This window comes from Anser brachyrhynchus (assembly GCF_964034855.1).
Source record: "Anser brachyrhynchus genome assembly, chromosome: 5".
Lineage (NCBI taxonomy): Eukaryota > Metazoa > Chordata > Aves > Anseriformes > Anatidae > Anser > Anser brachyrhynchus.
The window spans coordinates 24,441,063-24,585,241 of record NC_137699.1 but is presented as its reverse complement, the minus strand read 5'-3'; the positions used below and the strand labels follow the sequence as shown (position 1 = coordinate 24,585,241).

At 37.5% G+C, this 144,179-nt stretch overlaps 4 protein-coding genes across 20 annotated transcripts; all 4 read left to right on the top strand.

Moving 5' to 3' along the window:
• The first annotated feature begins 11,986 nt into the window (after positions 1–11,986).
• ZNF770 (zinc finger protein 770) lies at positions 11,987–22,273 on the top strand. Of its 17 annotated transcripts, none has more exons than XM_080596155.1 (5): positions 11,987–13,566; positions 14,149–14,230; positions 14,506–14,575; positions 15,683–15,789; positions 18,277–22,273. In XM_080596155.1, the coding sequence occupies exon 5, from the start codon at positions 18,421–18,423 to the stop codon at positions 20,605–20,607; it is 2,187 nt and encodes a 728-aa protein (XP_080452281.1). In that variant the 5' UTR covers positions 11,987–13,566; positions 14,149–14,230; positions 14,506–14,575; positions 15,683–15,789; positions 18,277–18,420; the 3' UTR covers positions 20,608–22,273. The 17 variants fall into 17 exon arrangements, with proteins under 17 accessions (XP_080452281.1, XP_080452292.1, XP_080452291.1 ...); XM_080596166.1 differs by having other exon boundaries at positions 14,503–14,575; XM_080596168.1 differs by lacking the exon at positions 11,987–13,566 and adding an exon at positions 13,646–13,808.
• Positions 22,274–30,865: 8,592 nt separating this feature from the next.
• AQR (aquarius intron-binding spliceosomal factor) lies at positions 30,866–86,221 on the top strand. Its single transcript, XM_080596150.1, has 35 exons — positions 30,866–32,144; positions 33,001–33,057; positions 34,177–34,217; positions 35,225–35,260; positions 36,971–37,091; positions 38,419–38,559; positions 40,579–40,647; positions 41,179–41,279; positions 41,978–42,054; positions 43,406–43,470; positions 44,547–44,663; positions 45,620–45,733; positions 46,523–46,626; positions 47,096–47,198; positions 48,229–48,349; positions 50,397–50,538; positions 51,258–51,436; positions 53,147–53,314; positions 53,744–53,913; positions 54,565–54,806; positions 56,069–56,215; positions 57,799–57,868; positions 60,268–60,378; positions 61,767–61,876; positions 64,253–64,388; positions 66,191–66,400; positions 67,276–67,413; positions 68,022–68,093; positions 71,557–71,744; positions 74,505–74,676; positions 77,266–77,436; positions 78,164–78,249; positions 79,068–79,242; positions 80,324–80,437; positions 83,430–86,221. The coding sequence occupies exons 1-35, from the start codon at positions 31,731–31,733 to the stop codon at positions 83,667–83,669; spliced, it is 4,722 nt and encodes a 1,573-aa protein (XP_080452276.1). The 5' UTR covers positions 30,866–31,730; the 3' UTR covers positions 83,670–86,221.
• Positions 86,222–112,254: 26,033 nt separating this feature from the next.
• On the top strand, positions 112,255–117,405 carry ACTC1 (actin alpha cardiac muscle 1). Its single transcript, XM_080593568.1, has 7 exons — positions 112,255–112,392; positions 112,740–112,888; positions 113,980–114,304; positions 114,927–115,088; positions 115,202–115,393; positions 116,544–116,725; positions 117,085–117,405. The coding sequence occupies exons 2-7, from the start codon at positions 112,760–112,762 to the stop codon at positions 117,226–117,228; spliced, it is 1,134 nt and encodes a 377-aa protein (XP_080449694.1). The 5' UTR covers positions 112,255–112,392; positions 112,740–112,759; the 3' UTR covers positions 117,229–117,405.
• An 18,504-nt stretch (positions 117,406–135,909) lies between these two features.
• On the top strand, positions 135,910–141,541 carry GJD2 (gap junction protein delta 2). Its single transcript, XM_080593562.1, has 2 exons — positions 135,910–136,979; positions 137,305–141,541. Exons 1-2 carry the CDS (start codon positions 136,909–136,911, stop codon positions 138,146–138,148), a joined length of 915 nt encoding a protein of 304 aa, XP_080449688.1. The 5' UTR covers positions 135,910–136,908; the 3' UTR covers positions 138,149–141,541.
• The last annotated feature ends 2,638 nt before the right edge of the window (positions 141,542–144,179 follow it).

Below are 144,179 nucleotides of genomic sequence, written 5' to 3'. Positions count from 1 at the left end.
AGATCCAGTCACTAATCTACTTTTATATGTAAATCACACGAATCATTGATTTATCTGAAATTGAGGGAAGAAGATGCCTGTGATTTTGCTAGGTGAAGAATCAAGGACTTAATGATTGTCAGTTCTCAGAGTTAAAACATGAAAAGAAAAACAAAACCCTGCAGAACAGCAAGACTATCTAGTTCCTCATCATTCTAAAAAGTGGTACTCTATGGTTTTTGCTCTTTTTCCTTTTCCATCCCTACTGTTCTTAATAATTCAGTACCTTTTTTCTTTAATCATATTATTAAAGGCAATGGAGTGATGATTCATTTTGCTTTCTTTGCTCTTTCAGTGATGTCCATTAATGAAGACTTGCTTTTCAGCACCATTGACTCACTTACCTAAATTATTTATTTGGTTGAGCAGTTCAGTGTATCAAACTTTTTTTGTTCAGTGTAGCAACTACTTATAGCTCAGATTAGAGTTTCATATTGATTTTCTCCTGGAAGATGTGTAAGAAATGGATTGTGCTTTAAAGTGCCAAAAAGTGGTAAATGCAGAGCAGAAGAAGGTATAGCATAATAGAGCTACATAGATGACAATAATTTCTCTTTCTGTAGCCATTTTTGGCATTTGCTCTCCTTTCCAATTGGAATGAATAAACTAGTTTTCAAAACTTTAATGGTGCTGAAATTCTCATAAAGAAGTCCATTTCCTGCTGACTAGGGTACTGGAAGTCAAATATAAGCTTTTTGTCTTTTTCATTCAGCACAGCTTTGTTCCCTCCAAATCAGACAGAACAGATGTGAATGTCTTCCCCATCCAAGGCCTATACACTAAATCATCACCTCCCGAAGACTTCATGTAAATCTTCATGGAAAGAACATGTATTAAGAAAATTTATTTAACAAAAGATTTTTGAGCTGTTTCTTGTGCAAGTGATTGCCCATTGCCTTGTTTTTCCTGTCTCGGAGGAAACCTAGGTTGTTTGTGGGATACGTTGGTGTGGCACAACTTCCTTTTTTCTTTATTGGATGTTTTGTTTGTTATTGGAATGATACAGAAAAAGCTTTGAATGCAGAAGTATTGGAAAATCATTGACTTGAAATTTAGTACTGCCACCTTTAGCCACATCTGTGTAGTGTGACTAGGAGAAACAATTGAAGGTCTTTCTCTGGGTAGCAGAAATGTTCATTCACAGGCATTACATTCCACTAGGTGTCATGGTGTTTCAGCACTTCACAAGTAATAATCAATTTTATTTTAAAGCATATTTTGATCAAGAAAATATTTGCTTTCTCCGTCTTGCAGAAGGTAACTGAAGCGCAGAGGAAATCTAAAAGTCACATTTTCCTCCATGCTTTACCATTTCTATGTGGAAGATGAGTATTTCCCATCAGAGTGAAAAGCATTTACCCTACACTTGTAATCAATTAAGTAATGGAGCGAGATCAATTTTTAAATGACTGATCCATAGTGAAAACAGAACATTTTGGTCAACAAACTCAGAAATGTTATCCAGATTCTTGGAGTCCATAATAGTCTAGTTCCTTAAAAAAAAAATACATTGGTAACACTGGGTTTTCAGTGTATCCCATTATTGCTCCTGAACTCCAGTAATGCAGAGCAGATCCATTCCCCAATACTGCAGGGATCAATTGTACAATAGGTATAACAACTTATTTTCCATTTGACTCTACAGCAAGTATTATCCATACTGTCAAAGCCATAATAGTCCATGCTTTCAAAACCTGAAATCTCCAGCACCATTCTCTACTGAAAGATAAACAAGTGAGAGGGAAAGAGTTTTGATAATGTTGTTCTGAGGGCTTTAAATGGCTTCTATTAAATACTTGTTCAACTTAAGTGCGCACTGAATACCTGGGAAAAGAGTGTCATTGTTAAAATATCAATGCCATAACTTTTGAATTAGTGAATAGCTCTCTAGATAAAATTCTAGGCACTATTTCGAGTGGACTGCTTCCCAGCCACCTCTCACACAGCACAGCAACCTTCCCTTTACAAATACTTTAACTCAAAATGAAAGACTAGACATAACATTCCTCATCTTGACTCTTAAGTGTTTCAGCAGAACAAGCTGATCAATATGAAAAAAAAAAAACAGTAACAAAAGCTGAGGTAGGGAAAAATTGCAGACATTTACCAGTACCCTGAGTGCAGCCCCATGCCTCTGCTCCAAGGGATTCATCTGTCTGTACTCAAGTCAATGCAGAAATGGTGCAGCTGCACAGGCTGGATTCAAACAGCTGAGAAAAGATTTGTGTGAGAAAGAACTGTAAGAAGGGGGGTGGTCACTCCCCCTTGCTCAGAAACTGCTTTCAAACCACTGTCCTTGCGTTTGGTCCCTGCCAAGGATCCCATGCCTGGCCATGGACCTTACTGATCCAGACCTGACCCCGACCCACTGACTTGACTTGGGCAAGTCTCGCTTAGGCTTTGACCTGTCTCACCACTACAGATTTGCCTAGCAATCCCTGGACTGTTGGCCGGCCCTTATTGCCATCACAGCCCTGCCTTGGGTCACCCTCAGCTCCTGCTCCCCCTCCCTTACAGAGCTCCCTGCTCCTGCTGCTCCCTGACAGCATCTTTATGTGCCAAAAAACCTAGGCTTCATATACATACACACCCTCAGTTAAATAAGAGAAAAAAATAGAAGACGAACACAGCAAAGGATAAAAATCTTTTGCAGGTCACCTTAGGCACTGCTTTTTGACAGAAACCAATTTGAGTATTTATTGCCAGGCTAAAACCCATGAAAGCATAGGTCAAAATGGAAACACTGACCCTTACCTGCTGCAGTGCTAGTGAACGCCACTGCAGTCAAAGCACTTGTAAGCTGCTTGCATTAAAAACTCGTAGTTTCAGCCCTCCAAGTGTCAGTCCTCTCTACTGGTTAATATTATCGAGGGAATCCTTGCCTGACAGAGAGTAATTTAGGATCCATTAAATATGATTACTTGGCCTTGAAAATGATGGATATTGAACAGAATTAAAGGATCACTTTACAAAAGAAAGGTCTCTTTTACATCCTTTCTTGTAGGGCATTAAATAAAGTCTGAGAAAAGTCCTAAGGGATTCCTGGCATTTACAGGTTACATTTATGAAAAGAAGGATTGATATTCATATTAAAAACTCTAAAAATTGAATGGGGTGATGTGGCAAGCACGTGGACAGCTGTGACATGTCTAAAAAGTGAGTGACATGTTCACCAACTGTTTTCCTTGCTTCAATTATACTAGAGATATGAAAAGTGCCTTTAATTTCAAACTAATCTTTCATGTTCTCTATAGTAATATTAACCCCAAGTGGTTTTCTATTTTCCCTGTACTTCAAACTATACGATCATTTGTAACTGAAGTTCTTATGTCAGAGGTTTTCGAAATCTCAGGACACTGTTTTCATCATAACCTTTACTAGCCATATGTTGAAAGTGAGCTTGTATAAAGACGTGATATGTTTAAGCTGCTTCAAACTATCTGAAATCTAATCATGAGACAACTAAATTTTAGGTAGAGGGGAACTTTGACTTGTTCATTGCTAAAGGATCTATCCTAAAGTTCAAACATACAGTACAAATAGATAGACAGTTTGATCTTCCTCACTTTTCTTCCACTTGAATGTCTGATCAAAACTGATAAACTGAAATCAAACTAATATTTTTTTATTCATTTTTCTACTGAGAGGGTGGGTTGGCTAACTTATCCTATGGAGACAGCTGAAAATATGGTCTGAGAAATTAGAGAAATAAAGTTTATGTGTGGCTCCCACTAAAAATACCTCATTCTCTGGAACAGAGGGAGAAAAATGAAAAATAAAAAGAATAATAATAATAAAAAATAGTCTTCTGCTTAGATCTTCCTCATTTCAGTATTTCCACATAACAAGCCACTCTAGAAACCACAGTGCCCTGAAACACCCATCTTCACTCTGATAGGTACATCTCTATAGATACAGGTTCACCTTACAGACAGAAATTTCTGTTGCACATCTGAAGCATGCAGAGACATGCTGCTGCTTAATATTACAAGCAATGCTTTGTAGCTGTGTAAACATGGGGCAGTATTTTATGAGACAACAGTACTTTAATTTACACTGATAAGAGCTGCTGTACACATCTAGAGATGTGCAGATTTCAGGAAATCTGATTCTACAGTAAACTAGGTTAACTCTGAATTGTCTTTTTTTAACAAGTGAAACAGCGACGCTCAGCAGCCTCATGCCTCAGGCACACATCACATACACATGGGTTTAAATTCCAGTTTCACCAGATTCAAAGCAGAGGTCTGAACTGGGATTTTCCACATCCTCTATCAATGCCTTAGCTATTTGTTTGTTCGGGTAGCAGGGGGGTTCACTTTCCAGTTTCAGTCACAGGAAGTAACTTCACCAAAAAATGTTGTGTTAAAACTGATAGGTAGCTCAAAAAAAAAAATCAGTTTTAGTGAATTAGCATTTCCTGATAAAAAGGTTGTTTCATCAAGCAGTTCTTGACAAGTTCCCCTAATGTGACCTATGCATTAGTTTTGGTGACTTCATAATATATAAGAAAATGAAGAATAAAGGCCCTGTATTACTAACTTAAAATATACTAAAATATTTCCTGATAGTTATCATTATAATTTTATAATCCTTAGCATGGAAACTAACGCAATATGAATTACATAAACTCTCCTTTTTTTCAAAGGAATCTATGATTCCATAGCTGGGAATATATAGCAACAGATGAAGATTCTTTTTGTCTAATTTTTCTTTTCAGTAAGTAACTGGAATTTTCTTGGAGATGGTGATAGCTGCAAAGTTCTGTCAGCTCAGTATAAAAGGACATGTAGAAGAAGATAGGTGGTTGTAAAGAAAGGAACACTAAGCATGCGCTGATGGATCCCTATCAGGAAACCATACAATTTCAGACCAGTGAAACTTTAGTGAAACTAAAGAATTTCTATGGCTTCTCTCACCTCATCCCATCATTATTTTTTTTATTATTTATTATTATTATTTTTAATTTTCCTTAGCAGTGTCATTTTCAAAAGGCTTGTAGGTGGCATGGAGAAAATATTGAAGACCTGTTATTCTTTACTGTGATTAACACAGACAAGCTGCTGAAAAAGAAAAAAAAATGTGACATTAAAACGAATCTTCTAAAGATATAAATGAAGACAGTTCAGAAAACACTGAGAAGGACTGAGAGGAATCCTATGGTCTGCTCATACAACAACACAGGGTAGTAGAGGACTGTGGAGAACAGCAGTAAAACTTCTGAATTGGCCACCTCTGACTATAGCTGATTAGTAGGTAACTATGGCAGTATATTCTCAGTTAATCACTCATTCATCTTGAAAATAAGATAGTTTCTGCTACTGAGTGCCTTGTCTCTAACTCATAAAGGAAACATAAGAGGTTCTGTTGACTTGTGGTTTTCGGGTTCCCACAATGTATTAAGGCAAGTAATGGGATACACTGAACTGTTTTCATTTCATTCCATTTGTCGGCATTCAATAAGGAGACCCTCTCTTTGGACTGGTGTTTCAGTGTCTGATCCTTCTATACACTGCACTGGTCTCTGCCAGGTGACTTTTAGATGTTGGGATTGTCTCCTTTGTTCATTGGCTGATCTTCAACAGTTTATGAATTCTGATTAGTTTTCTGAAATTATTAGTTTGTTATTACAGAAAATAGGGTGGCTTTACAACAAACGCCACACGTGAACTTGGAATTCATCAACAGATGGCAAAATTATGTCATGCTTTTGCTGGAACATAACCTGACCCTTTGGGGTAAAGCATCTTCAGTTTGGCTTACAGAAACAAGAGTTTGCACGGGAAGTTACCAAACAGACCATAAAGCCCAGGAAGGTGTTCATAATACTTTTTGCTTTCTTAATAAGAGATAAAGCAGAAGTTAAAAACCAAGGAATGCATCAAGGTTTTTAGAATTTTTGTGTAAATCCCAAACATACCTATATGGTAGTGACCACACTGCTGGGCAGGAGCAGCCTGTAACAAATCTTATACTGGTAAGATTTGAAGCCACATATGTTACATATCCATACTGTTTGACTATTGATAAGCTTTCAGGGTTAGTTCTGGGAAACCTATTCAGTACTACTAGCAAGAAAGCCTCTTCTTACAGCTAACGCGAAGATGTACTTTATGTGAAGACAAGCCCTGGAACATCATGTCTAAGCCTGGCAGCTTCCTTATGCCATCTGTCTGTGCAGTGATGTTAGCTGACTTAAGTCAAGCAAACAAGGTAGTTTGGACTTTGTCCTAGAAAAGCCCCAGTGTCCCCACCAGAGCAAGGTTGGAAAGGGTTTGTGAAGAGATGTAAATCAGATTGCCAAATAAAAAGAAGTACAGCTGGATGCTTCCAGATTTTAGGAAGATCCTGGGTCAGATGGAGCTTTTTGGATTGACCAGAGTTTCAAGCTTATATCCCTTTGCTTACAGGGCTTTAAGAATACTTAAATTACAAATAGAAAGCTACCAACTTCAATAACATATGGTAAAAGATAAGCTTATACTGTGGGAGAGCGATGAGACCCTGAAGAATCGACATTTTCTAGTTATCAATTGCAAAAGGAAATAGACAGCTGTGGGCTAGCATCTAAGTGGAAAGGTGTCATGCTCTCTAAGAGGTCTAGGCCTCAAAAACCAACCTCTGAAGATAAGAAGCTACACATGTCATGACTAGAAAGCAGGTTTAGAAATGAAATATTACAGCAAGTCCCTTACATAAACGTTAAACATGTCAACAACATCCAGAGAATTAGAGAACAGCTGAGGCTGGGAAGCACCTCTGGAGATTATCCAGCCCAAGCCTCTCCCCAAAGCAGGGGCAGGTGGCTTAGGGATGGACCCAGCCATGCCCTGAAAATCCCCAAATTTGGAGACTCCACAACCTCTTAGGCAATCTGTTCCAGTGTTTTACCACTCTCACAGAAAACAAACAATCAAAACTCACATTTAAATGAAATTCCTTATATTTCAGTCTGTGCCTATTGCCTCTTGTCCTCTCACTTGCCACTGAGAAGAGTCTGACTCCATTTTCTTTACTCCCTCCCACCATGTATTTTTACCCACTGATAAGATCCCTGCTAAGTCTTCTCTTCTTGAGGCTTAACAGCCCCAGCTCTCTCAGCCTCTCCTCATACAACAGATGCTCCTTAATCATCTGAGTGGCTCTGTGCTGGACTCAGTCCAGTATGCCCGTATCTCTCTCCTACTGGGGAGCCCAGTGCTAGACACAGTACTGGGGATGCTTGCTTGTTTTCTCAAGATCTTTTTTTGTTGTTTATGTTCATTTTACTGGTTGCACAAAAGAATTTAATTTCACTTTGACTTAACAGTCATTTTCACCTCCGCTCCTGTATACGTATACCTCGGCATGATATTGCATAGTAAGATGTTTCAATGTTGTAAGGAATGCTTTATCATCTAGAGGCTATCTAGGCTAGCAAATGGCACAGAATGTGCAAAGTCGGAAACAAAAACTTACGTATTATACACAGCATATGCAACTTTATACTCCATTTGATTTTTTCACTTCTAGATCATCAGAGATTCCTTTTAAACTGAAACAAATGAGTCGACAGGAAGGAGGTGAAGAGAAGGGAAACGTTCTATGGAGTATGTCAATCTGTAGATTAATTAATACATTGATTCCATTTGAGAGCCTGCATGTACCTGTCTTCCCACTGAGATACCCACTGTGCAATCAGTGGTAATTTAAAAATCAATTGCTCTTTTGTAGTAATTAAATTTGTCCATTTAAACAGATATAATTGATAGAGCCTGCAACTCATTTCAAAGCAGGGATTCTTAAGGGATTCTAGAGATTAAGGGCTGTGAGCCAGCAATTTTTTTTTTTAATTTATTTTTCTTTACCCAACAAATGAACATCCAAAGTAACTGTTTTCTGTATTGGTTTTAAATATAATATAGTAGATATGAAATTTATCTTGAAATATATTGCTAGGCAAAGCAAAATATATTGCTAGACAAAGACAAAAAGCTAATGGAAGTGATTGCATTTAGGCACAATTATACCTTAAAGTTATTGAAATACAACTGTATTTACATTTCACAGAACTAAACTGTTGCTTGTGAAATTTCATCTTATTCTTTTAAAACTGATTTTTTAAATTTATTTCATTACTTTTTTTTTTTTTGATATGATGCTCTATCTGCTTACAAGTCTGGTTGAATAAAGTTTACTCTTCTTAAAAAATTTTTGAGTTTACAAAGAGAATTTATAGAGCTGCTGCCACACATATTGCTTAATCAAATAAAATATGATGCTTGCACATGTAGAATACATATTTCTGAGATTCATTAAACAACTATTTCCCCTCAAGGCAATTCATTGTTATGCACCAGAGGGCTCTAAGATGGACTATTTAGGGGGAAAAAAAAAAAAGGGCAGAAAATAGGACAAGAGAAGAAGGAAGAAAGCTAAGACTAGCATGAAATGTGTATTCACAGATTTAAAAGTCTTTGCAATTTACTTCAGCCCTGAGGTGGCATTAATTGACACATTAGCAAGTTATATACTATGTTATGTGCCTTTTTAGTCTAAAATTCAATAAAAATAATACTAGGGAAATCACTGTAACACATTGCATATACAGGAAGTGTTTAAAGTATGGAACACCTTACAGAAGCAGCCACAATATTAATGATAATGCGTTGCAGTTAACTCACAGACTGTCTGTGCAACTCATGAAATTGAATTACCAGCTGTCAGTTTGCAGAGGCATTTTTACAATATTTTAAGATAAAATCTTAGACTTCTAAAATTAAAGAAAATTGAAAATTATTTGAACAAGATCTGTTTTTTCATATCAATTTACTGAAGTGTACACCCACAAAAGAAACAATCACTCATTTTGTATTAATATTAAAGCTGGGATGCTAATACCTGTTCCAAACATTGTGCATTCTGTTAGAAGGGGAGTAATATGCATTTAGGGTAGGGTAAAAGGATTACATTGTTTATGTTGTTGTAGTAAGTGGGAAATAAAGTTTTATTTCAGAAAAGAAGGGACAATTCAACATTTCAAGATCTTGAAGTTCAGTTTTAGATAACAAAATTAAAGTACCACCCAGTTTTTCTTTAAAGATAGCATAGGAAGTTTAGGAATTTTCTTTCTTTTTTTTTTCCCTTCTTTTTTTTCTTTTATTTGGAGAAAAAAAAAATAATAAATCTTCCATGTGACACTGCAGCTATCACCAGAGCCAGATTTGTTTAACTTCTTGAGTGCCAAGTCAGATAACAATCATACAGATTGTTTCAGTGTGCCCCTCGTATCTATTAATATATATTAAATAAAATCTTATGTAGTTAAATAAAACAGGGGTAGTAGGAGTATACTGAAACACACACATTCTGCATATTCTCAGTATGTAGATAATTGTTACAGAAATTTTAAGGTTTGTATGCATGGAGAATGGATATCAGTATCTGGGTATTGAAGCATCAGAAGGAAAAAAGCAGCTGAAGAATGGCATGTATTCATAGCACCTAGACTAGAAGGTCAAGAACCTGGACACCCAGACAAGGAGGCAAAGGACAGTGAATAAATTCCAATGACTTGCCAAAGTGGGACAGGATGGTGAAAATAACCACAGCCAGGTTACAAACAGGCATATCCAAAAACAGTATATAGGATGAGAGTGTAAGTGAACAACTGAAATCACTTTGGATTTAAAATAAAACCAATTTCTACTCCTAGAAGGTCTTGCATTGCTGCTACAATATTGCAACATCATTTCCTACCAACTGTGCATATTTCATTCTTTAGCACCATAAAAGCAAATAATTGATTCCCCGTGTTGACAGGTTCTTTACAAGAACATTTAAAATTAATTACTCTGTTTTGTACTAATTGGGCTCTGAGACTGAATCTAGTATTTTTGGATTACACTCTGTGCTAACTCCCAGAATTATACAAGTGGATCCTCAGCTGGTATACATTCCTACAGCTTCATTAAAATCAAGAGAATTACAACAATCTACACCAGCTGTGGATCTACTACATTAATTTGTTATGGGGAACAAGCAGAACTCAGCTGCTTGCATTCTTGCCTCAGATCAGCCCAGAGGTTTCGTGAAGAACAAACTGCTAAGACTGAGTATACTTTAAGACAAAAGCAATATTTTAAAAATATAAGATACATACTCAGGTGATCTACAATCATTAAATGATTAACTAATTTCCTGAATAGCCTTTTGAGATTCATGTGGCAAATATTAAGTACTTTTTATATCCAGGAAATTGACACCTAGAAGGCTAAATCACTCACTTCTGGTCATATAACATTTCCAAGCTTTCAAATATAGGCTGTCCAATCCCCATTTAACTGCAAGACGTGGTAGTCTTAATTGCATACTATTGAAGTGAACAGCGCTATTAAAGCTGTTGAGCATTTAAACTTTACTGCAAATAAATTTTGTCCTGTAGTGTTAAAATTTGGCTTATATATCGCAAACTAGGTCAGATATTATTTAGAACCACTGGTGATGAGGCTGATTTAATTTCTAATATCACTAACTATGAAGGAGAAATTGTTCTATAGGCAGTTATTTCTAGTTATCAAAAAATACATTTCAAGAACAGATCTGCAGTTACTGGGGCCTTAAAAAGTGCTTAAGCTTGTAAATGCTTCTAACTTCTCTTTCATTACTCTATACAGAATCGTGTAAACAATTATGATTTTTTTTAGCAACACGATATCTATCTGAATTCAACAACAGTGAGGGAGAGGTGATTGGGTTTGTCCTCTACCCAAAGAGAGAATTATAGTTATTAAATCCTGTGTTATGATGGTTTTGTCATCCTGACATCCTTATGATGTCTGTCATTCTTACGAGGTCTGTCATTCTGTCATCCATATGATGGTTTTGACATCCTGATCTCCAAATTGGAGAGATATGGATTTGAAGGGTGGACCATTCAGTGGATAAGGAACTGGCTTGACAGTCACACCCAGAGGGTGTTGGTCAATGGTTTGATATCCAGGTGGAGGCCGGTGATGAGTGGTATCCTTCAGCGGTCTGTCCTGGTACCAGTACTGTTTAATATCTTTATCAACAACATAGACAATGGGATCAAGTGTACCCTCAGCAAGTTTGCAGATGACACCAAGCTGAGTGGTACGGTTGATACAACAGAAGGAAGGGAAGCCATCCAAAGAGACTTGGACAAGCTTGAGAGTTGGAACCACGTGAGCCTAATAAGGTTCAACAAGTGCAAGTGCAAGGTGCTGTACCTGAGTCGGGGCAATCCCCGACATGAGTACAGACTGGGAGAAGAACTCATTTAGGGCAGCCCTGCAGAGACGGACTCGGGGGTTCTGGCGGACAAAAAGCTTGACATAAGCCAGCAGTGTGTGCTTGCAGCCCAGAAGGCCAACTGCGTCCTGGGCTGCATCAACAGAGGAGTGGCCAGCAGGGCAAGGGAGGGGATTGTACCCTTGTGAGACCCCACCTGGAGTACTGTGTCCAGATCTGGGGTGCCCAGCACAAGAAGGATGTTGATCTGTTAGAATAGGTCCAGAGGAGGGCCACAATGTTGATCATAGGGCTGGAGCACCTCTCCTGTCAAGACAGGCTGAGAGAGCTGGGGCTGTTCAGCCTGAAGAAGAGAAGGCTCCAGGGTGACTTTATTGTGGCCTTTCAACACTTTAAGGGGGCTTATAAAACAGATGGAGAGTGACTTTTTGATCATCCAGATGACAGGACAAGGGGGCATGGTTTTAAACTAAAAGAGGGGAGACTTTGGTTAGAGGTCAGGCGGAAATTCTTCACTCATAGAGTGGTGAAGCACTGTAACAGGCTGCCCAGAGAAGCTGTGTATGTCCCATTCCTGCAGGTGTTCAAGGCCAGACTGGACAATGCCCTGAGCAACCTGATCTGTTGGGTGGCATCCCTGCCCATGGCAGGGGGGTTGGAACTAGGTGTTCTTTGAAGTCCTTTCCAACCCAGGCCATTCTAAGACTTGATGATTCTATGATCTTTAAGGTCCCTTATAACCCAAGGCATTCTATGATTCTATGATTCCATTTCCTGAAGTGTATAAAAAGAAACTTAAAAATCATGTGTGAAGCAATCTGTCCATGAGGAAAACTTTTTCACAATGTCATTAGGCTAAGATATATATATATATATTTTTTTTTTCCCTGAAACTTGTATCTTTATGTCATTTCCCAAAGTCATTTTTATTTATTTATGTATTTATTGGCTGGATATTGCTGCTTTGCAGATAAATATTCAGTCATTTCTAGATAAATATCCAATAATTTACTGAGTTCTGCTCAGTGATGTACCACAGTAAGAAATCAGCAAAGATAAATGCTCATTGTGTGGAACTTTTTTTCATACTATATCAGGACACTTCTTGGTATCCGTTTATAATTACTCTATTAAGATGCTGTCAGGGCTCAGGACCCCACTACTCCAGGCACTGTACAAAAATGTCGATCCCCTCTTCTGTGAAGAGGAGTTGTGCAGTACTGCAGCACCATTCGGTCCTGCTATCTGAGTATGGGAGCTGTGTGAGTGGGAGCAACAGTGGCAGAACTGTGGAAACCCAGCCATATTTACTCTAAAGGTAAATATGTACCTGTGACTAGGAATGCTCTGTCCCAAAGCCGCTACGGTCTAAGCAGAGAGTTGGAGAAAGCAGATGGATTCAGATAAAGGGGAGCAGAGCAGAACAGTGCCCGTCAGCATAATAATCAGCAGTCTGAGCACAGTATCAGCCTCATCCATATTCTTGCGTTTTATTAATTATTAACTGACTTTTACGGTGAATCTCTTATTCTCTGCTGTACCATCTGCATGTTCCTTTCTGAAATAAAAAGCTTCTGCTTTTTTCTGGCTGTTCTGGCATTTGTCTGCAGACCTGAGGTCAGCCACAGCCCAGCAGCTGCAGCTGTGGGCCTAGGCCCCTCTGGCACCCCCAGTTTCTCCAGCTGCGTTCTTCCACCCATATCTCCTGAATTTCCTTGGTCCCTCTTTCAGAAGAAAGGCAAAACTCTGCGGAACTATTACTGCTCTGCGCAAAAGTTACTGGGTATCTTTTTGGAAAGTCTTCTTCCTTTCCCAGTGTCGCTTCCCAACGTCCTACACCTCAGGCTTTGGCCTTGTTGTAATTCCACCAGCGGGGTTCCGTCGAACAGCCTGCGGCCACTGGGAATCGGTTATTTTGTGATGCTTCAGCATAAAACGTGTCCTGCTTGTGGGGAACAACGTGTGTCATCAGGAACGCAGAACTCGTCACCCCACCAGCAGGGTTTCGGCGCGGCTGGGCGAGGACAAAACCCTCGCCCGCGGGAAGGGGCCCCGTGCCCGGCCCGGCCTCAAACCCCCCCGCCCCCTTGGGGTGCCCGGCGCCGGGGAGCCGCAGGAGGCGGCCGGCCAGGCCGGGTTTCGCGGGGGAACGGAAAGCCGCGGCCCGGGTTTCCCGGCGTCCCGGCGGCCGGGCGCCATCCGGGCGGAAGCGTTCAGGCGAGGGCCGCCGCGGGCAGGCTGAGGAAGGCGGCGGTGCGGTGGCTGCTTCTTCAGGTCGCTCCCTCCCCTGCGCCTTCCCCTCGGCCGGCATGCGAGCCCGGCGACCCGGGCCGGCCGGCGGCGCGGTGTGGCAGGGCAGGGCAGGGCAGAGCCGCCGGGCGGTGCCGCTGCCGGTACCGGTACCGCGCCCCCGGTAGGCGGGGGGCTGCTGGGGGCCGGGCCGGCGCGGCCCTTTAGCAGGGATCCCGTGTGCTGCCGTGGGGCAGCTGCCGGCCGCCGTTCGCTGTCTGCTTTCTGTAGGAGCCGCTTCGCTGGTTGCTTTTAACTGTATTTAGGAGACTTGTGTGAGCGGGGGGAGGAAGCTGTTGTGGCGTTTTGGGGTGGAAAGGGTCTGTGCCAGGTCCCAAGCCCCTTCTGCAGAACTTAGTTTTGCTGTTAAACCAGCCCCACTTCTCCCTCATCTGTGCTTTGGTTTCAGAGAATGATTTGAAAAAATACGTGGAGAATGGAGGGGGGGAGATGAGATGTGCTAGTCTCGAGGAGCTGTAATGCGTGATGTTGATTTCTGTATAAAGGTGACGATTACAGTGCTGGTAAACTGTGTGCCCCCAACATTGCAACCTAATTTTTCTGTAGGGAAGACTGGTGGGGAAATCCAGTGAGCAGTGCGCCTGTCTCAGTGCTCAGATGCTTGTTTCTCTTGCATGCTATGTGTCTGGTAGGTCAGCAGCTACATTTTTCACCTGTCTGTTTTTTACCTTTCTTCATACGTTTATTGTTAGAATTAAATTTTGTAATTGTCAGGAAGGCTACAGCCACTAGCTTTTCTGGAGGGTCTGGAGGACACACTAACAGTGCAGAACAATCCTTTAGTGGCAAATTGAAAACACTGAATTTTCAACTTGTAGGTGGTTTGTTTTGAATTATATTAATGAGCCATAGGAAAACAAGCCAGGATATTAATTTTTCATTTATTCCCATGCATCAAAGCAGGGTCTGCTACATGAGTGAGGGAACTGAGAGATCTTTATACAGCCTTTTTGGAAGACCTCCACTGCTGGAGGTAGGACAGTCTTCCCACACAACCTACTTGAAACCTTATTAAGAAAAATTGTGTAACTTTAAGGATAACATACTTGAATCCTCTCTCCAATAATTTGAATTTCTAGTCACAGCTATAAATGTCTTTGGGAGCGACTTCATTTTTGTTTTCAGCTTTTATGTTTGTTTGGTGCTTGTTTTGCTTTTTAATCAGTTGTTGTCTTTAACTTAAACATTCCCAGTTATTTTAATGTTTTATATTATGCATTTAAGCTCTGATCATTCTCGATCCTGTTCTCTGGACTCATTCCAATTAGTTTATGTACTTGACTCAGTTTGAAGGGCAGTACTCAAAACAGGATAGCGTACTCCAGCTGAATTCTAAGCAGTAGCATGGGAGACTTACGTGCCCTTCAAGCTTTATTTCCGTTTATACATACTGGTATAATAGCATGTTATTGGCATATCCAGCTTCTGTTCCAACTTAGTCTCCAGGTTTCTTCTGTACAACTGTTACTTACTGAGTTGTTCCCCTTCCAGTTGATTATTCCTTGTAAATAGAAAATCTTGTGTTTCCTTTTCTTAAAGTGCACTTCCTGTTTTTTTTTTGTTTTCTTTTTCCCTGAATCTTCTCTGATTAGTAAAGGCAAGATTAGAATTCAGATTTTTTTTCCATTGTGTTTTCAGCTTGTTGCAGCTTGCTGTCATCTGGAAGGTTAATAAACATAATATGTACTTTAGTAATACTTGACATAAGAAGGTCTGTGAACCTTCAGTTGCCTACATCTTCATCCTGTTTTTCTGCATGACCTTGCAACCAAGATGAAAAGTAGCGTCAATTTAGTATTAAATTGGGCCCAGTCCATAAATTAAATCTGTATCTATTAAATCTAAACTCTAATTAGGACGAGCCTATGTACTTCTAGGGCTGGCAGAAGAGAATATTCTGAGCTTGCCTTTTGTTCTTTGATCTGTAGCAGCAGTGTGTTTATTCCTTAGATGTGCAAGGCACAGATCACCCTGAAATAGGTACACAGAAATGTCCTTATTAAATAGGATTTGAAAATATATTTGGGCTGCACAGTAATGCCCATCTTAACACCTTTCTCCTTCTTTTGCGTTGCCTAAGTTTCCCTCATTTGAGCCTTCAGTCTTTCATTGGCAGAAGACCACAGTAAGAAGCTCTGCTCTGCTTTTGACACCTTGTACTACAGAACATTTTTCCTCATTCATCAGGTAGAATCTTTAATACATTTATAAGCTAAATACAAGATCCCTTGTGTAATATGCCACAGCTGTCTCTCACTTTGGACTTTTTTCTTTGCATGTCACTGTACTGCTTGAGTACTTTCCTGATGTGTAAATTAGATCTGTATGACAGCATGTTAGCTAAAATTCATCAGTCTTTACAGTTCTTTCTCAGGAGGTTTTCTTTCCCTGCTAATGGAGTCTGCCTTGAACCACAGCTGTACAGGAATTTCCAGCACAGCAGAGAAATACACTGCTTTTCTAAGCCTACCTGTCTGTAGCTTCACTGTAGCACAAACTAGAAAGCATTTGGTGTTACATACTCACTGCAACCTCCCTACCTTCACGTGACATGACAACTGGGAGGAAAAAGGGGTCTCCTAAGAATGTTGTATGGTATCGTGCATCTTCAAAAGACTGCAACTGAGTAGCTGTTAAAATTGTATAGGAAGAGTATAGGAAAGGAAAAGTTGACTTTCTCAGCTGCTCTGCGGTGTTGGCAAGTCCTATCAAAGTAGTGAGATTACATAATTCCTCAATGCAATGACAACTGCGTTGAAGGCATACATCCAAATGTTATTAATAAGGCCTACAATTATATAGGATCATATTGATGAGGGATGGAAGGATCCTACCAGATGACCAGGTTTCTTTCTATTAAGTGTAAGAAAAACTTTGATTTACCAGATATTTTCAGTCTTTTGTGCACATCTTGAATCTCATCATAACTTGCTTTACACTGCAGTAGGCTTTTATTCTTTGGAATTACATTAAATGGACTTTTCAGGTATTTCTGAATTTTTAAAAACTAGGGGTGTAGCCTCTTTGGGAAGAAGCAGTGCTTTTAGAGACACTGAAAAAAATGATTTATTTTTTTTTTATTCTGCTGGTATATAGAAAGAATACATGATTTGTGACTTGTATCAAAATACCACTTATGAGTTTGTAGTAGCAAAATTATAGTTAACAAAAATGTATTCTGCCACAGAGTTGTCACATGTTTTAGCTATTATGCTACTGCTTCAAAGTTTGCTCCCTACATCACTCTCCCTTTTTATATTAGGGAATATAGGTAATAACGCTAAGGTATTTTCATGCTGTTATTCATCCTGCTCTTGCGGACTGAAATATGTCGTCTGCCTTAGATGCTGCAATTTAGGATGGATGTGACCAATTGAAATTAGTCCAGAGATGATTAAAAAGACCAATCTTTTATTTCTTTAAAAAAGTAAGCATAAAAACAACACTTAGAAAAACAAAGGCTGTTCTATTTAAAAAAAAAAAAGGACAGAAAGAAGACTGTGAATACACAGTTGTCACAAAGAACAACCTTTAGTTGTTTTCCACGTTCAGTGGGGTGAAGGACAAGAGAAATAACTTCGTAGTAAAGCAGGGCTCAGCTGAGCACAAGGAGAAGCTTATTGAGAAGGGCAAGCATTGGAGAGGGAACCCTGCTGAGGCTAAAGAACCCCCTTAGTGGAAGTGCTTAAGACCCTGTTGGAGGTTGTCTCTCATATGAGTTCCTGTGAATATTTTAATAAAGATGCAAGTAATTGAGTGCATGAGAAGTTATTTTTTGTTTGCAAATCATTGTTGTTCAGCTGAGACACAGTAGGTTGCCCAAGTGTTGAAAATTTGAGGAAACTCAAAATTGACTGTTTTCATGATTTTGATTTATACTAATACATTCACTGATGATTTAAGATAATGCTTATATTTATGATGACAAAAGAGCATATGCATGGATAAGTATCACAACTCAGGCACTCTAGCTTGGTTGTGATACAGTGAATGTAGCCTGCGTTCCATCCTCATTCTGGTGATAGCTTATGGTTCCACTCTGCTACGCTTGGTGGCTGGCTCTGATGTTTGCCATTCTGAGATAAAGCAAAAACGATTACTGTTTGTTTTGCATTCAGTTGACAAAACAAAGCACACGAGTGTGAATAGTAACTGTGTTTTGTTTAGTTTCAATATGTTCTTAATATTCATTTCCCACAAACATGGCATTCATTTAATTTTTATTTTGAAGTGCAAGAATCCCTAGCTCCTACCTCTTTCTGTTATCTTTATAAAACTGCATGTGGGATTTAGAAGTAGTGTTGTAGGGGAGAAATTTATTACAATATGTTTTTTGTTCTTTTTTTTAAAGAATATCCTTTATTTGTAAATAGCCTAAACATCATAAGGTAGTTAAACTGTATATGACCTAGAAATAAGTGGCAGGATTGAGTAATACCTGCATTACAGCACAAATGACTTGACTACTTTTCAGATGAAGCAAGTTTCAGTTTTTCCATGTAACAGTTTTTCCATCATGTAACAGAACAAGTAAATACTCTGCTACGAGGAAAGCATTTTAAGCTAAATTAAGTCAGGAGTATTCTAATTCAGATGCTTTTGGTCTCTTATGTAGAAAACAAGGGACAAACTTGAGCAATTATGGCTAAAGTAATACTCTTTTTCTTATTTTAGGGACCTGTGGGATTTAAGAATATCTCTCCTCTAAGAAAATTTGCTGCTTCTACAGCCTTCCATCTTAGTGGGCAATTGATGATTTCACTTGAAATACTTATCTGAAGAAATTAACAGTAGGCAAGGTGTAATTGCTTTTTAAAAATGTTAAAAGTACAGCAGTGTGTAACAGCTAACAGGATACCCAAGAAAAAGCCATATATTTGTGACACTTGCTATAAACAGTTTGAAACTCCATCGAAATTAGCTAGGCATTATCTGATACATACTGGTCAAAAGCCATTTGAATGTCATGTGTGCCATAAAATGTTTAGGCAGTTAGTCCATCTGGAGAGGCATCAATTAACCCATAACCTGCCTTTTAAGTGTATTGTTTGTCACAGAAACTTCAAAAACTTAATTACTTTCTTGAAGCATCAGCAGCTTCACAATGCAAATTATCAGAATGATATCAAGCAAGCAGAAAAATCTGTGGATTCCGAGCAAGACAGGGTCGTTTGTGGCATATTTCGATGTTCTGTGTGCTGGAAGTCTTTTACAACTGAAGAGAGGTGGATGCTGCATCAGTGCCTCAAGGCAGATCATCTGCATGGTACCAGAAGGAGAAAGAAAACTCATGCTTGTGAATCGTGTAACAAGACATTTCCTTCAAGATCTAAGCTAGAAAGACACTTCCTTATTCACACTGGCCAGAAACCTTTTAAGTGTTCTTCATGTGGTAAATCTTTCAGACAGTCAACCCATTTGAAAATCCATCAGCTCACACACACAGAAGAAAGGCCTTTTCAGTGCTGCTTTTGTCAGAAGGGGTTTAAAATACAGAGCAAACTCATGAAGCACAAACAGCTCCATGCCAGAAATAAGACTGTCCCCAGTATCAAATACAAAGGAAAGACTCCTAAATATCTCAGACCACAGAAACTGTTGGAAGGAAAGATGGATAGTTTTGAGAATGACCCTTACAAGTCCCAGGAGAATGACCCACGTGATGTTCGTTCAATTTGTATTGTACCCTTTCAGTGTCCAATGTGCAACCAGTGTTTTGAAACAGAGCAGGTTCTAAAATTGCACAAATGTTGTTACCTGAGAGATGGCAAAAGTTCAAATAACTGCACAACAGCTTTCAGCCATGCAGTCAGCATGAAAAATAGGATCCTAATGAAGCTGAAGCATACTGGAGGAAAGGCATCAGATTTTTCTGTGACTGGCAGGAAAAAAATGAAATCAGGTTACTTTAAAAGTCCTGACCTGGTTGCAGTTAGAGATCAGCGTTCTGATAAGAATGCTTCCACTAAATTTTTCAAGGACTGCTGTAGCAAGCTTGACATGCACAAAGCAGTTAGTAATCGGACAAAAAGAATGTTTGCCATGCCATTATCTTGGCAAGAGCACCTACAACCTCTCGAAGTAGGAATTAATTTAAAAGGTATGCTTACCGGTGAGCACATGTTAAACATCAATAATTCAGTGCATAATAAGGATGATGCTTTTTATGGTTCATCAGATGATGGCTTCTTTGATAATCCAGAAGTACTTCGCTGTGCTTTTTCAGCTCCTACTAAAAATATACATAACAGACACAAAGTGTGTAAATGTGACAGATGTGAAAAAATCTTTCCATCTTCATCCAAACTTCAAAGACATTATCTTATACACACGGGACAGAAGCCCTTTGGCTGTAATGTTTGTGGGAAGACATTTAGACAGTCAGCTCACTTAAAAAGACATCAGCTCACCCATACTGAAAAGAACCCCTATAAAAGCTCTGTTTGCCAGGTAGAATTTGAAAATCTGAACAAACTTTTCAATCATCGGGGAGATCACATTGAATTTAAGTCTTCGCAGCCTGTGGGTTATTCGGGTTATTCTCAAACACCTTCACAGGCAGCTGGCTTTCAAGATTTTGAGCTGATTCAGTCAAACCAAGCAGCTGAAATCAAAGTTGAAATTGAGTCAGGGGACTTTGTTCTCGACACCAGCAGGAGAAACACACAGCCTTATTTGTGTAGTAAATTGTTGGAAACAGAGCAAAGCTGTTACAGTTATTGGCATGATTTTTCTGACGGGATTGAAAAAAGTCATGTTAAGAAAGTGTATCAGTGCAGTATCTGCTTTAAAACTTTCAAATCGCCTTCTAAGCTTGAAAGACATTACCTAATGCATGCTGGACAGAAGCCATTTGAATGTTCAGTTTGTGGTAAAAATTTCAGACAGTCCCCACATTTGAAGAGACACCACCTTACTCACTTTAAAGAGAGATTAAAGCTGAGTTCCACTGAGCAACATCAAGGGAACATATTGTTTTCATTGAAACTGGATGCTGTCCCGTGAAACTATACATTAACATTTTTGGTTGCATAATTATTAAAAGGCTTATATTACACTGAATAATTGACTGAAAGGATTATCTTTTTGTGTTATGGAGAAGACCTGATGAAGAGTTAATTTGCTGTCTTCAGAACTGTCTACTTGATTATAATATGTGATGACAGTGAGAAGATGGTTAAAAAAAAAAACAAAACAAAGCAAAAAAGCAATAAAAAAGCTACTTTGCATTTCTTTTCTTTAAATGTATTTATAAATTTACATTCTTACACTGTTGATGGTGTTGCAGCAATCTGCAGAGCTCCCTACCTTTTCCTGTATAGTATTATATGACAGTACGCTGCCCAACGATAACTATCCAAAAGTAAAGATGAACAAGGTAATTTCCAGAATACAGGAAATGGTCCCTTTACTTCCTTCTAGCTCCCTGTACGTTGCAAACAAATATGCAAGTGTTGCATGTGCTTGCTGTATTTAGTTCGTGCTTTAAAAACAAAAAACAGTTAAATTTAGATGAAGAAGATGCAAAAAAAAAGAACAAATTTGTGGAAGAGGGAAAGAATGTTTAATGAGAAAAACTTGATTAGCGTTATAGAACAGTTAATAAAGAGAAAAATGAACTGGATAATGCTTGGAGATCTGTGGGTGAGGAATTACATTTTTAACTTATTTATGGTAAAATATGAGTAGACAATGCTAAAGTAGCAGGGTTGATAATCATTTAATCCTTTTTACCACTTCATTGTTTCCACTTCTTGCAATATCTCTTGCTTTTTCAACTTTTTTTTTTTCTTGTCAATTCATGCTATGCTGAATTTTCTACAGGAAAAGAAGGCAAGAAATTATCATTAATATTTATTACACATGCAGTTACTATCTGTTCCTTCTGACATGCGTATTGCACCAGTAAAAGAAGTGTTCTCTAAGTTGTGATAATAGCTCAGACAAGCAGTTTTGTTGGGAAATCATGTTCTTGTTACATTAAATATTAGAGACTGAAAATGACTTTTAGCTCAAATTCTGGTTTTGTGTTAATAGAGTCTGTAGTTTTTACTTCTGGTAAGTAGAGAGCTTTGCCCATTGTACATGTGGGGCTGGCAAAAAGTGTAAGTGCAGTGGAGCTTTATTCATCAAGAACAAGAATGAAGTTTGTTTGTTTTTCCTCTGAAGAAACTACCTTTTACGGTATTTTCCTTTGTTACACAGCTTCTGAATAGTTGAAACATGATTTTTTTTATACTATATCTAAATTAATATAACTGTAAGATACACGGCATTCTTTTCACTATTTAAATAGATACGTATTTATTTAAGTAAACTTTTTGATTTTTTTTATTTCTTGAAGCAACTTATGTAGGTCTTGCTGTGGCATAAGCTTTATAGTAGTTGGTATAAATGAAGGATGAAGGGAGTTTTTATTTTATTTTTGTGTGTTATTCTTTCCTATTTTGAGAGAGAATACAACTAAGAAAGATACTCAAACATTTAGTTACTATGATTTTTGTATGACAGGCTAATTCAGTGTCTTAAGAATGACTATAGTTATATATTGAGATTTTTTTCTCCCCATGTGAATTGTTTCATATTGAAAGAGAATACTGTATAAAATGTTTTGAAAGCGTATTGTAGAGCTCTTGAAATACTTGTAATAAACTATTTTATTTATATTGCACTTTTGTTGTATACTTTATGTGCAAACTAGAGTATTGAAATTATAATATTCAGTATGCAGAGAAGTCTAAAACTAGGAATCAAAATAGCACTTTGTGTGTTAGAATAAATAGGCTTCGTTTCTTTCTTCCCTTTTTTTTTTTTTTTTGCCATAGAAGTAAAGTATAAACACGTTTAAAGAGAGTAAGATCTGGTTTTAAGAAGTGAAGTCAGTCATTTTATAAAATTTGAGTGTAATGTTTTGAGAACAATAAGCTTGGTATATTTTGAAAAATACCAATTTGAGTAAAACGGAGGAAGATAATACACAAAGGTAACTTTGAAGGATAGACAGGTAGAAAGTATTACTGTCTGATTAATTTAGAAATTAATGTAATCTTTGGTTTCCTTGGGATTTCAGAAGGGCAGTAATGACCTTTTTGTTTATCTATCTCTCTATTCTTTTTATCAAAAGTTTTATGCCAGTATAAATTCATAATTTTAGCAAAATTACAGCATAAAACAGCTAGAAAGAGGTAAAGAGGTTTCTAAGAGTTGGGAAAAAATCTGAGATTGAAATCCTGTCTCTTGAAGTCAACAGTAAAGTTCTGGAAGCATCTTTGTGAATTTGAGCAACAGGGATTTTCCCAGTGTTAAGAATCATATTTCACATTGGTCATTAGTAGGTTAGTCATTTTCCATCGTGATCCCAGGCAAGTTTAAGCCATCAATCTCTGAAGTATATTGTAAACAGGAGAAGGGCGGGTCCTTCTGTGTTCATATTGAACTTCCTTCAGGTGAACTTACCAAACTGAATTCAGCTTTGAGGAAGTACTATGTGATATAAAAAAGGTCAATATTTATATATTTATTATATACTTATATATAAACTGAGAAAGGTTAACAGGGCTTTTGTTTTTTTGTAAGGCAAATGGAGTATGCAGTACTAAATTCCCTGGAACTGCAGTACTATCTGATCACATAGTCCATTTTCTATCTAGGAAATAGAGCTATGGTTAGCTTTAAAACATTTGCAACTTTACATGATTGCTGTGCTATCCTTGCAGTGTTTGCAGAAAGTCACAACTTGCAAAATATGTATAGGGGTGAAGAAAATCAACTGGAAAAAAAGCCATCAGAAAACACAGAAAAAGCATTTTATTGTTTTTGTAGCTGCTGGGCAATTAGGTTGTCACTTGTCTGTGATCTACTCTTGCTATTGTACCTACAGCCAACAAGAAAAGTTGATGAGGCAAATGGGAAACAGACACAGAAGAAGCTTAATTGAAATTAATCAGACCTTCGGCTTCAAACTGTGATGTTGGATTTAATGCTTAGTTTTCCTGGCTTTCTTCTAGCACAGATGTAAAACTCAGAGTTGTCATCTCATAACAGCACCTCACTTGAGTAATGCTTAGGTAAGTACAGTTGGATGACTCTTGAATCAATAAAGACTATAGTTTTGGTCCTAATTGCCCCTTGTCATAATGTTCAAAATGTCTAGATGTTGTAAGTAACTAAAGGGGTCATGGTTCCTATTTCTAACACAAAGTTATGTGGAGTTTTTAAGTGTAAGCTTGAACTTAATAGCCTGGTTTTGTCATCTAGTAGCTATGGATGAGATGCATCTGAGAGAAGGTTATTGTAAGGAAAACTGAAATCACAGATGTGACTCTTCTGTGCTCTCATATACCTTATTTTCTCCAGGCTAAGCATATTAATTGGGCTTCTTCATATACAGACTAAATCTGTCAAGCAGCTTTTAAACAGCATCTTTTTTAGCATCTATTTAAAAAGTAAATCTTTGAAGTCCATGAAAATGGAGGATTAATCATCCTTACACCAACAAAATCACACACAAGTAGAACTGATCATTTCCTTGTTCAGAAACCACTGTTCTAACGTGAACATTGGCTGCCATGAGATGTCACAAGTTTTTGAATGCTGCTTTACTTTTGTACTCTGCCATTTCAGTTCTTGTCTTCTTCCTGGATCTGCCGATGTATGACTTGATTCTGTTGCACACCTGACATAATTTGTGTATGTGGCTGAAATTTTTCCTCTTTGCTGGAATCTTTCCAGTATAGTATACTACACTACATAGCATGTGTGTGTGTATGTATATATATATACATATATATACTGGATGTATAGATCCTAATTTGTATGGATCTGTGAAACCCCATGTGACTTATGGAAGGTCACAGAGCTGTTTGTCACATACGTGCTGCCACAGTATGCGCAAAATGGTGCGTTGAGAACCTGTCCCAAAAAACTCCACAACTCTCTGAATGTCTGACTACAGAGGACTATGGGGAAAGTAAATTGTGGGGCTGTACGTGAGAAGCATGAGTAATGAAGAAGAATATGGTGTGCAGGTGAGTGGGGTTTTTAAACTAGAAGAGTATATGCAGAGGAGATGTGCGTCTTGGTAGGAAGATATGTGAAAGAGGTCTGAGGGCCCACGTATGGGGCTGAGGAACTGGTGAGTTTGGGGCCACCCATTTGAAAGTGTGATATGAGAAGCAGTACATGAGTATGCAAGAAGCTGACCAGCTGTGATGTAGACAGTGTCTCCTTCTCCACTGAATGGTTTGGGTATTTAGGGTAGTTAAGAGTATATGGAAATGGCTATCCAGCTTTGCCTCAAGCTGCTTCACAGGACGTGGCACTGGAATGTGTCTTGCTGACGTAGTGAAGGAGAGGAACACAGAAAATTGTGGCCACTACTGTAAAAAAAAAAAAAAAAAAAAATCTATTCCTTATCTAAAGAAGCCAACTACCCATGCTGTCTCCCATTTATATTGCTAATGCATTGGTCTAACTAAATTTCTGTTGAAATCATGGAAAACACTACCTTCCTGGCATGCAAATTTGTGTTATTTTACCTGTATATTTTATTTATTTATTTATTTATTTGGAAGAGTATACATTATAATGCTTGGTATGTGCTTGCAAACGTAGCTTGTTGAGCTACAGAAACTCAGATGATGTCCTCGGTTTTTATTTTGATTTGAAGAGGATCCCAAAAATACAGTTGAATAGAGAGACTCCTGTTTGTGACAACGCAGGTTTTATAAACTGTGGAAATTTGCTGTCTTCTAGACACTTCAAGTGTCGCTGTCGGTTTGAGGATAGTTTTTAAGACTCATATGTTATGATTTTTTTCATGACATTGAGGTAACTTTGAAGTAGTAATACGGCAACCTTGTTTGCCATAGCAAACTTTACCTTGTACTTTGTACTGTGTGTCCTAGTATTAATTAATATGGTGGAAGGAATACCACTTGCAGTGCCGAACTGATAGCATTGCTTCTGAAAACATATCAAGTGGCACATATATATATTTCTTTTTCATGATTATTATTTTTAAATCTAAGGCATCTTAGAGCTTTGATCAGAGTAGTAGGAAAATAGGATCTGATTCGGTTACTGAGGATGCATGCAGTAGAGGAGCTCTCTAAATTGAAAATCCTCCATGATTAGAAATGTCGAGCCTGTGGTATAAGGACTGTTAAAAAAAGATAGCCATGATTACCTTTTGTGCTAGTCGGAACGCTATTCTATGCAATAGTGAAACACTTTATGGGTTAAAGTATAGAATTTAGAAATCAGGAGAAAGCAAATTAAAAGGCTTTATCTTACACACAGCTGTGGAGGAAAGTATGTCTTGAACATATTTAAAAATAACTAGTAACAAATTTTCTACGTGTTAGTGTTGAAGGTCTTGTTATAGACAAGTCTACAATATTAACAGCAGGGAATTACCAAATTACTAGAAAGGAAAAATCCTTTAGGACTTGAAAAACTGGGCCCTCTCCCTAATCTTCTTGAAAAGTTCTTATGCAATGTTAAGGAAAATATTTGAAGATGACTTCCCACAGTTATCTTGTCACTGTGCATTCCTCAGTTTTGGTTGCCAGCTCAAGACCCTGTATATGACTTGTAGCTATACTATCTTAGAGTTTCAGGTGTAGTCAATAGAGCCTGTACTTGAATTTACAATGTGGTATAATGCATGTAAAATTAAGTAGTCACTGATGAGGGTTTTTGCTTTTTTCTTGGCCATCAAGAATTGGTTTCCCTTTAGTAGAACAGGGATAATATCACCATGTGGAGAGCTTTGCAGAAATAGAACTAGTTATTATTTGTGTAGCACTCAGCTAATACATTGAGAGCCTGCAAAAAGATTAAAGGAAATGAATGATGCTGCTTTCATAAAGTGCTTGAATAGTGTGCAGCAAGCAAGATAAGATACAGAGTTGCACACTTAAGAGGGAGAGGTTATTAATTAAAGTTCTTGTCTTGATGTACTGTCATTTAGAACAATATAATGCATATTCACATAACAGAGCAAATTCAACTTGTCTGGAAACACTTAGCTTAATACTTAAAGTGTGCTTGATTTTCCAACCATTCTAGTTTTTGAGGTCTTATTTGTGGGTATTTGAGCTTATGGATAGCCAGTTACATAACTAAATCTAAGTCATATTATTTTGAAAGGTTGATCTGAAATTTTGTCATTCTTCTGTGACACTCTAGTTAACCCAGAGGTTTTTCAACTCATACACTCTAGGATTTCACAGTACTACAAATCTTCCTAAGAGAGTTGTCTACAGTTTTCTTACCAGCGGAGAATTTCTGCTAGATGTAGTCTTTCTGTTATTAATTTCTGGTTTCTATGACAGAAAGAGTAGAATAAGTAAATACTAAAAAAGAAAAGATGTTTTTGAGAAGCTGGAAACAGTATGTTTAAAGAGGTTAAGCTGCGGTATGGATTTAAGAAGGCACTTTCCCCACAGAAATTTTATCACATATCACGTTGCACTCACAGGATTTCTAGCAAATATTTCTAGAGCTATAGGTACTAGCCACTGATTTCTTATATTCATACCACTGTTCTGCTCCAGTTGCTAAAAATCCAGCTAAAAGTCTGTGAAGAGAATTAGGATACCCCAGAGTCTGTGCTAAGTTGAGCCGTTAGCGAAATGTGAGCCCAGCAACAGAAAGCTAAGAATGACATAAACTCCCATATTTCCCCACCTCCCTCACTAGAGGCACTGCTTGCTATTCTGGGATATAAAAGCAGCTGGGTTGCTGAATTAGCCATATTTTTCTCTAGTCATGAGCTCAGAATTTCCATTGAAGTTACTGTAAGTTTTGCACAAAAATCAAGGGCAGTACATTGGCCAGAACGTGTGCTAAATAAATATTTATACACAAATCAGAATGCTACTGACGGCTTCTTTACACTTTAAAATTCTAAATATTTTAAGAAGCATCTGTTACTAAACTGAGGCATCATTTTTGAAAGTACCCATATTTACTGAGTGGAAGTACACATACTTGGAAGTACACATATTTACTGAGTGAGTACCCATATTTAATGAGATGAACACTGTGACAAACTCTTGGACTAGAAGAATGCACATAAATAAAATTGTAAAAGCAGTACAACGTGATTGAATTAAAATTATAGTGAACAGACTGAACAGTTAGTGCATATTAACTACTATTGAAGATAAACTATATCCAAAGAAATAACCCCTCTCATCGTGCCTAAACTTTATACGTGCTGAAAGATTCCTGTGATCTTTTTTGAGAAGCTTTCTGATTATTATTATTTTTTAACCTGAAAGCAAGTTAAATCAATACATTTCTTTTATCATTTCAACAGGTAAGAGACACAGGAGGTTTCTGTTCTTCTCTGAATAATGTACATATTATTCCATTTCCATGCCATTCATTCCTCCGTCCCTTTATAAAACTTATTTCATATAATTTTGGAAGTAATATTTCAAAATGCTGCATATCCACAGTCACTTTCCTTCTTCAGTTAAAAGAAAAGCTGTAAGTGCAAGGTTGCATGCATGATGAGACTTGACATTTGTAATGTTTGGAGTTTTCTGTTTCAGAGCTCTTCAGAGATAACAAATAAATAAAATTCTTGTGTTTAAGTGTACAATTCATCAGGCTAGATTTAAAAGCTGATTTTAAAGAGCTGCAGTAGCTTTCTAACCATGATGGCTTAAGTCTGTATTGGATGGTTTCTTTTTACTCCTTAGCGTGTCTGAGTTCTTTAGGTAATGCTTGTATTTATGCTTGTATTAGTTATGCTTGTATTTAAAGAAGAAAGGTGTTTCCATTTAGCAAAATTCTGTAGGAGGGATTCTCTGCTAGACAGCCATATTGGTGTGACCTGGAGTAAAAACAGGCTGTAATTCAAACATGGCATAAGATGTGTGCATATTATTGAGATTCTTTTTCCACTAAAAGTTAATTAAGAATTGTATTTACACCTTACATAATACGTATGCAATTCAAAGTACTCTGCAAACTTGGAATGTCCTTGTATTTCTAATTAATAGTTAGATAATGCACATAAGTTAGCATTGCAGCGAAGATACAAGCCCCCAAATTTCTTTGTGAAGTGACATCAAACTACTGAATTGTTTTAGAGTACCAAAACTTCAGCAGTTTGCTTTAAATTCACTTATGTCTCACTGAAGACCCAAACATAATAACAAACCTAAAAAAATCAATTAATATTAGAAACACTTATAGATGAATTTCTTTCAGCACTATAAATTAATTATTTCTGTGACTCTAGGTAAAACCCAAAATAATCTAAAAGGCAAGACAGAAGACAGACTCAGCCCCTGCTGATTATCCCTAGTTACTTCCTAACGCACAGATACTGTATTTGGAAGAATATTGCTGAGATAAAAGCAATGGCCAGCTTATTTATGACCTTGGCAAAGAAAAGGAGAGAAGCATATTTTTGCTGGCTGCAGTAATATAGAAGGGCAAGCATCCAAAACAAGAAGAGCTAGTTAAGCAAGAAAGTGGCATTGAATATAAATTGACCAGGACTATATGCAGCCTAGAAATGTATAACAGTCTTGAAAACAGCATCTACCCAAATGTGTGACTTTTTAAATAATATATGTCTTCATGAATGAATTAACAGATTTTTGAAAAGAATATTTGATTTTTTGACGCATTAAGTCAATGAGTACAGAAAGCTGGGAAACTTCACAGAAGGCTTTGGGGAAGATGGGGTGCAGGGTTTTATTTTTCCCTTGACTACAAAGCAGTTTGGGGTGGAAAGTGACAGACGTGACTCTGCTCTGGGGGAAACTGAGCGTTGCATTCAGGAGATTAGTCTTAACAGACAGTTGTGAGCTGGGGTGAGGGTCGCAGATGGGGACATGCACACAGTCGCGGGTATCATTATGCCTAGTCTCACCGCAACTCCCTTTTAAAGGTTCAGCTACTCTTGAGACTTGAAAACAATGTATTTTGCCAAAATATTACTAAATAATTTCACTGTTCATCTACTGTACTATCATAGGGCTAATGTAACTAAACATTACCCCTTATAGAGAAATATTTAATACATTACTTATAGGGATGAGATCTTTATTGCTTTATTTGGCATTGCCACCGAGGGCTGTAATCATATGACCTAGCATTAGGCTTCTAATGCTAGTTTCCAATACCAGAAGCTCATTCAGAGCACTTAAATGAGTTCTGATTTACCCTCTGGAAGGACCTCTGTTGCTACATTGACCTTCATGAAATTTAAGACAACTAATCTACTGGGACATCCAAAGGCTGAAAGTATGGGAAACATGGATTCCTCCTTGACCTTTCACAGTTTTGATACCATGTGGAAATTTCAGGGCTTTGACACAACTGATGATCTATCATAAACAGAGGTCAGGGGGTTTGAGTTAGCTTTGCAAAGCTGTTTTAGATAATTTATCAGCCCAATTCCAAAATTTATTTGCCTGCTTACTTTTTGGTATGGAAATAGCTCCTAAAATGTTGCCTTGTGGGTGGCACTTAGGCAGGCTACTCGGAAAGAAATTTAAGGACTAACTACTGTCACCTCTGATCCCATGAAAACATCATAGTCTCTAAGTGTCCCATGCTGTCTTAAACACAAGTCAGACTTACAGCTCTCATCTGAAAACCAACTTTTTTGAAAGCCAAGGGGTTTTCAAGCTGTTCCATTTCCACTTGTTCTGATACATGCAAACATAAGCTACAGTGATTTCTGAAGTAGTCACATAACACAAGCTAATGGTGGAAGATGGTGCTGCCTACAGTGTTCTTTCCAACACATCAGCTGGGGCGCTGCAACATGCTAGCGTGGCTCATCCAGCCAGCTCAGAGCTTAGGTAAATTTTACTTATATTTTCTATATGTGTCCATGGATGCTAGATGGCGTACTAAGTGATGGAGAAAGGGCAAGTATAACTACCCTTTTTGGTGTCAAGTGTAGATTTTGATAAGCCTAAGTCAATCATGAAGCTGCAAACTCCAGAGTAATTTAAACTGTAGCACCTTAAGTTGCTTACTTTTATCACAATTTAAGTGTCAGACAGGGTGCATTGGTGTAAGTGTGTTTTAATTGTTTTGCATTTGCATATTTTCATCCAATGCATGTTTCTCTAAAGGCTTCAATTATTAGACAGATAGTGTTCAGTCCTTGTTAGTTAGATAATTTGTTACCAGTAGTTTTTAAACTATTTTACTTGTTTCCATACAGGAAACTTACATCTTCTGGAAGCTTTAAAGCAAAGACATGCAGTGGGCGTATTTATTCGAATACAGCCATTGTCTGATCCTATTCAAGGCACTGTCATTACTTTTTCCATTCCCATTGCACATTCTAATTCAACTTCAAAAAGAATATTTAGTTTAACCTCTGCTTGAAGAAATGAAATGGAGATCACCTTGATATCAAAACAAAGGAGGTCATATTCAAACAGACTTCAATGATATCTGCCTGGAAGTTTAAAGTACTCAAGTGGCAGGTGCTGGATAATGAGCAAAGAAACAAAGCACTGGAACCTCTCTAGAGATTCTGTTAAATTCCTCCCTAATTAATCTGTGTACCAAATAGAGTAAGCTAATTGCTAACAGGTCTAAATGATTACCAAATTGCCGACTTGTGTAAGCGTGTAGTTTTTCTCTCTTACCTTTGCCTCCCCTCTCCTCCACAGGTATATAGGCATACACACCGAACAGAACACGCAGCAGTGTTGGGATACTGGTGCTGTCCGACATTAATATGAACAGGTCCTTTCCATAGTACCTCCTGTACACTGTTTGGACCGCCACCTTTGCTCTAAACAAAACGGGATTGCTCAGGCTTTCCACGCCTGGTTCCCTGGGCCATGTGGGCTGCCGGGCTCCACCTCGGCCTGCCCTGCCGGGTGCACCTCCCCTTAGGCTGCGGGCGCCATGGGGTGTGCCGGGCTGGCCCCAGTAGCGGCCCTAAGAGCCCCTGCCCAGGGCGGTGAGGACAGACCGTGGCACCACGGCGGCGGGGAGGAACTGCCACTGCCCCTGCAGAGAGCTGGGCACAGGATGGGGAGCTCTGCGCTCCCCCACAGAGGCTGCCCGTACCATTAGGTGCAAGGGAACGAGGACAGGCACCCGCTGACACGGCCAGGGAAGAGGCGGAGATGCCCGGCAGACCACGCCGCGCCCCCGAAGGGAACGACCGGGACCCTTCCGAGGCGCCCCGTCCCTCCCCCGCCGGGGGGCGCTGCCCCGCCGCCACCGGCCGGGAGCGGGCTGCAGGGCCGGGAGGGCGCGGCAGGTGGCGACACCGCATCCCTTCCTCCTTCCCTCCGTCCCTCCCGGCCGGCCGCTGCGCCCCGGAACCGCTCCGTACCGCCGCTGCCTTCCGCTCCCCTCGGCGCCCGGAGGCACGGGGCCGGGAACGGGAACGGGACCGGGTCGGGGCAGGGCAGGGGAGGGAGAGACGCGGGCGCTGCCCGGCGGGTGCTGCGATGGCGGCGCCGGCGGCCTCCGCGCCGCCCAAGAAGATCGTGGCGCCCACCGTGTCGCAGATCAACGCCGAGTTCGTCACCCAGGTGGGCACGGCGAGGAGGGACCGGGGGGATGGAGGGACCGGGGGGGTCCCCGCGGGCTGGCTGAGCCGGGCCGGGGCTTGGAGAGGCCGCCCCGGCCGCTGTCGGCCCTGCTCGGGAGCCCGGCCCCGCCGCGCGGCCTGGCAGTGCGAGCTCCTCGTTCAAATCGTGGCTGGAGGCCGCGGGTGCGGGGGAAGGGCCGGGCACTGTCCTGAGCCACGGAGGTGTTTGAGGGCCTGTGTCACGCACGGAAGAGCATAGGCCCCTAAGCGTTCAGACTAGAGCGCTGTAAAAGTAATCAGATCCGTTGCAATATGTAAACAGTGGCTGGCTGTGCCTTGCAGCTGGCACATAAAGTGGCTATACATGCCCTGGAAATTGTGCTTTCCATCCTCCTCCACAGCGTGAATAACGGGGTCCGGGAAGGCCTTGGCAGTGCAGCTCAGTAGCGATGCAGTGACGGCTCCAGCGGCACTGCTAGGCCCCGACCCACTGCCTTCGCCTCTGCCTGAGGCTTGCAGGCTGGGGTTTGCAGCCACTGAAAGATCCTGGTGTGTTTCGGAGGGATGTGTTAGGGGTAGCATAACAAAAACAACAACAACAAAAAGCATTTATTATATAGCAGTCTGCATCTGAAACTCTTACAGAGTATTGTGCTTCTGTTAGAAAATATTTAGGCGTAGAACCTTCAGTGGTTGAAGAGCATTGCTGTTGGAAAAACAGCATTGGTGCATGTAGTTATAACCTGGAATTAAGCAAAAAAATAGTGAAATCATGGGGATTGGATCTGTTATAGAGCTGTTCTGTCATTACAACTCAAGATATATATTTTAACCTTTTTTTTCCTTTTTTCATACAGTTAGCAAATAAATACTGGGCTCCGCATGTGAAGAAAAAGTTGTGCTTTGATTCAAAGGTAAGTACTTCTACCAGAACTGTGCCAGGGTGTGAAAGAATGAAGATCAATGATATTCTGTCATGCTAACCTCTGGTGATGCCTATATTGTAGAAGAATATGAGAGACTGTTTGAAAGGTCAACAGTTACTTAACACACTGTAGTTATAAACTGATTGTTATTTATTTGTAATTTATAAATGTATGCACTGTTATGATGATATGTAATAGCAGTGCATTTTTTTTGTGTACTATGTGTTCAGTTTATTTTAGCGAAGAACCTGTGAGCGTAAAAGATATTTGAGGAGATACTCTTAAAAATCAGAGGATGAAAGATACATGCAATACTGAACTGTAATACTTAAAAATTCTTCAGAGAGTTTTGAGTGGACAACCTGAGTGCTGTTCAGGTGGATATCTGTGTTTTGAATGTTTAAAGCTTGGCCTAATATGTTTGGTTTTGTGATGGTTTTCTGTAGTGTAGGGTCCTTCAACATTAGGTTTCTTTCTCTTGCGGTTATTTAGCTATATCTCCATTTTCAGCCTCAGTTTGCTTGCTTTTTGTAGTACTTGCGATTGTTAGAACTAGGATGAAGATAAGCAGCTGAATTACAGATCTTTGTCATGTGATGTCAAAGTGAGTATTGCAGCAGATAGAACAGATTATTTTATTCCTACGGTAAAAACTGGGTAGGAGTGGCTGGAACTGGTTAGTTGTCATTTAAAAGAAACAGTGACAACTGATGACTGGGTTGAAACCGATTTGACTCTTCAAAGGGTGTTCCTTAAATTCAACAGTAAACCAACAATAATAAGGCTTGCATATCTGTTTGACTTTTACATAAACTCTCAGTGAGACGTAGGTTGTTTCTTCTGAGTAACTTGAATTAAGGTCCTATCAATTCTGTATCATTAGGTGCTATTTTTTTCCCTAAGTTGATTCATTTTCTTTGTCAGAAATGCATGTCTGTGAAGGTTTTGGTCTCACCAGAGCTGAGACTTAGTTGTTATGATGTATTTCATCAAATAGTACTAAGCAGAGAGTAACTAATACAGAGTAACTTTGAGCGCATTGAACATCTTAATGCATTTTTAACCATTTCATGAAGTATAAACTTTTTGAATTATTCTTTCCCGTAGGTCATTGAAGATGTATATACAAAAGAAATTGTCAAGTCAAAGTAAGTATACTAGTCACTTTCATATAGACTAGCATTCCATCATTGTTGCAGTTGTTTCTAATGTTCCATAGAATGCTTTGAAATATACTAACATGTTCAAAGCAGGTGAAGATGGCTCAATTTCATTCTAGTAATTTAATCCTTGTATTTTTTTCAAAGTCTGAGTGTGGCAAAAAGAAAGCTCATGAGCTTATGCTCCTTGAATATGAGGGTTGGATGTAATATTGCTTGGTTCCTTGATCTCTCAGTATGTTGTGATTTGTGTTAGTTTTGTGTTGTGACGGTTATAGAAGGCTGGTCCCTCCTTTGTCACCAAGGTATGTAAAGAAAAAAATCAATTAAGGATTGTGGTGCCTTTAGCTTTTTGCTTTTTTCCTAATTATTTTAACCAGGGAGAGTCTCATTTCAGTAAGTTTTAACGTTAGATGATGGAGACAAAATAATCTAGATAAACTGTTTTCTACAGCTTTGTGTATTAGAGTAGTAACCAAAGCTATTTGGATCTCTTCAGAAGAAGTTTGAATTCTGGAGAGAATCCTATTTGTGATTGCTTTATGAAAGTCATCAAAAAATTGCCACGAAGAATCAGAGCAAGCTTGCAGTTCCATTGACTGAGAAGTGATACCATTACAAACTGAATAAATATATAGTTGTAGTTTTCCAGAATACTCTGTCAGCTTCCAGCAATTTAATATCTTCAAGACTGTTGGAAGTGGTGTCTTCATACTTAAAGAGAAATCTAGATATATTTTTTTAATGTAAATTCGTTGGTTACTTAATGATCCTACATGAACTTTAGCTTTCACAATGTTATAGCAGTTAAGCACATTATTCCAGTGATTGCTGTTGCCTAGAAATGTGTGTGTGTGGGGGGGAAAGATACCTTCTAGATGCTTCAACAGGTTTTATTATATAACAGAGTGTGGGGGGGGGGGAATAGCTAAGCTAAGATGTGCATGGAAGGCTTTCTTTTCTGTGTTAATTGATTATTTTTTTTCCTTTTTTAGGTTTGCTATTAGAAAGATAATGCTTCTTGAATTCAGGTAAGCTAAACTGAGTGAAATTTTAAGTTGTTTTTCTGTAGGAACTCATAAAGATGAGAAACAAATGCAGAACAGTGAATCTGCTTGAAGGTGGCATACTAATTTGCTCCCTCTTACTAAAGCCTTGAATTGCATAAATAGGAAAATTGAATGAGGAGAGTTGAATTTTAGGATAAATATAATAACCGTGGAGTTAGCGTTTTAATCCTTTCTGTGAACATTCTTAATGTTATCGGCTTGTAATGTAACTTAAGTACTTTCTGGTGTATAGCCCCATCTACTGCCATTTGTCCTGTAAGTCATTTTTCTATTTTTTTCTTCTTTCCTCATCTGTCCCTTAAGTTCTCTTGCCTTCTCATACATAAGATTTTCCTGTTCTCCATTCTTGCTCACATATGTTTATCCTCACTTGGGGGTGTTACTTTTTTTAAATTATTATTAATAAAATGTATTGAAGTTTATTGAGATGCCTGGGCGAAAATGAAGTATGGAATTCTCTCTGGATTTGGGGGATTTTCTTCCCCTACTGTTGGCAGATTCAAGCTCTTGGGAAGCAGTATATGTTCCATCTTGAATATGCCTCTGAAGTTATCTCAGCTGCTCTATTTGATGCTATGCATTCTGGCTGAGCCCCCAGAAAGTGTCAATTCTTGTCTCAGCCTTACTGAGTCTTCCGGTTCTGGCTACATACAAGCCCTTGCTGCTTCTTTTTTCCCCACTGTCTCTGGTACTTGTCTTACCTGAAGTGATTGAAGTAGCTTACTACAAGACATCAAAAAAAAAGTAAGCTGTGGGAAAAGTATATAAGTAAAACTGGATTGTCTCATGAAGGGCAAAAAGAATGTTAGAGCTGGCATTAATAGGAGAGCGGGTGAACAACTGGACTGGGAAGAAACAAGACTTTCTGATGGCACAGGGTGCAAGTACACTGTTGAAAAGGATTAATTTAGAGTGCCTCCTCGGGAGAAGCTATCGTGTGTAGCTTCAGTAGGTAGTTAGAAGAGGGAGACAGTTGTGTGTCCAAATTGCCTCTCATCTCTAAGCTGTAATTTTAAGAGTTTCTTCTGTGAGAAATGTGCCATGTTAATGAAGAAGAAATGCATGTTGCTAGGAAGCTGCTATTTCCCAGTGTCCAGTAATTTTTCCTACTTTCTTGAAATCACTTGATCTCTCCCATAATATTAAAGATTTTTAGTCACACTATATATATATATATATTTATATATATATTTACTACCTTTATTTGATGATTGCAAACATAAAATCTCTGGATGATTCCATTTTCTTATATAGTAAGAGGTGTTTAATAATACAAATAGCGTTGTACAGTAGTTGTCTTTTGCATCTTATGCTAGGAAGTGCTGTAAGTGACATTCTTTAGCTAGGTTTTGTTTTTTCCTTCTGGAAAATCAGTATGAATTCTTGTTCTGACTTTGCATTGAGCTGTGGTTACTTAGCACATTTGAAATCCCCCTTGGGTGGTGTTTCTTCCTGATGAGAACTCATCTGTCTCTTATAGCAGTTATCTGAGTTTGCCATTAACAAGTTCTGCTGCAGTGACCTAGATGAGAAGTAACTTCAGGAACTATTCACAAACTACAAAGATGGCAAAAAGAAAAAAACCCAACCCTGCGGATAACTGCTTTTTCACATGAGTGACAGATTATGTGGGTGGCAGCAACTAATGAAATATTCTTTGTCTCTTCACAGCCAGTACCTTGAAAATTACCTATGGATGAATTATTCTCCAGAGGTGTCCAGTAAGGCATATTTAATGTCAATCTGCTGTATGGTGAATGAGAAGTTCAGAGAGAATGTCCCTGCGTGGGAGGTAACCAATTACAATTACAGCTAGAATTGACTTTTATCCACAAGTTGCAGCTTCTGCAGTGTGCTCACTTACACTGACAGAAGGTAGCAAATCTTGTAGTGTTAAAAGTAAATGGTAGCTCAGCTGGAATGTCTCGTATGGTATTTTAAAGTGTGTGTTCTTTTCCTGAGAAGGCAGGGGATGGATGGAAGATCAGCTGATTCTTTTCGGTGCATGAGTCTTTTGTTCTGTTGCATGATGCTTTTACATCAGCAGCATTTGCTTTTTTGGCACTCAACAAGTCTGGCATTTGCAGAGAAGTTATTTCTCTGATAATGAAAGAAAAGAGAGGATTTTGATATCTGTGGGTATAAGAAGGCACCACTGGAAATCTGACATTTTAACTAATACTGTCTTGTTTAAAACCTGTGAATATGGTTTTGTAGCTTTTCTGCATGAAATTTTATCCTGAAGTAATCTCTTATTCTGCTTCTATTTATACTGTTTTGTGTAGTAGTAGGTTCAGAAATAATGTGTTGTTTCTACAAATAGTCCAGTTCTCACAGGATGTCTCAATGACGTGAGCCTACTTAGAAATTCTATGCAAGCATCGCTTTAGAAGCACACTTACTCTGGTAGTTGTGCTATCACTTCAGTGCTGGCAAAACACAAAGGATTAATAACTTATGCATGTGATGTCTGTGTCTTCTATTTTGCTTTGGCGTACGTGCTAGAAGCAAAGTGACAGGTGCACATCACCATCCAAGCAGTTTAGTTAAATTCATTATTTGGTACGTGGCCGCCCTTTTAAAGAAACTGTTGCCACAGTTACTCACTATCTTTTTCCGTCTGAGGCAGTTGAATGCAAGTTCCACAACTGTAGTTAATCTTTGTTGTTTTTAGGTGCTCATTTTAGTTAGATCACTAAACAGCTGCCATAGTTTTGGCTAAAATCTACCAATTCTGTGGGTCTAAAGGAATTGTTCTAACCTGTGTCATTTTACAATAATACTGTGTGATCATCAGTTGAGCATTTCCACAACACAATCCACTCCACTTGCTCTTCTTGTTCGGTTTGTCCTATGCATCACCTGTGTTAGAGGTCAAGCAGAATGCAGTAGTTCCTCTAAGCTCTCCTGTATATTGGGGTTCCCTAATCAGGAGGATATTGTTAGAGGATATCAAGTGTTTTGCTTGTTCTGCCTGCTCAGAATAAATGACAGAGAGGGAAATAAATCCTTCTTCCTTTTACAGATTTAAACAAACCTGGAGGTCTCAATCTATGTTATGTGAATGAAAATTGAAATAATTTGTATCACCTTGACTCAACTTTCTCTTTTATTCCTAGACATTCAAAAAAAAGCCAGAACACTTTCCTTTCTTCTTCAAATGCATATTGGAAGCGTCACTGGTTGAGAATGACAGTGAATTCTCTCTACATGAACAGACAGTCCTCCTGCTTTTCCTTGATCATTGCTTCAATAGTTTGGTATGTTAAAAGCAACTAATACTTGTGGTTACACCATTCTGAGTTAGCAGCAGTTTAGTTTTAGTAATTCCTTAGGAGACAGATAAAGCAAAATCTCCATTTAGAAACGATGGTGGCACTGAAGGGCTTTTACCCTTTTCAACACTTGCTTTGTTTCTGTCACTACATCTATGTTGACACAAGATTGTAAGAGACTCAAAATTTGAAGTAATGAAACTTACTGCAATTTAGAGACACATATTTCAAATTGTGCTTAAAAATGTTTATATTTAAAACGGTGGCTTACCCTTAAAAGCAGATTCGTTATTACTGTGCTTTTTTAGTTTTGTTGCAAAATCGCAACATTGCAACCATTGTTTTTTATTAACAGTTGAGACAGACGGCAGACTTTTTCACTTTTGAATTTAGTTTTTAAGTAATATTTGGCTGCAATTTTTTGAGTTAGTCCAAAGAAACCATTTGGCCAGATTGTGTTCTCAGTCTATAGTAAAAACTGGGCACAGTTGTTGATCCTAGTTTGCAATTGTGGAGAGTAAAATAAAAGTATTTTATATGAGACATGGTACTGTTACCTCTTTTGTAACTGGACTTTTGTATTAGATATAGGATATATCGGTCAAAATCAGGGTTTGCACAAGCAAAGAACTAAATAGTGTCTCACAAAACAATTGAGGAAGTGCATGATTTGATTTTGGAATTAGGGATGATTATTGGAGCCAGTAATCATCATAACCCTCACGTGTCTAGTTTATTAATCTTCCTTTTTAAGGAGAGTTTGATAGTGACTCTATGTAGTGCTGTCTGCAGGACACTTCTCATAAAACACAGTATGTAAGCTGGTATAAATGTACTTGCAAAAGCATACTTCTATTAGAAGCTACACTTTGTGAGGCGAAGAACAGGATAGTCACAGTGATGTTTTAAATAGGGAGCACCAAAGTGTGAAGTTCCAGAATGCTGAATATGGAATATTTGTCCATGAGGATATATTTAAGATGTTGGTGGAAGTTAGGCCCTGGAATGTGCCCAGAAAAGGGCTACGAAACTGGTGAAGGGCCTGGAACACAAGTCCTGTGAGGAGCGGCTGAGTTAACTGGGGTTGTTTAGTCTGGAGAAGAGGAGGCTCAAGGGAGACCTTATTGCTCTCTACAGCTACCTGAAAGGAACGTGTAGGGAGCTGGGGGTTGGACTCTTCTCACAGGTACCTTAGTGATAGCACTAGAGGGAATGGCCTCAAGTTGCGTGGTGGGGGTGGGTGTTAGGTTGGAAATAGGAGACATTTCTTCTCAGAAAGAGTAGTCAGGCATTGGAACAGGTTGCCCAGGGAGGTGGTGGTGTCACCGTCCCTGGGGGTGTTTAAGGAAGGGTTGGACCGGGTGCTTAGGGACATGGTTTAGTGGGTGACATTGGTGGTAGGGTGATGGTTGGGTCAGATGATCTTGAAGGTCTTTTCCAACCTTAATGATTCTATGATTCTTCAGTAGTTAAGGAAAAAAGCCAAACTTTGTGGATGCAGATCACAGGCAGAGTTGGAGAAAGAGCATTGAATTACAGAGAAATCAGTTATTTTAGAATTAGAAGAATGTTGAAGTGGGAGAAATTTGATAATTGAGGGGCTTACCAAGACCTCTAGAATAGATTTTAAAAAGAATTGAGTAAAAAGAAAGCATAGTAAGAAAACTCAGTTGAAGGGCAAGAAATGACTGAAGAAATAACATCAGTTCTCAGCTTCTATCCTAAAATACTTACCTGGATAAAGCCCCTCACAAAGTATTAAGAGTTGACAGAATCCGTGAAAAGAACCTAAAATGAGAAAGTCATCAACAATTTTAAGTGTTACCAGGGAGAGATACTGTGTAGTTTCTTGTTAGGAGATTGTGAAATATAATATTGCAACATACATATACTTTGATGGTAAAGTCCATTGATGCACTTCGTAAGAATATACTTGCAAGACTGGCACATGAGAAAATATAAGAGCTCTTAAAAACACTTTTTATGTCTCTGACTTTCTAACAGGAAGTGGATTTGATCAGAAGCCAGGTGCAACAGCTCATTTCCTTACCAATGTGGATGGCTCTACAACCTGTAAGCATAACACTGTAAACTGGCAGTGATCTTCTAGGCAGTGTGGGAGTCCTGGGGTGTGAATTGTGTAGTGACAGTTACTTGTCTCATGTATGAAGCTACCTACATTGCTGTGGAATTATATTTTTGGTAAAACTCCCTTTCCCGTTTGCTATAAATTTCCTTGTAATTGTATTGTTCATTTGTAATTGTTTTTTTTCATAAAACAAAGCTTTGATGCTTATAGCATTTCTGAGCTATAATTTGTAGACAAGGCCATGAGAACACTGGGACTGGGAAATATGCCTGCTGTGTGGGAACAGAAAACACAGGAATAGGAAAGGGAGGAATAATACCAAAAAGACAACTGAGAATGATAAATGCGGTGGGACTGGATTAACTAGTTGCACTGTGCGGATATGTATCAGCGATTTCTATGGATATTTCTCAGAATTAGTACTTGGAATTATTGAGTCTCTCAATACTTACTTCCCTTGCAAAAACGGGGGAGTTCTTAATTCTTGGTGAATTAATACCATTTTACCTTTTCAGAAACGACTGGAACAAGAGCTGAAAAAGACACCAAAACTAAGAAAATTCTGGAATCTCATTAAGAAAAATGATGAGAAAATGAATGAAGAGGCAAGAATGCAGTATGTTACAGAAATCTTTTTTTTCTTGTTAAAGCCAAAACCCTTAATGAACTCATCATAATTCAGCTAAGTGAAGTTATTGTAATAATAAAATGTATAGTATAAAAACAAATAAACTGAAGCCTCTAAAGATTTCAAATAAGGATTGATCATGTGTGGTCTCCTGGAAACTTTTGTTTTCCAGTAGTCTTTATACAAAATAATATTTTAACTTAACATTTTATTTGATCAGTGAATTTATGATTCCAAATTTTAGAGCTATAAGGTGAGAACTGTATGAGAATATCCATATAGTTACTCATGTATTTTTCATGACCTTCAGCAAGGATTTAGCTCTTACTTGAACAGCTGTTAAAGTGTGTGAATAAACTTACGTGTATCTTAACAAAGATAAGTGTTCCAATACTTTTTGTGTTACCATGTGGTAAAGCATAGGTGGTAGCCTACTTCTCTTTTACACAGTAGAAGCATGGCTTGTTAATCAATTTTGTGCTGGAAGTTAAAAATACAGATTCTGCTAATCTGTCTGCCCAAATGAAAGGAGAAAAGTTATCATCTAAACAGTTTAGGTATGGCTTCAAGCAAACTTACCATTATTCAAATATTAAAGCAGCTAATTTTGTATTAATGAAAGATAAGACGTACTTCTAGTCTGCTTTTCAGAAGTGTTAATACTTTTGTCGTACGTCTGATTTTAGAGCATATCGGGAGAGAAGATTTCTTTCACAGCTCATTCAGAAATTTATTTCTGTGCTGAAATCGATACCTGTCACAGGTAACTGTGGTTCTTTTGTTATTTTGTAATCTGATAATCAGCCTTAAATATTTCTCTTGTTGAAAAGCAACTACTCCTTAGGATACCAACCTGATGTTGGAGACCTTATTTATATAGGGTTTCAGTGAAAGACTGTCTGCGTCAGTTTCATGTCAAAATTAGTATTCAAATTTTAATATGCTTTAAAAATGAAATAGCAGAAAGCTACCTTAAACCTCCTCTACTTCTTTTCAGTATGGACTTAAAAAATATATTTTGGGAAAGTGATATTCTTCATTGCGTGCTTATACCCTTACAGCATTAAAGCATTTAAGTGCATACTTAGATGTCCTGTTAAACAGATGTTATAAATGCATATCATAAGACGATATCCTGTCACTACTGTTGATCTGTGGTGAGAACAAAAAGCTAAGTGAAGTGAAATTCTGTAAGATTTGACTGCTCTTGATTTATAAATCGTTGTGACAAGCAAAATTACATGCTTGCCTGATTTAGAAAGGAAAAATGTTTCTACAGGAAGGCATTAGCCTTTTGACAAAAAAAAAAAAAAGCTTATTGTACTCCAAGCACAACACTATTTGGGTGAAATCACTTCTCAAAGTTCTGCTTTTGCTTTTGAGAGCTGAAGTTTGCTGTAAGTTTTCGTGAGCTGTAAGGGAATTTCTGTGTATTAGGACTTCCTCAAAAATGATACCTAACCCCTCCATCTTCCCAGTTGTGCGAAGATCAGTCTTACAAAGACATTAACAGTTACGCTGAGGGCTTTAGGAAATAGGTGTTCATTAAAGCAGATTTGGTTTTGTGTTTTGACTTGATCTTAAAAGCTCTTCAGCAGTCCACCTAGACTATACATGCTGCTTTTGACATTGTGCAATGTAGCCATTGATGCTTTATCTGGTGAAGTTTCAATGTAAAATGGGTAAGATACTGGTAAAAGTACCACTTTCTAGATCATTTTTTGTTCCTTTTTAGATCTAAGATGGCTCATCTGACTCTGCTTCGTTTGAAGAAAATCTTAACACCAATCTCACTTTCACACTAATTTATTAAGCCCTTCATTTAAGTGTTTTCACAAGATCACAAAATAGTTGAGTTTGGAGGTTTAATAAATTCCCTTCTAAAAGTCTGGTTTCATTATTTTTTTTATATCCAAAAATCTTCTAGTTTGTAGTGAAGGAAAGGATTGTTTCTGAAAAAGAGAAGAACGTACTAGTTAGTTTTCTAATCTCGTTAGAAGGTGATACTGTATTAATATTGTGTATTAGCAACATTTAATATATTTTTAAAAAATAGTTCAAATATAAGCATATTGTGTTGTGTGTCAATTACAAAGATTTTTATTTCTATCTAGGTCCTATTTCTATGGACAAAGTTCATTATTGTGAGCGATTCATTGAACTCATGATAGATCTTGAGGTAAGTTAAGTTGTTTCAGCCTGTTTCCAGGTATACTTTCCTAGCTTTTATATGCATAAAATTGTCACTTTAGCCTTATTCCAATTAACGGGCAGTTATATCACAGCTGTGCATATTATGGTTGCTTAATAGCGGTTTTGCATCTGTAACTAGGAGGTTGTAACAGTGGAGCTACATTGAGAACTGACAATGTTTATAAATCAAATAAACTATTAGAGAAATCTAGGATCCTAAATTGTTCTCTGAAGACTGTTAATGGGAATACTAGTAATAATTCCAGCAATTGAGGAAAATGTGTGAGACTTTAATCCATTAGGATTAATCTGGGAGTGTGCCTCCCACAGCATGATAGGCTATTTAAAATATCTTCTGTGTTGCATATTATAATACCAGAAGGCATCTGTAGTTCTGAAATACAAGTTATTTTTATTTGACTAGAACTCATTATTTACAGGAAACAGTTTTGGTGATTTAGTTTTGTTACAGAATAATATGAGGAGGCCAAGTGAGGTTTTGTATCTGCAGGTACTGAGAAAATGGGACAACTTTAAGCTTCATGGTACCAGAATTAAAAGTAAAACATTAAATGACACCACTTCACACAGTAACAATTTATTTAAAATAATTTAAGCTTTAGAAGACATTTTGGAATAAGACAGAATTTGCTGAAGCAGCAGTGACTGAAACGAGTGTAGAATGCACACATTTAAAACAATATTGCAGCAGTTTGATGTATCATGTAATACACAATGATTATACAGACACTTAGTAGTAGAACAATTGCTGTAATTAATTTAGTTTTATTGTTAGTAGGAGCAATCTGCCTTGTGATGAGCTTGTGCCATGCTACCAGACCTATAAATGTCAGTGTTCATAGCAGCCTACCCACATAAAAACCAGTGTCTTTGCACAGGTAAATGCTCCTTTAATATGAAGACCTCTGTTAGGGTATTAGATATGAAAATAACTGTGCAGCAATCTACCTTGATCTGCTTTATTGAAGTGGAGATTTCAGAAACTAAGATTTCTTAAATTTTGAAGAACTGCTTGTATTAATGTGAGATTGTTTGCCACAGGCTTTGCTTCCTACACGACGCTGGTTTAACACAGTGTTGGATGACTCCCATCTTGTTGTTCACTGTTACCTATCTAGTCTTGCCAAGAGAGAGAAGGAAGGTCATCTCTTCTGCCAGGTGAAATAGGAAGTTGTTGAAAATAACTTCTTTCATTCTGATGCGACTCTGAATATTGCAATTGCTGTATTTTATGTTTGATTGTTAACATAGGTTTTTATGAATATTTCTGATGGATGCAAATTATATGTTTATTTAAATCCTTCAGATAGTAGTCCTTTCTCATCTGTATCTGTGTGCATCTGTTTTTACGTTTCTGGCTGTTTTTCAGCAGTTTTGAAAAGTACAATCCAGAAAGCAGTCGAACTAACGGCTTGCTTTACCCCATGTATAACAGAAGTCATGTCACCAGTGCATTCTCTCCTTCATTTTGACCTCTGACAATTCTACAGTGCGGCTGTTATTCACTACTGTCCTTGAGTTTACTCAGTCATAGACAGTATATTGCTAAGGATCTGAAGATCTCTTCCTTTCTGCTTCTCAGCTGCTTTTCTTGAGGCTTACTGTCCCCTGTCTCTGGCATGTGTTCAGTTTCTCTGAGGGTCATTGTTGATGAAACAGAAAGCCAGCAACACATCTGATAGACAATATGTAATTTGGAAGAAGAAAATCATTGCAAATTAGGATGAATTCCAGGGCTGGCATCAGAGATGGCAGGAGTGAAGCAAGACCTCTCCCTTTTGATACCAGCAAGCCAGAAGTTGAATTCAGTGTCTCAGTGAACCTCTGGCTAGGTCAATGTAGCATGCTTAGTTTCTAATACTGATTTGTAGAAGAAACAACTTTGGCTGTGGTCTGTGCTGTAGTTTCTATGGCTTGATGAGATACCTACCAGAATTATTTTGTGCATCAGCCAAATTTAGATACCAGATTTAGATGGTCTGTTTCTTTAAGTACTCTGATAAACTCTTGCTTGTGCATGGTGCCCAGATTTGTTGTGTTAAATGATGTTTTCTTTGTTTGTGATAGAGTATCTCTTATTGTTAATCCACTAACTTGTATGCACGACGTCTCAGCTTTTAGATATGCTTAAATTCTACACTGGCTTTGAAATCAATGATCAGACTGGAAATGCTTTGACAGAGAATGAGATGACGACAATTCACTATGATAGAATTACTTCTTTACAGGTAAAGTGTTTAGGGGCGTGAATGGAGGTACTTTTGCTGTTATAACTCTTCTATGTACAAATTAGGCTATTTCCCAAAGCAAACCCCTTAATTTTCATGTTGAGTTTCAGGAATAGTTATAATTTGACTTTCTCTGCTATATGGAAGACTTCAGTTGATGTATGTGACTAAGACTAAATAAAACGCTCTAGCAAAACACCACCACTTTTGATGTTTTTAAGTTAAGGTGAACTGCTCCCATTAAATCTGTTCAGAAGTGAACATTCAGTGCAGTAGGAACCTGATTTATGGTTATGCAGTAGGTGGTACCATTTCTTCAAGTTCAGTCCACACATGATAGCAATAGTGGTTCCTTCTACATAAGAGATAGAAAATAAAGATTCACGTTACCTGTACTCATATAAGGAAAGTTACATTTATCAGAGTTTTTCACATCACTTTTGACAACAAAATTTAAGGAAGCATGGTTAAAATAAATTTGTTCCTTGTTTTTCTTAGTTGTCAGCAAGGCTACGTGTCTGTCCCTTTATGTTTTTATTTTTATGACAGAACAAATGCTGATAGGCGGTGTATCAGACAGTATATCAGAAGTCCAGGAGTAATAAATAGGTGGTGCTCAGAAAAACGGAGATTTCACCTGTTTTTTTATTTCTAGTCTGAAATTATCCACAGGGTACTCTGTGTTATGAATCAGAAGAAACAATTGTTTTGTGCAAATATTTAGATTGTTGTTTAATTGCTTCATTAATGTGCTTACATTCAGTTTTTGGGGGTTGGATTTTTTTGTAGAGAACAGCATTTGCACATTTCCCAGAGTTATATGACTTCGCACTCTCAAATGTAGCTGCAGTAGATACTCGTGATTCACTGGTGAAGTTATTCGGACCCCTCAGGTAACGTATCATAATGAAATTTGACATAAAACTGATGTTTTTTCTTCTCAGTTTTTTAATTTAACAAATTTCTATATTCCTGTATGACTCCTCATGTTAGTAAGACCAATTCATATTTCTTCATTTTTTGGAGTCTTTACATGTGTTGAAATAGGGAGAAATAGAGAGCTTGGGTCCACTAGTAGAAATTAGTAGTGAACTCTCAGAATTCCACTGTAAGAAAAATAACCTTTTCATTTTTTCTATATGTGGAAAAAGTATTAATTTCCTGGAAAATAGCTAGCTGCTTTTTTAAAAAATTAAAGGTAACTTACTATAAGGTAATTACTGCTACATTTATTTTAATTTAGCTTTTTTTACTCTGATGAAATTTCATAGTTGTACTTTAAAAAAAAAAAAGATACCCATAACCTGTTTTTCACAGGTTTCAGTATTTGTGACTAAAGCTTCTTCATCTTCTACTATGCAGCTCAAACACACTCCACCAGGTGGCATCATACCTCTGCTTACTGCCTCCTCTTCCTGAAGGGAATGACACTAGCTATGAGAAGGATTTTCTGCTAGAGCTGCTGGTAAAACTATCATTCATATAATTTAGCAACTACACTGTAGTAAAGTAGCTATTTAGCACCTTTTGTTAAACCGCCTGTGAACCACAGCAGTGTTATAACAGTAAATTAGATACTAAGATGGGGTTTAAAACCATATAAATTAAATATTTGGAAATGTTAATGTATAAAAGTAGTTTTCCTAAGAAATTAGTATATGTATATTTGGCATAATTGTAAAGGTCAATAAGCAGAGCCCAGCAACAGTTTTGGGTTCTTCCAGAAAAGTTATTTATATAGTCACCGTTTTTCTCTTTTAAAAACAAAAAATGCTAAAGTAAATCTAGCTGCTCAGTATCTGTTTGGTTTCCCAAACCTATTTGTAATACCATTTCATGCACATGATTTTTATTTTTGAATATTCAGTGTATTAACAGTTACTGTAGGTGTCTAATATTGATATTAGTATCAATATTAGAAAGGCATATTTGTTTTCAATATCTTTCATAACTTTTTTTGTGGTTGTTGTTTCCTTCAAAAAATGTTTATATGATTTTCTGAGTATTAGGTGGTAGGAATATGATGCATACTGATACTATGAAGAGATATTTGTTTAGCTGACAGTGTAGTAATATTGAATCGATTTTTTTTTCTCCCTGAGGGCATTAAGACTAGCTATTGCTGGATGAGCAGTGCTACAGTTAGCTGTTGAACATGTGAACATGGGATTAATGCTAAATATATATATATTTTTTTTTTTTAAATTCATTTAAAGTGGATTCTCTGCTAAGTATTCACTGAATATTTTCAGTTCTGTTGTGCCATTTTTCATCAGATGACTGTTTGATTCCAGAGCCGTGATTGATAGTTGGAGTATGTTTTTTTCATCTTTCAATGAAATTGTATGGATTTAGTTATATTTAATCGGAAAAAAAAAATAAAACAGAGGAAATGGCTAGTGACCACCAGCGTTCTTGTGGATTAATACTAGTGTTTCAAAGATAGCTTTATTGTTCTGTTTTTGACTTTTAAATGTTCTAAATGCATCCTTTAGGTTTCCCGTCATGAGAGACGAATATCTCAAATTCAGCAACTCAACCAGATGCCTCTGTATCCCACAGAGAAGATTATTTGGGATGAAAATATTGTCCCAACTGAATATTATTCCGGAGAAGGTATGATAAGCGTTCTGTAAAGGCGGAACAGGGCAGTAAATGCTCTAAAAAGCAGTTCTGATATCTGTGCTTATCCTGTCTTCAGAATTTAGGCAGCAATTGGCACATTTCAGTATCTTAGCGAAGGGTCAGCTTTCAGATTTTTGAGTTGTGACTCAAGAACTCTGACATGAAATTAGTTAGTGAATAAATAGTATATTTAAAAAAAATCCAAGAGTTTGTGTTCACGTAAAGCCAATTCTCTACCTGTAATCTGGGCAACAAATACACTATACCACCAGATAGTTACAGTGAGGTGAAACAGGTTGTAAATATGCAGCAGAAAATCAGTTGTCTGCAGAAGTGTACATATAGTCAGTGAAAGATAGTTGTATGCATTCTAAATTCAAAACCCAGTGGTCTTGCTCAATGTGCTCATGAACAAGGAAGCAAACTGCAGGTGTTGCAAGGAAGGAATTACATAATTTTAAACATGACACATGTATTTTTGTATAGTTCTTTTAAAAGACTTGTGTTTTTTAAAATCTTATGCTGAAAATATTAAAGCGAATTGTGAGAATTTTCATGAGAATTGTAAAAATTGGAATCTGGAACATGAAAGTTTCAAATTACTCTATATGTCCTCAAAGACTAGTGCAAAGTATATTTCTGGTGGTCTTTTTGCGTGGATATAAGACTTAATAAATTTTATTAAGCAGACAAAGTTTAGAGGGGTGATTTCTCCACGAAGCACCAATGATGATTAGAAAGATAGACATTTGAATCTTAACCACTTTAGGTAACGTAGGTTTATGGACAACAAAGGATCTTTTGCATACATATATGATACAAATACCATTTATATATCTGCCCGAGAAGAGATGTTTCTTTTCTGTGGTCTTTAAAGCAGCAAAATTCTTTTTGTCTAAAACTCAGAGAAGACTAATTTAGCCTGAGAAAAAGGATTGTTGTTCTCTTTTGTTTAAAATGAATAAATAAAATGGGAGAGAAGAGTATGTGTCTGATAAATGCTGTGCAGCCATAAGAGGAGTTGCTTCAGGCCCTGCCCTTTGTGCATATAACTAGCTTTACAGGACAGGGCTTGTTACTTGATGTTGGGAAATGTGTTAAAGTATTTTATCACCATGTGGCTTTCCAGAATAGAAATTGTGTTCTGTCGCCTTTCTTTACTGCCAGTGTATCTCAGCGCATGTGAAAGCCAGTGTGTAGTACTGGTTTCAAGGATAATATTGCATGTTACAAATGCCTGATGCTTTCACAGGTGTTAAGCACAGGTGTCAAACTGGAAGAGTAGTCCAGTAATGATAAATAAGTAACATTTAACAATATTTATTATGGCAGATTCACATCTAAGACTACCTTAAGGGTATGCAAGTAGTTATGTGGACTCGTCTAGGAGTTTTGATACTCTTTGAGTTAAACCTAATTTTCCTGTGTCTTCATTCTCATTGAAAAACCTATAATCAGTAACAAACTTTTGAGAAAAGTTGTTTATTAAAAATGGATTTCTTGGCTTAAAATTTTTGTCTACGTTAATGATTTTTGTGGTTTGTAATAAACATAAAGGATTGGAGTCAGAGAATTGCTGGATAATGCATTGTTCACTAGTAAATGAGCCTTTAAAATTCTTTTTAATGCTGGTTTTGTTTTTGAATTGCAAAGTACAATTACTTTACCCTACGTTTGGTTTTTTTTTGCTTGTTTGTTTTGGTTTTTATAAAGTCATTTTCATGGGAGTCTGAAAACTGCAAAAGATTCAGTCCTTTAATAGTCCCCTGTATTACTGCCAGAAGGATGAAAATTCCTTTAATCGTGTGCAGGTTCATCTAGAGAAAACCCGAAAATCTGGGGGAGGGAAGGAGAAAAATGTATACTTTTTTAGTGAAGTATATTCTTAAAAAGAGAAGTTCTTAGAATCTCCTAGGATAACTCCAGCAGTTATAGTGCATTATAATATGTTTATGAATATGTAGAACCAATATATTAATTCATGTTCTTTTTCTTTGCCCATCAAATACCTCTTCCCTACCATCTCTATCCACCTTAGGCTGTCTTGCACTTCCCAAACTGAATCTACAGTTTTTGACTCTTCATGATTACCTGCTAAGGAACTTCAATCTCTTCCGCTTAGAGTCCACCTACGAGATCAGACAGGATATTGAAGACAGTGTCAGTAGGATGAAACCATGGTAATATTTATCAACTGATGCAAAATATTTATAAAGTGGTGCAGCTCAACTTCAGTTGTAATCAAAGTGCCTTTGAGAATGAATAACTGATGTTGTGTGCGTACTAAATACATATGTTTTGTATTAACTTCTTCCACAAGATGTTGCCATCCTGTGAGATGATGTTGCAAGAGTACATGAATACGTATACCTGATGTGTTAAGAACATATGTTGGATGTTAACGACCAACCCTTGTTGTGTTAACAATATAACATAAAAGTACTGAACTGAGCATTTCTGACTTCATGAAATATGGAAACTCTACCATCGGTTCTTCTTGTGTATTAAATGTGTTACTGAGTATACTTGAATCTACCATCTGCCACACTTTGATCCTCTTTATATTTCAAAGGGTCATTTGTTATGGCCTCTCTTATGCTCACTATTTGCTGTTTGTTATCTTCCCTTTTTCTTATTCTCTCTCTGACTTTGATTTTCTTTTTTTTTTTTTTTTAATAATGCCAGCATAAGTTGCCTTTGCTTCTTGAAATGTAAAAATAAATCTGTTCATGGTATATTTCAATTCTAAAATGCAGGATAATGTTAATCTAGTTCAGTAGCATGTAAAATTAAGACTTCTACTTTCTTAGAGTTGACTGTTTCACAGTTTAGAAACTCAATCTGTTATCAGATAATGACTAACAAAACTATTTGGTCTTTTTTTTTCCTTTTTTTTAAGGCTATCAGAATATGGAGGCGTGGTTTTTGGTGGATGGGCTAGGATGGCACAACCCATTGTCTCTTTCACAGTGGTGGAGGTTGCAAAGCCCAATATTGGTGAAAATTGGCCTATGCGAGTCCGAGCAGATGTCACAATTAATTTGAATGTCCGAGATAGCATCAAAGATGAATGGGAAGGTACGGTGTGGTTCTTTGAAATAAGATGCTTAAAAGAAATGCTTATCAAAATATCCTTTGCCTAAATTTTAATTGTAAAAAGGGTTCTGTGTCTGAGGTAGACTTGTCCATCTTAATACACTATATAAAAGTATGTTATTCAAATTCCAAGCCCAAGAAATTGGGATTTTCCTGAAACAAAGATTAAGATAGATCCAAATTTGTCAGTAAAATTGAAATGTAATTTCTTACCCTGCTTCTGCTTCAACAGAATTGTATATGCTTTTAAGCACTTCAGTGTTAGGTTCTGTAGGTAAATGACTCAGACAAATTTTTTTGTCCCCTTATTAAACTAGCTAATAGGATTAACTCCAAGGAATTTTATGTTTATGTATTTCTAAAAGCCAATATTTGCCTCTAGTGTAATTTTGTTTTTCCAATGTTTTCTCTTCCAGTTATTTTTAATATGCCTTTCTTTTTAATTTATGATTATTTAATTGATCATGGTAAAACTCTGGCATTCAGCAACATACCGTGTCCTGAATATTGTTAGATTGCAGGAATATTCCAGCAGCTAATATCCTTCTTGTGGATCTATTTTACCAATGTAGGTAGATCCTTCCTCCCCTGCTTTTGAACACTAGAGCAGTTTCTGAGAGATCAAAAGCAGTAATGCTTTAAGCTAGGTAGTATTTAAAACAAATATTGAAAACTATTGCTGAATCAAGACTGAGGTGAAGAATTGATGACTAATTGTCTGGCATAACAAGGTCTTGATGAAACTACATAAAGTTGGAAAACAACATCCGGTGAATAAGGAGAAAGTACTTGCCTCAGATAAAGAAGGTCTATAAAATGAAGTTCTGCAGTGATCTTAATGCTGTGCAAAGTTTCTGTTAATTTTGTAGTGAAATACAGTGTGTGTTTACTAAATTTTATCTCTCAGATACGTGAGAATTGGTAGGTATACTGGAAGAAAGGATTAGTGTTCAAAATCACAACGGTGAAGTGGAGAAAAGACCTTTTAAAAGTAAGGTGTAATTCAACGGAGATGAATAGAAGACATTAAATTAAACAAGAACAATTTACTGCACAAATGCATGTTTGGAGAATAACTTGTTAGGCAGTAGCTGTGCAGGAGGGAAAAAGTCAGAGTTCATCATAGTTCAAAAGCAAATGTGACTCCACAACAATATGCTACTCCTGAGGGAAAAACACTCTACCAAATCATATTGGGCTCTATAAACTGTAATTTAGCATGGAAAACAAATAACTTAGTTAAATGACCTTATACCCTACTAAGAAGATAACTGAAGTAACTTTGGAATTTTATGCTCATTCTAGGCACCACACTTAAATTGTTGTTAAAAAAAATAAAATTGAGAGTAATCCAGAAGAAAGCAACAAGAATAAGAGATTAATGGTGCATTACTTTTGAGATAAGATTATTTGGAGCAGAATAATCTCAGAATATGAAATGTGTTGTCATGAAAAAAGCAGTCAGTTTCTTCTCCTTGTGTCTGAAGTCCTAGCAGATTTTAGTGTGTAAGAGTAGTGGAAAAGACAATTTCCTATGGTGCATTATCCTCTGAGTTAAAGGGATAATTTGAAACAGAATACATTATGATCTAGGTGGATTTTTGTGGTTTTTTTTTAAAGTATATATATTTGAAGAATGGAAAAGGAAAATGGCATTCAATCAATTCACTTAATATTCCTTTTTGGACTCAGGTCTACGTAAACACGATGTCTGTTTTTTGGTTACGGTACGTCCCACACAACCTTATGGCACTAAGTTTGACCGACGGCGACCTTTTGTTGAGCAAACTGGCCTGGTGTATGTCAGAGGCTGTGAAATCCAAGGCATGCTGGATGAGAAAGGCCGTGTTATTGAAGAAGGTATAATGCACCAAAACTTGTTTGAAATATATGTCTGTCTTTTGTTGGTTTTTAATTATTAACTTGCTTCTCTTGTAAATAACACTGACTGAATTATTATTTGAAAGCACTTCCTTGGAGGAAAAAAAAAAAGTATATTTATATATGCAGTCCCAAGAGAGGTTATTTTCCTCTCGTACAATCTGCTAAAAGTGAATTTAATTAAATACATCTAGTACATTTTTGGTGTAGGAATAAAAGAGCTTGTATTCTAAAACTCTACTAGAAATGGCGTAAAAACATGAAACAATGTTTGTAATGCTATGCAGAAAATAATTATGTGAATATGTCTAAAATATGTTTCAGGAGCAATTATGGGTCATTTATTTGGGTGCTAGTCTACTTTTGGCAACATGTCAAATTCTAATTTTACCATTTCATTACGGGCAGGACCTGAACCCAAACCTAGACTTAAAGGGGATTGCAGAACGTACAGAGTATTTCTGGACCCAAACCAGTATCAACAAGACATGACCAATACAATACAAAATGGAGCAGAAGATGTCTATGAGACATTTAATATTATAATGAGAAGAAAACCAAAAGAAAACAACTTCAAGGTAGGGTACTGCTCTTTGAAACTTCAGATGAAGTTTTCCTGACTGAAACTAGTTCATTTTATTTATGTGTAGGTAGCCTTTCCGAATGGAGTTGGATCACTTTAGGATCTCAGAGCCTGTTAGCAGGTGATAATTTCTTCCTACAGCTAAGTGCTGGAGTAACTGAAAATCAGAACAATCTTAATTCATTTGAGCATTAATTAAAAAAATAAAAATAAAAATAAATATTAGTTTATAATTTAATTTCAGTCTTTCAAGAGGTGGTGTACAGATTAGTTGTGTTTGGCCTTTTGGGTCAAGGTGTATGCGTGCCAGGGCTATAAGCTTATATTCCCATGTTATAAGCATGCAGAATTTCTAATGCATTTGTGATACAAACAGAATGGACTTCTGAAAGTCCTGGAGAAGATCGCAGAACAGAAGTATGTGCTCTTTAGTAGCTCTTTATTGACAGGACAGTTTAGGAATTTGACGTTGTTGTTTTTGCATATATACACTGTATAGATACCGACTCAATCTAAAAAATAAGTGTCAGTGAAAGATTGATACATGCTAACATCCTAGAATAACTTGGATAGACTTCAATATGTCATACTTTATCAGTTAAAAAGTCACCCTCCAATCTGTTTTTTTCCCTTCTCCAATTTACAGGCTGTTCTGGAGACTATTAGGAATTTGATGAACACAGATTGTGTGGTTCCTGACTGGCTGCATGACATCATTCTTGGATATGGAGACCCAAGTAGTGCACATTATTCAAAAATGCCAAATCAGATTGCATCTCTGGATTTTAATGACACTTTCCTGTCCATTGATCACTTAAAAGCTAGCTTTCCTGGGTATAATATTAAAGTGACTGTTGACAATCCAGATCTGCAAGTACCCCCCTTCAGGTGATCTCAAAATTTCAAGTACTCCTTGTCTGGTATTCTTGCTGCCTTGTCACATGCAGTTGAGTTCAGTGGTTGAAGGGAGGTGCTCTTTCTTTTAAGAAAAGATGTTCATACGTTAGTATCAAGACTTAATTGTATAATTGAGGTAGCTGTATACTACAGTTAGACTCAGGACCATCTTTGCTATTCTGTACAAACATACATCAGAGTGTTACTTGTAGGTCAAGGCTATTGGATTTATGAGAAAAGCAACAGTGTGAAATAGCATCAAGACACATAGTATTCCCTCATTGGTTATGGTATCTACCCACCTCAAGGTCAGCCTAGTGATTTTTAATTACAAAATTTCCTTATATGTCACATTGAAGCAAATCACAGCAATTTCAACATCAGTTAAAGTCTGATATCCCATAATGTTCCCCTTATTTTAAAAATGGTCTCTGAAGTAGGATGCCTACCTTTGTGGCCAGTAAGTGAGATTTACGTATTTTGTTTCACCAGTACTGTTTTCCAGCCCAGAATTTTAGTGGCCAATTTTTAGATTTGAAAATTCTGTTCCTCCTTGTTGGCTTCCTTGTGCTTTTGCAACTGAATTTCACATTGCACGGAGCTTCACAAGCTTTAACAGCTTTTTTGAAACACGGCAGTGTATGTGGAGAAGGTACTAACACTATAGAAATAATATAATAGTTTTAAGGAATCATGAAAAGCTACCGCAGGCAATTTCCCTTGATGAACTGTTGTTAATTTTCAGATCTTAGATCAAAATACAGATTTTCCACTGTATGAAGAGCTATTTATTGTTCTTCCTATTGCTGTATCTTTGCCTTGTAAAGAGACTAAGAGATTACTGATGTTAAAGATGTCTGCATTGTTATATCAAGATGATTGGTTTGCTGTTGGAGTTCTTCTACCATGAAATGCTTTTAACTATCTCCCTTTCCTCAAGTTTTTATTTCTAAACTCTTTGCTGTCAGTGTTCTTCCAGTTGTCTCACAGCGCTGCCCCTGCCTTTTCAAGCTATGTAAAGTACACTTTTAACATACTTTTTGTCAAATGTGCTTTCTTAAAGGCTGCTTCATCAACTTATTTTTTTTTCCTTTTCAGTGTCCTCATAAACATTTTGCTATCTTCATCTCCTGTTGTTACCCTGTTGTGTGAAAGTTTATCTTTATGGTGACAAAAAAAATTTTCTTCATAAAATTCTAAGACAGTCCAGTGTCATGGCGTATGTATTGAAACGCATTTATGTTGTGTTACAGGATAACATTCCCAATACAGGGAGGTAAAGGAAAGAAACGAAAAGAAGATGATGGGAATGAAGAAAAACCTGAAGAAACTAAAACGTTGATTGTAGAGCCTCATGTCATTCCAAACAGGGGACCATATCCATATAACCAACCGAAACGGTAATAGATGCATGTGAACTTGGTTGAAAATGGTAATATGCATAGCAGTTCAGTTTCAGAACTAAGAATAGCATGTTGTACATTATAAATCAAATGTCACTTTGATTTCATTACCAAAAAAAGATTTGGATATGAGACTATTATGCTTTGTATTTAAACCAAAGTACTCTATTATCCACTCTCTATTTAAAAATATTCCATTGAAAAACATGGAGAGAGACCATCTTTTAGTATTGTCAGGACTTTGAATATTAGTATTGAAAAGTTAATGTTTCATGCAATTGCCCTTATTTTCTCTACTTTTCTAACTAATGACTTTTTATAACAGTTAAGAACTTAGTAAGGACAGTGGTGAATAAGTATTTTTCTTGTATGAGTATGCAAAATACTTGTTTTTTCTGTAACACAGGAATCTGAAGGGTCTCTTACATGAATGAAATACATTAAAAGCTTCCATTTGTTTTCAATAATTTGTTTTAAAAGCAGTGAGAAATGTAAAATACTGTCTATCATCAGAACACTAAGTTGTATGCACAGTCGCAGGACAAACGTGTGACACTATTCATGAAATAAATGACTTAATGGATCTTTTAGAAGTGAAGACCTGCATGTTAAAGATGGGGGTAGGGGTGAGGGGAACTGGAATGGAGTATAACATCTACTCCTAGCTATGATATCTGCAAAAGTATGGATGTGTTAGGGAAGGAGGAATGCACCTTTAGGAATTCAGCAGTTTTTTGGAAAACTTTTTCTTTACTTTCCCTGGCTACTGGATTTGCTGAACACTTAATCAGTGCAAAGAAGTGCTGATCATGCTTAAACTGTTGTAGTAATTACAGTAACAGGTAGCTAGCTATTCCTACAAAGACTTATAATAAAATTCCTTTACAAATAATTCCTTTACTTATAATAAAATTCCTTTGCAAAATGATAGCATCAGCAATAATTTGCTGCAATTAATTAAGAATCAATCCATATATATACTCAAACTCTCTTTATACAGTGTAAGTGTTTTAACTTAGGTCTGCTCCTACTTCAGGTAAGTGCCGTAAGTATGTGCTTAAAGTGTGCAAAGCAGGGAGAGCCTTGGTAGAACTCCTCTTGCTTGAAGAATAGCAGGTCTGAAATTGAATTTTTTTGACAGTCCTTTGTCAGATTGCCTTCTTTAAAGGAGAGAGGAAAAAAAAGTCATTACATTTTCTCTATATCCAGGTAATCAAGTAATGTCATTTAACTTTCTACTTCATCATGTCACCCTATTGCTATAGGGTTAAAAAGGAGAATCATTGCTAAATAATTTTGTGACACACTCAACCAATAATAACTGAAAACATCATTTTAGGTGGGATGATTTTGTTTTCACGTGGCCATTGTGATTTACAGTCTTGCTTAGAAATTGCAAAGTTGCCAGGTCTATAAAGAAGATAATTGTAATTTTGGTTTAATTTATATAAACATTTGTAGGCATGTAGTTCTGGAGAAACATAGAGCCAATTAATTTGGTTTAAAAATGTTTAAACAGTTGCTTTTACCAAAACTGTTGGCAAAATATGTCAATTTTCTGTGCTTTTTCTTTGTTACAGCAATACTATTCAATTTACCCATACTCAAATTGAAGCTATACGAGCAGGAATGCAGCCTGGGCTAACTATGGTAAGAATTTTTTATTTATTTATCTATTTTAAGCATTTTATGCTCTTACTTGATTCTAGCTTCAGGTACGTTCAATGAAATACCTGTAATGCCTATTTCTGTAGACTCTCTGAGGGTACTTACTCTATTAGTAGCTTAAAATATAGGAAAATAACAAATGTTCAGCATCCTCCTATCTTCACTAAATCGTGCTTCAGAAATACATTTGATCTCTATATAACTGGATCCTGTGTCCTAATGACTGAAGACTTTCCACAACAACCAAAATTAACTTTTTCAGTGCTTGAATTGCTAGTTTTAGACTGTTTAGATTGCTAGTTTTAGCTTTTGCTATGTCTGTCTTTTTTTTTTTTTTCTGTTTTAAAGTACTTGTGTCATTTTTAGTTTGGTCTAGCTCCATTAAAGAAAATGAAAGTTACTGAATTGTCCTTAGGGAGCTTTTTTCTTCTATCTTCTGAAATTTAATGTACAATCCCTTATATCCTGCTGACTTCTAGATATAAGAAGCTGTAAAAGAGTCGTAGATTTGTTAGGAAAGTAATTTCTGAACAATGAATATCTGCAAAGGTCTCCAAGGCTTAGCTGACTACAAGTGCCTGCATTCCAGTGAAGTACAGTCTGTCCTGCTAGTGACTCCTCAGTGCAATGATTTCTCTGGTACTATTAATCTCTTCTTGGACTATATGGGTGTTAATGCTAATTTTTATTTTTTAAGTTTTTTTAATTAGTACTCATTAGTACATAATCTTCCTTCTCCCTTGCCTTATGTTTTTAATACTCCCTGTGCACTCTGTACCTAGCACATGAAAAGCGCAACACAAAGGAGAAAATAAATTTCAGTAGAATTGTATGCCATTTGTCACTGCCTTACTAGGTGTGCTGACACTCATAATGTCTTAAACCATGTATAAAAGTTCCTGAGTTCTTTGTAGTGTTTGAGTATGATGTGTTCTCTATTGCAGTACTCTCTGTATGTTGATAGGGTACCAACTTTAAGGTTTATTCGTAAATGAGAAGTTCTTTATTTTGAACGCTGTGAAAATGTCACAGTGATAGATTCTTTAAATTTGGTTATTTAACAATGCTGGAGGGTGGTTTTTTTGTTGTTTTTTTTTTTTTTTTTTTTTGAAATGAACCCCCCAATGATCTGAACTGCAGGGTTTTACATAATTAGAGTGTTTGTGTAAGAACACCCACACCAGTGAATAGGAGTATTGTTTTATATCAATATTATTGTCAACAGGAAAGAAGACTGAGAAATTAAAAATCTTTGTTACCATTTTCAGTATATAATTAAAACAAAATACCAGGGCCAATGAGGGGGAGGTTGTATCTCTGTCACCTAATTTTTGCTTTCATTTTATTTTTTAAAATAGCACTGCATACTGTTTATTAGTGTCATTTAATATTTGTTGAGCTATAAATGACTTTCTATTGCAGTATATAATGAATCATAATCTACCATCTGTCTCACGTTTTGAGGGCTTTAAAGAAGTAACTTACTGTGCCTGATACTCCATCAGCTTATATGAATCTTTGAGAAGATGGTCTTTATGTGTGTGTGTATATATGTATAATTTTAACTTTTTTGCTAAAAACATATTTACTAATTTTTTAAGAAGAGGTTACTGAATGGGAGTCTGGTAGTTCAAAAGGGAAATGCAATGACTAAGTCAACTCTTTTGGAGGATGTATTTATGATTTTTTGACAAAATCACCTGGTTTGTTTCTGCGAGGAGAGAAGGCAGACTGCTTGAGAAAATAGTTATGCAGTATAAGCCTGTGTTTTATTTTCTGTCATTATTTCATTTGTTCCTGTCAAATATGATTGAGAAATACAATCCTGCTTGTTTTTGAATCTAGCAATGAGATTGTCTGAATAAAAACAAGCACGATTTTCTAGCAATTTATGTTGTTATGTGTAGATACATATGAAAGCAGGTATTTGCTTCTTAACACCGAAGAAATTACTTTTGAGATGTTTATAATATTGTTTATAATATTTATTTACACCTTTAAAATGTTTTACCAACAACTTTAAGAAATTATACACGTATAATTGATCCTTTAAAAACATTAACTCTTGGTATCGTATCATCAGTTGTAGATTTTTAAGTAAATGAAGAGAATGGAATCTGTCTTCTATTCTTTACTTCACCTTATTATTTCTCAGTTATGTTTCTTTGCTTCTTTTTTTTTTTTCACTATTTCCCTTATGTTTCGCCTGTCTTGGAGATGAACAGCATGCTTTTTTTGTTACTGTTGCTTGTTTTTTGTCTGAGGAGGTCTTGTGAGATTGCTCTGTTTTTCCCAAAAGGCTGTATTTCTGTCCAGTGCAGAATTTTTATAAATCATGTGCATTTTTGTTTGTTTTTCTTCTCTTTATTTTGTGGTTTTAGGTAGTGGGTCCACCTGGTACAGGGAAAACTGATGTTGCGGTCCAGATAATATCCAATCTTTATCATAATTTCCCAGAACAACGAACTCTTATAGTTACCCACTCTAATCAGGTAAGATATTTCATGTATGAAATTTTTCTGTAGTTACAATAAAGACGAGCAGCAGATGCTGAGAATCAGTGCATTCAGGACTGCAGTTGTTTCTTACTAATGAAAGCTTAAGTTAGCTTGTGAGCAGATTCGCCAGTTCTAAAATATGCCATGAAAATTTTGAATTTAAGGATAGTAGTTCTGAGGTATTTATCAGAGGTTTTCCGGATATTTACCTCATTAGGGGATAAAAATTAGGAAGTATTCTGAAAAAAAGTATCTGCACAGTTTTTACAATTGCACATTTACTGCATGCATGCCAAACTTGACTTGTACTCAGTAGTTCCCTCGGGCACCAGTTGCTCTGTGTCTCATGCTTCCAAGGAAAGGCAGGAAAGGTAGAATGGCCTGTTCAGATGAATGCTTGCTTCCCATTCATAAGAGATGGAGTCTACCTGCTAATTCTTGACCACATATAAAATAATAATAATAGTCTTATATATTCTTATTCTAAAGCCATCTGTGATTTTGAAAGCTTCCTTTTGGTGATAAGTTAATACCTGGGATAATACAGGCCAGTCTGCAACGGGTTGTGGGTGAGTAAAAGGTATTAGAGTTGAGAGCATTTCTGTTGTGGAGTAAAGGAAGTAAATAATTTTTGAGGCAGGTAGGTAACTCTTCTTAGTGGACAAGACTTAATGTGAATATTTGAAATTGCACTTCAGGAAATAAACTATTACCTCAGCAGGGTTCATTTCCTGTGCCTTGACTATGTACTTAAACGTGTTTGCATGACTTCCAGTTGACTTAAACGTGAGCAAGCTTGTACTTCACTATTAGTTTTGTGGTTTGACGATTCAGTGCTTATAGACTCAGCTCCTTTAGGATACACTGAATTGAGCTGTTGATACTAAGCTTTAGAAAACTGAAGAGTTTAAGGCAGGAGCCACAGTAAACCTTGAAGTCCAGCAAAATATATTTGTCCATATGGAATAGTCACAGTACCTGTCAATCACCACCAGATTGCACTCTTATAATTTACAGTAAAAGTTAAATGAACAGTATTGTTTCTAAGTGATCTAAAAATAACTATTTTTAAACTGTGCTTCCTGAGGAAAAACGTATGAATTGATAACTTTATCAACTAGATTTTTTAACTAGGTGATTTAAGGAAGGGTGTAAAATCAAATATAATTGTTGCATAAAGGAGGTGAAGACGAGCTTCAGTAGGCTGATATGTCCATTGTCAAGATTAACACAATCTAGCTTCAGTGTTGACTTCATGTGTGCTTTGGCTTTTGTTATACCGAAATAGGCATTATTTGCTGACTGTTTTACAAGTAATTCTTTGGTTTTCCCTGCAAGAGTTTCTAAAAACTACCTTTTCTCCTGTTCTTGTCAATCTTTAGGCCTTGAACCAGCTGTTTGAAAAAATCATGGCTCTAGACATTGATGAACGCCACCTCCTGCGTCTGGGTCACGGAGAAGAGGAATTAGAGACAGAGAAAGATTTCAGCAGGTGAGAAAGGAGGTGCTAATGATAGCTTGTATAAGTATTGTAGCTGAGACCCACATGTTGAATCCATTCTACCTCTCTTGTCATTGAGCAAGGAGCTATGCTTGGCATGTTTTACCTTTCTCATGCTGTTGAATTGCAGTTATGTAGAGTACACTTGTTTTCGATATAGGGTTAAGTAATTTTGATTCTTAATCAGTAGCCAAACTGTTCTAATTGACAAAATCATGCAATTGCTTGTTCACAAATTCATCTGCTTGAATAAAAGTAGTTCACTATGTTATACATACACGCATGCTTTATAAAATTGACCTGTTTTGTGGGAGAAATTTGAATGATAAAGTTAAATTTTTGTGATTAGGAATTTTTGTGCAAATATGATAGCACCTTTGCTGGCGTACTGAATGTTGTGTACATGTAAATGTGAAATAAAACTTGGTGCTTCTAGTTCTTCAGAATATTGATTAATAACAAAATTGCTTGTTTCATTGGTAAATAATACATTTTGAAAAATACATTCATAAGTCAAGCTATCAAGTACAAAGACTTGAGAACCTGTTCTGGTAAACACTTGTATGTTTTATGTTACATGTTAGTCCAATTGACGTCAATAGGATTACACACATTCATAAATGCAAGCGAGGGTATAGGGGTCATGCACTGGAAATAACTGGACTGTGATATATTATTATAGCAACACCTTGACTTCTAAAAGTTGTAGTAAAAATTATATATAGTCACTAGAAGTTATTCACATACACATCTTTGAGTTTCATTTAGGAAAAGAAATACTTAGGGATTTTTTTTTATTTGAATCGTTTGACATAATATTTTTTTTTCCAGTAATTTGATAACCAAGATCTTAGTGAAGTGATGTCATGGTAGATATTTATTTAGTAATATCTAAGACTTAATAATATTCCTTGAACTGTAGTGTTCATCATTAAAAGGAGGTTTTTCTGGGACATTCTGTTGTCTATTTTCATTAATATCCAGCATAATTCCAGACAAGAAGTTTATTTCCTGTATGCCTTCTGTGTTTGTTTATTGTTTTTTAAGTTGCTTTAGAATTCATGTTTTCTGTGTTAGGCTGCTTTAGAAGGCACAGTACTGCTTAAAAGAATTTATTCTGCATGTAAGCTTCTTGTCCTATTTTGCTCCCTTGGCAGACATAGCAAAACAGTGAATTTTACAAGCATAAGGTGGAGAGGACCTGTTTAAACTGGTACTGTCACTTAAGAAACAAAGGGAATCACAGCTAAAGAAAACTTTTGTAGCAAGGAATTAATATATAAAAGAGGGCATATGACTTGAACTGTGAGAAATAAGAGGACATTTGGAAGTGTGGAAAAAAATGATTGCAGTCACTTGTAATAATGATGGATTAGTTTTGCTCAAGAAAAAAAAAAGAAAAACATTGCGATGATCTTAACTGTCCTAGTTCCTGAGAAACTTGTTTTTTCCAGTTGCTAACAATATGATCGTCAGTTGTGTCTTAGTAAATTAAAATCACTAGCTTTAGCTTCTCTAACTTTTGTAAGTAAGACAATAGAACCCATTGAGGTCCCAGGGATTGTCTTTATTTTTCTGTGCAGAAAGTTTATTTTATGAATAGTAAGCTTTATAGGAACTCAAAATTTAGCCTTTATTCATATTTTAGGTTCTAACTAGATATGCATTTTTAAAAGAAAGTGCCCTCATATGTAATTTCAACAATTTTCATATTTGTTGTCTTAATATGAAAATGTAATAAATGTGATACATTGATTTTTTTAATTATTATTTTAATTATTTTTAAAGGGGAGGAAAAAAGATGGGAATGAATTAGATAAGAAAAAGCAGGCTGGAAGGAGTAAGTTACAAACTAATTAGCCATAAAAGGTTTTCAATGGACAGCTCTGAGTACAGGACTTCCTATGTGTGGATGCAGATCTGTCTGTTATGGTGGTCAAAGCATCATTGCAAGGCATTTTGTATATCACCAAAGGAAGCTAGACTTACACAGAAACTTCGGTTATCAGTTCCAATTATGATGGATGGTCCATAGACTTCTGTAACTTCCATATGCTTGTATAATGTGTAATGGTTCCTACACAGCACGTAGGAAGTAATGCTTTCCTGAATAGAATATTTTACTAATATTTACTAATATTTATGAAACTTTTAATGATGTGATAAGATAAAAAAGCTTTTTTTACAGTGATAGTTCTTGCATGGTTTTGTAAGTTATTAGGGTTTATCTAGATAGAAATAGTCAGCAGGTAGCAAATGTTTGTTTTGCAAGTTACTAGTAGGTGTGATATCTCATTTTGATACTTAAACCACTTGGGATTAAATAAATAAATATACAAAATATGTTAACCTTAATTCATTTTGTAGGTATGGAAGAGTTAATTATGTTCTGGCTCGAAGACTTGAACTTCTACGAGAAGTTGGGCGATTGCAAGAGAGTCTTGGAGTCCCAGGAGATGTTTCTTACACTTGTGAAACAGCTGGCCACTTCTTCTTATACCAAGTAAGGACTGAAATAGCTTTACAGAAACTGCATGACTTCAATGTGTTAGGAAACACACTATAAAAATTACAGTGAAAATTTCAGGATTGAGTCTTAAAAAAACAAAACCACACAGTGTTTTCTTTGGTGGTTCAAAATACAATAATAGCTAAAGCCATAATTATAACCTTACTTATTTGTATTGCTATTGTTTTAAATCCTGCCTGATGACTCACAAACTGAAAGGCTAACATTCCTGCTCTTTATGACTACTGGCAAATTTTCTAACCTGGAGTTTCCCCTTCAAATAAGAAAATCTGTGGGATGCTTTATATTTTAGACAAACAGTAGATCAGCTACTTAATGTTCCTTCTAGAAAGCTTTTATGGTTGAAATAAGATTCATGGTGTACAGAACAGTGATTTTCTGTATATTGTTTATCCTTCATTCCCTTCTGTGTACTTGTCACTGACCATGTCCACATTAGCAAGTAATATGGCTTAAGCAGACATGGGGAGTGGTACTTAGGACCAAATCCCCACACTACACGTATTTTTAGAGAAGTTAGCTTGGGATAGCTGTAGTGTGTTCCTAAACATTATTAAATATTCATTAGGCGTTGGAGACTGCTAGGAGCACAGCTAAAGCACATCTTCTGGTTTAATTTCCTCCTGAAGGAATACAGTTTGGTATTTAAATCAAAGTATTTTAAGCAGAGATAATCAGGAAGTTTGCTTGTGCAATGGGTTTATGTGACAAGATTTTGGTTTCAGAAGGTGGAGGCCGCTGGGGTGACCTCTGTGAAAAGTGGCCAGGGGCTGCCCCTGGGTTAAATAGAGCCAGTTCCAACTGGCTCCAAAACAAACCCGCTGCTGGCCAAAGCTGAGCCATTCAGTGATGCTGGTGGTGCCTCTGTGAAAACATGTTTAAAAAAGGATGAAAAATCATCTCACATCGCTCCAGCTGTGAAAGAGGACTGATGGCTGGGGAGACAGGGAGGGGGGCATAGGAGATAGAGAAACAACCCTGAAGGCACCAAGGTCAGTGCAGGAGGGGATGAGGTGCTCCAGGTGCCAGAGCAGGAATTCCTGCAGTCTGTGGAGAGGACCATGAGAGCAGGCTGTCCCCTGGCAGTCTGTAAAGGGCCACAAAAGAACACGTACTCACACTGCACTCTGTGGAGGTCCATGCCACAGCGGGTGGTACCCTTTATTTAGGTACTCTGAAGAAAGCTGGAGCCTTTGGAGAGCCCATGCTGGAGCAGGCTCCTGGTCAGAAGTTGTTTTCTGAAGAACTGCACCCTAGGGGAAGGACCCATGCTGGAACAGCTCTTCAGGAGGGGTGGAAAGGAGGTAGAAGGGTCAGGAATAAGAGTGTGAAGTTGAGCTAGGAAAGGAGGGAGGGTGCAAAGAGAAGGTGCTTTTAGTTGTCTTCGTTTCTCAGTGTCCTACTCCATTTTTAACTGACATTAAGTTAAATTAATTTTCACCAAGTCAAGTCTGTTTTTGCCTCTGGCTTACTGGTAAGTAATCTCCCTGTCTTTATCTTGAGCTGCAAACTTTTCCATCGTATTTTCTTCCCTCGTCCTGGTGAAGAGGTTCAGTGATAGAGTTATTGGGTGTAGGTCTGGCATCCAGCCAAGGTCAACACACTGTACCACAGCTTTGAAAATGTCCTCCTGATACAAGATCAAATGCTAATGTAGACATCTTGGTTTTGTGATTAAAAACAGTTATTTTATTTAGTAAGTGTGCAAGGTGATAACTGTCCAATGACTTCATTATATTAAAAACATGTCTGCATGACGCTTTTGTTTATTATAGGTAATGTCTCGTTGGGAGGAATATATCAGCAAAGTGAAAGTTAAAGGTGGAAAATTGCCAAATGTTACGGACGTGTCCAGTTTCTTTCCTTTTCACCAGTATTTTGCAAACGCTCCTCAACCAATTTTCAAAGGCAAATCCTATGAAGAAGATATGGAGATTGCTGAAGGCTGTTTTAGACATATTAAGAAAATATTCACTCAGCTTGAGGTAAGTGACATGTAACTGTGAAAGCTAAATGAATCTGCTTAATCCTAAAGAAAGTTTACACAGTTCCAAAATACAGCTTGCCCTAAATCCTAAAAGCGATATATGCCTTTAGGCAGCTTCTTTAGATTGCAGGGCATTCAGGTGAGAACTTCCCCCTTTGAGTAATTCAGGTGTGCTTCACAACAGAGACAAGGGTCTAATCTGTTTTATTTTAAGCTTAGGAAGCACCCATTTTATGTGCTTCTTTTTCACTGATTAGGTTACTAAAGTTGGTGCACTTATCACTCACTGTTCCCCTGATCCTTACAGGGTCTTTGTATTTACAGTGATTTGCCTTTAATCAGATAACCTAAAAGTGTAACATAAATGATTTATCTTACATTTTTTTCCCAGTATTGCTTGAGAGGCTTTTAAAAGCTCTAGGGTAAGGGTTATCAGGGTATCATTTCATCATATTACCTGTATTGGCCTTTCTAATATTAGATGTGAGTTATGATGCTGTTTAAAAAATAAAAAGGAGGGGGGGGAGTGGAGAACGGAATGAAAATAAGAAGAAGCAGTAAAGGAAAATTGTTGAGGGGAGGGTTCCTGAGAACCAACTGAATAATTTTCTGAGAATTTATATATGCACACAGGTTGCAGAATTCTTGGATACACTTTAACAAGCTTATGTTTTGAAATCCTGTTGTCTCCAGGTTTAGGATACAAATGAATAAATAAAAATCCAAGATGGAATTGTTAACAGTACATACTCATAACTTTCTTACTTAATTTGACTTAAAAGGTGGACAGATAGTTTCAGTGAATATGTTTCATAAGCAGTATATTTATTTATTTTTTAATTCTGTTCTTCAAAATTCTTTTTTCTACCACAGGAATTCAGAGCATTTGAACTTCTCCGCAGTGGCCTGGATAGATCCAAATATCTGTTGGTGAAAGAAGCAAAAATCATTGCTATGACTTGTACCCACGCTGCTCTGAAACGACATGACCTAGTTGAATTAGGTTTCAAAGTAATGACATTAGTGATACTACACTGTTTTTTTTTCTTTTTCTTCTTTTTGTCGTTCCCCCTGCTTCATTTAGACCTTTATCTCTCCTAATTCTTTGCATCTAGATTATTTTGAGTTGCATGTTTTTACCTCTATGTTTTTAATTGTAATTTTATTGAAGAGAATTTTAACTTCCGGTTCTGTAAGTAAAAGATGAGATTGCTTTTAAATTACATATATTGAAATGCTTAATAGTGTATGCATATAAAAAAAAAAAGTTAGCTTTGCCATATGAGATGTACTGCAGTGATATGATTGGGTGATAAAATAAAGGATGAATTAGGGAAAAACATATCTATTATAACTTTGCTTACGTAAAAAATGAACAGTTTGAGGGGAAAAAAAGCTATGAGACAGTGCTGTTTTCACTCTGCGGTGTTAACCGTAAGTATTCATTTACTATAGACTTGCAAAAACAAAACCCCCTCGTCTTCCCACCAATAATTGTCCTACTAATGAAAAGACTTTAATTTCCTAAATAAGTAATTGATGCTTCCTTTTGGTAGGTTAAATAACAACATTAACTTGTATTAGTTGGCTGACGGGCATCTCCATTTTTTCTTTCTCAGTATGACAACATCTTAATGGAGGAGTCTGCACAGATTCTGGAGATAGAGACGTTTATACCTCTCCTGTTGCAGGTTAGACCTGAGTTATAAAACTTGCTACAAAAAATGATAACTCAAAGTCTGTGTTCTTGAACAATACCAAATATTGAGAGGAAAGTATCTTGTGTGGAAAGTAACATAGAACTGGTATTTCCCATGGAGCAGACAATAAGAATTATCATGTTCAAAACATGATTACAACTTCATTAGTTGTTTGTCCTGTGTACCTGTGACTAAGTAGTAGTATCAGGATTTCACTTTGGAAGCATGAAGATATTTAAGTGAACTAGCTCCTGGCTTTGTCACATTGTTGTCACTTGTATTCTTTCTCATTTAATACATATTGCTAAATCACTGATAATTTTAAAAACTGTTAAAAATTATTTTTTATTATGAAATAACTGCTCTAACTTTTGTTTCCCAAGATCATAAGTGCTCTCTGTCATCTTGACTGCCAATGTTGCTTGTTCAGTTTCAGTCAAAATTAAGAGATAAAGTGGATACCAAGTACCTAAAACTTTCAGGAAACTGTAGCCATTAGAGGAGACATTCTAATTGATGTTATAACACCACAGGGAGAGGGAAAAAACAAAACCAAAAAACAAACAGCAAAAAGTTACTACTTCTACTTTGTCTACTTTGGGCCAATAATTATGTACCTTTTATCTAGTTTAATTGGTAAATGCTTAGTCTGGTATCAACTGCCGCTTATACTGTTCGGCAAACCAATAGTTGGTAGCTATAAAAGGAATGTGTATGTGTATATGATATGGTTGTCTTACAGCTGGAAGGGTGCTGTTAATACAAGGAAGGAAGGAAGGAAACTGAAGCTAATGTGACATGTGGGATGTTTATAGGATGGTCTTTAGAAAGCCAGATAGCAGTAGCTCTGTATGCAAAGAAATGTGTCCTCTACTCTTGCAATGTAAGGAATTGATGAGGGCTAACACTGCTACGGTTGCATATCTTTCCTTAAAAACATTTACTCTTATCCTTCTAAGCTCAGCCTGTCTTTAGATTTGTTGTGCCTCTGGTGAAGATTGTTGGCCCAGCTCTGGGGTTGCTTTTGGCATCCTGAGCTTGAGATGCATCACCACCTACTTTTAAGAGCTGTAGGCCTTCCTAAGTAAGCAAACAGTGCTTCTCATACATCTGTGGCTTAAATGACAATTTCAACCCCTTTCAAGTTATCTCTGTAATCTCAGATTAACGTGAGATAAAATTTCACCATTGGGAGGGAAGTGTGGGCTCCCTGAGGAACTCTGTGCAAACTCTTTAGCTGCAAATCGGAAGATGATGTGTGGGAAGTTGGTGAAACTTAAAACAGCTTGTGCTATTCATTTGATTCTTAGTGTAATGGCTTTCTAAAAATTACAGAGACTGTTCATTTTCTAGAAGTAAGTTTCCTTTTTAGACGTTTTGCTTGGAGCAAATATTTTCATTGAAAAACAATGATTTAAGTTCCCCTAGAAAACCACATCCAAGCTCAGATTTTCATTCCAAAGGAAACGTAATGTAAATTGAAAAAGGCATGACAGAAACTCCATGAAATATTGGTTATATTCGTAATTTTTCACTTTGCTCCTTAACAATAGAGGTTCAAATACAATTGCAGGAAAGTAACTCAGTATGGGCCTAGTGCACAAAAGAATGTGGATATCCAAGATACTGCTATTAAAGCCCAAGTCCTGTGTTCAGTCTTACTGCAGGTTTCTTCAGTGTTGGGACCATTAACGTGGTTCTTTATCACCTTTGTGATGTGGTAAAGATGACCGAGTTTTGATAATTCTGAGCACGGAGGCAACTAATTATTTCACCCTCTAAACCCTGAATATGGCCTGAACTCCGAAGAGGAGTGCATATTTCTTTCTTTTGGGGGGTGTATGGAGAGCAATCAAACTTGAGGCTTTTTTGCAAATCATAAAACAGGAACAGTTTTGCTCTCTTTCAATTACTATTTCAGCAATTACAATAATAAAGTGGAATGGACTTGGTTTCTTTATGTCCCGTGGACTTAATGAGCCCTCGTTTTAGTCTCTAGAACAGCAGTGAAATTAGTGAAACCTGAAATATAAGGAGATTTCTGCTTAGTTAGATATCTCTGTGTCATAACGGTATGTAAGCGTAAGTTGTAGTTTGGGTGGCTTCTCATGCAAGCTGGTCTGTAGAAGCTTAAGTTATTTAAATCTCTGTTTAAAGACAAGCGTTACACTCCAGAATGTTGTTTTTGCCTTTTGGCAGTCTTGAATTTAATGCTACTGCAGTGCTGTGTAATGAATAATTCCTGCATGGCTCTTTCCATGGTTTTCATTTATAATGAGATTATTCCATTTAGTGAAATAATCATCATGTAGTGCTTTTTAACTATTTGAATGAATACTGAATAACATGATGCATCAGGTTAGTGAAGGGAAATAAGCATATATAAGCAATGGAGAAGCTGAAGACTTCTGTAATTAAGGCAAACTTTTTTTTTTACGATAAAGCTACATTCTGTGGGATATCCCATGACCGTTCTTAGAGGAGCCATTCAAATAGTCACTGAAAATTGAGACTGGTTTGTTTATGTTTTGTTGGTTGCTTTTTGTTTGTTTTGTGGTTTTTTTGTTTGCTTAAAAAAAGAGAACTAGGCTTACAAAGTGGTAGTACTAGATTTCTTGCAATTCAGAGCAAGATATTTTTTTTAAAAAAAATAGAGAGCTCTCTGTCTGAGATTAAAACTGATCATAAGAGCAGAATGATTACATAGTGTACTTGAACTTCTCCAAATCGGTAACCTTTTTTGGAGAAAAAGAAATAAAGCGTTTTTCCCAGCTATTGAAAATATTTTTCATCCTCTTTCTTTCTTTCTTAAGGCATCTTCAGGCCAGGTGGACAGTCCAGAGTTCAGTTTCCTTCCTTGCTCCCTGATCAGAGAGGGCTTCAGAGTTCTTCATCTTCAAGTGGCAAGAAAAGGAACTTCAGGCTCTGTCTTGAATAGTTCTCCCATGGGGACAGGGAAATATCAGAGGAGTGTTTAAAATAACAGGGTCAGAACTGTAAAACTGGCAGTCAGAAATCTTCAGGATTCTGATTCCAGGATAATGTTACCCACACATCTGTTCCTTTTACATCCCTCTGTTAAAATAGTCCTTCATGCACTTTCTCAGTACTTAACATAGGTACACAGAGGACGATGAGGAACTGGAAACAGCTATACATAACATACTGAAGGGCTTTCAGTCCAAGAGCCATGGTGGCAGGCACATCGTGTTCATGGAAGAGAAAATGTGAGAATTATAGAGGTAAACAGGAGAAGCATACGAACCACAAAAACACTCGAAAGGCAGGCAATAGAGAGATTAGAAAGAAGTTAATAGTTGTCTTTAAAATGATTGCAGTTCAGTGTAGCTTAAGAATAAAACTTAGGGCTTAGACGGCTAATTTGACCATTATTGTGTTGTAATTGAGTGCCTTGATTATATTGTAATACTTATAATTGTGTAATTGATTCTAGAACCCTCAGGATGGATTCAGTCGTTTGAAGCGGTGGATTATGATTGGTGACCATCACCAGTTGCCACCAGTCATTAAGAACATGGCTTTTCAAAAATACTCCAACATGGAGCAGTCCCTCTTCACACGGTTTGTTCGTGTTGGAGTACCAACTGTTGATTTGGATGCACAAGGAAGAGCAAGAGCAAGGTGAGCTAAAGAAAACAGCATGTGTAGCTACTACCAGGTCAAGAAATGGAAAAATGCATGTATAGTATTGGAAACTTTGGATTATCAAGGCAGGAGTTTGCAAAACTGTGATTTATATTTTGTTCCATTTTCAGTTTAGACTAGACTAGCTTAGACTAGAAGGCAGGTTTTACTTTGCTGAAATGCAGTGAGTTTTACTTTATTTTATATAGTAGCATTGTGAGTATTTCAGTGAAAATGATATTTGAAGGAATGTTAAGTCTGGTTTTTTTGTTGTCTTTTTTTTCCCTTGGAAGAAGCTGCTTTTTTTTTTTTTTAACAAGCTTCCTTTTCTGAATTAATATATTCAAAGCTAAATAAACGTTTGCTATTCCTTGTGAGGTCTGCAAAAAGATGCTTTTATTATGGGATTTCAGTTGAGCTTCAGCTCTGCCTGATTGTCAGCCAGGTTGTCCTCCCAAGAACGTAATGCCTTTTTGTGTGTAGATCTAAACTAATTCCTCATAGTAAGAGAGAGCTTTTCTTTTTTTATCCATTTAACTGACATTTTCAATATGACAATTTAGATGTCAAATCTATTCATTTTGTCAAATTTATTCATATTTGTGGCATCTTATTAATACGGAAAAATAAAACCAAAGAAGAGAAAATAATTCCATGTAAATCATATATATATATATATATATGCTTAGTTTTAAATCCTAGTCTTTTCTATTTAGGTGTAAAGTAGAATGAACAATTTGAAGAACTTCTTTTTCATTTAACAAATGTTGGCTTTTAGAATATTATTTTTTAGCCATATGGACGACAGTTATTTTCAGTATATGATAACGCAAATTATGCTTTAGTATGATGATAAATGAAGCTTATTTTGTCATCTACTATTTTACAACATCTCAGAGAACTTCTTAGAGGGAACAGAATGTTTGCAAAGTGAAGAAAGTTGCTTGATCATGGATTATTTCCCTACCTTCCTACAATTTGTCTTTACTTTTGTGCTCATAGGTAACTTCCCCATGAAGTATTTGTTACTTTACCTGGTTAGGATATTGTTCTGCATTTCTGATTGAGACATTTTGGTTATAGTACTCTCCCTGTAAGTATTGGGGATGATTGAGAATTGTATAGGTTTTTGTCAGCTTCCCTTTGCTTTTCAGTTAATACATGGCAAGGCACAAGACAAGAAAATAAATTTCTTTTTGCAGTTAAGAGTCTTTACAACAAATAATGCAGAAAATCCGTTTGCCCTTAGTCCTTTCTTCCTTGCGAAGAAGTATTAATATTTCTTAAATTTTGTCATTTGAAAATGCCTCCTAGATTTCTTTGCAAAATTGGTACCCTTCAATGGAGAGCTGATCAGGCAGAGCAGGCTTAAGGCTGAGACACTGCTGTATTGAGTTTCTGCTAGGCATATGCTTCTGTGAATGAGATGCTTCTTTGCCTTTTGCAGGCAGACCTCTTGTGTTACAAGCTGGCTAGTCTGTGTAGTTACAGTATACTTTTCATCAACACTTACTTAGATCAGGCTTAAAACTGTTATTTGTCAAACCAGCCCTGTAGCTAAGTTAACAACTCTATCTCCAATTACATGCAGACTATATTCAAATCCTTCAGGCAAAAATTGTTTACATATTGGCTCAACATTAAGGGGACAAATCAAAATTCTTAAATGTGAGGGACCCCTTGCCCATTTACCTCTCAATGTGCAGCTTATCTTGTGGGGAGAAGATGGTGATCAAACTGTTAGGGACTTTTTTTTTAGGCTTTTGTTCTATCTCAGACTGATAACTCATTTCTAAATAAAATGTCCTAAGCTCATGGTGTGAGCTTATGTCACTCACAACTGCATCACATCACTGGGTGGCATGAGATTTTTCTGTGAGATCATGACTATCCAAATTTATGACGATTTTAGCCTACTGTTTTGCATTAATGATTTGTTCTGCTTTCAAAACAAAACAGAAATGGGGGGCATGTCAGGCTTTTCCCCAAATTAATCTGAAATAACTGAGAGTAATGATCTACATCCACCTTCTTGCACATTTACAGAAGATGAAATTGAAATGAAGGATTTAAGTATTCAAGGTCATAATGTAGGTTATTGGCAGAAAAAATTCAGGCTTGAGAGGTCCCAGAGTAATTCTCTATACAATAGTGTTGTACTGCAGGAAACAATACTTAAAGGAAGGTAGTAGTTAAAAAATTGAATTGCTCCTCTGTGCAATCTAGCAACTTAGTTTCCCTTCCTTGTCTCTAGCTTCTTCATTGGTAGCTTAAATACCAGGATCTAATATCCAAATTCTTCCTAAAGAGGTAAATCACGTTCCCTTTTTGGGAATCTACAGATAAATTAAGGCTATCCATGGCAATGTTCTGATCAGTTACCACAGGAAATTTCTGTTAGCTGCAGCATTTGAACACAACTGCCAAAACCCTTTCTGAAAATTTTGCTATTAGAATGTTTGTGTGTTTTGTTCTCAGTTTGCAAAATGGAATATACTGTGGTTCTTTCAGTCTCTGCCAGCAGTTCTTTGTGACATAGTATAAGATGCCTGTAGCCATAGAGCAGGAGAAGGGGGAATTCACTTCAGGTTACAACCATGTGTGATGAGAATGTGAAGAAGTAGCCAAATTTGTATGCTTTCTAGAAAGAAGTAAAATCTACAGTTTTCTGTGAGAGAACCAGACAAAATGGAAAAAAAAAATTACTAAGTTCAAGAACTCACTTTTAACTATTTTTGTCTGTGTGGTTTTGGACAGTTTATGTAACCTCTACAACTGGCGCTATAAGAATCTGGGTAATCTGCCTCATGTCCAACTTATGCCGGAGTTCAGAACAGCCAACGCTGGGTTTTTGTATGACTTCCAGCTTATAAACGTAGAAGACTTCAATGGTGTGGGAGAGTCTGAACCCAATCCTTATTTCTATCAGGTAAGAGAAATAGTGTATGCTTTATTTAATCTGGATATGGTTTACTAAATCTTCAGCGAAGACTTTAAAAATACTGTAAACTGATGTTTATGTTCTCAGATAACACAGCCATGCACATGAATGATTTTTTTTTCCCCTCGTTATCAGTTTCGAATGTTGAAAAGGTTGATAATGTGTTATGTTGTGTTTTTTTGCTCAAAGTGAATGACTGCTTGCTGTTTCCATTTTCTCAAAGTTACTGGGTTGGGGCAGAGATTTGGTGCATAATTCATTATGAAACATTGTTTTGGCCTATGGCAAATTAAAGGCTGCTGTACTGTCATGATAACAAAATAAGCAGTAGCATTTCTCTGTATGAAGGATCAACATTTGCTCTGTGGCAGTGTTTTAATTTGATCTGTATATAAGAATGCAAAAGAGTCCATTCATAAAAGAATGAAACAGTACTACAAAAAGTATGCATAAGAAGCAGAGAGACATTGAGGGCGAAGTGAATTGCAAAAGAAAAGCTTAGCCTTGAAATTTCTTGCTTAAATTTTCAAATTAAGCCAGCAACAACAGCCTTTATCTATTTGTTTAAAATAGGAAACACTTTGACAATTGTAATGAGATGCTTATATTTTCAGTTTTCTTATTCTTCTTCACTAAAATTTTGTTTTAAAAACAAAGATGGCAACAGTCTGGTACTTAAATAATCTGTTTGGGTTTTCCGAAAAGTTAGAAGCTGGATCTGTGTGCAAGTTAATGAATTTAATACAAATATAGAACTAACACCTTATATCTTGTTTAATGTTATGGAATGCGAACAATATAGTTTAAGCTAGTAATATGCATGGTCATTTTTTTGCCTACAGAGATCATTGAGAATTATGTTAATCTATTTTTTTTTTTGCAAGGTATTCATAGGGTATGCTTGGGTTCCTCTTGCCTTTTTTTTTTTTTTTTTAATAACAAGCTGGCGTGCTGTTAGTGAACAAAACAAAGGAGAGCCATAGTCCACTGCTTCTCATTTCTAGCTTGGGGTGATGGTTGTTTGGAGGGGAGAGTTTTTGATTTTGGAATTTAAACTATAACACTGTAGCGTATAAGTAGTAAAAAGCTGTCTGCTGGAACAGCTGCAATTAGTGCCTTAACAGGGTAATTGAGCACAACTTTATTTCATTTCCATCCTGAGGAGATTAAAAGTCACAAGGGCACAAAAGACCTTTATTCCTACAACAGCTATTCTGAACAAACTCTTCTAGTATGTCCTACAGTTATTTTTTTTGTTTTTGTTTTTTCATATCTTGAGGGTAGAGAGATACTGGTGGGGTACATTGGTGACATTGAATAGTTTTTCTAACAGATTGCCATGTATTATTTCTCTTTGTGATTTGAGGCATTTCTTTCCAGAGTTAATGAGGATTAATATTTGTAGAGTAGCTTTATACCCACAGGTGTTTGGTATGTATAGCAACTCCATTTCTCAACTAAAGCAGAACCCACTTAATAATAAGAAGAAATAAAGGAGGCTGACTTGTCCAGCCTGGTCAAACACATGCCAAGTGACGATAAGATCCTTGTATAAATATAACAAGAATAAATATCCACAATTGAGAATAACATTTTAACTTGAAAGATATTTTTGCTCACAGAAAATGGATGTAAACAGGCTACGAATAAGTTAACTCTGGAAATTGGACAAAAGCTCTTACAACCAGAGGAGTGATGCTCTGGGACAGACGTATATTATAAGTTAAAAAAAAATTTAAAAAAAGTTAGGAAATATACTTTAACATTAGATACTTTGAGATTGAATAGGTGTGGCCTAAAATAGAAATAACTGGATTTGATAATCCAGGTGTCTGTCTTCCTAATTAATTGTTGAGTTTCATTATTCTAGTTCAATGAGTTCTTTTTTTGAGCATACTGGAAAGTGATTCGTTGCAACTTTTTTTTGCTTGCTTATATGAAACCTTGTTAAACTATTGCTAAACAGATTTTGTTTGCCTCTTTTTTTTGTTTTGTTTTAAACCCCTTACATTTAAATACTGGTATCTGTAGACTATCAGCTTTTAATGCTTCTTAACAAATTATAATTCCACAGTTTTAAATAAGAGGTGTTTTTTTGGTATATTAAGTAGAAGAAAAAAGTTGTATTAGTACTTCTTGAGTTCTGTAGTAATATATTAAGGTGGAGGTTCTTTTGGGCTGCCAAGTATATAAATGCATTAGGTGCAAATGTGTAAATATTTTAGTCTTTGAATATAATTCAAATGTTAACACTTCTTTTAAACATTTTAATATATTTGAGGACTACTAAATATTTAGATTTTAATTGAAATAAAACTGAGTACTTCTCAGTTGATACTGGAAAGTGTCAATCTATTGCCTAACAATAATATTGACAGAAATTTTTAGCGGTTTTCTGGCTGAAGAAGGATCTAAATTATTAAACTTGCTTGTGATTTTTATTCTTTCAAAATGACTTTAATAGATCTGATGATTTCACTTAATAAATGTTTCAGCACTGAGATTTTTCTCTAAATAGACAGTTGTTCTTTACGATCTTACAAAATTAATAACTTTTTCCTTCCTTTTAAACTTAAGAATCTCGGAGAAGCAGAGTATGTTGTGGCACTATTCATGTATATGTGCCTGCTTGGTTACCCTGCAGACAAGATAAGCATCCTGACAACATACAATGGACAGAAGCACCTGATCCGTGATGTCATTAACCAACGGTGTGGAAATAATCCACTGATCGGACGGCCAAACAAGGTGACTTTCAGAATATATCGGTCATTGGAGTGGTTCTCTTTTTCATGATTATTGTGTTTTAGAACATGACATGATTGAATCTGTTCCATCTGATTGAATAGATTCACTGCTTTCTGTGCAAGTATTCCTTTATTAACAGCACATACTTATTAACTTGCATTCTGTGGAATTTCACTACTCTTTTTGCCTTTTTGTAATTAGTCATACAAGGAAATTGCAAAATCAGTGAAGTTCGATAGAGACTGTAGTCTGTGTCCCACAGACTACATGGGACAGAATAATTCTTTGTCATTTATTTTGTCTTCCTTTTAAATAAATAAATAAGAAAGAAAGAAAGATCCACCCAGAGTAGAAATGGCGATTTGATAAAATGCATGATGAAGAATCTTACGAAACAAAAATATATTTACAAAATTCTGGTGTCTGCTGGTTAAAGTTCTATATTATAAAACTGGTAGCTTTCCACAAGTTTTTGTTATTAGTACTCCACAGTTAGCTGTCCTAATTGAATAAAAATGTGAGAGAAATAGTATATGGAGTCACATCTCCCAGAAAGAGGAGTTTGATCTTTGGTTAGAGGTGAACTAAAACAAAATTAAAATATTCTCATTTCTCTTCTTATTTAATACAATCTGAATAGCAAGTTGATGTTAAAATTTGAATATCACATTGTAATTGAAATGGCAAATATTAACCTATGGAGTTTGTTTCTTTTTTGATTGTCTAGGTAACAACTGTGGACAGATTTCAAGGTCAACAAAATGATTATATCCTCCTGTCACTAGTGCGTACCAAAGCTGTAGGCCACCTTAGGTATGTAAGAAAATACTCTTGTAGGGACATTAAGGTGGACATATTATAAACATCTTTCTGATGTGGAAAATATTATGCAAAAGTGTTCAACTTTTGCAGTGTATAGTAGAAATGAAGTTTAGTGCTATATGTTGAATGAAATTCAGACCCAATTCCTTTTTACAACTGTCTGCTTCCCTTTTTACATCCACTTTATCCTTTAGTAATGGCTCTTACACAATAAGAAGTGTATACTGCTGCAGGTGGGCTGAACTTGGCTTCACCTTAAGTAGATTAATAGGAAAGTAATTAATGCTTGTTGAATAAATGCAGGCTTAAAATTTCTTATAGATTATTTTCCATAAGTGAGCTTTTTGTTTTGTTTTGTATCAGCAGTGTTTGCTGCCGAAGTTGTGTCATTGTGCCGTTTAAAATGTTTGTGTTTCAGTTTTGGGGTTGGGTGGGGGAAGACTTATTCAGCAGCAGCGAGATGAGTTCTGGAACGCATGTTTTCTCATTCAGGGATACAGACAGGCAGTTGTGATTTATTCCCAATGTAAAACTTAACTATAAAACTTAACTGTTTTTCTAGACTTTAGAACTAAAGGGTGAGTTTTGTATCATTAACAATATAGTGAGCCCTCTTTTATGTAAATGTTCTAGGATTTTGTTTGTTATTGAAACTATAGTAGGAAGAAAAATTGAAAACCAAATAGTACTTTAGCAGATGCCTTTATAGTTACTTTAATTAAGACTTCTGCATACTTCTTGTTACTTTTATTGGAGTTGTATCATCAGTGAGAAAGAACATGACTAATTTATTTGTTTTTTTTTTGAAGGGATGTCCGACGATTAGTCGTTGCCATGTCAAGAGCCAGGCTTGGGCTTTATATCTTTGCAAGAGTATCGCTGTTTCAGAACTGTTTTGAACTAACTCCAGCATTCAGCCAGCTCACAGCTAGACCACTTCACCTCCATATAATTCCCACAGAATGTTTTCCAGCAGCAAGACAGGTAGGAACAGCTACTGTGGATGTTGCTGCCTGCAATGGGGTGTACTTGTTGCCTGCCTTTAAGTGAGCTATAAGAGATGGGACTGCAGTGTCTTCACTGTTAAATCAGTGCTCCTTGGATAGTTATGTCCCTGGAGTTAACTTTGATCATGATACCAGCTGTTCTTAATTGATTATTTCACAAAACTAATTTATCAGTCATACCTGCTTTTTTTTCCTAAGTTCTGCCTGTGAAAGTAATTCTGTATTTTTATTTTAGGATAAATATGTAGGGTTTTACAATGTTACATATTTTAGTCTTGTTACAAAACAAATAAATGTCACTTCTCAAAAAAAATACAAAGCTAATTGCTTTTCATTAATACTGGTAAAATTACATTTGACTGAGTAATTCAGGATAACAGTTAAAATTGTTGCTGAGCTAGGTATGTAAATACAAAAATTTTGTAATATTGTACTAGAACTTTAGTAAAAGGTCAAGTATTTAAGTACAGGACTCTCAGTGAGTAGGATGCTAAACAACCAAATAAGAACTGGAGGAACATGTCTGCTTTGCTGTCTGAAGCTTTGAGAAGGGTACCTGCATGAATCCAAAACTCACTCAGAAATCTTTACCTGGTCTTAAATGCTGTTGACATGTTTAGGAGGGAGCCTTTCTGTTGAAACTGGTCTACTCTGCAACAAAGAATGGAGTGTATGAGTGAGTATACATGGTCAGAGAGAGTGTGAGTGTAGGCAAGGATGAGGTGATTTCTGGCAGACAAGTAGGCTGATGTGAACTGAAACTACTTATGCCTTGAGTTAAATGACTGGAGTCCTAAACGTACTTTATGGATTAAGTATTGGAACCCAGCCTGTCCTTCTGAAATGAAATTTCTTCGTTGGGCTGCAGTGTCATGATTAATCCAGTCACCCAAAATGCAAGTCCCACATTTCCTACCATTCAAAAGAATTTAGCTATTTCTTTCTTTAAAAAGCATTTTTTCATTTACTGGGTTTATGTTTCCTAAAACAGTATAATAACTTTTTGGATAACGGCTGTGTTGCTTTGCTTGCTGAATTTCTACTTTTTTCCTCTTTAGAATGGAGAACGACCATCTCACCAAATACATGTTATTAAGAACATGCCTCAGATGGCTAACTTTGTGTACAACATGTATATGCACATGATACAGAGTACACGCCACTACCAACAGGTAAGGGCCTTCTTACTATTGGAAGGTGCATACCTAAAATAAAATCAACTTCAGTAAGTAACCAGGGATACTGTTGAGGTTTGAGACTGTTCTTTTATGTTTACAGTTCAAGAAGGTTTTATGGCTGAGAGTGAGAATATTGATGTCTAAAATCTTGCAGTAGCAGGAGTTGCATCTTTTACTAACTTAGGCCCCAATTTAAAGCCCCCAAAACAGCCATAACTAGTGCTGGGTGCTTGATATAATTCTGTCTGGGCCGCAAAATTCCTTATTAATACTGAAGATCTAGTCTGTTCGATACTTACTTGAGGTAAACTTGTGCATTATGCTTCAGGTAAGTGCAGCTAGTAATATTACAGCACTGCCGCATGGTGTAATAATGCTTTGTAATAGATATTTTCATGACACGGCTGCAGTGTATAGAGAGACTACGTCATGTCTTCAAACCATTTTAACCAAGTTAGCTGGCTGTATTATCCAGTCTGGTTAGCAGCTGCAGTGTTTTTAGTCTGGTGGAATTTTTCATCAGTACTAGTTCAGCACCAAGCTAAGTAGTATGGTCTCAGAAGTAGGGGTAGATCCTTTCTCACTTTTGTTCCTAATTTTGTCACTGCTTAATCCCTGGAGCAGAAAACATTAGAAACACATGAGCAGAGCTTTAAAACAGTTTAAATGCTATACAGAGAACTGCCTTTAGTCAACACACTTGAATCTGTAGATGCTTAGGGATAGTTGATAGTAAACAGAAACAGAGAGGTCTGTGTTATCCCTGAACTGCAACACCTTACATTTAACACCTAGATGTTTTACAGTTATATTACTTATAACTTATTCTTACTCTGTGTAGCTTCCTTGTTGGTTTTTGCTCTTCTGAAGAGTTTCCAAAGGCAGAAGAAATTGATGTAAAAGGAACACTACTCGCTTTCTTCTAGCTGACTGTGGAAAGAGTGTGAGCATGACTCTCCATTCCTGAATAGGGTGCTTGTCTCTGAGATCTAGGTTCTGTTCATTAATGCAGGGATGTTTCTCTGTCACCTCTTCCTTCCTTCTTCCAATGACTGTTTCATCTAATATCAGAACTATGTAATAAGTAGAGATCAGAACCCAAAATTCTCTCTCAGCTTAATGTCATACTTATGGATGGAACATTTGTGTTCCTCCGCACTACTTACCTCAATGAATCGTGGAACTTTTTTTCTTCTGGGCAATATAGTTTCGGTCAAATTTAAGTACTTTGCTACCCAGAACAAGTCTTTGCAAGGTAGGCTGGATGCTTTCTTGCTATTTTGGGGAAATGCTTGAATTACCTGTCTGTTGTAAAGAAAGGGAATAAGGAAGAAGAATGACACCAGTGAAATAGTTTCTTGTAGCTCTATATTGCAGATCGTATTTAATGAGGATGCAGTGGACTGTGCAGTTGGTTACACTCAGAAGTGTATGAATGTCCTGAAAAGCAGATGGTAGCATCCAAATTTTACTAAAAGATGGGTTTGCTTGATTCCCTAATTGAATATGCACCCGAACCTTCTGCTAATACCAGCTATTCCTTTTAGCATCCTAATCTTACGTTGCTAGCTAAAATTAGTTTTTAAAAAAAAAAAAAAAAAAAAAACACTGGTTTCCTACTGTGGAAATGAATCACGCTCTTCTTGCAGCAGTTGCCAAAGAGTAAAGTTAAAAAAAAAAATAAATTAAAAACTGTGGACATAAAGTTTTCTTTAACCTTTCTAATACAACATGGTGTTTTTCCTTTTCTTTTCCATTGGCCCTCACAGTAGTAGTCACAAAGCACACTATGAATCTAACTTCATTACAGAAGTCTCATGTGTTGAGGATGCATATTTTTGTATTAAAGGATCTCTGATTTTTAGACATTCTTTTCTGTGAACAAATGGATTATGGGGAACAGCATAACTTCAAAGTATGTAAAAAAAAAAAAAAAAAGCTTCTCTCTGCTGGTAGTCATAATTGCCGCATAGATTGGTCCATGCTTGTCAGAAATTTGTAATATTAATGTCATCTAATTGAAGATAAGACTTCACAATTATTAAACATTTTATTGTACGTGAGAAGCTAAATTGCCTTTAAGCAAAACATAACCAAACAATCATCCACAGGAGATTTATCAAGCTTTCATTTCATTGAAATGCTTCACAGTATTCAAGCAAGTATCTGTCATGTCATTAAATAATATCAAGCTGCAAGAAGTATGAGATTTTCTATACAGCCTGGAGTTGAATAGCATTCATCGTAGTTCTCAGCTCACTGTATTCTTTGTTTGTTTGCCCCAGGTCTGTAATGTGGCTACAACTGCTGCTTGTAATGTTTTGTACTTGCAAACCACATTCTTGGTTGTGAGCAAAGCACTTTGAACACACTAAAATACGTTTACAGAAGTATCATGTGAAAAATATTTAAGTATTTCTTTACCTGTTACTTGAACTTGTTCTACTTCTAGAGCTGTGGATGAACTTGTATAAATACAGATAATGTCCACATTTCACTTTATAAGATGTTTTGAGGAGAAATTACTGAATTACTGGAATAGGTTGTTAAAGTCAGGCTTAAAAAGGAGTCCAGCTTATCTTGGAGTTTAAAATGGTTGATAGATGAGGTTTTGGTGGGAACATGCTTGTTGCTCCAAAAAGGGCTTTACTGTGGTCCCGTCACTTGTGTGTCTCTTTGGAATAATGAAATGTTTCATACCCTTGAGTTGGAAGTATTGAGTTTTTAACACCTGCTTTTCATGCAAACAAAAAAAGTAAGACCTGTACGTGAACCAAGATGACTCTTCATTTTATTTATATAGGCACTTTCTAAAAGGCTTTAGAAGCCTATTAAGGCTTTGAAATTTTAAGGCTTTATTGTTATTTTATCTAATGCAAATCCTTAAATCTAAAGTGAACAAACAGTTTAGGCTAAAATAGGAATAGATACCAAAATGATTTATTTGTTGTAAAAACTGAAAATTATTTCTTTTTCTGTCATCCAGCGTTTATTGCCCCCACCTGCCATGATTGAAGAAGCTGAAGTGACTCCAACTCAAGAGACTGAAGCAGAAGTTGAAGTGCAAGGCATGCAGGAAGATGCAAAAGAAGAAAATAAGGTAGAAGAAATAAAGGAAGAAGAATCGAAAGTGGCAGAAGTGGCTGAACATCGAACAATGCCAGAACACCCCGGAAGAGACAGTGATAGTGAAGACAGTGAACCTGAAGATGAGACTGAAAAGTGATCCAAGTGATGTTTGTCCTCGTATCTGTATTTTGGAAAACAGATGGGAAAAAGCAGTTGGAAATATGATTGCTATTTTTACATTGACTTTTTTTAAATGGTTGCTTGTGTAATGTGACCTTGTTTTGTATATTTTCACTGAATACTTTGTGGACAAGCAAAATGATTGGCAAACATTTTACTGAGTTCTTGTCAGTAATGTAATTTGTTTAATTGCCTCAAATGATATAGTTTCCTTTTCATAAGTTTTTCAGTAAAGATGCTTTTATACAAGTTGTGAATATTTTTTTAAGTCATTGGTCTTTAATTCAATCACTGAGTTATACATTAAAATTTACTGATTAACTGTATTCAGTATTGACCAGACAGTCTTTACGGTTTCCTTAATATTTTACGGTGGATAATTTCATACACAGAACTGCACTTATATACACTGAGATGGCATTTTAGGCATAGGCTCAAGTTCAGTAAGATTTAATTGCACATATGAGCAATGTGAATTACCATGGGACTTTGAAATTTTTAAAAAGCTTTATTGAATCATTCCTTACACAAGAAGTTAAGATGCAGCTTTTTAACAGCATTAACTTAGGGCTTTGAAATAAGATCTCTTTCATTTTAAGAGGACACAGGATAAAGCCCTATGAGGAATAAATATTAAAGTAGTTCACTGAATGAAGGATTTACAAAACATGTAATACTGATATTAAAGACATAATGGCTGAGTGGGTTTTCTAGAGTAATATCCAAATATACATCTTTCATAAAGTGACGAGAGGTTTTTCCCTGGTTCATTAAAAATATCTGCCAATTTAGCAAATTTTCCAGTGGTTCAATAAGACTTATGAATTTCCAAGTTTGATTTTCAAACAGAGGAGTAGCCATAGGAACATCTTTGACTGTTGACAATGGGGAAATACTTGGGTTTCAAGTATTGCAGTTCTGAACCTGCCAGAAGAATTTCCTCATTAAATGGATTAGAGATTCATCAACCTACATTAACCTATTCCTAGGACTTAAGGTCTTTATTTTTTCTTAGTATTTTTGTAGTGTAATAGAAGAAAAAAGTAAATATAAAACAAGCTCAATGAAACACATTTATTATGTATTTGTGCACTCATGCACCTGCCTTGTGCACTCATTTCACCTGCCTTTCCCCCAGGAATTATCCTCTGTCATTTAGAGGGTAGCTCAGAAGTAACAAACCCTGATACTTACTATTGGCACATAATATTCATTTTTTTGGTTTGCTTTTTATCCACTGCTGAGCCGTCTCAGGCAAGAACACTCTTTTGAGCAGATTTGTGTTCTCTGATTGTTTGTTCTGTGTGGAAAGGAATGTACTGCTTACTTCCAAACTGTCTGCCCTTGGAGGACAAGTAGCAGTCAATGTTAGGGTGGTAAGCTTCATGCAGTAATGTTCACATGTTCAAGCAGGGATGAATAATACAGGGCCTTCAGGCAACATGTGACAAACTCAGCTGAGGGTTGTCATCTTTGTTTTCCAAACCATTTTCTTTAAATATGAGTCTGACAATCACTTACTGTGCTTCAGAATTTTAGGAAACAATGGTAAAGGATTCTGGAAGTTTTTTTTTTCGAAAAGGGATGATTTAACTGGCAGAGATTCTATCAATAAATATGACAGAAAAAGCAACCAAAGCTGAAAGGGACTGTGAAGACATTCTTGATTGGTATGTGGTTTGTGGTGAAATCTTGCTGTTTGTCTGAGAGCACACTGGCCTGTGTGATGCTGCATCCCATGTGCAGGCCTGCATATGTGGTCCCTTCTGACTCACTGCGTCTTTGTAGAACAGCCAGGTATACAGTTAAATTTCTAGTCCTCAGTGATGGCCTAAAATGGTGAGTGGACTTGTGACAAAGATTTTATTGGCTAGTCCTTGCTGCCATCTTCTGTATATTGAACTTTACACTTTTCAGGGACATGAAAGCATTGGGAGAATGCATTTTCAGAAACCTGGAAAATAATGTTTATCATGTAGCAGTGGTTGGAAAGTTCTTTATAGATTCGGAGGCCTTTAAAAAAATTGGTTCTGTTTATTATTTTTTGGTAAAGCATAAACTTAGTGTTTTCCAGGAAAATATATTTAGTTTTGATTTTCTATTTAAACTTTATTATGAAAAAGAGTTGGTGGGAGAAGTGCAAATGTTAATTTTGATCTACGCACTTTGTTTTCCAAAGGCAATGTTTGCTTGGAATTTAGCATCCCCTTCTGATGTCTGTATCTTTATTCTAGCGAACAACGAGGTCTAGATGTTAATAATGTATTTAACTCCTGAGATAATTGAAATTTCAAACAAAAATCATGATATATATATATATATGATTTTTTTTAAGTGAACAGTTAAAAAAAAAACACTATTCAAGCATTATTGCAAAGAATGATTATAGCAGTGCATGAAAACCTAGAGAACAAAATCTTTGAGAAGATCCTTTAAATGTATGAACAAAAGGAAAATATTTTAAAGCACTTTTTTTTTTTTATTGTTCCAAAGCCATGCAATAAAAAACTAAGGACATTTTAAATGAAACTAAAGAATTGTTAGTGTTTTTTCTTCATATTTACTTAGCCAGCACTTCCATTAATTGGTCTAATCTTTCTCTATTACACTGAGCCTGTGAAACAACTTGGAAGGTACTTTCCAGATTTATTCAGCAACAGCTCAACTCCTTAGACTCTATTTTGTGTTGATATAAAAATGACACCGTAATTCAATGTACTACTCATTTCTGTAACAACCAGAAAAACAAGAGCAAAGAGCAGTTCACTTTCTTACTGATCCTTCATCCGTACATAGCTGAGATAGGGGCCTGTATTTATGCAGCACTTTCCATTTGTGACTCTGAAATAATGCAGTAAGTGCAGGTTTAGAAATGATCAAGGAAAATGCCTTAGTAATGGTTTCAGAGCATGGTTTGCTTTTGCTTTAGTTTATGGAACTTCGAAATGGCTTGGCAATGTGGCCAAAAAAAAAAAAAAAAAAAAAAAAAGCTTGCCGAGGGAAAAGACTGTAGAAGCTGGAGATCTTAATGACAGCATCCATAAACTCCGAAAGACAAGGCTGTTGTTCTGTTGTTTTTTCCTAGCCTACCTTGACTTTGCGTTAATACTGCTGTACGTGCTGGGTAAGGTTCTAACATTTTTCAAACAGGGAAACAAGCATTCTGCCGCTTCACTTCCTTCTTAAACTGGGTCTTTGCTGTTTCATGGGACATAAAAGGGTATCAGTCCTGAAGAAAAGTATTTTGATGTGGAGTAGAAGTCAAGTACTGTTGACAGAAGGCCTTTGCTGACAGGACAGGAAAGACTAGTTTTATTCTTTGAAATCAGAATTCTTTTAAAAACGAGAACCTTCAGGCGATGTTGCTCACATACTGGATAAACAAGATGACTTACAATTCTATTGAAACGAGAATTAGGTAACACTTGGAATCTGGTAGAGCAAATAGACAAAAGTAAATGTCCTAGCCAACAAATGAATCATGACCCACAGCAGTCAAGAAGCTGTGAATGCCATTAAGACATATGGCAGTGTAGCTTCCTTTGCCAAACATGGTAATCCTCCCAGCAGAACCAATCAATAGAAAACGAATATTTTCAGGGGAGTTTTGAAGGCTGTTTTTACGTCCCTTAGTGCTTGCCCTGCTATGTGGTTTCTCAGTAGTAGTTTTCATACAGTCCTGTACCTCAGAGGATTGGTTGCTTAAGAACCTGACAAAAGAAAGAAGTCTGTACAATGTTTGTGTGCTGTAGTACTAAGAAACACATTTTAAAAGAAAGCTATTAAAATTGCAAATTAATAAAGAATTTCCTTAAAGGTCTTTCAGCTAAGCATCCTCTGTAAGTCCGTGCATTTTCCTAATTTTTGTGTGGTTTCTGAAAAAGTATAATTCTCAACCTTCAAAAACAAAATTTTTCCTTACCATCAGGTGTATCTACACAATCACTACGTTAAAAGAATGCAAGAAAAGAGGAAGAAACAATACCTGCCGTGTTATTCAACCTCAGTTTGTAAATAGCAATATTTCAGGACACTAAATACCGCTATTGGAATGAGAAAATGATCTTTCCCACTGCTATGGTAGGTAACAAGGGCAGATTATTTCTCCAGGCCTTTCTCTGGAAGGGCTTTAATCAGCTTAATCTGGCATATATGAAGGATAATGTAAAAAATAGTTTAATAGAAATAGTTTTAATAGAAATAATAGTTTCATATAGCTTTTGTTAGATTTTCTATCACCTTGGAAAAAAAATAGAGCAAGGACGTGGATCTTTGAATCAAGTAATAATAACATTAGTTAAGTGTAATGCAGAGAAGCTGGTTGCTGTGCTGTTGTGTCTGGAAAACAAGATAAAAATAAAAAGCAGAAGAGTTATTTCAGCTACAAGTAAGAAACTTTCCAGAGTTCAGACATTATCTCTTTGCTTGAAAAACATTATCAGAGGAAACAGAGAATGCACTTCTGTATACATGATTCATTTTTAGGAAAACGTAGACTGAAGCAAAAAGTTGAGCCAACTGTTGTCAATTACATGGTTCATCTATAGCTATCTGTAAAAAAGCATATAGAGCCACAGTGTACATTTGCCTGATGAAACACTGGAATTTTATGATTCCAGAGAATAGCATAAAAGAATAAGCTAGAGACCCAAATAAGGGTCAGGAATATATCACTCTTGGCATTGTTTGTGAGAGATAAAAAGAAGCCGCCCTTATTGCATTTATCAAGTGTGAATTCCTAAATTGCTGCAATCCAGCGTAAGAGAAGCCCTGCTACACATCTAGAGACGCTTCAGCATCCTGCTGTGCTAGCCTGACATCTCTTGTGTGTCAAGAGCACTTATTTTTAGATGGGACGGTCATTAGGGACATAATGTATCGTAACTACTGTAAAGGAAGTAGTTTAGGGGCAGCAGAAGTGGGTAGGGGGAAGCTCAGCATAGAGGCACTAAGATTCTCTTTCTGACCTTAATCCACAGCAGTGCAGACTTGCCCTATTTTTGGGAGTGATTTTTGGCAGCAGCAATCATGTCCTATTGGGCAATACCACGTTTTCTAAAATGAGACATACCACATGTTTTGCATGCTGAGTCATAAAGGGGAGAAAGCGCCTTAACAGTAATCCTCTTTTGCTTGAGGACACATGCAAGAACACTGAAACAAGACAATTAGGGAAAAAGAAAAGCCCAACTGCAGAAGTGCTGTCTTGCTGTTTGTTTGTTTTTTTTTGTTGTTTTTTTTTTTTGGCTGGGATGGAGTTAATTTTCTTCGTAGAGGCTCATATGATGCTGTGTTTGGGATTTTTGATGCAAATAGTGGTGATAACACACCAATGTTTTCAGTCATTGAACAGCAGTGCTTACACAGAGGCAAGGACTTTTCTACTTCTATTTTCATATACCCTGTTCCTCAACTCATCTGATCTCTAATGTACTAAGAGCTAATCGTACTCCTGCATACATAGATACTTCAGCAATGGGGCAGTTGTCCTAGATTGCTCCCTGCTCCTGCAGTGTTCACCCACTGGCACTCTGTCAGTCTGAACTGTGTAATGAGAAGAGGCATTGAGGACTGCTGCTGGTCCTGACTCATCTTGGTTCTCGGTCCTAGGCACAGTACCTTCCCTGTAACTCCAAGCTGAAACAATTATCAACTGGAAAGAAAAACTTAGCTAGTGTGGTGGATATAGATGATCCACATGAGTATCAGGGGATCACACACACATCTTGTGTATCAGTAATTTTTTTTTAGAGATAGTCGATTCTTAAGAGGATTTCTTATTATAATAACTAATTTGATATGCTTGATGCTGTCTGTATGAAACCAGGTATTTTACTTAATATAAGGTAAAGCCAATCCAGTAAATTGCTAGTTTAAATCAGGATTTAAAATGTTTTTGGTATTATTACAACATACACAACTATAAATGAATATATGTCCATGCTGTCTTTCAGGGGTGTGGGCATTAGATCAGAGGTCAGTAAGCATATTATGATATGACCTGTAATGCATAGCAGTAAGGCATGTACATACCACAGTGCTTTAGCTTTAATTTATGAATCTAATAACAGTTATGTTTCACCTAGCAAGATCTTTTAAATGAACTATAAATACAATTGCAAATATATACATATATATGCACAAGTAGGAAAAGGTTTTAGTGATTTTAGATATAAAAACTGGGATAGATGTGCAGCTGACTAAAGATTAATTCAGAAATATGTGTGTGTGTGCATGTTTATGTACTGAGTTTAACCTGGGTATGAAAATGGCAAATTTCTTACCCCATGTGTCTAATAGATCTTGATCTTTTCTGTGGTGCCATTTAGACTGCAGCTGCACTTCACTTCAGTGAAGCACTCAACTTTTCCTGGAGAAAAGCATCGCAGTAAGTTTAGGGCACTGATTTTGACTGTATCCTGGCAAGCAGCTCCAACTCCTTCCCAGAACTTCTGTGCAGCAGTTTGTACCTATGGCGAGACAAGTAAAACATACCAGTGGAGTCTATAGTAAGGAGCTAGTTAAAAAATATTCCTGTGAAGGCGGGGTGGCCATTACTGGATGTGAAGATGATCGCTGTATCTCAGGAGTTCTGTTTTGGAGTGTGGAAAGGCTCTCTCAGAGAATGAGGTCACTGACTCATACACTGAGTTGTTCTCATTCTCCCTTCATGTTATCCCAAAGAATACAAAAAGAAAGTTTAGGTAACTGACAGCTCAGTTGGAGCATTTATAAGTGATTTCGGGTTTGGGATGTCTCATATGTCAATTTCAGAATCTAGATTGTAGCACTGTTCCAAAAGAATTAGCAGACAACAGTGAGTACATTGATGGGACCCAAAGCTAAAAACCAGGTCAAGAATCCTGGGATCAAGGAGATCTCTATTACTGGACTCACTTGACTAAGGAAGACTCCTTAGTCTTTCCCTCATCTGCCTTGATCAAACAGTCTTCCAGCTGGCACCTGTCTCTATCTTAGGCTACCTTTCTCCTTTGAGAAGATAGGGAACAGGCTGTTGCTTATGACTCTTCTCAACCTCATGCAAGCAGAGAAAAAGCTTTCTTTCTCAAGTCAGCCAGCTAAGCATTAAGTGGGAATCTTACCCTTACTTTCCATCTTCTGACATGAGTTCACTATCTCAGTCTGCTGGTGACTGGACCTTTTTCTTCCTACTTGGTAACTGTTAGCTGCCTGAGTTTTGCTGGTTTTTGCTGCAGCATTTTGCAATCTGGTCACATCACACAGAGTTGAGAGAAAAGACATCAGCCATGTTTGCTTTCTGGACTGGATATAGTATGCCTGTGAAAGATGTAATGTGAAAAGGAATCACTGTGTATGTAAGTAGAAATGTGTATTAAGGTAATCTGCCTAAATTGCCAAACTGCCAGTGACCTAGTTTGCTACTTCCTGGCTCTGAATTTAGTCTATATACATCAAAGCCTCTCATGAGCCATACAGCCTCTTGGGATTAGACAGGAGCTATGTGCAGATTTTTCAGGGTACAGTTTTAGATTTTTATGTCTACATCCCATGACAGTCTCAAAAGTCTGTTTTTTGTTTTGTTTTGTTTTGTTTTGTTTTCAGATCTAGCTCTAGACTGCATAGATAAGAATAGCTGAAGAAAAAGCAGTGAGTCTTGCAACACCCTTTTCAAACCAGTGATGTTGGGGATAAGGAACAATTACAATGATCTTTTTGATATTTCTGAGAAAAGTCTTTAACATATTTCGAGTGTTATTATTAAATTTTATGGACTATCAACATAACAAAATCTGCTCAGAATAGGGAAGTCATTCAATAGAACAACAAAGACTGTATTTTCTTTTTCTGGCTTGAAGGCAGATTTAGGACAGCTTGATTATACTGACACCTGAGATGTCTGAAGACAGTTTTAATTCGCTAGCTTGTTTACCAAAGCTGATCAGAAATTGAACACTACTTTACAACATTATTCAGTGAGTACATGCTCAGAGTGAAGATTAGTCTGTTTTCTATCAGGAGAAAAAAAATAAGCTTTCCAACAATAAGGACCTGTACAGTGAAGAAGAGACCAAAGGTTTAATACCAGTGTTTTGCTATGTCCTGTGCAGTTTATTTAAATTCATTCTTCCACTTAAGTTCACTGGGTGTTTAAAACTTCAGCTGGCATACCAGTAACATTACAACTGGGAACATCACAGCATTCATACACCTACATTTTCAATGATAACACTTGCTTAGCAGCTTCAGTGCTGATTTTTTTTTATATTTTTTTAAATTTATTCACTTATTTTTGAGTGAACGTGATTGTACCACCACCTCTTCATAAGCAACTGCTCCACCGCCGCCTGCTTTTTGCTTTGCCCAGGGTTTCTGAGCCCCAGGGATCTCCCTCCTGGTGTTTCCCTCCCTCACAGCCGGGCCCAGGCCACCTCGAAGCTCCCACTGGCGGCTGGCACCCCCTGGCCCACTGGGCCCACTCAGTCTCAGCGGCTGGGGCCTGGCCGTTGGAAGGCGGCGCTGAAGGGAGGAGAGGTTAAGAGATGGCTGGGTAACAGCTTGTATTTCCCTCTCTGTAACCAGGGCTTGGCGTGAGGAGTTACTCAGGGCACTGCCCTGAGGTGAAGGCGTGGTGGGACCTGGTGCTCCCTGTGGCTCTTTTCCACCACCCCTGCCAGCAGAGGCGCTGGCTGCTTCACATCACCCCAGGTCCTGTAGAGCCGCTGCCCCAGGTGAGGCAACGTCGGTCCCGCACCTCGCCCCCGGCTGCTGGCCCAGGTGACACCAGGTTGGCCTTGGTGTGGTGAAATTGGTGTGGTCTTGTTGCCCAGACAGGTTGTGGAGTCTCCTTCTCTGGAGATATTCAAAACCCGCCTGGATGCCATCTTGCGCAACGTGCTCTAGGTGATCCTGCTTGGCGGGGGGGTTGGACTAGGTGATCTTCAGAGGTCCCTTCCAACCTCAGCCATTCTGTTGTGTGTGTGTGAAATCCCCTGCCCCGAGGAGGAGGCTGATGCACAGCCGTGAGGGCCTGTCCTCATCTGTGGTGTGTTTTGCACACAAAGATCACCCAAGGTAGAAGGTTTGTGGGGGACTGTCAGGGAAGGCCAGGCATGGGGGTGCCTCAATTTGTGGAAGACATTTGGGACATTTGGTGTTTGAAGCAGCCCTCTGTTCTCAGTACCTGGCCTAGCATTTAAGCCACTGGCAGAGTCCATGTTGGTTACTGGGGGTTGGTTGAGTTAAGGTGAGAAAGGAGGAGGAAAGGGCTTTTGTCAAACAAGGTGTTTATCTTGCTTTTCTGATTTAGTGTAGGACTGGAAGAAAAATTCTGCTCATTTAAAGGACCATAGAGTTATGCTTTAAAGGTAAGGCTATTAGCCATATATTTTTCTGGTTTTACTGATAATTGACACATTTGTATGCTTTTCAGAACTATATCATAAGGCTGCATAAATTCAGCAGATAAATGCATGTCATCCTTTCTCTGTGGGCTGCTTGTATGCTGCTGTTGTCTCACCTAAACAGTAATCGAGAAACAGCATTAGGATGTTAGTAGGAAATATTAGTATGAAATTAGTCCATCAATCACTATATCTAGGTAGAATTATGTTATTCAATAAAAAAAAAAATATTTCTGGTCATATTTATTCTTTCTGGATATATTTTAAATGTTTTGTAAATGAAACATTGCTAAAGAAGTGGAACTGTTGTAAGGATGTCCTTAACTCCAGAGTTACTATCGTGTTACATGGCACTGCTTACTCTTTCATGAGAGTCTGAGCATCAGAGCAGTCTGTTGCTGTGTTCATGCATTTTATTAACATCTGAATTAGAACAACCTATCTAACTCAATAATACTTTACCACCTGCAGTGATAGCTCACTAGGCTGAGAAAAAAAAATAAAATTCTCTACTCTACCTTTTGTTTCCATTTCCCTCTCCTCGATGTATACTTTATCACCTTTATATATATTTATATATTTGTATGTTTATATATATGTAACATATATTTGAATATATTTATATATACATTTTTTTATATGGGTGTTTAGTAATCCTTTTATAACCAAGATGCACATTTAATAAATGATTATTTTTTTAATATTAAAGGAATTTCCTCAGTATCCCAACAATTTATATTTTTGCCATAAAATCCCACTTATGAATCATTAAAGTAAAATACTGAGAAATGGTCCAGTGTTTTATGTACGGTCAATTCACTTTTTTTCTTGGTTTATTTAGCTGCAGTACATCGCACAAGACTAGCTGGAAATTCTAGGTTGTGCTTTGGATTGTGTAGCATTTTCATATATATAACTAAATCTGCATTTTCCCAGATTGCTGAAAGAATGAACAAGGCAGAAATAAAATGCTCTGACAGCTCACGACACTTCTCAGTCACTGGGGAGATGTCTGTTAATAGTCTTGGTGGATGATAGGCTTGATGGATCTGTTTAGAAAAAAAAAAAAACACATATTCTCAAAGCTCAGCACAGAGAGTAAGTGATAATGAAAAGAACCAGCAGATACGTAAAAATTAAGCTGGTTACAATTGTGTGCAACCATTTCTCATTAAACCAGCGAATAAGCAGTGGGAGGCATCCTCCATAGGTTGGTTACCTGTTGACAACCTGTGAAGTTCTGCAGCTTCATGGGCCAGCTATTTTCTGGACCTCAGGATTTTCCTAATGTATTGCATTATGTTCTAAACGTCAATTGTTTTTTCATCTGTAGCTCTATTTTCTCATGCATAAACAGAACATTGCAACTTGTAGAGCTATTTTAAGAATTTGCATCCAAGTCATTCTAGTCTAGAAGACTATTCATTAGAGGGAATCTGATATTTTCCTTTCCTCCTTAGGAAGTTTCCCAGGAGGCATACGTGACTTAGTGCTTGTTATGTTAGACTTTTGTTAAATATAGGAAACAATTTTTTCTTGGCTGAAAATACCCTTTACCCCTCAAAATAAGATTTTCCAAACAAAATTGAGTTTTATCTATATATTTCTATATACATTTGCCATCAAAGTTAACCCTTCTTTTCTCTGTTGCTAGGTTTCAGATGACAGACTGCAACTGCATAGTGTGGTCATTCTTTTGGCTCATTGTGCTGGTGTTTCTGGGCTGGCCCATAAGCATACTCATGTGTGCCCTTCATGGATTCCTTTCTCCTCTGGCTACTTTAATAGGACTAGATGAATTAAGTGAAGCATTGCTGAAGGGTGCATGTCTGGGGAGGCAGTGTGCTCAGAATGTGCGCAATGGCAAGTCCCCGTGTTAAGCAATGAGGACAGCCCTGCATCAGACAAGCACTCAACTGTATACAACGGAATTTCACTGTTTACCCTATTAATCTCATATTTTTTAACTCTATATTTTTTTTTTAGTATTTCAGTGTGTACATTTTTCTTTAGGGTGTCTAGAAACCTTAACACTTCAGAGGCTTGTCTCTACAACTTGCAGCTATTGTTTTCAAAATGGGTACTGACGCTGTGTACGTGGAGAAGGTAGCTAAGTGCTTATCTCATGATTTGAGCTTAGTGTCAAAATCTATTTAAGTGGTTGAAAATACTGCCTAAGAGATGGAATGCACCTAATGGGTGCGACTAAGACACCCAAGAAGAATAGATAGTGAATTGGAAATTTATTTTTGTGAATATTTTAATCTCCAGTGTACGTTGCTCAATAGTAAGTGAAGTAAAATTCTGATCTGATGTCTTTGGAGTGTGCATGTTTTCATATATATGTTTCAGTGCCTTTTTAGTTTATTTCCTTTGCAATAGACTTTAGAAATATTTTGTATTATGATGTTATTTTGTGTTAATTTCTTGTGAACAACAGTTTTTCAGTGGAACAACATTGCTGATGGGTGGGCTCTATGCACTGATTTCAAGTATATTAAATAAAGAAAGAATTTCTGTAAACACTTTTGTTATCTCCTACTTTGTCCTTCTGTTTTGGCATATTTTTATGATCCATTGAACACTAAGCATTATCCAACCATTTACTTGTAATACTTGTAATTTCCAAGAATTTGAATAGGTCTGTAGAGAAAGTATTTTTTATTTTGCTTTTTATGGCCCATGTTTGCTGGTTCTGTTATCTTTATATGATAGTAAGTAAATATATGAAAACAAGATTTGTTTTCTAAAAGTTTTCTTTCTTGCTTCAAAAGACATTGTATAGTGACCAGCTGCCAGGGTGACAGTAACTGCATTTTACAGGAATGATCACACCTAGAAGGCAGTTTGAAGAGGTTTAATTGATTGCATGGGTCTCTATGGCAGCTGGAGACTGGCCTTGATCGTTAGAGACCTCCTCTATTTTTGCCAAAACTGTGGCCATTTGGTCAGAGATTTTTCATTTAAAATGTCTACCTCAGGTTGGATATTGGAAAATCCCCAAACTACATAGCTATTTTTGAAAATGTATTTGGGGAAAATTATGTATTCTGTAAAAATAAGAAAGTAGAGCCAATCTGTTGAGAGGTTCTAATCATTCCACCATTTGCATGTCTAAAATTTGACAAAGGGAAGGGTAAGTATGATTGAAAATTTCTTTTGCTCTTTTCAGAACAGAAGACAATTGAATTCATCTTTGCCAGTAAGCTACTGCAATAAAAAGGACACTGTAAAATAAAGTTTGCCATAGCTGAAGTCTTTGTTTTCTATCAGAATAGCTAGGGGTTTGAATCCTTAGAAGAAGTTTTCAGGGTGTGAATCTTGAATAGTAAAAGAGATCACATAAGCTGTGAACAGGAACAGTATTTCAAAAAGACCCTTGTCCCCAGTTGGCCTCAAACATCAAGCATCATCTTATGCGGAATTAGGTGATGATAAATAGAAGTTTAATTTTTTTTTTTGTTGTTAATTCTGTTCTCTGAAACATTTAACTGCCCCTGTGTATTATCACTGAACTGAGCAGATGTGAATTTTGCTATGGCATTCCAAACAGCTGTAACGTAATGCAAAGTAGATTTAACGTCTATCTAAAATGCATTTTAAGATAAAAAGTGGAAATATGTGATTCTGACTGACCATAGTATGTGTTCTGAATAAGGCAGATGAAGGAGAAATAAATGCACCCAAACTCAAACCTAGAACAAGTTTGTGGTTCATGTGGTGGATTGCCTGTAGGGAGCCTTCAAAGTGCTGGAACAAAAGAATAATTTTGTGTTTGACCTATTCAGCACAAGCAGAATTACTTGGATATTTTCTCTTTTTTCTCTCGTTTATAGCTCCACAATAACCAAACAGTATTGAAACAAACTTGAAAAAAAAAACAAAACAAAACACATTTTTGTTGAAAGCTGCTTTTAAAATATGTCTGTGGTAATGTTCTTTGCTCACATAGAATAAGCTTTTTGAAATCAGTCGTAAATGTTACTGTGTGTCTTCCAACAACAATTGTACTAACTGGTAAAATGGAACCTGAAATGTACAAACATTTTAAAGCTATTGCTGAAATCTAGCAGCTTCTTTCCTGGGAACAGTGGAGTTGTAGTTATTTTGCTCCTCATTTTGCTCTGTTTCTTACCTGGTTGATACCACAGAGCACTTCTTGTGTCAAGGCAGTGTCTGTGATGCCAAATCTCAGAAGGACTTGTGACAGACACACTGGGGGCTGGAATGTCGAGTGATCTCTATAAGCATCTCTTTACAATGTATTTTTTTTTTTTTTTTTTTTTTTTGATCAGGTTTTGGACTCCATCTTTGTGTTTATGACTTCCATATGGGAATGGAACTTCAGAAGGAAGTGTTCTAGACCAGGGATCTTCAAACTGTTTTTTGTGTTTGGTTTTTTGTTTTTGTTTTTGTTTTTAGCATGCACTCCTATCAAAAATATTTCAAGCATCTCCCCCCAGTATATGTATACTTATTAATATATAAATTATATGGATATACTACTATATTCTCGACTCGATAAAATGTACACAAGTACCAATGAAAAAGAGTGGCATAAAGATGAAATAATGCTATTTAAAATATATTTGTTTTGCTTTTCAATAATACAAAAATACATTATTCCTGCACCCCAGTGGATTGTCTTGCATGTTCCACTTTGGAGACCACTGTTCTAGACATCCCCAAACACACTTCTTCCAAGGAGCACCTGAGTTTTATAAGCCTTCTTGGTTCGTCATCATTTTTTCCGTATCTGATAAAAAAGTAGGTTTTGTAGCAGCTCCAGATTAACTAGACCAACACCAGAATTAACTGAAACAATAATTCCTCATGTTCATGTTACACTTCTCCATTTTCTTACATTTTCTGTGTATTTTTTTGCTCATCATCTTAAAACTAATCACTGAAATACATTTACAAACTGGTTACCATTTTATGCAGGCCATCTACAATTCTGCAGCTAGGTTAAAAAGAATTTATGTTACATTCTAAACCACTCCAAACATCTTTCATTACTAATGTTGTAACAAAGCTTCTTTTAACTTCATACTAACAGAACTTCTTTTTACACAGTTTGTGCTAGTATTAGAAACTCAGTCTGCAGCAGTAGTAGTGGTGTGTAATTCTACAGTGAGAAATGATCTCTTGCTTATAGGAGGGATTGATTCTGAATGATGTTAAGTAGTTTAGGATGATTAGCACTGATGCTTTTATTCTTTCACATTTTTTTTGTTCTCGAATGACAGGAACAGAAAAATAGGTAGTGTCTGCCACAGTGAATCTAGAGGTCATTATTAAACAAGCTGTGCTTTTATAATACTTTAAAGTTCATTTTCTTTAACTTCCTGTAAGAGTAGTGAAATATGATAAACAGATAAGAATAGATGGAGGCTGGTGTATGCTATATTTAATCATTTAAATTAATATGCTTTATAAGTAAAAGGTCATTCACAGTCATGAATATTCAAAAGAAACAACCTCATGTTTATCTCGATTTACATTTTATTAACAAACATATCTAACCTTACATTTATATTTTTCTAACATTCTTTTAGATGATTCAATTTTCTATGATACCATGTAAAACAGGATCTTTCCTTCCTTTAGTTTTTCTTTCAGAGTTCATCTACTCCACATGACATTTTCCCAGCTTAAATAATTAATCTTCTTGTGACATCATATTAGTTGGTTTGGCATCAGTGACATTTTGGTAACTAACTGCATTTTCATAACAGTTTCAGATCCAAAAGACAAAATGAGAATTTAAGTAAAGCTATTGTGATTTTCAACCCACTCGTGTTTCTGTGCTAAGCGGAATTCCAAGATCTTTTCTCTTTTCATTTAAATATTGTAGAGATATTTTTTTCAAAGAGGTAAGCCCTTCAATATTTCCTTTCCTTGCTAATAATTTAACTTGGAATCTCACTCCTCTATGGCTTCAGCTGGATATAGCTTTGCTGAAACCAGTAGAACTTTATATGACTTTCAAGCAGATCAGCTTGGAGAATCTGGTTGAGCAAAGTGATTTCATCATTACAACAACTATTTGATCTTGCTGACACATATGCCTACGAATGTAGTGTGGTGTAATGTTATCATTTTCAAACTAGTTTTTATGGTCGTCTGTAAAATTGCATGTTCCAAGACGCCAGTAGGAATGGAGTAATAAGTGGAAAATTTGAGGACTACCAGACAGAAGCTTAAAACATTGGAGTAATAATTCTAAGATTCATTTTTCATTTTCAGATTGATCAAAAGTTTCCTGTTTAGCCTTATATAATGTCTCATTGCCTATCTATAAAAATCTCACAGGAATTTTGGGAGATTAACATTTGCTAGTGACTAGGAACTTGGTAATACCAAAGCGGAAGACCTGTGTTTATAGATAGAAAGCTACTAACTTTAGGATAGAAGCAGGTTGGTAGCTAACACAATGTATATTCTAGCTTTTCCTCTTAATATGTCAAGCTCTAAGGGCTTGCTTAGTTTATCTGCTTGCAGCCCATTTTATTTAATTTTCAGAATATGCTGAGACATGGTATTTTCAGGATTCATCCTGTTATTTATCTTGAATGTATTTTATGCTTGTATTGCATTTCACTCACTTCCTGTTGCTATTGAATTCTATCAACAAAATAATTTCAATCACTTAATTCAATATGAATAGCCCTAAGGTATTAAATGTCCAGTTTCTGCTGGGATTTGCCTTCTTGCAGTTTTCTTTGTAGATGACAACCTAAATTAACAGGTTCGTAGGGTATACAGTGATACATAATTAATGCCCAGAGTAAATTAGCTAGTTACAGTTAAACTTAATAAATATTTATTTATTCTTGGGCATTTTGGCCTTTTATTTAAGTATAAATAGTAGTTATGTCCTCCTTAATCTGATAAGAAAGCAATATCCATAGATAGCTATTTGTGGGCTTACTCCAAAGTCTATGAAGACAGTTTATTAACAATTTCAGTGTGGTTTGTATCAACCCCTTAGGCTTTTTTATCATGACTGTCTCTCATACATAAAATAACCTTTCTGAGCTTCTGTAGTTAATGCCCATTTTTCTTGCATTTGGGCACTTAGAACTCATTGCAGTATGATCGGTATAGCAGTGTGGTAGATAATGTATGTAATTCCTACAGCAGTCATATAGATAATTTTCATTTGATATGTCATAGGGCCTTCAGTGGGAACCAGCCCGATCATCAATGAGAGAAAAAGGAAACAGAGCAGATGACTTACAGGAGGTGTAGTATTTCTTTTCAGTTTCCAAAAGGTATGACACGATTTATGTTTTACAAGAGATGATGTATTAATGGCCTTTACCTTTAAAATTGAGTGTATTTTGAAGCCATCATAAATTTTAATTGCTACTTCCATGAAATAATTGCAGTATGCTAAAATTAAGGCTAGAGGTGCTGAAGTAGCTAATTTTTAGTTGCCTGTCACTCAGATAGAAATCTAGAGAATTGACATAGATGTTTTGGTTCCACCTTAAATGTATGAGATGGTTTAGGCACTGGAATGTGCTAGAAAAAGCTGAAGTAATGACAAGACCTTTAGAGCTAATGTATTGGAAGCACTAATCCTGTGATGTGTCTGAAACCCCCTTCCTTTCTGCAGTTGGTATGCTTCAGCTGGTGTATCTGGCAGATAGAAGCCCTGCTCATTTGGGAGACAGAACCTGAAATTCTTGAAGAGTTTGACTGTATCTTTTCCTCCTGAGAATCTATACAGGACTTATTCTTTACTGTTTCTGTCATTTAGTTCATTTTTAAGTGCACATGGGCATACAAAAGGAGGTGGAGGTAGAGAAGAGGCAACTGCTTCTCCCTTTTATTACAGATTAGAGTACTCTGCTGGGATGTGCAATATAAATTTAATGCTCTCTTCAGCTGTTAGGTAGCATCCTAAGCACTGTAATGCCTTTGAAGCTTAACAGATAAATTTCTCCATCATTCTGTTGGATGTGGACCTCTGGGTATGAAAAAGCAAAGGGAGAGAATACAAAAGAGATGAAACATGACTCTGCAATCCATTAGGTATACTTGGTTGCAGGTGTCCTGGGCATCTTCTTTTATTATTTTAACCTAATGTCTATGTAAAGCAGGACTTTCCCTCCATTTGCCAGTTAAGTGTTTTGAACCTCAAAGCAGTATTATCAAACTTCACATTCTCTTCCCGATCCTCTGATTTTTATGTGTCATTATGCAGAACAACTTCAGTGGGACAGAGTAAGAGGGACTCCAAATAATTTAAAGGCAGCAACTTCATCTCAAAATCCAGTACATGTTCTGAACACTGTTGGGAACTGCCATCATGATGTGTGCCCAGCCTTTGTACTAAGTTATGCTTGACAGAGATACGTATAGGTTTAAATGCTGTGTATGACTAGGTATGCTACCTAGTAACCTGGTAATAATTTGGAGGACTTCTTGGTGAAAATATAGGTACCAATAGATGAGCCTGTATGGTTTTGAAAATATACATTTTGAACTTAATTTAGACATAGATTTGAATATTTTATATTATTGTGTATTTTGAGATTTCTGTTTTTTGCAGAACCATCAATTACACAACTTTATTTTTAGTAAAATAAGTACTTGGCATTTTCATCCTGAGTTTAATAGTCTCCAATACTGTTTTATGAACTCACAACAGAAGGAATGATCTGTATCTGATATGACTAACAACAACAGTTTCTGAACAAAGGACACAAAATAATATATACATTGGGTACACGACCAAGACTTTTTAAAATACACTTGACTTTCTCTTTGAGCTCTTGCTTCTACACAAAGAGGAGTAAAGCACTGCAAATGAGTCAGTCTGCCACCTTGAAAACACTTGTGCTTTCTCAATGGACAAGAGGAAGATGTCAGGTGTTTCTAATTAGCATCTTGGCAGGCAAGCAGCCAGCAATGAGTACCGCATTAGGTTACATTCTTTGGGTGCAAGTTGCAGACAGTAATTATGGCATTTCAGGATAGGTTGGTTTTGTGGCCAGTTGAACCTGAATGTAGTAGTTTCCATGTATATCAGAGAGCAGTGAGAGCTGGCTGCTCCCTAGAGGATGGGGAGCCACAGGGGACAACATTGCAAGTGGGGTAGGGCAGGGATCTTGCCAGGCAGGTCCCAGGCCTAAGGGAGGCCCAGGCCAGGTGTGGAAGTGGTAGTTATCTGATCCAGATCTGAGCAAGAGTCCAGATGGAGTATCCATACTCCACTCCATAATGGAATATCATGGTGATGAGTCAAGTCTGAGGTCAAGCTGGGAAGTCCATCTGCTGGGCAGATCCGCTGGTGTCCGGCAGGCCCATAAAAACAAGGCCGGACTGAGACACAAAGTTCAGGTGGGGATCAAGAACAAGGATAGTGAGGGGAAACAGGCTCAGACATGGCTCCGGGAGGGGACGTGGCTGGGCAGGGTCATGGGGATGGGGATGTGCCAACTTCAGCCCATGGGTCATCCCGGTTGGAGGGGCCCATGGTTGGGCAGAGCAGGGCTGTGGAGCTGGAGCCTGGCTCTGCCACAGGCTTGTTGGGATAGGGGCTGATGGCCCCAGGGCTGATGTGAGGGCCTGGGCATGGGCAGGGTGGGGGGAACCCAGGGGCTGCTGGGCAGCCATAATATGGGCTGGAAGTGCCCTCAAGGCCATGGCAGATGTGGTCTCCAAGCGTCATGCAGTTAAGCAAAGTTAAGTAAACATGCTATCTTTATTTTCCCTTTAGCTCTGTCAGTCAGTCTGTATATAGTTTGAATCCCTAGAAACCTTGGTCCTGGTTATCTCTAGTGGAAGATAATGTCAGTGCCAGACCCTGTTCTGTGTGCCAGTGTTCTCTGTAAAATATGGCTGACTTAGCAAACTCATTCTGCATGCAAGTTTTCCTTGCATTTACTGAGTTTAACCGAGTTCCTTGTTCTAGGGCCATTTTTTCTCATTTTGAAGGGCAGTACACTCTATTTGACTTTTCATGAATATCAAGCTTTGTCAGATATCTGTCCAATATCTTGGTCTATCCAAGACATTTTGCACTGAGAAACTGTCATTTTTCAGGAGTGTAATTCCTCTGGAGGCAACAATGTGGCCTATAGTTTTGGTACTGTTTTGCAAAATAGAAAAGTATCTAGATTTTTTTTGTGGTGACTGCCTTTAGTTGTGTTTTGTGTATTATTTTAGGAGTTATTTAACGGGGAAGTAATCCCTTTATGAACCCTTAAACTTTTTTTTTTTTTCCTTAAACTCCTACTATGCTTAAGGCAACAGACTAAAAATGTATTTTCAGCAACATTTTCCCCAAACAACTTAAATGGTGAACTTCTTGCCAATGAGATTTTCATTGATGCCATCTGGTACTTCCTCTGATCTTGAGTCACTGAGATTTTAGGTACGTGAACTATTCTTTAAATCTTCATTTAACCTTTCAATTCTAACACACTTTTTCAGATTTTTTTCCCAGGTTTTGTAATGGTTCCCCCAGGTCGATCGTTGTTCCCAGATTCAGGACAGTTTCCGTCTGGGCCATTCTTACAGGAAGAACGACAACAAACACAAATTTTAGCTATGCCTGAGAGATTTTTCAAATGCAAGAGTATGTGGCTCCACAGCTCTTATTTTATCTGCAGGACACATTGAACATCTTTATATGAAATACTAATTTTAATTTGACTTTAAACAGTTTAGGATTATTTAGCTGTTAATTTGTTTTTGTTTAATGTCAGGTCTCAGTGAATCTTAACACCAACCTAGTCTGTTTATAGCACAGGAGTAGTTTACTGGACAAACTGTGAGATTCTAAAATAAAATGTATATTTACTCAGGAAAAAATCCAAGTATTTTACGTAATTTCATTGTCTTCAACATCAGTACATTAGTATGAAATTATGGACCTGGCCTGCAGACCCACTGACTGCATATCTAGTCAAATTCAGGAAAAAAAGTAAGTTAAAAGTTGGGATAAGTCCATAAATAAATTGAAATCAAATGTTGGCTGAGAGATTTTGTTCAGGTGAAATATACATGAGTTTTACTTGAAAATGTGACACCAGTATTTTGGTATGTCATCACATGATTAATATTTCAGAGGTTTTTTTTTTGTGTGTGTTTTTGTTTTTTTTTTTTTACATTACCTTTCAAAATGTCATACAGTCTAATGAAGGTGCATCTCTAGCAAGTAGTACAAAGAAAACAGCCCAGATTTTTTGACTGACTGACATCATTTTATCTCTGTTGAAGTCAGTAGAATGTGAAGGAAAAAAAAAGTGCCATTCTATTATAAGGAAGAAAATATGAAAACAAGACAGCCAGGGGGACTCAAGTGAAATAAAAATCATGCCCAATTCACATCTATATAGCAAGCATAAGTAATTACAAAGTTGACTGAGCCGGTAACGGGTCTTCCTGTGTTAAGGATGGCTTAACTAGAACGAATTGTTCTAATACATTTGAAATCAAGCATTCTATTCTAGAGGTAACCCAGAAACAACCCTACATTTTTCTGTGATAGTTATGAAGCATGTTAAGCAAAGTGTGAAATCCTTTGATTATTTACAGGAAATGTATAGAAGAGACAGTACAAACTTCTTGCTAATGCCTTGGTAAATGCTTAGCCTTGTCCAAAACAGAGCTTCTTTACAAGAAAAATGAGGTACACCCTGGTTTGTTTTCTTCAGTAGATAAAACAATGCTAGTAGAAAACATTCCCCAATGTCATTCTAGAATACTATTTAGGAAATTATTAAACCCTACAAGTAATCCCCTTTTAGTGCCTTCAAATTGTTTCCAACGCCAAGCATTCTAGAATGGCTCAAAATGTGGTTTTGCTATTTTCACTTCAGTTGAACTCTGATTCTTCTCTATGGTATTTTTTCACCCTGTGTGTACGCAATAGGATTAGCTTAGAAAATGCTCTCTGAGATCTGAAAAATCTGTTATGTACATGTCAGTACTGTTATCGTGTTACACATTTTATTGTTAAAATGACAAATGTCCGTCTGGTATGAAATCTTCTGAATTATACTCAACATGTTATGAGAATGTTGGACTGAAATAAAGACTACATTACTGAAGATTTAACATGTTATAGGAAATTCTTTTTGGAAATTTTTGTATATTCTTTCTAAAACATACTATGCAATTAATCATTCACAAAAGCCAGTAGAAAAAGAGAAGTATCCTATCTGTTGCCAGCACAAAAATATCTACTCATATTATGATGCCATCATGAAAGAAAAAATTTTGGTCCGGTGTTTGCTTTACCTCTCTCCTCAATTCCAATTGAACATAAAGAGAAATAAATTGTAAAAAGTATATAAAATTTGGATTTGCACCATGACATGTAGCAACAATATATACATTTACATCTGTGGTATGTTTTTCTTATTGCATAAAGTCTTTTTATCAGAGTGCTTTGTGGAAAAAAGAGCAGTTTTGTCTACACTCCTACAAATTTCTAGCTAGTCACTTAATACTTGAGGGATCCGAATGGTCAGCAAGACTCCAGAGAAACTTTATTTTGATGATCAAAATCTTAGTAATTTTTCCATCCTTTGAAAAAGGTGAGATAAAAATATTTTTCTACTGAATTTGGCTAAAAGGTAAAAACCCTGAAAATACTCAGAAACAGAAAATATAGTTTTTGTTGATTAAAATGTTTTGTTTTGTGATTATGATTTATTATTTTGTTTTACAATTATTTGTGACATGTTTTGTTTATGATGATTCAGATACTGTCTTTCTGAAAAATAAATCTATAGTTTTCATTTTTTTCCTTCTACAGAAGCAGAACTCATAAGACTTGTAAAATGGAATTTCTTGGGATGGATGTATTTATCAATTGTGGCTTTTTTTTTTTTTTTCTGTGTACACCACAGATTCAGAGAGCCCTACGTATTCCTATTTGAGAACAAATTCATTAAAAGTTCCTTAGCTAGAATGCAATTTGGATAGACAGCTTCGCTGTTGCTCTTCCTGTAATTCTGAGACATCTGTCGCTGATTCTGAAAAATAGAAGGCAGCTGAGAGGCAATCTGGAAAAGCACACAAGGCTTTCCAGCAGCTGGTAGATTCAGGTTCTTTTTGTTTCAGATTACTGAACTCTGCGCATTGTAGTGGATTTCAAATGACAGCTCATACAGATTGGTGAGACCAAAGTAATGTGGTGGGTTATAAATAAGACAATCCTAAGCAATATGCCAGTAAAGAAAAGATACACGTATTAGATTTCATCTTCTTACAACTGCACGTTAGTTGGGGAAGAAGAGAAGTATGTTTCTTTTTTCTCTGGAAAACTTTCCCTACACAGTTTGAGTCCTCATTTCTCTTATCTTCTTATAATCTTATATAGATGGCTGCACACAACAATCTACTGGAGAGCATAAAGTTCTCAAATATGTAAAAAGATGGGAATTACATGGGGAGGGTGATGAAATAGAAGATGGAGGAACGTGATAAAATCATAAATAAAATAGCGAATCTCAAGGGGAGGAACATTAGAAGCAGTGAAGAAGGGAAGAGATCCAGTTCCTAGTATGAAATAGTCTGAAAAGTTTTTAGAAACTGGCTTAGACATGAATTAGTACAGGTTGTTGTGAATTGGAGACCTTGCAAAAGGACTTGCAGTAGAGAAATAAATTAAATTTAAAGGTTACGGCAGTGTGCTAGAAACACTGCCAGAAGAGGTCACTGGTAGTAGATTTGCAACTGCTCATGGCAGTGGTATGGTAGCAGTTGTGATACTAAATTTGAAAAGCAATACACAGATAGGCTATGAGGTCCTGATCACTTTCTATAGACTGTGACAGGTGCAGAATCTATGGCAAAAAACAGGAGCGCAATGAACTTGGGTGAGACTGAAGGTGGACTGAGACATAAATCAGAGTGAGGAAGTGCATTTGGCTGCCACTTCTGGAGTCTTGCTTTCTTGTCTTCTCTCTGTCTCTAACTGATCTTCTTTGTCATCTTTCAGTATGTAGGTATTAATCTACATAATTCATATTATGAATGAAACACCTGCTAAAGTCCCAGGTCACTCCCTTATGCTTATGCTTGCTGGGTAAGCGTTTTGCAAATTTGAGCTTTTTTGCAGTCACATATAAGAAGGAAATGCAGTTTAAATAAAAATTATTACAAGTTTTAATTGGCTGGGTAGAATTTAGCCTTAAGCGTTGGCATTTTTTTGGAAATATTCCTCATATAAAAGAACTTCAAACCACCCTTTCTACATCTAGCAAGTGCCCATTGCTTTTGGATTTGTTATTTGTTGATACTGTACTAGCAGGCAGACACACATCAAGTGATGATGGGGTGATACTGAACAAACATCTACAAAGGTGTTTTTCATGTCCCATCTTTTCTGGTGTTCAGGTCAGATTTTTTTTTTCTAAGTAAAAACAAACAAACAAACAACAACAACAACAACAACAAAAAACAGCTGAAATGAGACTTAGGGTCCGTTAGAAAAACTGCCTGTCAACATGCTCATGTAAGGCAGGTAATCTCTCAGAGACATTGCACAGGACTGGCAACCAAGATACATGCTGCAAACAGCTGAAGTGTTCGGGATGTATTCCTGTCCTCTTGAACTACTCCGTGTCCTTCAGTGCATACATCAGGCTGAGGAGACTAAACTGTAGCAGTTCCCCCGGGCTGTATTTTATTTCAGAGCAGCCTGCAGTCTTCACAGTATGAAAAGCTAGAATCCTACCCGTCATACCTGCTATGCTGTGGCTCATGAGAAGCCAGCACTTTGGGAAGCAAGAAATTCCTCCTGTGCTGGCCCAGTGCTTTTACAGTCTCTGGGCTCTCCCTAAGTCCTCTTTCTGCTGCAAAGGGGCTATAATGGGAGTGAGAGTCTCTGCCTTTCTTTGTAAGTGACACACGGCGAGTAATGATTCATGATGGTCAGACTCACAGCATAAACTCCTTTCACCTCCATTTATGTTGCCTGTTCCTACTTCTCTCAGCTTCCTAACAAGACGCTTTAGCTGCACCTCTACCTCCCAGTGCCCACCTCATTATTCTATCATTTCAGAGCACACTTAAGATGTTTTAGGTTAATTATAGATGTGCAGCAGTACATGAGTGAGTGAGAGAAAGAGACGCAAAGAGATGATAACAGCCTGCAACTATGTGAAGGCTTTAAATGCTGAGAAGACAGGGAATGTATTAAGTATGACACAGGCTATCGCTAGGGTGAATGAGACATAACTGAGAAGAGGAAATATTTGATGAATTCTCTAGAGAAGTTTGCCTGACAGTGTGACTATTAAATTGGGAAACTATAATCTAGCCATAGCAGAGAAAGATTTCTTACTTTGGAGTTTCAAACTCTGACTGGAAATGTGTAATAGAGAGGATTTCATGGGTAACAGCTTTAGCTTGTTGGTGGTGACTGCAGATTATGGCTTCTCTGTGTATATCTGCATAGCACAGAGACATCTTCATAGCTACACAGGCATAGATAACCACGTTTGACTCCTTCATGACAGTGACTCGTTCCTGACAGTGATATTCATGATATATATTGTATGTTTAACATCAGGACTCCTGCCCATCAATAAGACTCATACTGCAATGCTTCTTATATTTCTAAAGCACATATCACTCAAAACAGCTGTCACGAGACAAAATAGAACCTGTCAGAGTGGCATTTGCTTCTTATTTCTGAAAAAAATAAAATTTCTTCCAAAGATTACACTGGCCTGAGGCTTAAAAGAGGTAACATTCGGCTCTGTGCTAGGACAGATTTTATATGTCATGATCCATTGGATCTAGAAATAGCAGATTTGAAGTGAGAACAGAAGTCTTCTGTTCTAAGACCTACTAGGTCAGGATGCGCTGTACTGTGAAATCAAAATAATGCTGTGGTTTGATGTGTTATGAAAAGTTATTGTTTTTACTGGAACAACCTCAGATAATAAAAGAACAATGTGAAAGAAAGAAAGATTCTACACACTTCCATTTTCAGTTTTAACTACTGTAAAAAATCTCAGTGGTAGTCAAAAGAAAAAAAGTCAGTGGCAGTGTTTGATGCTTTGAAGTTTGAAGAATCAAGGCTTTACTTTTAAGATATTTCTTTTTCTTTCATTCAAAAGCTGAATAGTGATTGTGAGGATTTTGGGGAATTGTAAGATTGTAGTGTATTTTTTTTTATTTGTATTTTTAGCATGCAGAGATAAGAGCTAATAATCCACTATTTGTGTTCTGTTGGCTCTAGTCACAGCAGTGTCTTGTTAGTTAAGTAACACATCCAGTTTTGCCTGTGTGCATGTATCACGCATAGTACTTGCGCTACACCATTAATATTGCGTAGGCATTGAGACCTCATGCTCCTGAGTGTTCGAGCTATTTTAGGGTATGTGCAGCTTAGGTCCACTGCAGATCTGCCTGCAGTCCTAACACCCCATACTGCTGGTTTTTCCTTTGTTGCTGGGGTGCCTCCCGGTAGCTGTGTCCATGAGAAATGTATACAGCATGTTGGGACCCTGGTCTGTCAGATGCTACAGTATTTTTCCTCTGGATTATATGTGAAACACTTCAGTAGGTTCTTGTTTCTTTGTTTGCTTGTTTTGTTTATTTGAGGTTGTAAAAGCACTTTGGTGCAGAAAGCAAAGATTGTTTTGGCCAAAGGTATAAGTTTATCTGGGGACTTTTCAAATGGCTTTGTGGTAGCAGATGTGATCTTGGATTTATGTGCATTGTGTTCTGCTCTTTTCATTTGACCTTGCAGTATACAGAAAGAAGAGAGAGAGAGATGGGAGGAGAGAGATTGATGAGCTCTCAAGTGCATGAGGATCCGAGATGTGAGTCCTCCTGGATTAGAAATCTAAAACTGGAGGAAAGGGTAGAGAAAAACAATATTGAGTTATGAAGGAAACAAGAAAATACAGACTGTTTTGTGTCACTTTTGCAGCAAGAGCTGGCTTTGTCTCAGTTTCAATAGAGTCTCTCTCTCTAGCCAAAGGGAATGTAGGATGTGGCAGGGAGGGTCTGATTGGGGAGGAATTCAATGCAGCTATCAGCAGCCGGCTTCTATGTAAATACTGTAACACCTCGGAATGGAGGAACAGCTGAGATAACACTGTAAACTAATCTCTAGTGCCGGTGAGGCTGGCCAATCCCTCACATTTTACAGTTTCTGTAGAAAAGATGTGCTAGGGGAAAAAAAAAAAAGAATGAGATTTCAATTATATGTGGCAATTTATGATAGATTAAAATGTACTTATTTTTTAATTTAAAGCAGAGTATGGCATTTTTTGGCCTGAATTGGTATTCTCTGCATACATAGTCTGTGGTATACAGCCTGGCATATATATATATGAATTATTATATACATAGGTATTGCTATCAACAAAATATTTTCAACTTTTTTTTTTTTTTTACCCCATGTTTAATCAATTTAGATAGATACAGACTCACTTGGAGTCCTTATCCCACACCACTATTGATTTTGGATGATTTTTCATCAATAGCAGGAAACTAAGAGCAAAAGTTTGCCCAGAGCAGTAGCGCTGGAGCACAGTCCTTCCCTGCTTTGACCTTGTTAGGTCACTGTGTTTCACAGTCCTACACCTTCCTTTCTCAGGTTGGTGAGGGGAAAAAAATAAATAAAATGCATATAATTCATATATATTTATATATATACATATATAAAATACACACACACATCTTTATACACAAATAGTGTCTCACCTGAAACAGGTTGTCTCCCCTCAGGGCATTTAAAGAACAGCAGGAGCTAACAATGGCCAAGAAGTTTGTCGCTACATCTGCTGCAGAGTTGTGTTCATAACTGGGCACAACCCCAAGATAAACTGGGGCTGGGGTGGAGCTAACCACCTCATTAATTGTGTTAGAAATGAGGAAACTGATTCCACTATCTCCAATTTCAGAAGAAATTAAAGTTGAAGAGACTCTGACGCCCCCTTTGGATACTGCTTAGAAATGAGAAGCAGTCTCCAGTTCTTGTACCCTTTGTTAGAGCCTAATCACAGTGCAAGGACAGCTCTTACACTGAAGAACTCCAAGTTTCCCAAATCGCAGGTTGGGTTGCATTCACAGGCTCTTTGTTTCCACCGCACTGAAGATGTATACAACCGTGTGATGGATGTCACGCCTTGCAGACATCTAATTAATTGGACCTGTGTTTAAGCAGTTGATCCAGTTGACTGCGTTCCCCTCTTTACATCCCATCCTCGCCTTCTGCCCCAAACCTCGATTCTTTTTCCCGTTGTATCTTACAGAGGCAGGCACTGTGTGGTTCACAGTGCCCGAAGGACGCTGTACTCTGTGTTATAACGCAGCTCCTCTGGGACACACGTTGACAATCTCTGCCTTTGCATACCAGGCCAAGCCCACTCAAGGGATGCCTCTCCCGTCTATTTTTAACTGGGGAGGGAAAAAAAAAAAAGAAAAAAGAACAAAAAGCTAAAACCAACAAAACGCTTGAAGATACATGGATTTTCTAGGTTCCACGGTTGGAACAAATTATCAATGTGGATGTTTCAACAACCGAGCAGGAAAACAACTGCCACATTACATTAATAACACGGCTCTTTTTTTGTGGTCCAAGCTATTCCCATCTCTCCTTCTCTGCCTTACACATATCACTACGCATTACTGGCCCAGCGTGCATTACAAGAGCAAACCCGGAGAGTTTAAGTATCTGCACGTTAACGTAAACGAACAGCTCCCGCTTTGTGCTGTAGATGTTGCCAGCCAACAGCCAAGAGAAGCATGAGCTTTTTGCCCATGTGTGCTCATCAAGGTTCAAAAGAAATTGAGCGTGCGCTGCTCCTTCCCGAGGAGATGTGCCTCAGTGGGTACCACCAAAGCGGTAACTCTTGGGCCGTCGGTTAAGCAGCAGCTTGGCCAGATTTGGGTTTCCACCGAGAAAAGAAATAAACGAAAGGCAAGACCCCGGCATCCTCAGCACCTCGAAGGGGACATTGGCGGGCCCACCTGGGTCGGGCAGCCGGAGGGCGCCCAGCCCGGGGGCCACACACGGGGGCCGGGGGCCTCCCTCCCTCCCTCCGTCGGCGTCCCCCCGGCGGCGCGGTGCCGGCCCTATTTGGCCATGCGGCGGCCGGGGCCGCGCAGCCCCGCGCCTGCCTTACATGGGCCGTGCGGCCGCGCCGCGCCTTGCTCCATTCATGGCCGCGCCGCGCCGCCATGTCGCGGCGCCGGCCAAATAAGGAGACGGCGGCGGCCCCGGCCCCGGCCCGCCGCGGCCCCGGCCCCGACGGCAGCTATAAAGCGGCGGCTCTCGGCCGGGACGGCACCCAGCCTCCGCTCGGCAGCCCCCCCGCCACTCCGGTGAGTAGCGCTGAGGGACGGGGAGGCTCCCTCACCGCCCCCTTCCCTCCTCCGCCCGCCCCGGGCAGCGCCAGCCGCCCGACGGGGCGCGACGCTCCCGTTGAGGTCCGTGCCCCGGGGGGATGCCCCGAGTTAGCGGCCTGGAAGCCTCGCAGCGGGGCTTTACGAGGCGGCTGATGGAGCCCACGAGCGTAGCCGAGCCCCGCAGCACCCTCCCGGGACCTCCCGCCTCCGCCGCGCCGGGGAGGTGCCGGGGGCGCGGGGCCGGCCGGGCGTCGGGGGTCGGGGTCCGGGTCCGCGCTGCCGTGCCCGCAGGGGTCTGGAGGCGCCGCCGCGCTGTTTTGCAGGTCCGCGCCGCTCAGCCACGATGTGTGACGACGAGGAGACCACCGCGCTGGTGTGCGACAACGGCTCGGGGCTGGTCAAGGCGGGCTTTGCCGGAGACGATGCCCCCAGGGCCGTTTTCCCGTCCATCGTGGGCCGCCCCCGGCACCAGGTAAATGCCCGTCCCTCGGACGGTACCGGGGCTCGCCCCGCTCACCAGGAGTCACCTCACTCCTCGGTTCTGTCCTGCGCCTAACAGTCTGCCTTTCCCTCCGCTCACACCTTGTGCTGGCACTGCTGACGCCTTTCCAGGTTTCTTTGGGGCTTCCCTGAATTCCTCTCTTTGGCTCTCTGTCGTCTCCTTTCTATCACCGTCTCCCTTTGCCCCAGCTATTTCAGGCTCATCAGCTTCCCTCCGTTCTCACCCTGTCCTCTCTCCTAATGAGCCCAAACCCAGCACCCTACAAAGCTGCCGCCCGCTCCATGCCCTAGGCCAGACATGCTGCTGGTGTTAGCTCAAAGGTGTCTCTGTTGGCCCAACTTGTGCATGAAGCTGTTTGTCTAAGGCTCTTCACACCCATCCAATGCAATGTCGCATGTACCAAACTCTTGAATCTCCTCTGCTTTGTCTGTCTCTGATCTTGCCTTCTTACCACCTTCTAAGTCTCCTTTTTTCTGTTCCCATTTCATTCTTCCCCTATTTTGTGACAAGTCTTTCAGCATATGGAAAACAGCACTCTTTGTCCTACAGTTTCCATGTTAGAAAGTTTGTCTTTTTTATATTATTATTTAAAACATCTGGAATTTATATTCTGTTCTTGCGAGTACTTTGCTGTTGAGCCATCATAGCAATAAAGCCATTTTGGCTGTGTCTTTTTTCACTAGAAGACTTATTCCACTCCCTATCTTCATGTTGATAAACTCTCTTTGTACATCTCTGTATCTGTATTTTCTTGCTCGTGGTATTGTGCAGTTTACTGTCAGTCAAACTTTTGGACCACAAGAGGTAATTGAAAATAAATGGTGTTTTAAAAAAAAGGGGAAAAATGCTTTCATCTGATTAAAGAAAAACAGATTTTGAGAGAGAACTTCAAATTCTGTTGACTTAATATTTTACTGAAGTGCATTTTTCCTAAACAAGCTTTCAGTGGCACAAATGTTCGTACCTTTCTGGAAAATAGCGTAGTTGTCTGTGGTGTAGTTGTTTGGGCTCTGTAATGTTGTCTTCCTCAAATCATGCTTTTCTGTATTTTCTTCTTTTAGGGTGTTATGGTTGGCATGGGTCAAAAAGATTCCTATGTGGGTGATGAAGCACAGAGCAAAAGAGGTATCCTGACTTTGAAATATCCCATTGAACATGGCATCATCACCAACTGGGACGATATGGAAAAGATCTGGCACCACACTTTCTACAATGAACTCCGTGTGGCCCCTGAGGAACACCCCACCTTGCTCACAGAAGCCCCCTTGAACCCTAAAGCTAATCGTGAAAAGATGACCCAGATAATGTTTGAGACCTTCAATGTACCTGCCATGTATGTGGCAATCCAGGCTGTCCTGTCCCTCTATGCCTCTGGTCGTACAACAGGTAAAATAAACACACCGTTTAGATTTTTTTTCATTCAGGACCCCCCATCCTTCCCTTCCTTCCCACTCCAAACATGAAAAAAAACAACACAAATCAAATTTGCAGACTTTTTTTTTTTTTTAAGATTATAGTGACTAAAAATAACATTAGCAGAAAAGGTAGTGCAAAATAGTCTTTGGAAAGAACAGTCCATGGATTTGTCTGCATTATGATGTGAACAAGGAAACATTACTATGAAGATACTGCAGTTAACATGAGTATTACACTAGTTTAAACTGGGCCCAAAAGATGCCCTTTACTGGATCAAGACAATCACTGTCACAAACACACTTGGTGCTCAGTGTTGTAGTGGAAGGCTGTTCATATGGATTAATTTAAAATCCATACAGAACAACTCTTTTATGGGAATGTTTGAGCAAATGGGCAATGTCTATGCAAGCAAATGCAAAAGCAAATGTTGGCAAGACCTGTATGGCAGTAACTGCCTAAAAGAGAATGATGCTGCTTATGCTGCCTGAAAAATGCTGCTTTGTTTTCTGTGTTACTGCTCACTGTATTGTAAAGGTTTGAAGCATTTCATAGGTGATTGATTCTAACTGGTCTCTGACAATTTCTTTCCCAGGTATTGTTCTTGACTCTGGCGATGGTGTCACCCACAATGTACCTATTTATGAAGGTTATGCTTTGCCTCATGCTATCATGCGCCTGGATCTGGCTGGCAGGGATCTGACTGACTACCTCATGAAGATCCTCACGGAGCGTGGCTATTCCTTTGTGACAACAGGTCGGTCCTCTAGCTTTGCTCTTCTGTAAAAATCCTCATGTCTCTGTTGGCCCATCTTCTTCCTCTAGTGTTTTGCTTCTCCAAACCTTAATTTCGTTTCTATATATCTACAGCTGAACGTGAGATTGTTCGTGATATCAAAGAGAAACTGTGCTATGTTGCACTGGACTTTGAGAATGAAATGGCCACTGCTGCCTCTTCCTCCTCTCTGGAGAAGAGCTATGAATTGCCTGATGGTCAAGTGATCACAATTGGTAATGAACGTTTCCGCTGCCCTGAAACCTTATTCCAACCATCCTTTATTGGTAAGTGTTCCCAGGAAATTCTCTTTTCAGTAGGAGGTACGGATGAATCACAAGATCTAGAAGGTGCTCCACTCCCCTTCTTCTTTATCTAAATTTGGCACAAAACCAAACTTAAATAGGGAGTTAGATTCTCTGCTCCCTGTTGGATCTGCATAATATGATTACCAGCTGGTAATTAGCTGAGCTGTGGGCTCTCATTGCAACTTTTAGACCAGGTTTTAGACTTACAATTTTTCAGTGAAAAAATGTACACTTGTAATATTGTCATGTTGCTGATGACAAGAACAGCTTTCAGTGCTGTGTTTGTAAAGCTTATACACCAATATCTGACTCCACAAAGAAGTAAAATGTCTGGGAGAGAATAAGATGGAATGAAGATTTGTATATTTACATGAACTGAAATCAAACATTGCCGTGGCCAAAATGGCTAGCTTTGCTGCTTGTGGGTGCAGCTGACGGATAATAGCAAATGCTTACATTGTAAGTACTGAGCAACAAATGCAGTTGTTCATCAGCTGGCGTGTTACTGTATATCTAGTGTCAACTCTTTCAGGAAGCACCTGTTAAAATTATAAATTGGAATGCAACCTACAGACACTTGCTTCTGGTTTCTTTTTACTTATCACCAAGTACTAATATCCTGGCCCATGTCTCAGTTATCTCTTGCCTTGATGTTTATAAATGGCATAGACTCTGAATTTCAGGTAGGCTGAAGAAAGGAAATTACCAGTGTCTTTTTTTAGTTCTACTTTGACTGTTTTCACTTTCTTATTACCATCTTTACTATATTCAACTAATGCTTTTTGTGAGACTCTGACATAACCTGATACTCATGTTTTCTGTTATGTGTAACTTGCTCCCATTGCCATATAGTCAATGAGTTTATCTTGTGTGTCTACCTACCTCTTACTGTATGTTGTGGGTCTCCCTTGCATATGCTTTCTGATTCTTAGCTTTTCTAACAAATAATATTGATTTTCTAAGCTAGTTCTGCAATTCCATATCTTGTATTTCTATAACTTTTACTGGTAAGTAATTTTACAACAGAAAAGTTAATAGAAGCTCATATTAGTAATGAAGATAAATATTAAGAGTTCTTTTCACGAAGACCTCATGTATAATTTACTGATCTGCTGTTCCTCTTCTCAAGGTATGGAATCTGCTGGTATTCATGAAACTACCTACAACAGCATCATGAAGTGTGATATTGATATTCGTAAGGACCTGTACGCTAACAACGTCCTCTCAGGTGGTACGACGATGTATCCTGGTATTGCTGACCGCATGCAGAAGGAAATCACTGCACTTGCTCCTAGCACTATGAAGATCAAGGTGAGGACTTTGTACTATAATATATGAATAAGGACGGGGAAAATGTCCTTGTCATTAAATTGGGATATAGAAACAACTCAAAAGTGATATCATCAGCTGATGGACAAATGAGAAGTTTTTTCCATTTAATCAACTTAATTATATTAATGAGAAGCAAGTGTTAGAAAACTGGCAAATTGGTCTGTAAATTTTCTTAAAGAATATTACATAAATTGTTCCAGCTGTTGAAGATCAGTACGCCATATCAGAGAGATTCTTACTTAAAAAAACAACTAGCAGTTTGGTATGCTGGTGGTGTGGGCTGGTTGTGCAGTAACGGAATTGTTAACAGAGGATTTCGCTGTTTCTCTTCATCCTAGATCATTGCCCCACCTGAACGCAAGTACTCTGTATGGATTGGTGGCTCCATTCTAGCATCTCTGTCCACTTTCCAGCAAATGTGGATCAGTAAACAGGAGTACGATGAAGCCGGTCCATCCATTGTCCACCGCAAGTGCTTCTAAGCACTTTTCCCTCAATTTACTTCCCACTCAGGATGACGACAATATGCTTCTTGGAGTCTTCTGGCATCCCTTCCTGAACTCTTCAGTCATTGTACAGTTTGTTTACACACCCGTGCAATTTATTTGTGCTTCTAATATTTATTGCTTTATAAATAAAGATCTGGGACTTGCAACCTACACATGCTTCTTACTTTTTTTTTTTTATTATTTTAAGTGTTCAAATGGTTACAAAAATGAGTCTAAACAACCTGGGATTTGGAAACTCCCATCAATGCATGTGTCTTCCTAACTGATGTAGGCATGTTAGGTCACAGTTTACTATTAGTATGAATTCATGCTTTATAGTTTTAATTTTGAAACTTGAAACAAACATCATTTATGAAGGCTTACAAAAGTAACCTTGAAGGTAGACCTAGTAAGTGGAAAGGAAACCTCTCACATTCACTCACTGGGTTTAGATTTTGTTGTTGTTGTATTATTTACAACCTAAGTATATTAATATCAACATACTGAAAGCCAAAGCCTCTGAAAAAGGCTTATGTTGATATGTTTAGAATGCAATTTATAACTAATTATCTCAGTCCTTAAGAGTCATGCAGTTGTTTTCTGTGGGCTATAAATATTTATGACAAAACATTAATTCAAACTGACAGTTTACTCATCTTCTCCTATCTCTTCAAAGCCAGAGATGAGTGAAGCCTTTATTGTATACTAATGCAAAGAATCAAACTTTTGCCTTATAAACATACAATTTTTATTATTTTCACATCATCATTCATGTCTTAGGCAGTTTTTAATCCATAGTCTTTGCTATTCTTTGTTATTATTCATATGGCTTAGGCAGTTTTTAATCCATAGTCTTTGCTATTCTCTGTTAGTATTTGACCCAGATACTACAATCATAAATTGCACGCTTTTCATGGACTTTTGTGTTTTAAGAAATCACTATGACTTAACTGTGCATTTTTTTAAAAATAAAGTTATACCTAAAAGTTGTATCAAACTTCCTGTGTGAAGCTAAGCATGTGCTCAGCTAAAGGCTATTACATGTGTTTAGAAAGATGAGATTTCATGCTGAGTTTATATTGAAATGCTAATTAAAAAAAATAAAAATAGGCTGTTTACACAGCTGAAAGGAAACATTTTCTGTTCCTCCCACTTATTCTCTGGAAAGGCATTAAAACTGGCCATTTGATGTGATCTGCAATTAATCAAAACTGATTTTACCCTTTGACTACTGAAGATATATTTAGTACCTGTGTCTAATTTACTTTTTAGAAGGCAGTTTACTAAGTTACCATTGTAATTGCCTACTACTGATCTGCATTTGAAATATTTAGATGATTCTAGGTATTTTTGCATTTGGCCATAGAAGGTGGATGGAGCTGTTAAATAAATTTTAAACATAAATATGAAATACTTCACATTGCACACAATATTACTGAAATCCTTCTACAAGCAAGAATTTTCACAATATAATGCAAATTAATTAACCTGCAAATCTCTTAGGGCAAAGAGAACGTCTTCCACTGTTCTCAGTAAGGTTTCCAGAATAGAGCATTGTGTTGAAAGTCACATCATGGAGAAACTTCGTATATTTTGAAAATATAGGAACTTCACAAAATGTTTGAACAGTATTTTAAATATGTAAACTTAAATGAGATTTGATAATGAGATTTGCCTGCTGTTGTTCAGAACCATTGCACTTTTCTTGCTTGGTCTGGCTTGCTAATTTGAAAGATTTGGCTGGTCAAAAAGGTCATTCTAGGTTTTACTGTGAATTAGTGGGGTGATACTGGACATAAATTGCAACTAATTGGGGCTTAAAACGTTAAGCAAGTATGCAAAGGGCATGTTAAGTTAGACCCCATGGATTCCTGGCTGACTGGCTCTGACAGGTCAGGAATGGCAAGCATACGGCTGGCAGCACCGTCGGGGCTGTGGGTAGGAGTTCACCCATGAGTGTGTGGGCACGAGGAGGGAACTGAAGGAAGCCACTGACTGCACAACTGGTGGAAAAATTATTTCCATGGACGTTTTTGGTGATGTAATTTACAGTTTATGGAGATGGATGTGAGCACCAAGGATTCTGCAAAAGATAGTATGCTTAAGTATATGTAGGGTATGATGAAACAGTACCAGTGCCTTACCCTTTTTCTCTTCTTATAGCATGTTTCCAGGTGTACTCAATTTTAATGTGGTTATCCTGTATTTTGCCATTTTCCCCCTTCAGCACAGTGAAAACTTGAGTAATTCAATGGAATATGAAGTATGATAACTATTTGTGGAAGCAGAACTCGGGAATTTTTTAGACTTTTTAAACATGGATAATGCAATTGATCAGTTTGAGAGGAATTTGAGTGTAAAGTCACATAAGACAGGATTCAAAACTCTGGTAAGAGATGCCACTGCTGAAGTTTATCCTTTGTTTACATTTAACAGCAAGCCTCAATTACAGTTGTATACATTTTGTATGGCACATGAAGATAGTAGAATAGGATACAGACATTCATTGGAGAGCACCTATACAATAACCAGTAAGATTATTTCAGAAATTTGGCTGAAAAAGACAAATTAAATAAAACCCAAATGTACCAAAACCTGCCTGTGGTTATCTATACCAGATCAACCTACAATTCACCTCTGAAATACCGCAGAGATGGAAACACTGACATACAGTGAGAGTGTTATTTCTGGGTTGACCATCCCTAGGCACGGAGACATGCCAACATACATCACTCACCCTTTGAGTGCCTTAAGTTTCTTCCCTCCCCTCTTCTCCAGCTGCAATTCCTGCCCCTCTACTGGAGGCTGCAGTCCCTGTAGGTGCTATCCCAGACCTAACTTCTGTCTGGTTATATTAAAGAAACTGTTCTAAATAACGTAGCATTCCATACTGCTATATACTCCACAGTGGTTCAGTAACCCGTTGTAAAGAGACAAAGTAATGAGGACCTAATTACGTTTAAGTTGATGGCAGAGCTCACCAGAAGTTGACTGCCAAGTCCTGTGTAGCCATTCACTAGGCAGCAGAACTGTGAGAAAAAAAGGCTCACAGAGCACTTTTACTACTCTTGATGAGATTGTCGTTGGATGCAAGAGAGGAGCTTAATGCTGTAGCCAGACATACAGACTCAATGCATGTGTTTTGAAAAGGAGTATAAATACACAGCAAAATGTCTACCTGCCACACAGCCATGTGTACTTCTACTCAACTTTGCAGCTCCTTTTTGCTTTGTATGTAAAATACTATGAAGGTCATTCAGTGGAAGTCAGGCTGACTTGATTTTCAAGCTAGGTAAAGAGACTTTATTCAGCAATAAGGGCTAAAAAGTGTTAAGAACTACTAACATACACCAGGAAGATCTAAGACAAAATTGTATGGTCTGTACTGCAGCCAGAACAACACAGCCTACTTCTGCTTTTAACTCAAGGACTTTGGGGTTTTACCACCATTGCTTGATCCGATCCGCAGATCTTACAGAAAACTTTCCTTGTAGATCTAGGAGCATGTTGTCACTTAAGGAATATTGATGGATGGGACTATGATCAGAAGAGAAAGCTTGTAACGCCTCTATCAAGTATGTGCTAAGAATCCGAAAGCTGATGTTTCTGCTTAATAGGATGGCTTTTTGACAGGAAATAAGGAGATGTTTCAGAAGTCTCATGTTAGTGCTTCAAGGCTCTTTAAAAATAATTGGTACAACAGTCATCATAAATTTGATAGTTGTCTACTTTGCACAAATCCTCTCTAAAAAGGCTGTTTTAGCTAAAGCTTTAAAAAAGCCAGCCTGGGGCAAAGCACTAATATTGTTTAGCCTGAACAATTGAATTCCATAGAGTGATAAGGTTTTAATGTAGAATAAGACAGCTTTATACTTAAAAACTTAGGTGACCATAAGTATATGTGACAGTCAGATTAATCTACAATAATAGTACAATAACAGGAAAAAAATAGGGAACCCCCCTTCTCTGCTGGTTGGATAGACTGAATAGGAGGCCCGGGCAGCAAGAGGTTGTTGCTTTCTTCTGCTGATAGCTGAGCCCAGCCCCATCACTCTGGGCAGGCCTCTGTTATTATCAAGACACTAGATAAAGAAAAAAAAATCATTTATAATACAGGATGATTAGTAAATCGCACTCATTGTACTCAAGAAAGAAGCAATTCAGGAAGCTGACATGACACCAGTTATCTTTGCTTTTTCTCCTGGGGAAGACTATGACTGCTGACACTTGTAAACTCAGCATACAGAAATGTTAATTGTTGGAACAAAATATTATGCTGCTATATAGTTAAAAGATAGCTTTACTTTGTGATTAAGCTGTCCCATGTGAAGTGTGTGAAATGAATTTAGGAGACATCAGCAAAAAGTTAACATGGCTGGTGACTATCTTATTTTCCATCATGAGGGAATAATTCACACACAGCCAGCTATGGAGAGTTTTGGAGTTAACTTCTGGGGTTTACAGCAGGTGATGTCAAGAAAAAGAGAAGTTTAGGAGAATCAAGCCATATCCTCATGTTTATGTAACTGATACATTTTGGTATTGAATATTTTCAGGACATAAGCTTCTGTCTTCGAAAGCTAGATCTCCACTGCATCAAAAAAAAAAAAAAAAAAAATCAGAAAAAGAAACATTATTTTAAAACAAGAAAATTGTCCATCTTGAGTCTTTTTTCTTAATTATTTAAGTATTTTTGGTTATTAAAAATATCAACTATTAGATGTACTTTTTTTTTTTAAGTATGAAAAGCCCAATATTTTCTACAAAATTGTTTCTTTCAAAAGCCAGTGCAATATGCACTGCAGTGCTCTGATACTCTGGTAAGCCCAAGGAGATTCTAATTCTTGCAGAATTAGAAACCTCAGCAGATTTTAAGGACAAAACACCGAACAAGGCATAAGAAAAAAAAAAAACAAACAAAAAAACTTTTTACTGCTTTAGCTTGAATTACGTCTTGAATTTACCACCTAAACTGGGTGATCCTTCATTGTCAAGGGACAAGGGACTCCACTTGCAAGAAACATTATTTTCCATCAGTTAAATCATGCCATTTTTGTGGCTGTAACTTTAGTCTGGGTTAAAGATTAAAGGGAATCATCTCATCCTCTGTATTCTGTTACAGGCTTAATAGAAAATACCCTCTTGTGCTAAACTTTTAACTCCATTATCTGATGCATTAGTTTGATCATTTCAGTAACCAATGATGTAAATTAATATCATTAATCAAATGAGTTACTAGTTCAGAATTGGTTATGAAAGCAACTTTATTATTGTACTGTTTCATTCATAATTAATACACTGAACTCATAGCAGATAGCCTGTGTGTATGCATAATGTTAACATTCCTTCATTCTTCACGATATAATCAATAAGAAATATGCAGGAGTAGTTTATTATTTTAATTGTAATATAGCCAGTAACTCCCACAATAAAGGACTTAAAATAACCCAGTTACTTGAAAAACAGTTTCATCCTTTTGTTTATATTAATATCTTTGACATTCGTAAAGCTATATGTCTTGGCAAAAAAAAAAAATGGCAAAAATTAAGCTATGGAGAGAGAAAATTACTAATTTGTTCTTTTAGTTCACTGAAATCTAGAAAGTGTTTCTTGCAGCTGGATGTCTGAGTCATGAGAAATACAATTTGTCGTTATAGGCTTATGAATATTTAATGATTTATTTGATCCATATTTAAAAAAATGTATTTGTAGAAACTAATATATACTAGATATTTAATGTTTATTATGACTTACTAAATATCATAGTCCATTAAAATGATATACTACAAGCTGCCCAGATATACTTTTTAATTCTGACTTCTTTTGTATTGTAGAAATGAAAGCCTTTAATATGTGATGAACAGGTTTATAAAATGGTCTTAGGCCTTACAACACTTACTGGTGTGGAAATGATTTAATTGAATTGGAGCTATCTTGTGCAGCTCAGCTCTTTATGGCAACCAGGCAAACCGCAGTAATGCAGTAGCTTTTGGTCTCTTGCCCGTATATTTTGGCAGCTAAAACTAATGGTCTTTGAAATAGACTTATGTTGTACTGATAACTTTCCTATACATGGGAAAATGAGCAATTATATTATTGTTGGTGATAGCCTTTTGCATTTGGCTGGGAGTTCTCTGAAATGTATGTAGCAATTATATGTACTTATATACATATATGCACATAAAAATGTATATATTTACACATGTGCATTTATGTGCATACCAATATTTTCCCTAAGATATGTCTTTAATTTTGCAATGAAAGAGTGCCCCTAACTCAGAAACAAGTTTCAGAGACTATGTTTGTATGACATGGCATATGAGTATCCTATAGAAATATAGCATAGCTGAGGTTGGAGGACAAATATTCCATGCCAGAAAAATTCAGAGACATTTGACTAAGACAAAACTGTGAATATTTTGTAGCCAGGTTCCTAAGACTGAAGTTAATTCCCAGTTCGGTTTTCTGCTCTGAGGTAAAACCTCAGAAATTTGGAATTTTGCAAAAAGATCAAAATTATCATAGAATCATATTCACAATGTGAAATGATCCTTCTTGCAGCCTGCAGTCAACAGAACACAGAAGTGTGCACTTTAGATATAGCTGGAATACATCACATACTGCTGGAAGTGTAAAAAGTGCCCAAAGTCATGTAGGGAACGTTTGTTGTGTCTGATGTCACATTCAATATTTTAAGATCTGCAGCACTAACTTTGTAGACTTTTCCTTTCTGATCAAATATAACATAAGCAGTGGTCACCTGCTGGGTGGTCAAATTTGTTTCTTCCCTTTCATTTCAACTGAGACTGTGAATTCTGCCATTGTACTGATACCTACTAGAAAAAGGAAACCATCTTTTGAACTTATTTTTCTAAACAAATAAAATATGAAATGATCAAGAATAGTACCCTGCAGGTTCGTCCTTCTGCCATAAAGTGTACAACGGTTCCTCTGCTTGTTCAGTCCATGCACATTACACAAAGCAAATATAATATCATTTTAAGTGCTAAAAACAATATTTCTTTTATAAGTAATAATATGAGGTGGTGATTGTCCAGTCTCCAAATAGGGTCATGTGGTGACAGGGAGACAGTGGGTGCTATTAAAAGGCTGACATTTATCACTCACAGTGGTTAAATTTATCATGGTATTTGTGGCATTTGCCAATCTAAGTATAGAGAATGCCACAAATACCACAGAACAGATAACTGCTGCTGTGCAAAAACCTACAAAGTGCTGGTGGTGCAAAGTGCTTTACTAAACCTGGAGCGCTCTATGCTTTTGAAATGCATTGCAGGTATTACTTACTAGGAATTTCCCAGTATGGAAAAAGACAGAGGTTGTTATGCTTTCTCTTCCTTTATCTTGCCTATTAAGACCAAAAGGTCTTTTGTATAGGAAATGTCTCTTTGTGTCTTGTTTCTAGCCTCCAGAGCAATAGATATCCTAGCAGAGTTTGAGTGTTGTAAAGCTAATATAAATCAGGTCATGACACATTGTTCACACAGAAAAAATGGAGTTTGCCCAGTACATGAAGGTTAGGAAACCTTCAACTGGAAAATATGCTGTGTATTTTGTGACAAACAACCCAACATGCAAGTCTTGTTAGAAAAATGGTCTTTCAAGCAGAGAGTTGTTGGACATAAATTGGACATAGCTTAAGAGCTCCATAGCTCTGCTTAAATCCCAAAGGACAGAACAGACAATCAATCACATTGTACGCTTGAGACATACAAAATAAATAAGTAAATAAATAAATAAATAAATAAATAAACTATTATTTTCTTTGCAATAACTGCAGAAAGGGCATTAAGGTAACAATGAGCAAATCAGAACTATTTTTTCTTCACCTAAAAAAAAATCTTCCATTTGGTGGTAGAGGTCATAAAGGATTTGCCATTGTCTTACAGTGCTGAATTTCTGGAGCCCCAGCACCATGATACTATTTACGCTTTGAAAAAAAATATTGTTTCTTGACTTATCTTCTCCAGATTCAGAGGGTGAGCATGAAATGGACTGCTGCTCACAAGTCTTTAAAGCTGCAGCTGCAGTTCTGTCCCTGCTTGCTGGAGGAGGTGCTGTGGTGCTTAATACCATAGGTATTAAGCTGTGTAGAGGGTATTTTGCTATAGCTTTAAAAGTGTAGCAAAAAACTGAAAGAACAGGGCTATAGTTGTGAAGAAGCTGTTAATCTTTGGTCATTAAACAGCACGGTTGAGACGATCCCTTAATTGACTTTTACACTTTGTAGGACAGACCTAAACCTAGAGTTAACATTATGTCCCTGCCATGGAGCCGTTAAGACCAGGTCTTTGATCATCTCTGAAGTTTTTGAACGAGTCTGGTTACAGCAGATGGCACTGAAGAATCTATAATGAAACTCCTAGTCTGGGGACAAAACTTGTGTTTTACAACTCAACCCCGTTGTCAGTCCTTGACATGAACTATTCCCTTCATTTGGCATTCTCCCCCACATTCCCTGCTATTTCCACAAACCAAATTTGCCTGGTGAAAGCAGTGGAGGGAAGTATTCTAGGGAAAGAGATTACTGTATCCAACATCAGTCATTGTCATAACCATTTAAAATTTTCCCAAATCATAGGTAGGTTGACGTCTTTAAAAATCTCTTGAAGAGTGGAATGTGGGAATGTGTTTTGCTTCAATAAATATTACTTTGGAAGACTAGAATTACAGAAATAATTTAAATGTAGAAAAGAATGTTTCACTATATTGTTCAGTTCATTAAAAAAAATTAAGGGCCAAATTCTCAGCTTGGATAAATTGAAGATCTGCTCTTTTTTCTGAAGCCAGTTATACTAACTATCTAAAGCAGATGAAGGTATGACAATTTTCTCAAAGTTTATTTTATTTTATTTTATTTTATTTTATTTTATTTTATTTTATTTTATTTTATTTTATTTTATTTTATTTTATTTTATTTTATTTTATTTTATTTTATTTTATTTTATTTTTTCATGGAAGTGCATTGACTGTGGATTTTTTAAATTGTGTGTCTTGCGCCAGGTTCTAGTGCAACTCAATGAAGGGACTGAGAATTAACATAAATGCTGGTGTGTGCAACTTCTGAATTGTTTATTACGCTCACCAAAATGCTGGGGGTTTTACATATATTAAATGCAGTGGTATACATCTGAATACACTTCTTCACTTCTGAGAAGATTATTTTCATAATAAGTAACAAATTTAAGAAACACCTTCTTGTGTTCTTTTAAATAAGAATGTAATCCTGTGCTGTCACAAAACCATTTATACACAGTAATGTACCACTTGACATTTGCCTTTTCTATTATGATTTTTCTTATTTACATATTCATGTAATTAAAAAGAAAAGATATTGTAATAAGCTATTCATAGCCATTGTGGCAGTGCACTTGGTTTGCTCCAGTCAGCTGTGATATGACATATCATCTCTGCAGGACAGTCATCTCTGCCCTGTGTTGTGAGGATATTAGCACTTTCTAGTACTGGAAAGGTTTTTTGTTTGTTTGTTTGTTTTGTTTTTTACAGTCAGAGGAAAGAACAATTAAAAATCTTTAGGTACATTTGGATATATTTACTCAACATATTTTTCTGACCAAGCCTACACAGTGAAAAAAAAAAGAAAGTATCTATTATTTGTCCCATCAAAGAGAATATCTTGCTGTATATTATTATTATTTTATTTTTCCAAGAACATCTTAAGAACTGAAGAAAACCTTTCTGTTTGATTTGGGAAGGGGTAACCACAAGAGGAGAAACCTTATAAAAGGGGAAACTCATTTCCTGTTCTCTGCTTGAGGATGTTTCTGTCAACACGGCACAGTGCCACCAAATTTAGCTTAGATTCTTGGTTGCATTGTCTTTCACAGTGAAAAATGCTGTATTAAATGTATTTTCCATTCAACAGGAACTCTGCCTGCCTGGTAGGTCTGACTCATCCACCTGTCTAGTTGGTGTTCTTTGAATTAATTGATCTATTTTTGAGCTCATGTTTTCCCTCATGCCTTGTTTGCCTTTGTGGCAGTCATATTTGGATTTCACACATTCATTGTTGCCATACAATACTGCCTTCAAGCCTAAGGAACATTTTGCACTGACATTTCAGGTAGCATGACACTGGACTTTGATAATTAGTTGGTGTAATTAATCTGAATATGCTTCACAAATGTTTATTAAAGTCCTGCAAGGACTTGGCTGTCATCTTTTTCTCTCTTACTGCACTAGCCTTCCTGTAAGCCTTCTCTCTTTATAACACAATCTCTGCCCCTAAGCAGATCCTTTGCTCAGAAGAAATACATGAAATCATGAAATGTATCAAACAACATTAATGAAACAGATCAGTAATTTATCCATGTCTTCTTGATGTGTTACTTATTGGCATATTGTTAACAGGTAAAATCTTTAAGTGTTTATCAGCACTTGAAGTTACTTGCCTGTTTTTTGTCCACTGTAATTCTAGGGTGGATATACTTACACAGTGAAATCAGGGCTGGAAACTACTGAATCCTGTTTCTCATCAGAAGAGGTCTAGAGTTTCAGAAAGTGCTGGATAGCTGTGTTGCAAAAAGAGACCTCGAAATCCCTGTCTGAAAATGCTGAGGGTTGGGGAATTATAATGTATTTTAAATTATTTTATGAAATTTAAAACTTAAGAGAAGATGGGGCCAGCCCAGATATCCTCAAGACCTGCTCATAACAGAGCAAGTATTTGATCTGATCCCTAAATCAGTTTTACTGCTTGATTGAAAATAAATTGCAGCAGCTGTCATCACATTTTACAGTTAAGATTTCCCCTATGCTTAGCTTCAAATCCAGCCCCCCAACTACCCATGCTGGTCACCTGGAGCCTGGAAGCTGTCCTGGTTTCCCAGGCAGGAAGGTAAACCTGCTTGTGCTCACACGGTGCCTGGCCATGGTAAGGTTATGCAGCGCTCCCTCAAATGCCCCAGTCCTTCTGTTTTGTTGGCTCTCTGTAACCCATCTCTTTTTGAGCAGAGTGAAACCTGTGGGATGAGACAAGTTTTCCATGGACTAGTTCTTAGAGGCTTTCCCAAGAAAGTCTGTCTCATCGTGTGCTGAACAAGGGGATAGAGAGTAAATCTGGATGGGGAGAGGGAGGCTTATTATCCCATGGCAGGAGGTCTGAACACAGACTGAGTGAATCTGCACTGAGGAAACTGTGCAAAATGGAGATGTTCTGGAGGGACTGGCTGAAGGAAAAAAAAAATATATTTTTTTTAATTTAATGTGTGCCCAGCAAGTACAGACACATACAAATGCCAGAGATGCTTCAAAACCTGAAAAACAGAAAAACACAAATCATATTTACAATAAATCTTATTAATTAATGCAAAATAATAGTTGATAAAAACGTACACTTGCATGCAAGTGTAAATGTATTGCACTGCTCTCACTCTGTTGTGGCCTTTAGAGTTCAATTGACTAACATTTTAAACAAGAGTATGTACGGTTCAGGGGCCATGTGAGGTGTCCAGCCTGGCAGGAGGTGGATGATGGCATGCTCCAGGTTCTCTGCCGTCCTTTGCTGGCTGTAGAGCTGATCAAGCTCTGGCAGGAGCTGTTCCCAGGGGCTGCTCCAGCAGCTGCCAGGCACCGCTGTGTGCGGGGACCCGCCTGCCCACACCGGCCCCCCAACCTCTCGGGGATGCCATGACGAAGGTGTGCGTAGGGTGAAGGGAGGTATTTCTTTGCATGTTCTGCTTCCCACTCAGGAGGAAAGGTGCAGCTTTTGATTAAGGAAATAAAGGAATGAGGTACCAAGTAAAACCTTTTTTTCCCCCCTAAAAATCTCTGCTAGTTTGGTTATGTTCCTCACAGGAATAGAGTCCCTGATTTCTTGAAGTGAAGTGTGAAAGAGGTTGCAAACAGCTACAAAGCAGAAGATCTAAATCTAAATTAAAGAATAAATATCTGGTTAAAAATGAGGTCAGATTTGCATAGGATTTGTGTAAATCAATGCAGCCCTAGAGCAACTGTGTCCTATGTGAGAAATTACGTGGGCTTCTCTGTTATCTAGAAAAATAAACTGTAACTTCCGGTACCATACCAACGTTATGTATAATGATGATTTTTCTTTTTCTTAAAAGCACAGAAGTAAATCACACACAATCGTAGGTGTTCTACAATGTATTATGAACTTATTTTTTTCTCTTTTTTTTTGTCACAAATTCTTTCTTGTAGAATAGATAAAAATGCATGATTGTTAATAGATTCTGAAAACTATGAATTGAATATTAAACAACATTAACATTATTGCAAAATCTCTATATAACTGCTTCAGTTTTGTGTGAGATAAAAGAAATTGAATACAAAAATCACAATTTTTCAAAATTTGGGACTTCAGATTCATAGAACATTTTGATGCTCCAAAATTGATTTTGTTTCATTTTGAAACAGAAACATGAAAATTTAAGGAATATCCTGGAAGACTTTTTGTTTATGAAAGGTTAACAACAAAAAAACAAAAATTGTGAAACACAAACACTCCGCCCAGCACTGAGAAGATGCGATGTGTTAATGCCAGTCGTGGAAGTGATAAAAAGTCCAGTTTAAATCCCCACCTGTGAAACTCCAGATGTGCATGGCTTGGGTGGTACTGGGAAACCATTCTGGGTTTATGAATCAGTGTTTTCCAGTGAAAATGTGTAGATCTGTAAACTAAACTGAAGATTCTAGACTAAATAATTATCATTCTTGAATGTTTATAAAATTTAAATTTACTTGAAGAATTTATTTTAAATATTACATGGACTCTAGAAAATATATCGTATTCATATTTTTCTCAAACCTGTGACTATATATTCTTGATCCACATGAACTGAAGTCATTGAAAAGATAACTCAATGGCTTTTAACTTGGGCCTTACATGGAAGAAGGTCTAAAATCAAGTGGAATTTGAATGCATCCTCTCAACATAGGCCTTTTAAAGTGTCTCAGCAATCTTATAGAAGAGGTTTCCTAAAAAAACAGGAATTCCTGTGGAATTCTCTAGTGAATATTATGTCATATTTCTTTTTGTCAAATAGACACTAATCATAAAACATGCATATACATGCATTTGGACGTGTATATATGTGTATCATTTATACTTTATATGTCTGTAATAGACTGCATATCAAATGTATGGCACTCAATTTTATTGTAACTGTAAAATCAGTGAATGACAGATGGGTTACAAAATTCTGCATTTCTTACTGAGCTCCTGTTTTCCACTCCTGCTGACATAGTTTACTTTCAAAACAATCATTTGTCTGCCCTAGTTATTTCAAGGGACTGTTTCAGCATGGCTTCCATTGGGATGCTTTAATGTAATGTGAATTCCCTTCTGAGACTGGTGAGATAGGGAGGGAGAAGAGGAGAGTGAGGGGCACCAGGATGCTGGAGACATATGGTGGTGTGACAGTCCAAACAAAGGAAAGCAACTCTGCCACAAACCATGTCACTGAATGGAAAGCAGCTGGGAGTTTAGGGATGTAGCATTTGGATAAAGGAAAATGTAGATAAGGCAAGGCAAAGCAGTAAGTCTGAAAAAACTGCTTGGTGTAACACATTCATACTGAAATACTGCTGCATGGTTTCTCATACTTTTTTATTTTCCTTTTTTTTTTTTCTTTTTTTTTTTCCTACAGAATACAAGAAGAATCAAAATGCTGCTTGCAATTCCAGTATACAGTACTCTCTTCTTATTATTTGATCTTTTTTTTTTTTTTTTTTTTGTTCTTGTTATTCTGAAGCAATCCCTAACTTTCTCATCATTAGCATTTTGCCATTAGCAATTTTAAAATGTTCTGGTGTAAATAAGATCTTAAGAGTTTTTAAATCCTGGCCACACGAAAGTCAGTGGGAGTTGCTGTTAGTACCAGGAAAATTGACTGCCATGGGACTGAGATATTATGATATGAATTATCATTAGTGAAAGATGTGCATATTCCTTCCCATCTTTGAAATGCACGTTGTAGGTATTAAGTCTCCTACAGAATCCTTTACACTGTTCTGTGTCTCAGGTGTTTTTGAAAGGTTCTCTTTCTTTAGTAAGTATGGAACCTTAAAACAGATGATAAAGGGAACCTACATGAGATTTGCTCACAAATTTACACTTAAGCCATCATAGTTCATAAAGCTGCAATAATAGATGTTTTAGCAGAATGCATGCGATATTTTGAGACCGGTGAAAGAAAGAGGAGAAAATCAGGAGACTGGGGACTGGTGATCTGGACCCTGGAATGTTTTACTTTGTTTGCACTTCTTTCTAGAGCCTGTCAGTTTATAAGGATTTGGTTCAATGAAGTTTTCTTTCCACTAGCTGCAGCCTGTTTGCCAGCAAATTGGAAGCTATTCTCAGTAGTTTCCAAGGAGTGCAGACTCCGCTGTATATTCGCCAGAAGTGTATGCCATTGTGATTCAGTATATATGTCCAAATTATTTCCAAGGAAATTAATTTGAGCTGTTAATTCATTCATAAACTGGTCCTTGTGAACAGCTGACAAAACCTTACTGATAACATGCATTGATGTGCCAAAGAAGTTTCCACTTACGGCAATCTTCAGCAGTAGACATGGACCTGAGACTGATAATAGAGTTTTAATGTGATTATTAGGATAACCGAGTATTTTGTATGTTTATGCATTTGGTAACTTTCTCTTCTCTATCATGGTGTGTACAAATGCAGGCTGTCTTCCATTCTCACAATTAGGAACACAAGTGCTTGCCTGGTTATTGACAGCTTTGATACAAACACTGTTGTCTAGATGAGAAGACTCTGCTCTCCATGTCTTGATAGCAAAGTGACAGTGTTCTTGCTTTCTTGTTGCTTTCTGTTGAAAGCAGATGACCTCTGACAAAGGTCACCAGTGCATCCAGATCTTGTACCTTTTAGGAAGTCTTTGTTTTTCCAAGCGTAGGAAAAATGCATTCTTTTGGGGTGAAACACTCAAATCGTCTTTTGAAGGAATCTCATATAAGAAAGAGCAGAGAAGGGGATTTCTTTTTAAAATGCACACAGCAGCTGACTGCAGCGAGGATTGTACTCACACAGTGAGGGGAGAATGTACACACAACTGTTCATTTTAATGAGGAAGTGTAGGTGGAAGCAGATGACCTAGATGATTTTATGAATAAAAGATATAATCTGATGCAATCATTTCATTAATACACACATGGCGCCAAATGAAAACAGAATGTAGCAGATGGCTGTGAGAGGTCTTAGATAGGCGTTTTCAGTTGAGTAGCTAACTACTTAGATTTTGGGGATTACACCAAATGCTATCAAAAAGGAAGCATTCATCATGACAGCAATTGAAAGAAAGTACTGCAGTTTTATAAAAGTAATGCTGCAGTATCTCCCTTTTGTGACACTACCTAGAAAATGCAATCACAAAGCTGATGTGGGGCAATACATTTCACAAAAAATTCTAAAAGAAAAACTTATTACTTACTTAAGTAATAGCTTACAATTGTCCATGAACAGCTCTTGTTTCGCTCCCAATATGCTATAGTTGGTGGAAACAGTGTTTTATCATGTAATCATGGAATACAGTCAATCATCGTGCAGTTTTTGAATCTAAATATGGCATTCATTTATTTGCTGTAATTATGGATCCACTTTGAACAACTACAAAACAAAGATCACCAGGGAAGATCCTTGGGATAATACTAAAAATGCAGAGATTTATTCTGAGATAAAATATTTGGAAAAAAAATAGGATAAATATATATCTTTAAAAGGAGGTGGTTTGTGGGGGGTGCTTCTGTAAGGTCAGGATCCTGTTTTTACATGAGTTCATCTCAGCATAGAGAATAATGAAGCAGGGGAACACTGGTTCAGTAAGCGATGTGACAGTGGGTAGGAACGGGCCAGGTGGCTCCTTCATCCCGCGCCAGTCACGCCAGCCACACTCGGCTGCAGGGAGTCTGACACGGGAGCCAAACGTGTCAGCGGGTTTCCCTGTGTGCTCAGCTCTGTGCTTGGGGAATGTGCAGCCTGAGGGATCCGATGGCTTCCTGCACCCTTTACAAAACCAGATCAGAGCAAAAGGGCTTGATTTCTTAGAGAGAATCTGTCCCATCACTTCTTAGAGACAGATTAACCTCCGTTTGGCATCTGACTGAGGACATGCACAGTTTTTATTCTTCAAACCTAATCCAAGATCAGCTCTGTCTATATTATTTTAACATGAATTAATATTGAGGCCGGGTCATCTCTGAACACATACAGAAGCTGGAGCTCTAATTTCTTTTTGCAGAGCCTGTTTGAGCTCCTTTGCTATTTTGACTTTTGTATGAGGAGTTTTTTTGCTAATGTAAGTGGAGTTTGTGAAGATTGTGTAATGAATATGTATTCTTATGATAACAACAGCGTTCCTGCTGAATTTCATCTGTAGAGGAGTCCTCATTCACTTCAAATGCAAAGCAAAACAAACAAAAATATACCCTCCAACTCAAAAGCCTATGCTGGCAGTGTGAAGCTTTGTTTCCTTGGTATACAACTGACAAAATCATTGAACAGGACAGACCTGACCCTGCTGCAAACCAGTATTGTTGCTTCAGTAGGAAATAGTTCTTTGTAAGCCATCAGCTTTGTAAGACATAAAGCTTTGATAATCCTGAATGTTTGTGAATGAAATATAGGCACAATTTTATACTGTGAATACCATACAAAATGCAATATACACCCATAGCATTCTTGGCAGCCTGCTGCTCTGCAAATCCTGGCTTTATCACAGGCTGAAGCATTCAGGGGAATGGTGTAAAACCCAAGATGAACCTTGAGAAGCTGAAAATCTTCTTATGCCTATAACTCTCTCTTACAATTATGACTATACATAGTTTGAGCACTTTGTGATTTAGATAATTTGTCAGACAAGTCCACAGGTTGTCTTTATACAGGTGGTGAATAATGGGAATGCAAATAATTACCTTCTTCATATGCTTTGCATTGTTACAGTAAACACTCGGACAACATCACAATTGGTTCTTACTACTTTTATTTTGACAAATATGTAGGGGCCCAAATTAATGACAGCACTTCTTAGTTCCAGAACTCCTGCAGGTAAATTTGTGATGTATCAAAGTCCTTTGAGTTTTCCAGTCAAAACTCAAAATGTGTGTAAGAATCAAGAAAGAGACTCTTGGACTGAATTTTTTATTTTTTTATTTTTTACCCAAATTCACTAAGGTCTGAAGTTCAGTAAAATGTATCATGTGAGAGGCCAAGTATCCTCCATTTGAATATGGTTGTGGTAGGGCATATGAAGACACTGTTAGAAAAGGAAAGGTCAACTATGTCAGAAAAAGATGCAACTCCTGGAAGAGCAGGCCTGAAAGTGTTTAACTCTAACTGTATTTAAATAAAAAAACTATTTTATAACAGTGCTTATGTGTTTGAAGCATTAATTTATGGTATCTCCCCTTCATGTTTCCACAGCTGGGCTAACAGTGGTAAGTAGAACTTATCACATACAGCAAACAATGATTGTTCATTAAAAGGTCAGTGTTTGATTCAACCAGAATTAGATTCCTTTTTATTTACTGGTCATAAAAACTCAGATATGTGGGTGTTATATTCTGATGCTAGAGAACATCTTCCCTTTGTAGGAAACCTTATGTTTGACTGTGGACCAAAATCTCCTCTCCTTTCTTCAGTAATTTCTGTCAAGGGCTTTCCCTCTCTGTTTGGTCTCCTAAATAGGATTATCATCATTAGCTTCTTAGCATATTCCCTGCCCACTCTCCTTCTACACATGCATTACTGCTTCCTTTACTGCCTTGATCTCTCTCATTTTCAGATCCATTTCCAAACACAGACTTTGGTGTCCGTGTGAAACACTCAATGTTCAGGGTAGTTGCATAGGCACCGGACTCCTCTTAAAACAAAAGAAACAGCATCTTCTTTTTAGTTATGGTGTTGCTGCAGCAGCAGGTTTCACAAACTCTACATGCACAATGCAGGAAGTGTGAGAACCAGCTTGAAGGAAGAACAGAGTCAGTTTTTAAGAAAACAGCGGTTACTCAGTGTCCCCAGTAATTCCCAACAGCATGGTAAGGAAACATTCCAGATTATTGAATGCTTCTTAACAGACTCTTGACTGGGAGAGAACGAAAATCTATCAGCTTCTGTGTAAAATGAGGTATTCGCTGATCTCTTATTTGATACTTTCCCAGTTCAAAGATTTGGGGATCCAATCAGAGACCATCCGCACACACCAAATGAAAAGACAAATCTTGGGGTGTCTGAAACACACTGATGACCTCTGCTCAGATGAAGCTTGGTCTCATCTATTCAGAAAGCACTTATCATTAACACAACACAGAATTGCTTGATGAGAGAGCTGCAAAGAAAACAAAGGTCTACACTGTTCACAGTGGCTTGAGCGGTTCCACATTGGAAGCAGACTGATTTTACTGAATTTGGCAATAGGAACATAGTGAGCAGACTGACTTGAATTTTTCTTACGTTCATTTTAATACGATCACTTGAGCAAAAAGAACAGCAGGTAGGAAGTTGTAGCTGATCTTTATGGAAAGGTAGAGAATACACCTTAGGTTTCACCACCAGGAAAGAGTCAATTCCAATTGGTGCCAGTGCCTTGTGTGGGGTTGGTGCAGTCTGTAAGGGTATCTGTAAATATATATATATTTTAAACACAATGCAATATTTAAGGGGAATATGTAGATGGACTATATGGTAGGAAATTCTTTAAGTTACTTTATTCTTGTGGTGCTTAGGGATGCTTTGTGTGAAGGTTTGGTGCCTCTCCTAGCATGAATCCAACCTGTCTGGGAGCTGTCTGAAATGGCTATGTATCCGCCCCATTTCTCCTTAGCCATTCTTCTCTCTGTAATCGGGTGAGGGTAACGGTGCGGTAGCTCCCCTCTCTTCCAAGGGCACGCGGCTCTCTAAGGTGAGGCCACCGCTGCACGCCGCCCCTCCTTGCCAAGCCCGGGGACGGACCGGAGCCCGGCAGCCCCCGGGAGCCCTCCTGCGGCTGGGGGTCCCAGCCCAGGGCTGCCCCGTGGAGTCGCTGGGCTGCCAAAGGAGCCCCGCGCCGGCTCGGGCGGCTCTTCCTCTGCCCGGCCTCCTCCTCCTCCTCCTCCTCCTTTATTTATTCCGCGTATTCCACCGCCTTTATTTATTTATCTTCGCCGGAATAATAAAAATGAGAAAATCCGAGCGCTGCTTTTGGCTGCTCTCCACCAACCTGTCAGTGACGCAAGCGGAGACTACTTAAAGGCAGATTAGAGGCAGCAAGACATTAAAAGCCAACCTTCCTCCCGCCCCGCCGCCGGGCCGCCGCGCCGCGCCGCGCCGCCACACGAGCACAGCGGGCCGGGCCGGGCCGGCCGCCGCGGGGCCCCGAGCCGAGCCCAGCCGGGACGAGCCGGGCTAAGCCGAGCCGAGCCAAGCAGAGCCGAGCCGGGTCCGGAGTCCTCGGAAGGGCTGCCGCGTCCCTCCGCCTGCCCGCCGCCGGACTGCGGGCGGTAGGGGGGGGGTTGCGCTTTTGTTCGCTTTTCCTCCCCACCGCCCTCTGAAACAACAACAACAACCAAACAAAAATTAAAAAAAAAAAAAAGGAGAGGGAAATAAATAAAAAAAAAAAAAGCAGGAAGAAGTGAAGAGATCCGCTTGCCCAAGTCTTTGTCTCCGGATGAACAGCGATGGGGGAATGGACTATTCTAGAGAGGCTACTGGAAGCTGCCGTGCAGCAGCACTCTACTATGATAGGGAGGTAAGGGTAAGGGCCAGGGGAGACGGGGGGCGCGGGGGTCCCGGCCGGGCAGGGCTCGGTCGGAGCCTGGAGCGTGCGCGGGGGCGCGGGGCGGGGGGACACCGCGCACGCCGCCGTCCTTGTCCCCAGGGATCCCACGGGGGTCTCCCGGCGGGGCAGCCCAGCGCCGGGCCGTGCGCTTGGGCCGGGGGGCTCGGTCCCAGTCCCGGCGGCGGTGGCGGCCCCGGGGGTCTCCCCGGTTTCGCGAAGCCGAGGCGCTCCGTGCCCGCTCAGCACCGGACAGCTCCCGGGCGGCGGCGCGCCCTGACCGGCTTCTCTGTTGCAGGATCCTGCTGACCGTGGTGGTGATCTTCAGGATACTCATCGTGGCCATCGTAGGGGAGACGGTGTACGATGACGAGCAAACCATGTTCGTCTGTAACACGCTGCAGCCAGGCTGCAATCAGGCTTGTTACGACCAGGCTTTCCCTATTTCGCACATAAGGTACTGGGTGTTCCAGATCATCATGGTGTGCACGCCCAGCCTGTGCTTCATAACGTACTCCGTTCACCAGTCTGCTAAGCAAAGGGAACGGAGGTACTCCACCGTCTTCCTCACCCTGGAGAGGGACCAGGATTCAATGAAGCGTGAGGACAGTAAGAAAATCAAGAACACGATTGTCAATGGCGTGCTGCAGAACACTGAGAACTCCACCAAAGAGGCAGAGCCAGACTGCTTAGAAGTGAAGGAGATCCCCAACCCTGCCATCAGAACTACAAAATCAAAGATGAGGAGGCAAGAAGGCATTTCTCGATTTTATATCATCCAAGTGGTCTTTCGAAATGCCCTAGAGATCGGATTCTTAGTGGGACAGTACTTCCTGTACGGATTCAATGTCCCTTCCATGTACGAATGTGACAGATACCCTTGCATTAAAGAAGTAGAGTGCTATGTCTCTAGACCCACTGAGAAGACTGTGTTCTTGGTGTTCATGTTTGCTGTCAGTGGCATTTGTGTGGTGCTCAATTTGGCAGAACTGAACCACTTGGGCTGGAGAAAGATCAAAATGGCAGTGAGAGGAGTACAGGCAAAAAGGAAATCCATATACGAAATCAGAAATAAGGACCTGCCAAGAATGAGCATGCCTAACTTTGGCAGGACTCAGTCAAGTGACTCAGCTTATGTGTGAGGCTGTGACAGACTTGAAACACGGTGCCAGGTGGAAGAGACCCAGACACCATTAGAGAAAGGTACATTGCTTAGGCAAGCATTTTATCAAACCACCAAGAAAGCCATTAAGGTATTGGATCTGCACTTACTGAACTAGCTGCAAAAATGCAGTGCTATGTAAAAGACTGAAAAAACAGCTATAAAACCATGCTTGACCTAGCCTTACAGCTACTACTATTACTCCTTTTCTTTCTAACAATTGGGTGTTATCTGTTGGTGGAGCGGCTTTTTTTTGGTCATCATTAGGATGAGTTTACAGTTTGGACCGTCTGACTAATTGTTGTAAACATGTAGAATGTTCATATTAAAAACCTGCAAGGATACTCTATATGGGGTGGGATGGGGTGGGGGAAACTGTTGCAATGTGCAGATGTAAGCATGTTTTAAAAGGAGGGTAATTGCACTGTAAGGAATCTGACCACAGCTCAATCAGGACATCTGCTTTCACCGATCTCACAGATGTCTGATGTTATTTTGCTTGTCTAAATCACAGAATTTATTCCTGGTGTGTATTACTAGCTATTTTCTAACATAGTTTGTACATCAGTTAGTTATGCTAAACAATAAATGCTGAATATAATTTTGCCATTTTTTGTTTGCCTGTCCACACACACACCAGCGACCTTAATCATCTTATGTTAGATGTGATCTACAAAATATATCAGTACATTTCAGTTCATTCCCTAATATGTGCATGAATAAGATGGAGTTGGTTCATGCCAGCCAAGTTATGTATTTACCTGCAGTTACCTATGATGACACACATACCAAAGGAACAGAGTTCATTGCTTTTAACTGTGATTATATCACCTTCTCTCTGCTCTTATTTATATAAGTGCCATACTTGAAACATCCAACTCTGTACTTAGTCAAAAGGTTGTCTTGGGATACCAGCTGGAATAAAGTGATTTTATACTCTCCTATGTTTATTTTATGCTGTTTGTGCTGTTTGTTTAGTTATTGCAATGGTGTAAAAAGCAGCTAAAATCTCTATATAAATAAAGTACTTGCCTTTTTTTTTTTTTTTTTTTTTTTTGTAAGCCAGAGAGATTTGTTCTTCTTTATTATTGCATACAATTGCAGAAACATGCAAGGTCAAAATAATTGACTTACAGCAATTACTCTTCAGGGTTTAAAGTGTCTTGTTGATATTCTGAACTCTAAGTGATAAAACCTGGGAAATCAGAACTATTCGTTATGTCTGTTTTCCTCTTTAAGCAAGCTTTCTCTGTGTTTAAAGCCTGATCCAAAGCCCACTGACACCAACAGCCTTCTTTCTGCTGACACTAAGGGCAACACAGTTGGCCGCCAAGGTCACTCTGGGAATAGCCAGAGTACATTTACCTTGTAAATGAAACAATTGCAGCTTTTCATCAGGGAATTCAAACAGTAACCTCAGCTTTTCTGCCTTATAGCTGATTCAAGAAATATACTGTTCCTGTCCCATCAACTTACCTGTAAGCCACTGGGGCAGTCACAGATAAATCTCTATTAATAGCAACAATTTTAATAGAGTCTACTAAGTTCTACTTAAGGACCTTATTTAATTCTCATTGAATTCAACAGCAAATATCTCACTGGCAACAGTAGGACTTGGATCAGGACTCAAAAAACATACAAGTGCATTCCTAACTAAATGCTATCTGCCCTTTAAAGAAAAGGGCCAAAATGGTGCTGGAAAATTTGAGGATACTTTATAATACATGAAGGAGACAAAGGCTTGGAACTGCAAATGTTCTTTTGATTGTATTTTATTTCAAGCCTGACAATGGATTTTATGTGTTTTGGCCTGGAGATAATGCATACAAATCTTTTCCATTTGGATTACAGTAAATACTTTAACATTTTGTTCTTGTGGTTTGCCAGCATTGTCACATAAAAAAAAAAAAGAAAAGTCAATTAGTTCTTAGATAGTATATTCATTATCATTTTCATTTGTGGGCTTTTTTTCTTCTGCTGTGAAACATAAAAAGACTTTGAGAAGTGTCGTGTTTTTAAACATTTTTAAAAATATTTTTCCTTATGTATAAGATGAATATTTTTTACAATTTGATTATAGAAACCCTTAAAATGGATTTCTCAAATGATCCTCTGCAATATAAATGCACAGTGATATTGCTAGTTGACTGCATGCTCACTGGAAAACTGCATGTTATTTTTAGAAAGACAACATGGCAGCTAAAATCTCCATCTGCAATATAACAAGCTTCTAAAGATTACTATTTGACACACAAATCCAAGCCTGATTTTCATTTTGCAGAGTCCTGTGGTGGTTTGCAAAATCTCCTTTGGAATATATATTGAAGAGGAAAATGTTTGACAGTCAAAAGCATTGTTTTAATGTTGAAGAAATAGGAGATTGTGTGCAAAGGGCTTGATCCATTGCCAATTAAATTTGAAGGAAAAAACTCATGCTGACTCCACTGGGCTTTGGTTCAGGTTCAGCATGATTTCCTGTCAGGCAGAAGCCCTAATGCAAGTTATTTCCTGTGGCTGCATAGCCAGTGTTCAGTCAAGCTCTAGTGAAGGTGCAAATCTTGATAGCTGTAAGGTTTTAATACCTTGAATTTCTTTGCATAAGACACAGAGAGGATCTGTTTGTAATAGTCAATGCCGGTGACGCAGTTCATTCAAATATTTTATGCAGTTCCACATTTTGTACTCCAGTAAGCTGAGATTTTTCAGAATTTTCATAAGAGAAGTATATAAGGAAATGCAAATGTTAATTTGTGCAACAGGATCAGTGAAAAAGAAGGCAAGGACTCATATTTTGATCAACAGAAATGCAATCCTGCATATTTTCACTAACTAGAATATGGCTTTTTGTATTTCAGAAGAGAAATGAAATGGTGTCAGGAGATCAAGTGCTATAGTCTTCCTTTTCAACTGCTGTTTTTCATTTTTACCTACTACCTATTTGTCATGAGTAAGAGGAAAATTACTAACATCTTTTTTGTCAATGTATCATGTGAGAGTCATATGATTAATGCTAATGGACTGTTTACATGAAAGCTGACTATTCATTTACAGAATAAATGCTTTAAAACTATTACAGCAATGGAAAGTGTGTTAACTGAACAGAACTGAGAGAACACTAAGCTGAAGAACACATTACTGGCCACTTAGATCTTGCTCCTGCCTCACTGAAATTAGTCCATTTTGTCATTGATATCTGTGGAAGAAACAGATATTAAATATGAAAATTCAGTTTATCTTTGTATTATTGTACTGTATACCCTGTTTGGAACTTGTGGACAATATTGTATCTCATCTTAAATGCAAACAAAAATTATGAACACTAAGCTTTTATGGAAAGCTGCAATAGGATTGAATACACAATTGATTCTATGGAATTTCAATATTACTTTCTATAAACTGACATAAAATAACAATATTAATTTTTGTGTAGTCCTGATCTTGTGCTCCTCAAATCTGCATAAATTTCTAAAACTTTTAAATAATATTTTTGTCTCACTAGGTGTATATATGTTGCAATGACATTCTATAAAAAAGTTAATGTTAGCGAAGAATATTTTTTCATCCACAACTAAAAGAGCACTTACATTTCTTTGTAAGAGAGAAAATGGACCAGATGGACATTGTCCATCTTCTGGCTTTGTTTTGTTTGAATATAAATGTTCTGTGTCCCCTTACTCCTTCAGTGGAAAAGGTTAGATGCTTTTTCTTGATGTGCAAATATAGGAATGGGTTCAAAAAGGTGGAGAACTATGAAGGAGAGAACAGGCATGGGTTTTACCTCATTTAGGATCTGGTCTTGCTCTTTATGAAATGATGAGACTTTGTTTTCTGTGGGACTAAGACAATTACCAGCTGAGGGAAAAATCTCATTATTTCCTGAGACTAACAGTGGGAATTACGCTATTTCTGCATTGCCCACCCATCCCTGGACGTTCTGGGAAATTTTTCCCAGGAGTTCTATTTTATTGTAAGCTTCCGAAAAACACACTAGGTTGGTATCAGTTATTATGCCTAACACCAGATTCTAAATCTCATCCCTCTCCCAGTGAAACACTGGTATCCCTGTGGAAAAAAAAAAAAAAAAGAATCACAGTAGGAATTGCTTCATATTATGTCCATTAAAATGCACTAAAGAAGTCAGTCAGGAGTCAGCAGCCTGTGAAATAAGTGCAGTCAGATGATACTTCTCTGTATCATTCCACAGAACCGCATTAATAATAATAATACACATACATATATCTCTCACACACATATATAGCTAAATATACATATAAGTGCAAAATTATTAGAGGAATTAAACTAATTTTCCCTGAATTATATTAGTATATTAGGGATTGAATTTCAGAGGTGGATACAGAAGAAATGACATAATCAAAGGGACTGGTTAAAAACTAAGTGCAACGATCTGACAGTATTTAGCATTACCCTTTTCCCGTGAAATTCTGGAGCTATAGGTTATACTAATTGCTTTAGCAAGTTTAACTGAGCAGCTGTGTATCTAAGTTACAGCTAAAAAGAGGCTTGCCTTCATTACATTAAAATCTATCAAGCTTTTTCATAGTGATGACTGAAATACAGGATTTACTCAATCCAAAGCTTGTGGAAACCAACATATACAGTGACTGTCTGATTTCCCCCCAAAGTGAAGATCTCTCAGATTCAACAAAATGTGAAAGTAAGCTAATTTTGTATTAATCTACCTCTCTGTGTGCATGTGGTGTGGCTGGAAATGACAAGGAAAGTTTATCAGTATCTGGATAATAACATGCATCCTGAAGTGATTTAACAATTTGAGACTTTTAGTTTATTTCACTGAAAACCAAATTCCATTGCATATGATTTATCTGTAAATAAATTGCACGGTCTAAAATCAAAGGTAAGTTCCTTTCTTTCTTTTTTATTTTTTTAATGTTTTATGAAGTCTCTGATGTAATCATGTTTTATTTTATTAAAAAAAATCAAAAAATTGCTTGTTGAAATTGATCCAGTCTCTCTTTATTTCAATGTTATTAATAGTTAATACTTTATGCTAAATCTGTTAACAAAATATTTTTTTGGAAGACAGCAACAGTAAAACATTACTTGCACCAGTAAACAGCATTGTCTCTGGAAGAAATTTCCTAGTCAATATAAGCTTTATGTGTTAAATCTACTTTATAATTATTAATAATTATTATTATTTTTATTTTAAATAACATTGGGCAGGGATTTTATCATACTACAATTACAGATAATGAAAAGATAAGATTAAGGAAAAGGAACAATATATAACAGCAAAATTGTGGAAAAAGTAAGGATTTGAAGGTATTAACAAAAAAACAGGTGGGGTATGGGCTTAATATGCAGTTTAGGGATAAAAGTATATTCAAAACACTTTCATGTGAAAATATACAAGATTTCTTACATTATGTCTCATGTGAGATAATCCATTCTAGAATCAATTTAGCAAATATTATTCATCCTTTTCTTTGAAGAGTCTAAATGGTGCATTACACTGTCCAAAGTCATCACGAATACTAATATTCCTGTGGCTACTCTTAGCTCTAGTGAACTTAACATATCTGGAGGTGTTTTGAAATGCACCACATTCTCCATCACTGGTCCATGATGAAACCATGTTGTCGTCAGAAAATTTGCCCGTCAGAAAATAGACTATAAGTGACATAGATATCCAGTAGGCATAGGTGGGGTTATCAGCCTTAAAACTTTACATTAAAAGGTGACTTGCAACGAACATGCATTAAGAATGGAGTTACTACATGGCCAGAAGAAATTGAATATAAAGGGGCTTTCATGTTTGCTCTGCATGCAGTGTTCTAGAGGTACGGGCATTTTGAAAAAAGCTAGCTTTTTACAAATTTCTTAACTTTCCCTTTAAAAAGCCTCCCTTGCTCTAGCAATGTCCTTTATACAAGAATATGTGAATCTCTATGTATGTTCAGCTTCTGAGAGGAAAGATTCCACATCTGACATTCTTTAAAGTCCTCAAGTAGGTGTACCTGAATAATATG

What these genes read in the sequence shown, in the direction of transcription:
- ZNF770 (XM_080596160.1), top strand. Translation starts at nt 18,421, where the DNA reads ATGTTAAAAGTACAGCAGTGTGTAACAGCTAACAGGATACCCAAGAAA.
- AQR (XM_080596150.1), top strand. Translation starts at nt 31,731, where the DNA reads ATGCCCGGCAGACCACGCCGCGCCCCCGAAGGGAACGACCGGGACCCT. An exon ending in AATGAAGAGGCAAGAATGCA is followed by an intron (nt 41,280 to 41,977) that starts GTATGTTACAGA and finishes GTCTGATTTTAG; the next exon opens with AGCATATCGGGAGAGAAGAT. An exon ending in TGATCGGACGGCCAAACAAG is followed by an intron (nt 77,437 to 78,163) that starts GTGACTTTCAGA and finishes TTGATTGTCTAG; the next exon opens with GTAACAACTGTGGACAGATT.
- ACTC1 (XM_080593568.1), top strand. Translation starts at nt 112,760, where the DNA reads ATGTGTGACGACGAGGAGACCACCGCGCTGGTGTGCGACAACGGCTCG. An exon ending in ATTCCAACCATCCTTTATTG is followed by an intron (nt 115,394 to 116,543) that starts GTAAGTGTTCCC and finishes CCTCTTCTCAAG; the next exon opens with GTATGGAATCTGCTGGTATT. An exon ending in CTAGCACTATGAAGATCAAG is followed by an intron (nt 116,726 to 117,084) that starts GTGAGGACTTTG and finishes TCTTCATCCTAG; the next exon opens with ATCATTGCCCCACCTGAACG.
- GJD2 (XM_080593562.1), top strand. Translation starts at nt 136,909, where the DNA reads ATGGGGGAATGGACTATTCTAGAGAGGCTACTGGAAGCTGCCGTGCAG. An exon ending in CACTCTACTATGATAGGGAG is followed by an intron (nt 136,980 to 137,304) that starts GTAAGGGTAAGG and finishes TCTCTGTTGCAG; the next exon opens with GATCCTGCTGACCGTGGTGG.